At 39.6% G+C, this 144,179-nt stretch overlaps 1 protein-coding gene and 1 long non-coding RNA gene across 3 annotated transcripts; one reads left to right on the forward strand and one right to left on the reverse strand.

Annotated features, from left to right (window-relative positions):
• The first annotated feature begins 10,443 nt into the window (after positions 1-10,443).
• LOC122988782 (cadherin-2-like) lies at positions 10,444-113,282 on the forward strand. Its single transcript, XM_044361397.1, has 16 exons — positions 10,444-10,739; positions 15,554-15,695; positions 62,654-62,886; positions 69,300-69,473; positions 72,101-72,256; positions 75,453-75,597; positions 75,730-75,902; positions 77,372-77,509; positions 77,856-78,041; positions 79,425-79,678; positions 83,556-83,698; positions 87,507-87,740; positions 89,530-89,763; positions 94,900-95,039; positions 102,990-103,151; positions 109,241-113,282. The coding sequence occupies exons 1-16, from the start codon at positions 10,698-10,700 to the stop codon at positions 109,445-109,447; spliced, it is 2,763 nt and encodes a 920-aa protein (XP_044217332.1). The 5' UTR covers positions 10,444-10,697; the 3' UTR covers positions 109,448-113,282.
• A 15,570-nt stretch (positions 113,283-128,852) lies between these two features.
• Positions 128,853-136,466, reverse strand: LOC122988783. 2 transcript variants are annotated; one of them, XR_006404883.1, is made up of 4 exons: positions 136,327-136,466; positions 133,680-133,929; positions 129,632-129,720; positions 128,853-128,956 (listed from the first exon to the last, which is right to left on the reverse strand). It is a non-coding gene; the product is annotated as an uncharacterized LOC122988783 (long non-coding RNA). The 2 variants fall into 2 exon arrangements; XR_006404882.1 differs by having other exon boundaries at positions 133,680-133,777; positions 136,327-136,462.
• Between the last annotated feature and the right edge of the window lie 7,713 nt (positions 136,467-144,179).

Below are 144,179 nucleotides of genomic sequence, written 5' to 3' on the forward strand. Positions count from 1 at the left end.
ACCGTTACAAAGTTAAATCATGCTTTACTTGCAATGAATGAATATTGTAGGAAACTAAATGAAAGTCAGTGAAAATTTTGCAGATATATATTCGGTATCGACATTTTGCATCTTTATGTTGATTTTAAAAAATGTAACAGTAATGTAAATGTCGTAGCGCTGAGCTTCTTTCAAAACATATCTGCTGTTGCATGTATGTAAACCATATGGCCACCACGGCTTGAAGCAGAGGCCAATGCAGAAATACTTAAAGTGCAATACCACCAACAGCCTCCTGTTCAAAAAGTCTCAACTTCTCTTCAGTGAGTCGTTATGGTCTTATAATAAGTGTGCTGGTGATCATTTTGGAAATTATTGCCCCGTTCATAAGATTTGAAGACTTATAGTAGCTTTGATGTCTGCTGTGTGGGTGTTGGAATATTGTTGCAATATTTCACTAAGTTTAATGTTACTTGATAACGATACCTACCCTGTTAGCACAATTTAGCTAGAGTAGCTAATGTTAGTCCCAGTGTGCAGCGCTCCAAACGGAAAAGATATAAGCTGCAACTCTGGGCTTCAAACCGGCTCCAATGCAAACCAGTGGGTGATGTCAGACAATGCTACGTCCAGCTTTATATACAGTCTATGATGTAAACAGAATTTCTAGGAACCAAAGTGGTCTGAAGAGAATAGTTGATAAAAATAAAAACAGCATTAGCCTGTGCGTGTATTTTATAGCTGTGTATCATATCACCATCATGCCATGTAACTTAAAATATATAAGTACCAGTCAAAAGTTTAGACACACCTTCCCATTCACTTCAATGAGAAAGTGTGTCCAAACTTTTGACTGGTACTGTATATCTAACTTGCATTGCATTGAAGCAGCACAGCATCCAGTGTGTTTGCGGCTGATGGTATGAACGCAGGGTGAGGAGAAGACATTAGAGAGCGAGTGGGAAAAAAAACAGAGAGGCAGAGCAGTCGAGAGAAAATAGATGTGGTGAGATGAAGAGAAAGAGACGCCTGAGGGGAAATGGAACGATGGGGAAGAAAAAGGCTTTAAGAGAATGAAGGCTGAAGAAATGGAAAGGACAGGAGAGATGGGGGAAGAGGATGTCTGAGATAAAGAGCAAGCGAGGGGAGAGATGGACAGATAGACAGTATGAAAGAGCAGCAGAGGGGGGTGAAGAGAAAGGGAGAAAGTAAAGAGGAGGAGAGAGATGAGAGGAGCGAGTGAAGTGGAGGATGGAGGAGTGCAGTGATCAGTGCTGGGCTGCGACCCCACTTAGTGACCAGGCTGAAAGCTTTCCACTTCAGCAGCCTGCTGGCAGTGCGCCTGCTACCACATACACTCACACACACACACGCTCTGTGACTGATGCTTACTTCAATACAGTCTCACACACACACATACACCTTTTCACATCACAACACAGTTTAAAGCCGTGCAGGCAAGATTTTTGGATGAAATCCCAGCTTTCTTATCAGGCCAAATCATAACATCAGGCTCCATCCCATCTCCACTCACAGAGACACCACACATTCCTCCTACACCCAAATGAAATCCTGCTATTGTAGTATGTTCCCAAAGCTGATGAGTCAATATAGAAAAGTGCCAGAGCTGTGGCAGTTTTCTGATGTTACCTTTCAGGAGGTATGGTCATTGAAGTCTTTACAATTCTGTTAGTGCTCTGCCATTTGCCAGTATGCCAGTATGTGAAGCTGCTTTGTGCTTTAAAGTACACTGCAGGCAATAGCTGGGTAAGGTGCAGTACTTTCCATGTTTAGTCAAGTCAAAATCCCTACAGCCTCTACAGAAAAATGACACCAGGCAGAATTTATAACCATCATTATTCTAAACAAATGTCACATAAACTACATGATATGTTGATATCATGAAGAGAATTCACTGCTGACTGATGAGCCCAGCATGTAGCACTTACAGTTGTTACTGTATACTCTGTTGATATGCACGTTAAGGCTCAGTCACACCAGTAAAAGGATGAGTTAAAAGATGGTTCACCAGGTGCCCAAATGAACACTGAGACAGGTTTTTCTTGCTGTAATTATTCCTCTTGTTCATACTGATCACTATGACTGTGTGGACACACTGTTTTAGCCTCCATCATTTACATTGAAAGCACATTGGAAGGAGATCTTTTAATAGTCAGTATGGACAGGAGGAATGATAACAGCGAGGAAAACCTCTTTCACTGTTCCTATGGACACCTGACTTTTAAGACACACTTGAAAAATTGTGAACTTGTCCTCTAAAAGGGTGAGTTTTTGTGGCAAAGTCAATTCATGTCAGTGGAATCAACACTATCTGTATATTTGCTGATGGGAGCAAGGTAAATCTATGCCAATCTTTTGCATCAAGTTAAACACTGGTGAACTCTGACATGCAAAATTTGCGCAAATGACCAATAGCAAACAGTCTTCTCAGCAGTGACCATTTAAGGAATGGAAAATGGAGTCCAAAATGCAGGAAGCTATTGAAGCTTACAGTTGTGTTGCTCTGTTTACTTCTATTTAACCCTCCCCTCTGTCAGAGTATGAACTGCTCCACAAAAGAGACATGTTTTTTTAGTAAGGATGTAAACAAATATGAATACATATTTTGATATGAGCAGATAATGCACTGAACTCTCTGAATGGATACAAACACACAACAAATGTCAGAGTCATAACTCAGTCATATCACAACATTCAGATCAGGCAGGATCTCTGACATCCATCCTTTGCTGTGCCACTTACTGGTGTGACTGGGACTTAACATGAGTAGCAGAAGCCAAAATATTTGCCCACTACAGTGCAGTTCTATCCAGCATGAGTACCTCTGACTTCGTCATGCACTCCAATAGTCACAGCCACTCAACAGGAAACGGTTAGACCTGTACATCTACTTCCATCCCCACCCAAAAAAAAACAACATCCTCAACCACTATAACCATATCCAAAAACAACGAGGCCGAGTTAGGAGCTGACAGTGTTGAAAAAAATAATTAAATACTTTTGAAAAACATTATTCAGTACTTTTGAAAAACATACACAAGACATTAAAGAAAAGGTTTAAAGCTGAACGAGTCATTTAGAACATGTGGGACCACTGCATTAATTTATCTATACAGAACTTTTCTTTTTGAAACAGAACATTCAGGAGGTCACCACGCATCAATGACAACTGTTCAAGGCCAACAAACTGTAAAGAGAAGATGAGCCATTGCTTCCATTAAGTGTTTGGCCATAGCATAGTCTGAGTTTTTGGTTCTAATTGCAGTTTTGTGTTCATAAATTAGCAGCTTTGGTATTCTTTTCATCTGGCCAACATACATTTTTGAACAAGGGCAGTACAACATGTAAACAATGTTGGTGGAGTCTACTGTCTATGATGAAAATTTTGACCAGTGCTTTAAGTATGTACAATCTGTTGTTCTGGCAGTGGGAACACTTTCCACACCTAAAGTTGCCTTTGAGTGACAGTCAATTGTGGTTTTCAGACTTCTTGAAAGAGTGTATCTGGTGTATCCATGATTGGAACACATCTGAAAAACGTAGTGTTTGTGGGTGGCAAGCTGGTGAGGGATCATGTACTTTGGCATCTAGGGGGGATATTTGCATCTGTTTTGCAACCCCTTGGTCAAGCTTATTGCTTGCAGACAAATTAAGTGACTGGTGACGTCGACCCTTTCCAGGTCAGCAGTTCTGTGAGACAGTCAGCAGAGCAGGGGAATAGGTGGGGATAAACTCTTGATATCAGACATTGATGCTCTTTCCTCAAGTTCAGCCCCACAATGCTAATAGCAAAATCATCAGGATATTGTTAGGTCTGTCCAACAGTTTTGTTCTTTGGGCTGTAATGAACATCACAGTCTCTACTGGAGCTTTGAACCTGTTAATAAAAACCCTTCATCTCCCCATATCAGTCAAATCCCACATGCACATTGGTTCCTGTTCCTTTTATTTCATGTCTACAGTGCCTGTTCCTCTAGTTCCTCATCACCAGCACATGTCCACCTGGGTCACATGACTTTTCTTTTGACAAAAATCTATTTAAAAAATGTTTTTGAAAAGACCAAGAATCAGATCAATGGTTTACCACTGATCTCATTGTTACCACATCCATCTATCCACTTTCAGCCCCTTATCTTGATTTAGGCCTTGGTCAGACCTTGCTCTCTGGCCAAATCAACAAATCAAAAACAAAAAAAATAGCGTATACCTGAAGGAAGGAAGAAAGACATGCTTGAAACATGAATAAACAGATAAACAAACGGTGAAAAACTGAGATTAACTTGTAATTACAGAGAGGCTGTGTTGAGCTGACTGGCTAACTAAAATGAAAATAAACCAGAATGCTCTACATCAATAGAACCTGTGCTTTGTATGAAGTCTGCACACCCTGCATCTCAGCACAATGTTATTCAGGAGTGGTAAAAAAGGAGCTCTTCACTAAAGTGAAAGCAGCTTACCAGTTTCAGTCAAGTATTGAAGAGCACATGGAATTCGGGGGTGTCTTACTGTAATGAAGGCCATTTTTAATCCTCAGAGAGTCAGGCTGTAGGGGCAAGAGCCTTCCACCTTGATAGTACAGTACAACTCTACTCCAACAAAGTTACAAAGGCCACAAAAGTGGTAGGACTCTTTGGGATTGACTCTGAGAAAGTGAGAACATTTCAATGGGCATAGGAGCACATTTGAAACTTGTTACTGTTGAAAATATCTCACTCCAAACACTGTATAATGATGAACAGACCCAGAGTTTATGTATGGAGGGATTTAAATTTATGGTTTATATGAGTGCTGAGTTGGTTGTGTGATGGTTATAAACACTGCGTATAAACCATATAGCTCTATATCTACTAAATTGGGTTTAATTAAGGCTGCTTTAATCAATGTTTTAATAATAATGATGAATCAAATAACTATGGGCCACATCCACAAAAGGATTGCGTGGCTTTTGTGACCGCTAAACCTGTAACCTGCAAATAAGACAAAAAGATGGCGTGTAATTCACAGCACCAGCAAAGAGTGAAAAGCACCACAAACTGTGCTGAAAAGTAAATATCGTCATGATGCACTTGTGCCATTGGCATGTATTTAAATTAGGTAATATTCATATATTTGGTGCAAAATTGGCCCCTTTCTATGCAAATAAGCCTAGTTGCAAAAGCAGTCTAATTCACAAAGACCAGCGCTAATTGCCACATATAGGCCACAATAGGACCTTAAAACAGGGCAGACTGCAGGAACAGATGCTGCGCAATTCACTGTGCTGTTAGCAGCCACAATCCGTTCTTGTGGATTCGGCCCATAGTGGAATGTGCAAGTTCACTTGTAGCAATGAACCCACAAAGCATTATTAGGGTTTCATCATCACAAGTGTTTTTCAAAGTTTGTGTATTCAGTCTCACCAGCAGCAGAAAACAGCTCTAATAAACCCACTGTACACTACTTGCTCAGCATCCAATGACAAACAGACAAATTACAAACTAGAGACTAGCTGGTGAACTTAGTGTAGTGTTTAATGTCAAATCTTCATCTGAAAAGTAACTAAAGCTGTCAAATAAATGTAGTGGAGTAGACACATAAAGAAGCATCAAATGGAAATACTCAAGCAAAGTAAAAGTACTTTGAAATAATAGCACTTAATTACAGAACTTGAGTAAATGTACTTTGTTACTTTCCACCACTAGCTATTCCACAAAAAGTTCAATTACCTTGTTCAAATCCTTAAAATGACATCAACTCTTTTGCCCCTATTAAAAATCCAGAATCTAAGAATATGTTAATATATTTCATTTCAAGTTTCACTGAGAAGATAGTAGAAGATGTCTTCTACTTCACTGTAAATTACATTCTGCATAGACAAGAGAACAACTGAACAACAACAATGAAGAAGGAGAAAAACATATTTTTGAGTGGAGGGGGACTTAAATGTTTCTCTGTTTGTGCTGAATGTGTGAATAGGTTTGCTAACACATTGATTCCATCGTTATAACAGATAACAGAGGATGAGTGAACTTCTTTCCGGCTGGTTAACTGAGGCTGGTGCTGCATGCACATTGAAATCATGACAGGAAAAAGAAAGTAATTTTCTCTCAATGAAAAATGTAGTCTACCTGAAGCTTATGACAAACGTCCAAAAACAAGCCAATGAGATGCAACAGCAAAACAACAAGCGTTTGGAACAGCTGTTGCGATGCTGTCCTTTTCATTACTTTATATTCATGTAATAAATATACCAGTGTCAATCATATGGTAAGACGTTTTCCACTGTATAATCATTTGTAGAAGGATACATGAAATAGAAACCCCTGTATGATGTAATATACTTATAATGATCTATTTATATAATTGTATAATTGTATATAGTTGGGAGGTGGATGAAATATCAGACACAGTTTGCCATATAATACAGTCCACTACAACACCACCACCACCACCACCACCACCACCACAACCTATTAATGCAGCCTCAAAAATGACCATATAGCTGAGTCAACACGCAAACAACTCGGTAAGTAAGGTAACTGGTATTTACTGCTGTTCCATTAGCATTGTATTACATTGTACAGGTGTTTTGTATTTTTCATGTTCCGCTCTCTCTGTACTAACTACAACTATTAGTGTAATGTGCAGCAGTAAACACAGCGAACAAACTTAATTTCAGTGGTTTTCTTCCTCTATTGAATCTTTCTGTAATGTAGTTCTGTTAGCTTTGAGTTAAGTGCATAGAGCAGTAAACTGAGCTAAATAACATTATCCTGCCAACACAGATGAGTTTATTCTTGTTTTCCAGCTTCAGATGTTAAACTCTGACTGGTGTTTTCACCGCACTCAGTGGGCTGTGGCCCTGAATCCACTCTGTCACTCTGCTCCTCCTCTCTGACGCGCTGCTGGATGCAGAGTTACTACTACTCAGCACAGAACTATTTGAAGCATTTGGATGCGTCTGTTTTTCATGATTTAATTTCTTTTCTTGGACCTCTTCAGCACCACCATAACGTTTTTCATGTGAAGTGAGCCAGTGGGTCAGTGTGACAAAAACAATAATAAAAGATACTTCCACAGAACTGTAAAGAGGTGGGCGGGGCCAAGGGACCCAACTGAACCAAACTTAGTTGGCTGAGGGGAGGGAGACAGATGAGAGGGAGATGACCGTCACACAGAACCACTCTAGGCCATGCAGCCTGCTTGGCTGGGCCTCTCTCTCTCTCTCTCTCTCTCTCTCTCTCTCTGTTGTGTTTTAGTTTTATTTTTCTATGAGCCAATGCACCAATTTGTGTAGTGGCACTCTGGAAAACCCTGCAGTGCACCCGATGGCCACTCATCCCTAGGGTTCTACTATCAGGAAAAATCTGTTTTTGAGTATCACAGATGTTAGATGTCATCACATTATCATTGTGAAGCTAACAGTGAATGTTCCTCAACAAATGGAACCAACAGGGTTATCTAAGGATATGAACAAATCAATATGTTGCCCTTTGCAATACAATGTATCATTATCACACATAACAAGACTCTCAGCTGACTTCCTTCAGTGGCATCACATCAGATTAGGTGAACATGCAGTTCAAGCCTGATTTATTCTGCTGCATGCTCGTCAAATATGTGTAAAGTCGGTGTTAAGAGCCACACAGTAAATCTGTTTTTATTCCAGTTCTGTGAGGTCATGGTTTAAAACTGCACTCCCACTTGGCAACACTTTGAATGTGACGACTGAATAAAATTTTAACAATGATTGTTCTAGCTTAGCATTATAATATTAATGTTGACCAAATTGAGTGTCTTGAGTACAACAACTCCTTAAAACTGCATTATGGGTAACATCCATCTCAATAAAATACTCACATGCCTATGAAAGATTATTATTGGTCATTGTAATTGTTCCTTCTGTCCATATTAACACTTAAGATGTTACATTCTTTTGTTTTTACTCATCAAATGAAAAATAAACCTAAACTTGAACTTACAGGGAACAGTGAAGTTTCATCTCCTGTCAAAATTTCTGCATTTCTAGTGAAGACTCTGACATCTGTCTCTTCAACTAGCACTAATTAAATAAAACTGAGAGTTTGAAAGTGTGCCAGGTCCGGATGTGCTTGAGGATTATTTGGATATAACCCTAATAAGGTTATTTTATGAACAGTCTGAAGCTTTTTTTTAATTAATTGAGTTGTGAGAAAATGTTGCACCAGACAGTGGTAGCAAATTGTCTACCTTAATTAAAATTTCTGGGTATTTTTTTTAGCTTGATTTTTTTTTTAATGGCCTATTCTGTTGCTAGTAGTGATCAAAAATATCCTCTTCTTATATGTGACATCATCAATGCAGAGCAAAGCATTGTTCACATAAAAAAGTTATCACATTTTAGATCATTAATAAGTAGAATGGGAGAAGAATAATGGCCCCAGGACACTCCCCTGGGGGACACCATGAGTTCTGGTTTTAGGAGTGGATAGGTAGCCTGCTCTCATGTAACAGTGAAAGTGGAGAGGATGAGGTCATATTTGTTTAACAGGAGGAAGGAGAGTACTGACTGAATGTGATGTTAGACAGTGGGAGTCATTCTGCTCCTTGATATTGTTAAGTTTTAATTAACCATTGTCACCAGTGTGCTATGTGCTCTACCAAAGACACACATGATCACATTTCAGTATGTAGAGGGGAAATCAGTCTAAACAATTCCTCCGACTGAAACCACAGAGTGCATAATTTGTTACTGTGACACAGAAGCATTCTCTGATCTGATTTTATGATATCAGAGGGATGATATCATTTGTCGGTGCCTTTCAAAACCCATTCCAAATCACCAGCCTCACTTCTGCTCTGTCAGTAATAATAATGCAAGAAAACTCATCAGACATTTTTTTTAAATCATTGATATTAATGACTGTGTCATTGTAAATGTGGTCATACAATATGCAAAAAAGGGCAAGGTACTACAATTATTGTCCAATCAAATTGTTGCACCTTGAATCAACACCTAGTCAAACAGTGAGCTATCAAGAGATTTTCTACCATATTCAACCGTGTAAATCTGCTGAAATCAAGAGTGAGTCATTACAGCAACACTGGAGCTGTAATTATTTTAAAGGTGTTCCCATTTGATGTAGAAATATAAGTGTAATCATTTATTTCACAAGAAGTTACATTCTCAAAATTACCCCTGACATTTTTGGGAATTGTTCCTCCATTAAATGGGTATAGAATCTCAAGAAAAAAAGAAAAAGAAACCAAAAAGAATGGTCAAAATGAATGCAGCATATCCTGCAGAAATATCCTGAAATATCCTTTTAATACCCTTGATTTGTGTTTTCACCTGGTATTAATGAGCATTCTTGTTATCTTGATTATGCCTGCATTGTGATCATTTCTCAATATGCAAATGATGTAAGCAGAGCTGGCAAACATTAACGAGAAGCAATGCAGTACATTCTCAAGGGACCACTACAATGTACAAGGCAAGGGTCATGTGACAGACAGAGAAATGGGGTCTTAGCCCATAGTCTGGGTCAAGCTCCAAAAATGCTGGATCCTACAATTCCCAAAATGCATCTGATAATATCTTTCTGTTCATCCGTCCTTTGCTTTTAAGCACCCATGATTCTTCAGCTCCATACTTCCAGTTTAGAACATAGGGATTTTTGTTATAAAACGGCTGTAATTATCTCAGATTTGAAAAATCCAGAGTCACCGGAGACATTAAACAACTGTCAACTAACTAGTCAACTAACTTTTATGTGTAAAATTGGCCTTTAAGGAAATATTAGGATTAAACGAAAGTACAGAGTATTTACACAATGTCTCTTTTTATGTGAGACTACTCACTTCAGTACCAGTGAGGACTGAAACAGATCAACTGTACCAGACAGTCAGTGGTCTATGGTCCAACGAAACAAAGCTATTACTGAGCGGCATTCAGGGAAGTGTAGTATCCGCTGTTTTTGGACTTCACCCATGAGTCAGTATATCTCAGCCTCTGCTGCTTTCATTTTCACTTCATTTTTCTTTTAAAACCTGCCTCTGGAAAGTTCCCAAACATTATGAAACTGTGATACTAAATCGCTGGACTGCCCGTTTATAGAGAAGTGTTTGCTTGATTGTCAGGTGTCTCTGCCAACTACAGGCATCTTCAGGTGCCATCAGGTTTCCTTACTGGTGCCACAAGTAGAGTTTTCTGGCTCCAGTAATTGGCAGTATCTCTTTTGAAACTCGGTGGTTGTGTTGCATGTTTTTCCACTTTGGATGGAAAAATATGTATTAAATGTAGCAGGAGCCAACCGTTGACAAATCGTTTGCTTAATATCACTTAATTGCTAAACTGACTGATTAATTAATCACAAACTTGCTGGTGTATCCCTTCAAGCAGTGATCATATCAGATATGTTTCATATATTCAGTCTCAATAAACTACCCAAGCAACCACCTATAGCCTGTGTGGACTGTCCGTCTCTGCAGCCGGGCTCAGTGTTCCTGGTGTCCGTTAGAGGGCGGCACTGAGGCGCGAAGGGGCCGGCGTTAAGTCAGTCGCAGGCAGGCTGGAGTACCGCTGTGCCGGGCAGATCAGGCAGACACAGAGGAGGGCTGGTGGAGGAAGGAAGGCTGCCTCATGCCGCCGGGGTTTACCGGGAATTAAATATCTGACGTCCAGCGCTGCGCGAAGGACTCTGTCGGTTCTGGAAAGGAGGAATTTATAACTCAACAAAATGCATCTTTTTGGGATTTGGATGCTGATGGCGGCTCTGCAGGTAAAAAATATTTCCAATTTTGCACAGAGTCAGCTCCGATTGGCGGATGCTGCGGTAGGCTAGAGCAGAACAAACAGAGACTGATGCCCGTTAGAGGAGACAAGAGAGGAGCGCTGCAGGGGAGGGGAGGAGGACAATGAAATTATTATTGACTCTGCATCTGTGCTGCTTTTACTCGCTTCAGCTGAGTTTATTTTTTTTAAATCTTTGCATTTGTCGACTATACGGGGGCCGACAATAGCTGCTTATATTCACACAGTGGCAGTAAAACGCTGCTGATCCCCAGACCTGCTCCGAGTCATTTATCAAACTAACAAGACAAATGCATGTGTAACCGTGTGCTTCTGAGAGTTTCACATGAAACGGCGGCTGTAGAAGCAGAGGAAAAAAAAGGCATAAACGAGGTGTGTGTGTGTTGTTGAACACACATCCATCCATCCTGGATGACCGGCTGCTGCCGTCGCCTGTTCCAGCATCTCATTTATGACACAATTCATGTTGCTTTCAGCTGAAATCAGATGGTTGACTTTTGTTGGGCTGTAATCCAGTTTAGCCTGAGTGAATCGAGACCCCGATACATCGTTTTTTTTTTTTTTTTTTTTTTTAAATCTTGTGGCGAGCATAAACCGATCTCCATTTAAAAGATGGCAGTTTTATGTGTCCTCTTATAACCGGGTAGACGTGATGGGACAAGGTTTAAGACGTTTTATGAGTCGTGTCTGGTCCTCAATTAAGCAGTCTATTCAGCACTGCATCTATTTTAATACTGATTCTCAAGCCTCCTCATCCTGTGCTCTTAACCAAATCCATTAAATGTTAAAAAAAAAAAAAACACCCTGCTTCTATCATGTTGCTGTTCTGAGCCAACGTTTAAATATTTCCCCTGCTGCCACTTGGTGAAAGTGGACATTAGGCTGATATGTTTGAATTAAAGAAGACTATTTTCATAAGGTCTGAAATCTCATTACTTGGAGGTTTGGCGTGAAGCAAGAAGAATTCCCCCCATTTTCAAACAGAGTTGAGTGTGTGTTTGGCTGACAGTCAAGACAGTGATGATGTTTGTATCAAAGCTGTTCAGCACATTCCCAGAGGTAAGAATATAACTTTTAAAGGACCATACCAACATTTTTATGGTCTGTTTCATTTACAAGCAACATGCGACTTCTATTACTGCTGACCGTTTTCCTCAGTCTACCATTCATTTCAGATGTGTTTTCATACATTTCCAGTCATTTTAGCAACACACCAGACACCAATGGCTGCATGAAAGGCATGAAAACCTGTGGTGTATGATGGGTAGACTGGTACTCTGCTTTAGGCGAATCATCAGCACTCTTGTTTTCATGTGTGAGGATTTATGAATCCTTAAGAATGACTGTATATTGGTGCAGGTTTCATTTGCCCTAAGCTTGTCAGTCATAAAATGTTATAGCAAAAATAATTTACAGCCAATCAGCTCCTCCATTCTTCTCTCCTACACTCAGAAAGACTTCCTCCTCAGTGCCAGTGTATAATCGACTGCATGGATGCAAAGACCTTATAGCCAGCCATTGATTGGAAAGTAGACTTTGACCATACAGAATTCTACGCACATGCTGGACAGTTATTCAATCCACTCACTGAGTATATAGAGTAGTGTTGTATGAATGTACCTTTTGTGTGTTGACCCAGTCCTGCTACAAGAGATAACACATGTAATCAACAAACAGATGAGGTCTGGGACATGAGCTGGACCGGATGGAATAGAAGTCCAGGTGTGTTTAGCTTTCTGTCTGCATCATGGATAATATTCTTATGTACGCCTTTTAATTCCATTGCCAACTGTGCCAGATTAATAATGTTATGTAAGACAGGTATCTCTCCTGAATACACTTACTAATGTGGAATATGTATGGTTGCGGTGTATGATTACATTTTAAATAATATACTTTTAAGAAATATGATTAACTGATCCAGACAACAGAAAGAAGCAGCAGGAGTCCAGCTTTATGAGACTGCATGGAACACATCCTGACACATAGGTTGCTCATAGTTTACTGTGGGGCTGAAATAATTAGCTGATTATGGAGATGAAACAAGTCGATTAATCTTCTACTCATTTGACAGAAAATAAATTGGCAGTCATTTTGATAACTGATGAATTCTTAAAGTATTTTTGAAAGCAGAAATGTTGAAGTAGCCTGTAGCTTCAGTTGAGTTAATTGAATATCTTTGAGTTTTGGACTGTTGATCAGACAAGACAAGGAATTTTCAAAATATCTTCTTGGGTCTGGGAAAATATAATGCACTATGATGACATTTTATTGACCAGAAGATTAATCAATTATTGAAAAAAACACATGAACTAAGCAAATAAGCAAGGACATGTTTCCAAAATGTTAGGCACATAGGTAACATAAATAAGACTCTGTTGTTTGTGCCTGTAAATAGTGAATTCAGTTCATTTGTGTTTTGCACAAATTTTGCCAAACTACTGTAGGTTCCAGGACATAATACATGTTAGTCAGTTAATGGATTATTCCAGGAGAACCAGCAGAGAGTCTACTTCCTCATTTTAACTGATCACATCAACGGGTGCTTTCCATGAGGAGTTCCTCCCCTCTGGAAGCTCATCAGTGGGTGGAGTCATTGGTTTGAATGAAAATCTGCAAAACTGTTGGCTCTCCATGGCCATCCCTGGATTAGCCAATCAACAGTCAGTTAATCTCACAATTATAATGAATTGTTCAAGTCTTTTTGTTGGGACAAAACAAACAACCTGAAGATGTCACCTTCAGCTCTGTGAGCTTGTGATGGGAATTTTTCACTATTGTCTGACATTTATTGGACTAATCAGTGATTCAGAAATAATGAGAATAATCTTTAGTCACAGCACTAATAATAGTACGAGAGTCATTCTTTGTGCCAATAGCAAGGGAGGACAGCTATTGTTCAACTCATCTTCTTTTCTCAATGGGCGACCTGTGTGACAGGTGGAACCTTACAAATGAAATTCTCTAATTGTCTTCAGTATAGGGTTGTGGACGGGAAGCATAGTTGATTCGGGGTCTAGTTCACAATATGTCTTTCTTTTCTTCATGGCTTTCTTTGTTTGTGCTCTTTTGATAACCTGTTCTCCATTAGTACTGTACAATCTGTCTCCCGCATGAAGAAGGTGCAACTTCATGACATGATGCTGTAGGACATAACCCAGCAGATCACCATGCATATGAAGCTGATGCTCAATCCCAAGCCTGTTACCTCTCTTACTTATAGCGTGTGCTGATGGCAGCCCTGCCTCTAATAAAGAGGTCAGGTGGGTTGTGGAGGTTTTCACTCCAAGCAAAGCTTTAGAGGGTCCACATCCATACAGAATGAAGACCAAGAAGGCAACAACAAACACTTTATTTGTCGGACGAAATCATCATTTGTAGCTAAAAAGATTATTAGTGTCCTCATTAATGATCCTAGTTAAAGCATTCTTATCTGTATGTGTAGATGTAGATATGATTATGGCAGATTCTGTAATACTTGATGAGACATCAGGACCTGAAACATAAAAGTACAGCAATAAGTGTATGTATGCAATATACAGTTTCATTTTTAATAAACTAGGGCTGAAACTAAATGTATTTTTATGACTGATTAATCTGCCTATTATAAAATGTCCATCACATTTCCCAAAGAACAGATTCTTCACATATCTTGACCAGCAGTCTGAAACCTAAAAGTAACTAACTAACTACTCTGAATGGATACATTTTTGAGCTGGAGTAGAAACAGCCCTCGCATGACCTCTGGGTCCTCTTCCCGTTTTCTTCCCCATTTCACTTTTGCCCGCCCTCTAAATGTCAGCACTGAAACCTGTGCAGCGTTATGCAGAAACACAGCATCACACCAGAGTCTTGCTATGTGTATTTACTTCCTCCTTCCTTCTGCTAATAGGGGAAGAGATGAAAGCCAGCCGTGCTAAATCCCCCCTCCCCTCCCCCACCTTTTCCAAACATGTCAGGATGGGCAGCGAGGACGTGAGGGTTTAAAGTTTTTGGGTTAAGTGGAAGCAAATCACTGCACCCCTCTTGGCTTCATTGCTTTAATCACAGAGGAACACCGCCACACACTAACACACACTAACACACATTGACACACACTGACACACGCTAGCAAACTACAGCAGATGCTTTTCTGCTGCACTGTGGAGCCGAGGAGCGGGGATATGTGTGTGTGTATGTGGCACAGGAGGTGGAGGGGAGGGGAGTGGTGGTCTGTGTTCGAACAACAGGAGAGACAAAAGTCTAGACGCTAATTATCATCAAAATTAATTGACCCAGTTGTCTCCTGCTCTTCATGGTGATTAATACTGGTCTCTTGGTTTGGACTGGTGCTGAACTGGATTTTATTTTCCCCTTGACAGAGACCATTTTCCTTCTGCTTCACTCTTGAAAGATACAATCCCAATTTAAAAAATGTGGAAAATTTAAATCATTGGTTTGTGCTAATTGCTTCTCTCCTCGTTATTTATTTATTTATTTTTTGCCATATTTACCTTCAACCTTAACAATGGCAGAGAGCTCATGTTGCTTCAGTCAGAACTCAGCTTTTATAAAGTAGATATTTTATGAAGAATTTATGATTTGCAAACTTGTTTTATCAGCTGTACATGTTTCCAGATTACAAATGGAGTTTTGAATGAGGTTTCTGAATCACCCTTCTGTTTGAAGAAGACAAAAAGTTACAAAAGGTTGTGAGGGCATCGAGATTCAGTTGTCTAATGTGCGTGCAGATATCTGAATTTGTTTCTCATTCTCTTTCATCTTCCTGTCTTTTCCTTTCAGGTTGTTGTTCTGGGTGGAGAGGCTGAGGGCTCGTCTAGCAAGCGGGGGTCATTGCCATGCATGAGGGGCTTCACACAGGAGGAATACATCATCGAAATGGACCAAGAGCTGGCAGAGGGACAGGCCGTCTTCAACAGTCAGTGTACGTGCGCACACACACACACACACACACACACACGCACACAGACTTGAAGAGAGGACAGCTCCAGTAATAATCCCCTGCTGTTGGGTGGGGGTTGTTTAAGAGTCCCGCTGATATTTGAACCATAATGGAGCTTCAAGAGGACTGACCTTTGCAAAGACTGAGTGTGGAGTAGGATTAGATTGATACACTGAGCCGATACTGTCCCTCTGTTAAAATAAATGTGGTCTAGTCTGCGTTGTCCTTACTATAATTTAAATACTGTGATGAAACACAACTGTGACTGGTGTATCAAGCTTCTTCTCATTGTCTTGTTAAAGCATGGCTGAGTGTTTTCTTGTTCTTCTCCTGGAAGGTTTAGATGTTGGATGGTGGTCTAGAGGTGGTTTTAGAGCGTTTTTATCCCCTGACAAGTGCATAGTTCTTGGGGAATCTCTATTACTTCAACACCCAAGAAAAGATAATGTTATATTGGTGTAAGCATCATGAGTATTAAGAAGTAAACTTGTGGAGAACTTCTTGTTTTTCTTGTGGAGCTTTTGATTGATGATCTGAATGCTAAATCTGATTATTTTTTTAGCCTGTACCAAGTAGTTTTTATTCAAAATTCTAACTAATGTTTGAGTGTGAGAAAAATAAAATATTCAATCTGTAATGAACTGTCTGAATTAGAAATTCATAGTGTATGTAAGTGCAACAGGCCATGCCTTGTACTCTAGCGGGGGGCGTTCGTTAATTGCATGTCAGTCTGATCTACTCCACGCCCTGTTGCTCTATCAGTAAACTAAGCAATTGTTGTTCTCTTTGTTAATGCAAAACAGAGAAAACTAGCGAGCCGTGAACAGATAATCTCGGCGCCAAACCATCTGAAGAGTAATGTGTGGAAGCGTTTTAGATTTGACACAACAGATGGAAAAATTTTAGATTAAAGTAAGGCTGTTTGCTGCCTTTTAAAAAAAATGCAATTTCCTTAACATTACCATAACAACAAACCTGAAGTCAACTGTTAGACACTCAAGTGAAGCAGCATGAAGGAAAGGATGAACGGAACCGTGTCAATTTTACAAAGTAGTTTAGGATTAGGATAAGATGGGTTGAATTCGAACAAAACTGAATGAGTTCCATGTTAGGTCTCATTCATTCAAACTTGATTTTGTTAAAAAAAAAGTGACAGTCCTAATACTAAGAACACAAAAAGAAGGAACTACATGGTCTGGCACAAGATTAAAGCAATAATCCATCTAAAATCTGTCTTTGGAATTTCAAACTCCATGATTGAAAGGTTGCTGCAAAAAGGTTGTAGTTTCTTCATTTGTGGAGAACTGCTGCTGTGGTCAGCTTGAATTCTTGTTGGTTAAAAAGGATTCCAATGATGACATGTTAGAAATATAATGAGCACACAAACGGACAGTGGAGAAGAGGATTATGCTGCAGGAGTTGTTTGAGAAGGTTATATAGATGCTATGGTATTTTTCTCATTGCAGCTTCCAGTTATGATAACTTTTTACTCCCCAGAGTAATTGCTGAGATGTTGGTTTGTGGCAACTTTGCTAAAAGTACATCAGATGGGGCAACAAATATGAGCAGTCAGATAATCAGATAGGTTGGGGGGAAAAACGTACATCTAAAAAAAGTGGTTCACATAATCTAGCTAAACTGTCCGTTACGGTCTGGTTGTCCCAATACTGTAAACTCAAGTTGTTATAAATGTTTTCTGAAAGACTATGTAACTCCTGCTGAACAGTGGCCAGTGTGGCAACTACAAGACATTGGTAAATTGAAGTGCAAGCAGAGAAGAATCATAATGTAAGTGAACTGACTCATTGATATCAGTTATACAGTAATATCTAGGCTATCTAAAGTTTGGTAACGTTAGCTAACGTTAGCCACCATAGGCCACTGGTCTTACCAGATAAAGTAAGTCTGTAGCACCAAATCCTTGAGTGTACTGAATTGAACGGACATTTTATTGCTCATGAATGAAACTTTTCATTTGCTAGAGGAAGACTGTGTTATGTCTTCTTTCAAATGTTATGTAGGCTCACTGTAAAATAGACTTAGACCCATATAGGTCAAACCCTAGTCTGCAGTAATATGTTAACATGGATTACACAGCCAGTTGTTGTTTACCCGATGAACCAGAATCAATGAGCGTGATATTTCTGTATGCTGTGTGTGTCAGAGGGGTTGGAGTGATCAGTATCATTGACTGGACCTCGGGGTATTAGCAGCAGCCTGATCAATAAGCAGTGTATATTTGTAGATAGGATGAGAGACAGCTCTGCTGAACCTGAATGGTGTTGGCTTTCCCACTGGTGAAGATGCTGATTTGAATCTTACATCTGCGTTTGTTTTTAACAAACCTCGTGGAAGTTAGCTCTACATGTAGTGAGAAATGAAGTGAGTGTCCCAAACCATCAACTGATAGCACGAGTGAAAGCACTGAAGCCCCCTAACACAAATACCGTTAGCACAAAAAAATAAGAAACTAACGTTAGCATGAAATTCCTAATGTTCGACTTCTTTACAAGTTCTGGTTATGTTTGTAAGATCAGCATGTATGAAAATCCTGCTGTTTCACTGCAGTGTATACCAGCAAAGCTTTAATCATAAGAAACTATGTTGATATAGGATTTAATGAGCGGTGACCAGACGTCCTGGTTTGTCCCGGATTGTCCCAGTTTCAAGCTGAGTGTCCTGAATCCCAACAAATATCTGTAAAACACTAAAATGTTCCGGTTTTCAGCATTCACTACCAAATTGTCTTGGTTTTCACCATAATTAAAATAATAATTATAATATTATAACTGTTTTCAGGGCTTACATAGACATTTATCATGTTTTGTCCCACTCATTATTACCTAACCCAATATAAAAACAGAAAAAGTGCACCACGCATCTGAATTCAACACTGATTTGTCTGTATGTGTGTCAGTCATTTAATGTGTCATTGTCAAGGCTGTCGCTAACCTATGACACTTGCAGCTCTTTCTGACAGTATGCTAATGGTTAGCTGTCATGCTGAAGAGAAAGTCGGTCTTTTCTAAAGAGCTCCAGGAGGTTTACTCCTTCCTCTGTAAATTACTCAGCAACAAAAAAGCTGTGTTCTGCACACACACTGCAAAAACGCAGATATAATGCAGATATAAAAGATCATATCAAGACAGCCAAACCTAAGTGGTGGTTTCCCTGAGAGCTCCAGAAATGAAACTCTAACTAAGAAGAAAGACTGCAAAGCGTTAAGTAGGGTTGGGCCAATGGGCGATGCCATTATCCATCGCTGATGAATGACAGTCCTCAACCACTGAAGCTCTACCATCGTAACATCATGATTTAAAAGCTCTCCGTCGTCTTCTGTTCATCTTTTACGTGGATTACATTACTCTTATTGGCTTTTTACTCACAAAGCTTTTATTGCACTTACAGTAATGCAACAAGTGTAGTTAGGTGTCGTCAAGTTGACCTGGTTCACTGTCTCTCCTCTGCTCCGCTCAGAGGACACACACTCAAACATGCATGGAGCGCTCAGCCCCGCCCACGGTGAAACAGGAGAGGGAGAGAGAAACTTTGCACGAACATAAATGACAACAAAATGCAGTCGACGCTCGGAGCTGAAATGAAATGAGTGCACATTGGGGCGGCTGTGGCTCAGGAGGTAGAGCGGGTCGTCCGTGAACATAACTTACATCATAGTATAGTTACAGACTCACACACTCTCCTACCAGGCTCTTGGAAATGATTTTCTCCAGCAGTGAGAATTCATAAGACTGCCTGTTTGTCTTTTTGAGCTCCTTATCATCTGTGACAGTGGTATTTGGCAGCTTGACATATTCCATTTCTGCAGTAGAAACATCAGAAGACTCTTTGGACTCGTTTTTCACTCGTCATGAATTTATTTCCTCTGTGGCAGAAAAAATACGTTACACAAGCCTTCAGAAAATCCTGCAGGTTAAACTGGACTAACGAAACTCTTTAGGACTGACTGACTAACACACTCACTATAAACAGACTTTAAGACACGTACTAGCCTAGCAACAACTACAAACAGCCTATAATGCAACACTGTGTGGGAGTTGGTTTTACACCGCTACTTTATCCATTCAAAAAGAATATCTGATGTTATGAACACATAATTGTCTAGAATATAGATGACTCCACTTTTTCAGACGTATTGCCAGGAAAAAATTCATATAACATCTTATATTTTATATAAAATTTATAAAAAAATCTTATATTTGGACCAATACGGTGAACTTTTCGAATGCATTTATTCTTGTAGTAGTCTATTCTTTATAGCTTCTATAGTTTTAATGTCCGTCTTTATTCCAGTGTTGTCATTAACAGGCCGTCATTCTTTTTGTCAAGCCTGACAGAATAACTAATGTCCCATCACTTGAGCCACTCACTCAGCAGTGAAGAGGTGATCAGATTGACGTCTGTGGTCGGCTTGACGTGATTGCGTTACCGTGGTAAATCTGGTAACCGCGGCAGCTCTTCAGATTGCTGAAGTTAATAGCTAAACATGCACTCTGAGCTAACCCGGAGCTTTTCTTCTTGGGATAATAAACATTTTCCAACTATTACATTTGCAATCCTTGCAGTTTAAGGCACAAAAACAACTTCATGTGTTGATCCTCATATATGCTCTCATACATTCTGGTTTGGTTTCTACTTCCCCATATTTTACTGATGACATCCCATGGAAACCCGACTTTAATTGGACAAAAACTTGTTTTTCTCAGCCTTGTGTCTACACGTGTCTGTATTAGGAGATGTGTGATGATAATCAATATCTCCACACAAATGTCTTGGCCTGCAGCTGCCTCTGCTTATTCTCTCCATATAAGAAATGCCTTGATGTCTGTAAATTGTCACTGTCAAGAGCATTCTGCCTTTTAATATCGTTGAATGGGAATTGTAGTTATTGTGTTGGAGCTTGATTGTGTTAGTAGACTCACTGCAGCACCAAACACAGATAGTTTAGCTTCAGTCTGCTCAGATGAGGGTTATGTTGACTGGAAGGTTGCCAGTTTTTATCCCTTGACTGTAAAAATGTCTCACAACCTCTACAGCTGAGAAACTCTTTTAAAGAGGACAGGGCAGCTCCCAGTGTGAACATGTATGTAACCCTGTATGAATATGAAGCAGGGTTATGCTGTTAAGTTTCCCTGGAGAAATTAAGGTCAGAAAGTGACTTTCCTCTGCTGGAATTCATCTGTTTTTGTTGTGATTTTGTGATTTTATTCTGAAGGAATGTATGAAACAATGCTGACCAGCCAGTCTTCTAACCACACCGAATATGTATACGTAAACAAAGCAAGGACCAGGCAAAAATCCTACAATAATACATAGCTGAGATGGTGTGTGTGTGTGTGTATGATCACGTTTGTGTGCTTCAGTGGGCTTGTATGGGCTCTGTGAAGTGTAACAAGGCAACAGTGACTGAAGCTGACAGAGCGGCTACGGATACAAGAAGAGAGAGTGTTTCAGTGTGTTTGTCAGTGTGTGTGTGTGTGTGTGTGTGTGTGTGTAGGTGAGCTGGCTAAGCAACAAATTACAAGGCCATGTTGTTTATACAATGTAACAAACACTAATTGCTACATCATATGCAGTCAGGATGCTAGAAACACCAAGAAATGATGATGTCTGTCATTTTCGATCCATCAGTCTGACTTCCTGTGTCTCACATTGCTCACCATTTATACTTAAATATGCATACAGAGGGAATCATTGTTAGCTCACCAATATGAAGAACACTAGTTGAATCTTGGCCACTGACTTTAAATGTGGCTAAATGTATATGTTGTACTATAATAATTAATGTCATATTAATAGGTAATACAAAGTTAACAATGCTGTGTTGTCATGATAACAACTTACTGGCCTGCATGAGAGTTCTCGTAATTCTCAGGTTAGCATAAGTTACGTTAGCCTGTCAGTTAGCCTTTTAGATCTGACGAAAGCATTAGCCTTAGTAACGTTTTTCTGTAAGTTGTTATGTTACAGATAGTCACGCTAGCCTGCACTTTAGCATTTGTCAGGTTAGCATTTTGTTCTCAGGTTAGCATAAGTTACGTTAGCCTGTCAGTTAGCCTTTTAGATCTGACGAAAGCATTAGCCTTAGTAACGTTTTTCTGTAAGTTGTTATGTTACAGATAGTCACGCTAGCCTGCACTTTAGCATTTGTCAGGTCAGCATTTTGTTCTCGTGTAAACAGTTAATCAATTTCAAATTTTTCAAAATCAAATTTTCTTTTCAATCACAATTTTGTCTTCCAGTGATTATGAAAACAAAATAATTGAGATAAAATGATTATTGTGCTACATCTGATTCGCAGTGATGGTCTTGTTTTGTCTTGTATACCGCTTCATTCACAAAACAAGGAAGTACTCTAGTACCAATTTAGGACCAGTTTAGGGAGCGGGGAGGACGTTTCTCTTTGTTTGCCATGAAACAATCAGGAAATAAAGTTTTGGTGTGATGAAAAACTTGACTGGAGTCTAACAAATTTTCATTTTAAGCGTATTGTCTTACAGATGTACTGTAGCTATATTCTGTTCGTTAAAATTAGCTGGTGAACTCATCTTTCTTAGAAAAAAGTACTGTAGTGTTTAAACTGTTGACCCAAACTTCGCTTTAGGTGTCCCACTATTTAACTTTAATGGACAGCTGCCTGCCAATCAGAAGTGAGTGTGTCCAATAGTTACAGTATAAGTTCAATTAGCTATTAGACCAACTTCAGAAACCTAGCTTTTTGCTCCATTTTTCTTTTTCTTTTTTGTATGTTTTCAAACTAAATAGAATTTTTCTCTGCTTCACCATAATTTCAAAAACACAGTAAGACTGGATGATGATGGATGATAACCTTGCTCTGTTTGTAGCAGGATGTAAGGGACTCACTGAGCTGTTTGAAGATAATTTGGGGGCATGTGCATGGTGTCTTTGCTGGGTTACAATCTGATGGCTCTGGGTGCTGTTAATTATTTAATTGGAGCAGAGGAAAACTGAATTATTAATGAGAGGATGGAGGGGAGAGACATAATTAAAAACAGACAGACAGAGTGTCTGGGGGATGGGTTGTGAGGGAAAGGAGGTTAGAGGTGAGATCAGCCTCTATCAGACTGATAAGAGTAGGAGGAAACAGGAAGTAACACTGAAGGTTATATGATAAAGTCCATTGTTTGAAAATCTGTCCTCTGGCGTTTTTCTGGAGTTCTCTAATTTTATAAAAAGCTTACAGTGATCCATCAAAAAAAAAATGGTCCAATCCTGATCTTTGGGGTTTTTTTTTTTATATTATTACAGATACAATGTCAAGCTGGGTATTGAACCTCAACACAGATTTCTCCTGATTCAGGTCAAAATGTTGCCAATTTTAGATTAATTGTTTGTACAGCTGCTTGTTTTTAAGACATTTAAAAAGTTTAGCTTCTTTTGCTAAACGAATAAAAAATGGGTTTGTAGAGGAAGATGTTATTCCTCAATGTAGAGTAAAAAAAGTGAAATTGTTTTGGTATCAGCTCAAAACTCAGCTATCTTCCTGGCACTAGTATCAGCGAAATTAAAATTAAAACAAAACAAAAAAAAAAAAGCAGTTGAATTTTTCATTCAACACTTACAGGAAACTGCCTGAAAGTATTCGTGACTTAGTCAGGTTTCTGTTTCCGTGCAAAAGGAACAAAAATAAATCCGGGAATGGAAAGTTGATTCAGCTGTTGTCAGTGTTTTAGTCAGTGGATAGTCCCTCCCTATGTGTGTGTGTGTGTGTGTGTGTTTATAATGACTATCTATCTGTTGAGAAAGAGATGATGGTTTTTGTTTACTTTCATAGCTACCATGGAAGTGTGTGTGTGTGTGGCTCCTCATCCTGTTTGTCATCTTCAGTATGTGTACGTATTTGTGTGTGTTTTTATTTCTCCAGATACAGTATGTGGGTGTGAACATTTGAGCTGCAATACTTTTGCTGTGTTTGCATGTGTGTACAGTATCTGTGTGTGTGTGTGTGTGTGTGTGTGTGTGTATGAGTCAAGCTGAGGTCAGTTGCTATCCTGTATTTCCTGTGGAGTGCGGCAGGGCCGACTGCTCTGACCTTCCCATTTTCCCATCCATCCTTCCTATTAAGGCAGTGAGTGTTAGTCAGTGATACGGCCTCATTCAGCCGGCTGCTGGTCAGCGCTGCCATACACAGCCGTGGAAAAACCCCCCATCCCATGAGCCAGTACACACCAAACACATTCATCTCCCCACATCCTCCCTCTAAATCCCCCTCTTTTTCTGTTCTCTTCCCTTTCTTCTCCCATTTCTTTCTTTTCTCTTGTCATGCAGGGGATTACCCTACTTTATTCTAGCCTCATATATCACTGTCTCCCCTCACAGCCGGATTCGGGAAGGGCAGCCGTGATACAGAATGAGAGCTCTCTCTCTTTTTCTCTCTCTTCCCCTTTTCTCACTCATTTGAATCAGTCCCACTCTCCTTTTTTTCCCTCGCAATTGATTCCTGCTCCTGCCGTCGTTTTTTTTCTCAGAGGCTTGTTAACGTCTTAGCAATGGGATGCTCACTGCTCCTAAATGTTTTCACTTCTGTATCTAATGTAACGTAGTGTCTGTTACTTAAAACTTGTTGTTTGTACCATGTCAAGTTGTAAGATAAAATCCTCCAACAAGCTATATATAAATATATATATGATATGTATGATACTGATATACATAGTGATACAGATTTTGACAAAAAAAATTTCACGTTTAACCTGATTAGAATATCTGCTTAAGTAACTCTTTTCCTGCTATTGATATTGATATATCCCGTCATTTATGACAGAGCACTTCCCCGCCATTGAAGAGATTTGACGTTTTCACTGCTACACCATAGGGGGCACTGTTAGGGTTAGCATCTGACAAGAATAGGTCACCCGGACAAGAAAAGGACCACCGGAATGCAGTGGAAGAGGAAGAAGAGGTCTTTTATGTACGGCTAATGCTACTTGTAGCCTAACGCATGGAGAACATTTTGCACCAGCCCACCTAGAAAAATGCCCGGCAAAAGGTTTATGGCTGATCAAGCCTTGGAACTATTGAAATTGATATTCTGCTTGAAAATAGTTGCTGAAAATGACCAACATTCAAAAAAATATAAAAAATGAATGAATGAATCTAGAACAAAAGTGTTATTTGTGACTAAAACTAGAAGATTCCCTGTTTACGTAATCATAGAACTGAATAGTCTGTGGTGCTGGCGGTGGCTGGCAACTTCTAAAAATTACTCTGGTGGGGAAAGAGTTAAATATGTGATAAATCAAAGTACTTTATCACATTGATGCTGTAAATCCAATGCCATACAGGCCAGCTCACTGATTTGTGACATTGTCTTCAATGGTCTAAAAGATATTAAAGGGATAGCTATTCGGTAGAAATGGAATAAATCTTTGACAAATCTCTGTCATTTGTCTGTGTATATTGTCATGTCACCCGGCCCCTGCTGCCAGCCAGATGGCTGTTAAAATTGATCTAGATGTCTTTAGTGTTATTGGCAATCCCCTGACATTTGGCTTTTGTGCCATCATGAAGCAAACATGTTCACCCACAGTACACACAAAATGTCAAAATCTTAACTGCTGGATTGAAGTGAAACTTACTGGACAGACTAATGCTGTGCTTGCATCATATTGTTCAGATTGTAATTGCGAGCAGCTGAGTGGGAAAAACAGTTTGAGTCAGCCCCATACTTATAATGGTGATACTGGGAGTGTCAGACAGCTACAATATCTCCCATGTAGTGAACTACAAAAGTGTTAACAAATTGGGGACCAAATGGCTGTAAAGCCTCCATCACTGACAGTTACATCTTAGTAAAATGATGTACTATTCAGTCAATTCAGCTAACTGAGAATGAACTGTATACTTTTTATTTGTGTCTGGTTTCACATGTTAACAAAATGCTACTGTATATTTAACTAGGGCTGCAACTAACCATTATTTCCATTAATGATTAATATATTATTTTCTTGATTAATGGATCAGTCATTTGGTTTACAAAATGTCAGAAAATAGAGTAAAATGGAGTAAAATGTCGATCACTGTTTCCCAAAGCCCAAGATGCAACCTAAAATGTCTTGTTTTGTCCCAACCAACAGTCCACAACTCAAAGACATTCAGTTTACTGTCATAGAGGATTAAAGAGACAAGAAAATATTCACATTTACGAAGATGGAACCACAGAATTTTGGCATTTTTACTTAAAAAATGATTCTGTGATTAATTGATTATAAAAATAGTTGGTGATTAATTTTCTCTTACTGTTTTATTAATCGACTAATCGATGCAGCTCTATATGTAACACATTAGAATGAGTCAATATAGGATATTAATATGGGAAAACGTGTTGGAATAACAGAATAATAATAAAAGGAAGAGTGACATCAAATTTGCTGAGCATATTAATGCTCCCAAGACAGTAAACCCTTTTCAGTTGAATAACCTCATGACCTTTCCTCTAGCACCACTGTCAGAACAAAGATTGGTTTTGGCCCCACTCAGAATAAGGCTTTAAGAATAGCAAAGCCTTGTACACGTGTTACTATAAAGTGTCAGGCTTTTATTTCTAATTTCCCCTGTTCCCTTGTTATTGCAAACCCAACTGTTGTCTTGATAAATTTAGTATAATGTTCATTTTCACAACACTAAAACCATCAGTGCAGCAAGAGTCCTGTCAGGCGTCCAACTTTTGACTTTTTCCCCCGAACAATGTTAAGCTACCATGACTGAAACTCAACACTTCCTCCAGAATTTCTGCATTAAAAGTGCTTCATAGATTCAAATCTGTTGGAGCTGAAACGATCAGTTGATTAAACAATGTGTCAATGACAGAAAATTCATCCACATTAACAGTATTTTGATAAGGTGATTAATCATTGAAGTAATTTTTAATATACAAATGCCAAAAATTCACTGGAACCAGCCTCTTAAATGTGAATATTTGCTGTTTTTCTTGATTGGAAGGCTTTTAATGTGAATAAATATCAGGAAGTGTTGAGTTGATGGTAGCTTACATCAATCAGGAGCAAAGAAGAAAGAAGGTATACAGTATATCAGTTACACCTATCAAGCTTACCTGAGTAAAAATATCTGTATATTATCATTTCTGCCATGTAAAGAATTGTCTTTAAAATGAAGTACTAACTGACCTTTACATACAATTTTGCACATTTTTTATCCAGTGATCTAGAAACTTATTTTACCAGTGCACTCACTGGAAATACTGCTGGATCAGAGACAGAGAGAGAGAAATTAATAAATGTAGTAAAGGGGACTGCTGTCAGAGAGGTGGGAGGCTTCTGTCACCACCAATCAGGAACAGTGGCCTTTTATTTTACTGCCAGTGGTCAGCAGGCAGGGCCCCTCCTGTCATAGCCAATCAGGGGTTCATTCATGTCCTCACTGGCTAAAACCAAAACTATCCTCTTTCATCATATCATCATTATCTACATCAATAAAAAACACTTACAGTCAGTGAACCATAAACAGGTGGAACAACTCCACGCCCTCAGTCTACGTGAATGTGAGTGTGATGCCTCCTGTTTCGAGGTGCCAGGAGGGTGGCTGTGGTTGGCTGAGATTTTTTATGGTGGCAAACAGGATGTGGCCTAGGCAACATTAAGGTCATGGTCCCATCAATGTAAGGAATATGCTCTTCACAAATTTTTAGAAAGTGATTTACATCCTTATATTGCACAGAGGTAGTAGGGAGAAGGTCTGGTGGATGGTGAGGCCTACAAAGCACTAAAACACTTGTTCAAAGCACACCCTGTATATAAAGATGGACGTAGAGAGTGTGACATCACCCGTTTGAAGGCCAGAGTTGCTGCTTATGGTCAGCGCCATCTTTTCCCTTTGGAGCCAGGAACTTCCAAATAAGGAGTGTGGGGTGCCTTTCACGCTCAGGAAACACACCCCGCTAACTTGGACCCAGGCTAACAATAGCTTCCTGGAAACACTGAGCGGTGCACACTTGGACTAACATTAGTTGCTTTAGATAAATTATGCTAACAGGGCAGGTATCATAATCAAGTAATTTGGTGAAATATTGTGACAATAATCTGACTCAGTGTGAGGCCCGGAGCTGGGGAGAGCAGCAGGTGAGCCAACTGTCAATCACAGCTGTCAATCACACCTACTCCCTGATAAACACCTACACAGCAGACATAAAAGCTACTATAAGTCTTCAAATCTTATTAACGGAGCAATAATTTACTTTCACCAGCACACTTATTAGAGGGTCTGAATTTAGAGATTGAGACCATAATGACTCGCTGAAAAAAATGATTTACTTGGTATTTCTAGAGAGAAGTTGAGATTTTCTGAATGGGAGTCATATTTAAACATACCTTGGTAACTATTTTGAGTTAGTTAAACATAAGTAGGAAAATCATTCTTTGGTTGTCAGGAGCAGATATTATAGGAAAACTTAGCATATATATTCTGTATAAACATTTCACGTTGACATTGAACAGTCTCGAGTTTGGTCTAAACACGTCCTCTCTGTTATCTTGAGCTTGTCTCAGTCTCGGTCTTGTTGGGGTTTTTTTGCTTTTCCTGTCGCTGGATGTTCTCACAGCAAATTGGAGAATGCTGTCAGTCAGCTGTCAGTTTCTCTTTCTCAGACCCACTGTTCTGCACTGTCATTTAAAAATGTTCCATATTGTTCTCTAGTTTCCCAGCGATGTGCTATGGCAGTAGCCGTATGAGCAATGCTGGTGCTAGACTGAAAAGATGGGGAGATCATGAACCTCATCACAGTTTAACACATTATCTGTACAATTTCATCTCACCACTGAGATCCATCAGCCTCCAGATAAACCCTGGAATATGTTAATATGATCTGTAATGCACACTGTAATTGAAAACATATAGACAGCATCATTTCTAATGCATATTGATTGTATGTGAATTTTTGGGTGGCTGTGTCTGAGCACAAGAAGGTAGTTTCATTGAAAATGCTGCCAAAAGCCTAGAGGTTATCATCACTGACATAATAGAAGCATGTAAATGAGGAAGAGTTTTTTCCTGTAAGCCTACAGTATTCTCCTCAGTGAGTGTTTCCTCCGTGTGGTGTCCGAGTTGGACCACTGGTATGCAGAGGTTGTAATTACAGCCTAGCATCCAGGAGTTAGTGACATTTAATCTGAATGGAACGCAGCCATAGTTTTTCTTGTTTTATGCTCATCACTACACCGTTTCTTAATTCCTGTGCATGCGACGGATGAGAGACTGAAATCACAGCTAAAATGTGAAGATTTATGGTGCTACAATGAATGGTTTCTGCCAAAGAACGATGAAATTAAAGTCCAGCTCTGAATGAGTGAAAAGTCTCCCTGGCTGAGTTAGGCTGTTAGAAACTACAGTGTGAGGAGTGAATGGGAGGTCACTCTAGTTCAATGAAGCAGAACGTGTATGTATGTGGTAAAACTGGAGGAGTGTGTCTGTGTGTTGGAGCAAGGGGAGCTAAGCCGTGTTGCCATGCAACCATTCGGGCCAATAGACAGATAAAGTTACCATAAACAAATGAGACCATAGTCCAAATGAACTTGAACCATGTTACTTCTACCCACTTGAAGAGGACAAACTTGTTGGAAGTAATTTTGCCATCTGCCTAGTTTTAGTCCTACCATCTGCCTTTAGAGAAATCTGTGAAAGCTCGCTTTGTGCTATAATGATGTGCTCAAAATAAATGAGAGAAATTTTAGAGGTGGCACAAGTGAATGCAAAGATGCATGTGGACTCATCCTGCGCTATACAAATTGAAGCTATGACAAGTCTGCGTGAGTTGAAAATGTTTAAACTTGAGCGCAAAATTTGAGCATAGCCTGAGGTCTTATGACTACAATTCATGAACATACAAAGGAAAGCAAGAGAGGGATATGAAGGAGAATAACAGAAGTACTGGAGTTCTTCCTCTCAGTGATTCTAAATGAAGTCGATTTTTTCTTCTTCACATTTGAATTTAAAAATAGCATTAATACTTACAGAAAATATATCTTCCAGGAATTTGTGAAAGTCTTACAATACCTCTTCATCTGTAGTGATGATGGTCAAAGTTGTAGCTATTTAAAGCAGCACTAATCAATATTTTTATATTAACAATGGCACAAATTAGTGTTTGGAGTGATGGGGGGGGGGTTGTGGTTCCTCTTTTTCCTTTTTCCTTTTCCTAAAAACTTTCTACTGGTTTTCATTGAGAAATACTAATGAGGTGTGGTTAAGCTGTGTGTTGATAAAAAGGACGCGCATCATTATCTAATGACGTGATGAGGCTCAGCTGGGGGAGTGCGACAGTTGAATGAGTGGTGCAAATTGAGTCAACATGAGAGACGCCAGTTTTTGGAAGTGCTACTCAGGACACACTACAGCTTAATACCTTTCCTGCTCATGGACTTTGGTGGAAAACCAGCTGTTTCATTTTGGAAATCCATCCTCCAATAATCTAAACTGAACTGAAAGGCCCAGACAGAGCTTGCCGCTCTTGAGAGCAAAGACCAGCATTGGTTAGGTGTCTGAGGGACCGACTAACTGCTAACCTGCTAACAGGCCCGCGAACTCAATAAGCTAAACCACCTCCCGGCTATTTCTCTGGTCTTGGAAATCAGTCCATCTATTTCTGTTTCCTCCCTCGTTTTCCCCTTTTTTACACACTCCAGGTTAGGACTATTATTGATACTTAGCCCTTAACTCCTAGACTTGACTAGTCTGTAATATAATTTGGAGGCTTGTCCGGGATATATTTGAAGATCAATAGCTATTAATGTTTGATAAAACCAGTTTAGCAATTAGACTTTAGTTAGTGAGTTACATCCAAGCATTCTGTTTGAGAGAAGAGGCCCAACTGAGTTGAATTCAGCTCGGGAAAAGCTGTATGTTGCCAGGCTTAGAAGTAGGCCACAGACTTATGGTTACAGGCAGAATAGCTGCATGGTGCTAACTTCTCGCTTAAAACAGATGGTTGTGTATGTATGTAAAACTTAGTTAGCTAGAAGGGAAGTTATTGAATACATTTATCGTGTGTGTTGACATTAAAGATAGGGATATGGGCCTATAGGCTGATGATAACAGGTTGGTTTAGTTGGTTAGCTGATAGCTACTTAGCTAGTTGTGGCTGGTGTTTTACTGGTGTGTGCTGCAAACAGTCGGTTTGTGGTCTGTCTGTCATGAGCAGTCTGTGTAAGGCCTGTATTTGTATTGATTTCTGGGAATATAGTGACCTATGAGCTACCTCTTGTCAGAAAATGTTAATGCAGACACTCTGTTAAAACAAACACCAGCACATACCTGCACGATAAAACAAAAGGAGGAAAAAAATGTGTAAAAAAACCCCCCCAAAAAAACATAAAAGCTGAGCTGCTGGTGGATGAAGTCATCGTAGCATGTATGACATTGTCTAGCCTACAATGCTGTGTGTCTAATATGCAATTAGCCTACTTAGACAAGTCTTGCTGGGTTTAAATACTTATGGCCCATAGAATAATGAATAGATGGGAAATAAGCGCCTTTCTTCCATAGATTATTGCTGGAGGACCCATTGACACTTGTTGTCACGGTGGATGCCAACACATTAGTGGGCTGAACGGAGATGATGTTCGGGTGGTGGTGGCAGACTGGCAGTTGAATAAAATCATATGGCTAATAAACTGCTTTTGTAGTTGGAAGAAGTCATCTCAAGATAATGTTATATGTGCCGATATTTTCTTGACTTCATACCACTCGCAGTCGCCATCTTTCTCAGCTTAGCTGCCTGTTCCACCAGAACTACAGTATATCACCTCAATACAACATCTCTGTATCAGTTAACAGAAAGAAGAGCATCTGAATTTTTGACCGTTTTGAAAATCATACCCTCAGGATGTCTAAATACCCTTATATACCATAATACAGTGGAGAGAGAGAAAGAGAGAGAAGCAGTGGCCAAGCGAGCTAGAGAGTGGATGAGAAGAGCGAGCAGTGGTGTCGCAAAAGCTGGTGAATGAGAGGAATAAAACGTTATTTTCTGATTGTTTCATGGCGGGTTACAAATAAACATGCTCACAACCGCACCCCGCACCTCCACACAACCCTGCGGAGGTGTACCACAACACCTGATGCTGCTGCTGCAGCCGCTAATTGCGTTTTATATGTGAATCATGGGAGTAAAATAGAATTACTGTTGTTTCCAAATTATTTTTCCATGTTTTCATGTATGAAAAGACCAACAATGAACACTGTCAAGGGACTACATGATTACTATAAGCAAATTATTTAATTTGTATAGGAATGATTCTGTCTTGAGCTTTTTGATCCATATAAGCGGTTGATCACTGTAGTCGTGATCACTATAAGCCGTTTCCACTGTACCTTGATACTGCCCAAGCCTAGCACAAATGACTATTTGCAATTTGAAAAGCTTTTCTTTCCGTGACCAATCTACTGAGAATTTGGTTCCCCTCAGCTATAATAAGCTTTTTAGTCTCTTTTAGCTCATTGTTTTGGTTGTCTAGACAGCAAAGCTCTGATAAACCCACTGTACACTACCTGCCCAGCACCAAACAGCAGACAGACACAGTTAGAGACTAGCTGATGAACACAGTGGAGCATTTAGTAATGCAGCTCTAATGTAAACCATAATTGATGCTTCCATCTTAAGGTAAAAACAACAGAAAAAAAACCTGGTGGTAGCTGCCAGGCCAACAATTAGTCTTACAGCCACAGCGGAGATATTTCTAGAGGTCATAGATTTCACTGACATCTCAGACAGTCTGAAGCTACTCTAACTTTTTCCCAGGAGACTAAACCATACTTGACAAATGGCATAAATTAACATTTCTTCAATGATAAATCCAATTTACTTGTTGTAAAAATGGTTTCGCTGAGGTTGAGGTTTATTTTTTTTCGCTCTGCTTTTCTAATTCTATTTATCATAACTCACGTAAAAATACTCAGGACCCAGCTAGAGACAGTTATGGACCACAGACTGACCACATAGTGTAGACAGAAAGAGGCCCGCTTTCTCCAGAACTTGCGTTGTGTGTGTCTATATACTGTATGTGTGTGTGTGTGTGTGTGTGTGTGTGTGTGTTTGTGTGTGTGCGTGTGGAGATTCCGGGTCTGGTTCTCATTATAATGTCTGTATGTTGAATTGACAAAACCCAGGCAGTGCCACTCTCCACTCCACAGATATGGCTGGAATGTGAGCGCTGCGTGTGTGTGTGTAAGTGTGTGTACTCCCACGGGTGCTCTTCCAGTTGTGGTTGTTCATGTTCTACTAAATCCTGTCCTCCCATTTGTCTTTCTCTGCCTCCCTCCTCTGTCTCTCAGCCATTTTCTGTTAAATGAATGATGGCTGCATGCCTGACCTCACATCTGACTAATGAATGTGTGTGTGTGTGTGTGTGTGTGCATGTATGAGTGGAGCTCATGGTTGTGTGGGTACCTCAGTGTTAGCATGACGGGAAAAATTGCTGTTCATCTGCTGTTTGATGTTTTGCAGAGAAGATGTACTTTTCCACAGCTTAAACTGATGTAGAGTGACATCATAGAATTTAGGGCTGCAACTAACGATTTTTTTTCATTAATCAATTAATAATTAATCAATTAAGAACTGGCCCCACACAGTCATCCTCTTCTGAATTTCTTAAACCACTGCAGGTGACTGCGTGTTCCACCAATTGTCTCTCAGCTCTCTCCTGGATGATTTATGAGACAAAGAGAAACCCAGTTTTGCACATATTTAAGGATTAGGCTCACTGTGAGCCCATCCATCACAGAGCTAACTTTTAGTACTGTGGTCTCCCTCTGTGCTCCTATCCTTCACCTCCAACAGAGCTGGCCAGTCACATACTAAAAAGGTCTGTAATATATTCCCTGATAAAAACATGCTCTTTAAATGCACTTACATTGCAGTGCAGCAAAGTTGATACCAGGTACAGGAGCAGACAGGAGTCAATCTGATGGTGCAGTCTGGAACAGTGTAATGATACATGTATTAAAAGGGTAAAAGCATGCAGAGAAATCAATGGAGTCTAGCTTATCTTACTCTGGGAGACTGTTGATCCGTTTATGTAGTACTACCAGAAAGACAGGGAGTTTTGTGTTTGTTAAAAGTCCCCTCAGGCGTGTGTTAAAATATATAAAAATAGTCTGTTCAGAACAATAATGTGAGTCTGATATGGTTTTTACACAAAAAAGCATCATTACCAATTTAAAATCCTTAAAATGACATTTATTACTTCTCTCTCATTACAAATTCCTGAATTTATGAATATGCAAATGTATTTCATTTTAGAAGTTGAACTGCTTGACACAATGTGTCTCCTACTTTTTTATGCATACTATTTTTTTTATAAATAGTATAACATTAACATGATTAAATCCAGTGTTACTGTATGTCAATGACAGATTGTGTGGTTGTTCCTCTTAAAGCCTAAGGTTGGGTTATGCTAAGAACTAGTTTGCATGTTGTCTGAAAAATGTCTGAATGCAAAAGTGTTTATGTTTGGTCCGTATAGCCACTTTTGTCAGCTAGTGTACCTGAAACAAACAAACAACAGGACTGGAAACAGATAGTTTTTTATGTAGTCTACACGGATCCCTCAGAAATGCCTGGACCAGACCTCATCCCCATCCTGGGAATATGAGGTCTAGATTAGTTTGATTGCAGCTACTTTTTTGATACTGACTAAATATGTCAAAAACTGTCTAGTACCCAATGTTGGCATTGAATTTCTGATTTGGTTGATTGATTTGTTTATTCAAGTGTCCTGCACCTTTCTGGTGCCCAGACAATATCAATTGGATCTTTTCAAACAAACAAATCCTCAAGTCACTGTAAAAAGGGCAATGAAATACAAAATGACATTATCCTCAACAACACCAACACACATAAACGTTGCTCTTCAGGAATACCTTTATATCAGCCTACCTCAATAGACAGTGGTAAAGTACCAGTTCTTAACTGAGGACCTTTGCCTTCTCTGTGTATAGTAATCGTCTTTGATTTGATTCAAGATTCAAGATCCTTTTATTGTTATTCAGCAAAACATCAGTGATGCAAAGCAGAACGAAATGATGAGCATGGTACCGTTAAAAACACAGTGTATAAAAAAACATATATAACGTATAACACAAAACACTATATAAACATTTGAATGTAGTTTCTAAGCTTTGACTTCTTACAAATGTCCTCCTATTGTTCCTTATACATCTTCATCATTTTTTTTGACTGTATTTATGCAGTAAGTTATTACTGAAAATAAAATTCAAGTCAGAAAGAGAAAATATTGCAGCGACCTCTCTCGACCAAGGATAATTGTGTTATCGATCCCAATTAAAAATCTTTTCAGTCAGTCGTTCTGGCAACTGAATAAGGTGGTTCCACAACCTCACCATTTCACCTCTCTACTTCACATGATCTGGTCAGATTCAAATTTTTTTTTGTTTGCATATTTACATAAAAATTTTGCCAATCTTACACTATTGTTTTTAGGCAAAGTCCTTGTATAGCTGCTTATTTTTAGACAACCTTATTGACCATGTTTATATTCCCTAAAATAAGGTATTGAAAAAAATATGTGGTATTTGTACTGATGCACAGGTATTGCATCGGCCCTTGTGTCAAGGAATTCAAACATACCCAGCCTTACAAGCAAGTATGAGATTAGATTTGAACTCCCTTTGATAAAGATGTTGTAATGGACTCGGCTATTAACCTGGAAGTCATGATCATTTAGTGGCATGGCTTTATGTGGTGCAGTGTATTAGAGACAGAAAGAGACAAACTCCATCAGTCCTCTCTGATGTGTTTATTTGATTCAGACAGGTCTGTGTCTGTCCTGTGACTGACAGCAGCTCTGTCGTACCCATGTGTGTGTAATGCATCGTGTGCTCCCTTGTAAACCCGAGAGAACTCAGCTGTCTGTCTGTGAGTGTGTGCTCCTGTGAGTATGCTAGTATGTTTTTGTCTAATAGTGGGGTAATATAATCTGTAGGGCCTGTCATGGTCTATTAGAGCTCTGCTGCCACCGTCCTTGTCATTGTCCTACCTTAGACTCTGGAAACACACACACACACACACACACACACACACACACACACACCCACACACACACGGGTATATAGCATAATTAACATTAAGGAATTCCCAGTCAGACAATTGCACGCCCTTCAAGATGGGAATAGGAACTGAATTCTTTGCCATTAATGGTTTTTATTGCCAATTTAAAAGAAGTGAAACGAAGAAATGTAATCGCGCACTCAGACAATGACCCCATTGGACATCTGTTGATTATTTTCTTGATTAATTGATTAGTTGTTTGGTCTCTAAAATGTCAGAAAATGGTGAAAAATGTCAATCACTGTTTCCAAAAGCCCAAGATGACATCCTCAAATGTCTTGTTTTGTACCGACCAACAGTCCACAGCCCAAAGATATTCAGTTTATTGTCACTGAGGACTGAAGAAACCAGAAAATATTAACATTTGACAAGCTGCAAACAGAGAATTTGGAATTTTTCTTTTTAAAAAATGATTCAAAATGATTAATCAATCAGCAAAATAGTTGGAGATTAATTTAATAGATGGTAACTAATCGATTAATTGACTAATTGTTGCAGTTCTATCTGACAGTTAGTTCTTGACCTTGGAAACAGCAGTTAACAAAACAATCTCACCTCGAGGTCCAGTGACTTAGTTGTTCTGGAGGTTTCAAGCTGAATGAATTAATGTAATCAGTGCAAAAGGTCAACAGATTCCAAATGATGAAAAACATTGCGGTAAAGAGTGTGATTTGCGACACGAAATAAACGATAGAGCATGATATGAAACAGTAGATGTTTTGCTATCATCACATGATACATATCATATCATATCACACAGCCCTACCTCAGAGTTTTATGTCTCTGACCGTCTGATTACATCATCTTTTCTGCTGGGATTTAGAAGCCCTCTCTATCTTCCTTTGTTCAATATTTATCTGCTTCAATGGGCAACTGGTTTCCCCACAGGCCTCGCTAGTCAGCTGACAAGCGCCAGCCTGTGCCCTACGTGTGGTCCTGTATTAATTGCTGGAGACATCAGTTGAGGTGGGCAGGACTTCACAAGACCCCCCAAAAATCCTAACCCTAACCTTAAAACGAGTCAGACCCCTCCCTCTATCTTTTCCAACACACACACACACACACACACACACACACACAAATGAGACCGGTTTCATTTTCTAGGTTCTGAGGAAAATTCTTGTTCTCACCTCTGTCACAGTTCATCCGCCCCTACATGTTGGAAAATCAATATCGGCAGCAACCTTGGACTTGTCAGTGTTAGAGTTAAGCTGCATCCAATTCACTGCTTCTACCAACCCGAAAGAGGTTTCTGAGAATCAGACATAAACAGAGATATCCAGTCTATCCTAAAAGCAAAGACATGGGATTCATTTCTAGAATGTGATGTGATGCTTGCTGGTGGAGGTTTCAGTCTTGGACGTAGCATCCAATACCCAAATATTTTGTACCAGAGTCCAAAGCTAGCGGGGTGTGGTCCCATGTCTGCAGGGAAGGCCTGGCTCAGGGAGGATTACGGGATTGTGCTTGAAGAGGAGGGGCATGGAGAGGAGGGGAGGGGGGGCGTTGTTGATTTTATGATGATGCAATTTCAAAGCCAGCATTCATTACATCCATAATCCAACTGTGTGGTATATGGCTGGAAACAGCCCTCACCCACATTGTTTGTGTGAAGTCTCTGTATGTGTGTGTGTGTGTGTGTGTGTGTGTGTATCAGATCAATGAGGACGGGGCGACAGCTGTCCTATGAGGATTAGCTGTGTGTGTCTATAGTGTGCATGTCCTGTCGCTCTGAGTTTAGTCTGCTCCTCATAGACAGACAAACAGACAACAGGCTGACTCTCTAATCTTGGCCTCCAGATTTCAGTCATAATTACTTACATGCACTCAAATGTTTATCCTTAACCTTCAGTCTTACAGTCTTCAGTGTAGCTATAAAGTGTGACTCATATAACCTGTCATTAAAGCAAAACTATAGCTCTAAACATAGAAATAGCCTCCAGTAAAAACATCAAATCCGAGTCTTTCTATAGCAGCACAGTGAGGTATAGAGGTCTTAAATGCATGTTTTTAGACATGTTTAGATGGTTTTAAAAATGAGGCTTTCGGCTGAAGCTATGTTCACAACATACTGTATTGTAAAGCATTACTAACTGGAGTTTACTCCAGTTATTCCCCCTAGGTTGACCGCAATTATAGAGGAAACACTGTACTCTGTTGTTATGTCTGCAGTCTGTCTTCGTCTGTTGAGGAAACCTTTGAAAATTTGGCATGCTCTTTAATACCTGCCAAAATTAATACTTGTATAAATGTGTTTTCTTGAGATTGCTTGACAGGTAGAAATCACTGGTAAATGCATGGTGTATGGTGCCAGTGGTGCACTCTGCAAGCATCTGGGATGTTTCCTTACATTGCATGTCCAATGTACTGTAGGACTGTAAGCATGAAACACTTCATGCAGTAGTTTCCAACCTTTTTTGACTTGTGAACCCTTAATGATTTTTGTGATTTTCTGTTATTTATATCCTGTTATAACATCCAATATCTATGCTAAGCATGGTCAAAGTTCCAAAACTTGAGGTAAATGTAGAAATGCTCCCTGCAAGACAAAATCCAGGGATTCAGTCTGCAGTAAGCTAAGCCTGCTAAGGTTTTTCCATGTGTTGTTCACGTTGTCTCATTTCTATCAAGCTGTAATAGAAATCACCCCAAAAATATTGAGGTATACAACAAAGAGATGTTCATTGTAGTGTGAGAGCATGAGACAATGGTTGACAGTGTGTCATGACAGTTGCCAGTCGCCCTAAATTAAAACTGGCTGATTGCGAAATAGACTTGTTGGCTAGTTTGCATGTGAAGTTTGTAGAGGATGACTGAGCTCAGTCTGCTGGAGCTCCAGCTCAGAGAGTTTAGCATGAGAACTGAAGACAGCGTGTCACACTAACCTACATTTGGAATTAAATCTGCCTTAGCAGACTATTCACTTTGACTTAAGCCAACAGAAACTACAAACCAAAAATCAGATCAGATCAAAATTCTGTAGGAAGATGACCAGTGAGTTCAAAAGTCTGCTATGATATTCTGGGATGGGAGTGATTGTTTTTCTTGTTTGTAGATTGATAATAAATGAGCATGATGTGACCTGTGGTTTGCACACTTACCAGTGAATAAAAAAAAAAAAGCAAAACAATGAAGGATTTGATTTAGTAAGGGTCTAAAAACTGAAGCATGGATTATGATGGATTATGGATTATGTCTCTGACAGAAAATAAATGTGATGTTAAAAGTTAAACAAAACACAAGCAGAGTGTTGTAATTTATTCCAAATGATTCACATAGCAGCGATTACTTTTTGTCCGGTTATAAAAGAGCAAAACAACTGATGGCAACTGGAGTTTAGTAAAAGAATAGAGGATTTACTTAATATATAAAAAATATTCAAACACAATGGAAGTCATTTTGGCTAGGACAAATGGTAATTTTAGCATTATTAAATGGTTTTGCAGTAAACTGGCAGTAGATGTAGACTAGGCTGGGCTGCTTCTGATGGGGGATGACATCATTTTACCAGAATGTTTTTTTGGGGTTTTTTTGTGCACATTATTATCATTTATCACAGCACAAATCTGAAACATCAGCAACAAAAGCTGTGTAAAGAAGAGATTTAGAAGCTCTTCTGCATTCATGCCACTTTAGGCATTGTCAGCTATGTCTTTGTGAGGCATTATTAATTAAAACGTGACTCTCCAGTCATCAAGGAGCCTGTAGGACATTCACATGTACACAGGCTGTACGAAATCTCTCATTGTTAAAAGTAAAAAAAAAAAAAAAATGCTAGGGACAGACAATAAACCAAAAAAATATAGCTCCCAAATAGAATATCTGACAACTGTGGATGTGGATGAGTAGAGTTGGTTGGCTGTGTGAGCACAGTTTGGCATCAGTCAATACAAAACAGAACAAGATGAAGTGAAATGTAAACACTGTCTGAAAAGTTGTGGCTTTGAGAGGAAACTTGAGGAATTTGTTCCATCACCTGACAAACAACCATGTCCAGTGTTTCCCCTAGGTTGACTGTTTTGGGGCAACATTTCTCCATTCTTTGTTGAAGAGCAGCTGAGATTGACACTAAAATGACAATAGCTGGTCCATCATAAAGGTCAGTCCACCTTAAGTGAGCCTGGTCAGGTTAGGGTAACCCATTGTCACTAGCTTCGGGGCTAACCCCCTTCACTTTTCCAGCAGTTGAGGAAACAACAGACGAGATTTTTCTTGGTCTTGAGAAGCTGCAGCTCTGTAGCCTGTACTGTACATTTACTGCCAGATTGAGAACTCACCGCTAACCTTTTCCTCTGCTAATCTCACATTCACTGTCACTTTTCTGCCACTTGCTCAACCACAGACTCTCTACACACACACACATTACGCACTGCCCTATTCCTTAACAGAGCTACGCTACTGTTCTAACAGTACTTTTCAGGTAGATGTCCTTTGAAGAAGGAGGAGAGGGAGGATGACTCAAAACAATTCCAGGGTAACGTAGGGTGTTAAGTAGCCCAATGATATTCATGATCGTGTGAAATTTCAGCAGCGACACTTCAGAATTATGAACATAGGGGAAACACTGATGTCACATAACATGATGAATACATGGCCAAAAAAAAAAAGTGTTGACAGAAAATTGGACACTGGACCAGGGAACATTTCAGATGCAGCAGTCTATTACACAAGCATTATTAACTTATATTACTCCATATAGAGGCCATATATGTATGTGATATTAAATCTATTTATTTGAATTAAGCTCATTTGTCAAACTACCTGCTCAGCACCAAACAGCAGACAGACACATTTAATGACTAGCTGGTGACCGTAGTGGAGCATTTAGCAGCTGAAGAGAGGAGGTTGGTGGAGACCAAAGCAGAGCAAATTAGCTGGTTAGCTAAACCAGGCACACTTATATTGATACTATGATATATACAGTACCAGTCAAAAGTTTGGACAAACCTTTAGACACAACTATTCCCTCGAATAAGGTAGTGTGTCCATACTTTTGACAACTTACATCTGTCAGGCATCAGGGACATGACTCCAAAGTACCCAGTATTCTGAATAATTATGTCCATATGTGTGTGGAAATTGGGAATTAGATTGGCATGTACCATGTCTGACTTTAATGCAGAGGACTGGAATTCGCCTCCTGTTACCGAATTGCAATAAGTATTTGCCTTTTTTTTATTAAGATCTGTCCATAATCTTAACAACACCATAGTTGCCATGTGCAGTAACTGTAGGAAGAGAGAATGTTAAAAATGTTGTCATTGAATGTAACCCACAGTTTTGCAGAATCGTCCAAAAATCGACATTGAAATGAATGCTAAAGTTGTGTGTTTTTAGGATCATGATATGTCTATATAAATGTGTATATGTGTGTTTTGTTTACAGCTGGTTCCGCTGCTCTCGAGCGGCGAAAAAAAATCAATAAATGCAGCGTTAACTACTGATTATGTTAAATAAATGCTACTCATATTCATAATCTGTGATTTTCAGCTTTACTGTTCAGTACAAAGAATTAGCATTAAAGTCCACTGTGAAGATGGAGAATCATTTGCAGAACTGCATTTCAAAAAGTTATCGTTTTATCCCTTCATATCCTTGAGATAAATGTGACAATTAATAGCAGTATGGATTTCAGGTCATATTTCCCAGCTGTATTATCCACTGCCTTAAAGCACGTCAGCCCCTGAGGTGCAGACACGCTGTGTTTATCACTGTGATGATTCGTGGTGTGTCAGCTCCTTCCAGCGCTGCAATCGATTTCCTCCAGAAACTAGACTTATGTCACTTACTCTGAGGTCATACACACTCATACTGTTTGCATCATACAACCTGATACCAGACTCATTTCTACCTCAAAGATTTCCCTGAAGCGTTTTCCTCTGGGATCTGTGTGGTACATGCTGCAGTGCCCAGAGGCAAACGGAGTAGAGGAGAGGAGAGAGGGTGTGTGTGTGTGTGCTCACGGTGAATCTAAATGCCTGTTCCTGGGGTGGATAAAAGGTTTATTTCACATGAAACTCCTTTTTAGTCGACAGATTGGTGCTCTGTTTCCAGGGCCGTGTAGAAATTCAAGAGGTGGTTGTGGAGGATTTTGAGTGGGGGGGGGAACAGAGGAGGGAGAAGACCTGTGAATGGCTTCATTAACACGGAGGAGGTTCATTAACACCCAGCAGCCCTGCTGACAAGGGGAGCCCCACTGGTAGACTAGGGAGGAACAAGGAGTGCTACGTGTGTGTGTGTGTGTGTGTGTGTGTGTGTGTGTGTGTGTGTGTGTGTGTGTGTGAGTGAGTGTGTGTGTGTTTGTGTGTTGGCAGGTGCAGGAGGTGATAATTGGTAGTAGTCTCATGTTTGCCGAGGCACAGATCTAAAAGTGGAGATCTTCACTGTCTCATTGGCTTTGAGATCCCAGATTCCCCCGTGGCTGTCTGTGTGTGTGTCTCTGTCTCTTCTCTTTTCTTTCATTTTTTTTTTTCCTGCCTTTTTTCTCTGCGTCTCTGGTGCTCTCCTGTGTCCGACCTTCTTTCTATCTCTGATGGGATAGACTGACTTGTGTGCCGAATTTAAACAGGTACTGGGACTTGAAGCATGGGGCTGTGCAGAGATGGAAGAATAGATTTTTTTTGTAGGAATGTTACAGTTTCACATAGTCGGACTTTTTAATATTAGCATGAAATGTACTCCACGGTTAGGGTCGGGCGGTAGAATGGACATGAATACAACAAAGACAGCATGAGTTCATCAGTCACAAAAAACTTCAATGTAAAGAAGAACCTCTGTGTGTCTCACCTAAGATGAGTTGAAGATTTCTGTGTATTTTTATATGATCTTTAAGCACAATAGACATATTGAATTGATTTATATTGTGACATACTGATATAAATGTAATTGTCATCCAGTCCTATCCACAGTTTTCTTCAGCAGGGCTAACTGATGTGCAAAATGAGCAAACTGTTCTGTTATTAATGCATTCAGTGCTGAAACAATGACAGAAAATATCACCAATTTCAGTAATTAAGATCAATCATTTATCAAGCAAAACATGTTTAAAACTAGCTGGTTCCAGCATATTTTATGTTAAATCATTGTGGGCTTTATCTTACGCCCGGTGCAAAGCGGCGCCAAGCGTGACAAAAGTGTCTTTACGAGTTGAAGACCGACGCAGTTGTCATTTTCCCCTCCAGTGCCCACGTTGTTTAAATAGTAAATGCACTTGCACCCGTCAGAGCGTCCATGGTGTTGGTCTTTAAATGAGGTGTGGTCAGGTGCGTTGTTGGTGCATTGCTATCTTGAGGCAACAGAGAGTGACTGCGCTATTGACCAACAAAACCCTGGTGTGAAGTCAATGGTGCAGTGTTTCACTGTTGTTTTAAGGGTGCATTATCAGGACAGTAGTATGTGCCTACACAGACGGCTGAACAACACGCGTAACTCTGCTTGTTACACACGGATGTGCAAAAGATTACAAATAAAAGGATTACAATGTGAAAGATTATTATTGTGTACATTAACTTGTTTTAAAAAATACATGTCATAATGGTTTTATCAGAATTAACTAATTGCAGTAATGACGGATAAAATTGTCTAATTATTTGACCAAATCGCGGAAAAACATGACATGAGGAACATATGAGGAAATAAATGAGGTGAAAACAATGATTAAACTAAAGAAGGAAATAAATCTGCACAGCTTCTAGCTGCTGCCAGCAGCAGGATCAGCACCTTGGAGAGCTGATCAAGTCCTGATAACTGTGTATGATGATTCTTCACATGATTAAAATTAATGATTTAATTTGTGAACAATATTGATCAAATATTCTTTAACATTTTTGAGAGTACAGTGATCAGGTTTCCATACTTTCAGTAATTAAAACCCTGCTGATTTGACCTGTTACTCTATTACTGAACGAAACGATTTTAAAGAAACTAAAGCTGTCATTAAAAAATAAACCTTTTCAAAAACCAAATGAAAATACATTTGCAATAAATGAATGAACAGGATCTTAAACTGGTGGTCTGGGGCCACGGGAGGGTCCAGAGGCAGCAGGGACCAGTGTGTTCGTTATGGATCGTGCGCTTTCACTTTGCATACGAGCAGATCCGTTTCCTTCTTGCTACTTGGCAAATGCGCCATTATAACAGCAATCCACCAAGCAATCCACATCAGGTGACACTCTGATTGGTTTATTGCATGTTACGCCCAAAACACACTCATGATTAATTAGGAGACTAAGGACAACCCTTTTGAACCATGGGTCTGGCGCTGTGTGACCATTTTTCTGCCATTAAAATAGCAGAAGTGGATTTGGACACACCCTAAATGCACTTCCGCCATGCGCTTCAGACTCTGCACTTTAGATGGTTAAAATAGGAGCCTTTTGTCTTTTGGATTGTTGATTAGCGATTTGAAGACGTCACTGAGCTCTGGGAACTGGTGATGGACATCTTCTGACATACTGTCGGTTAAATGATTCTGGAATTAAGAAAGAAAGCAATAGATGAACTGATAATGAATATAAATGTTGGCTGCAGCTCTAGTTGTGTTTTAATATACAGTCAATAACTGCCTTCATGGTAACAAATAAATCAAAAACTAGACTAATAGACTAAAACATATTTACACATATTTAGCAGCATGATAAAAACGATGCCTTTGCACACTCAAATTTCTCCACTACATTTTCCTCCCCTGTTCCAGCTGACCAGACAGGAGGCTGGGTGGATGGATCAGCCTTTAACATGGCTGCTGTGTGCTCCTCTAAGCCACTCAGCTAATCCATCAGTCTGTTTGCATGTCTAATGTGTGTGTGTGTGTAGTGTGATTAGTGGCAGATCAATGCGAGGATTGATCAGAGCCTTTACAAACATAACATTAAGAATTTGATAATGAGTGGATATGCTCAGTGATTGTCGTAGGGCTGTTTAGCTGAGTGGAAAGATTGTATACTGTGGAAAGTAGCCAGGTTCTCATTCTCTCACATTCATGATGAAGAATGTGGCTTTTTAACTAAATAACTGCTGTCCTGAATGTCGATGAAAAAAAGCTCTGATGGACAAAACATTGAGAGTCTGAAACTTAATTCAAGATTGCAGGAGTGAAGGAAACAATATAGATCAAATATATTATTCACCTGGAGAGTAAATGGACAGTTTCTGGAATTGCTCTATTAAAAATGGATTGGAAACACACTTAGTGACTGCAGGTCTTAGTGGTCAGTTAGATTTCTCTGGGGGCTATTTTGTGGTTCCGTACTGGCGCTGCTACAATTAAATAAAGAAGTATAATGAAGTAAATCTCATTTAGCTGTGAGAGTCCACCAAGACTATCAGCAGTTGTCACAGATCTGCGCTACAGATATCGATTGTCTGTCCAGGACTGTAGGAATAACAGATGGGAGCTCTGTTTAAGATGAGGCTTTCCTTAAACCACTTCACTATGTACTCTGCCTTGCAAGCTCACCAGCACTCCTGATCTCACTGTGTGTGTGTGTGTGTGCGCGCGTCTGTGTGTTAAATGGAAAATCCACCGTAAAGCAGATTTATATCACATTCATAAAGCAGATTTATATCTCCGAGCAAGTCAGCGATTCAGTGCGATTGTGTTAATTTATGCTGATGCACCACAACACCAAGCAGTACGATACAATACACTGTAACCCAACACACTGCATGATGCAAAACACAACATAGAGACCCCTCTGTGTGTTGTTTATGCTCCTTGTCATCTTCAAATTCCAGCAAAGTACTGGGTTATAGTGCCTGGTTTGAAAGGGTCTAAAACCTAGACCTGAACCCATCTCGTACCTACCTGGTAGGATTTGAGACCAGAACTCAACCTGAGACCAGAGGCTTTTGTTTATTTCAAAGTTATATGCTTGCTTTGGAAATGCTTTAACTATAAAAGATGATTATTCTGACAATGGCAACAGAACAACACAGAGGATGGCCTGGCAGCTGACCAGCACATAGCATTATAGCTTCTACTAGCCAGTAAGCTAAAGCTTCAGTAGCAATACACACATTGCAGTCAATTACTAGTATGTAACACACTAACTTCTCAAAATAATCCATTGTCATATACAATTTTGCCTCTCAGTCCAAACAGTTATAATCCAGATGAGAACTTTGCTCTTCAAGAGTAGGAGTTGTGGAGGAAGGCTGTCATCACAACAACCATATTTTCTGCTGCAAATGAGTAGTACATCATTATAATAATGAATAGTCTTTTCCTATTTGTCATGCAGCAGTTGGTTTCCATTCATTTCATTTTCATTTTCATTCTGAGAACATTTAAAAAATGTGCTTTAGATAATAAAAGCATCATATATACACTGAGATTCTGAGATTCTTCTTCATAGTAACACTTTCAGAAGCAAACATCTTACTGTATTACTACAGGACACTACTGTACTATACAATTATAACAATGTGAATACACAAAGATGATTTTGACAAAAATGAAAGCAGACTTAATGTTCACTGTGGTGAATTAATTTAATCAAGAACATCTGAAGTGTCTTCAAGTACATTTTTAACCTGCAGTGAATGTAAAGCAGTGGCTGAGAGGCAGGAACAACACAGTCAGCAATCTATGATAATATGTATATGCATTACACATTACACATTCCAAGGAAGTATGATAATATTCATAATTTGTATTTATGATCAGTTACAATACTGTGATATGTCAACATGCATCTCTCACTATTTAAAGCAACGGGGAAAACAATGAATAATGGAAATCTTTGATGCAACTGTGCCAAAAAGGAACCTACAGCCACAATGTTTCTTTAAATTAAACATACTGCTGTCGTAATACTGTTTCTGAAATGATTAAAAATGCATGAATACCAGCAGCAGAAAACAACCCAGTTTCTTTGTAAAGCTGCCTCTCTGCTGGACTGCAGCCATGTGTGAAGTGTGTTTAAGGATAGATTTTTCCCTTTCAACACATATCCAAGCGCATCGAGGCTGCCAACTGTTGAGCAGGAAGGCATGGTTGGTCAGTAAATGGATGGACCTGTGAACAGCAGGTGATGATAGCGGTTGAGCCGTGGACCTCTCAGAGGCCGCTAGCTCTTATTGCCTGTGATTCATCTATCAGCCCTGTGCTCTCTTCACATGGTAATACCCTGACAGAGTGTGTAATGCAGGTATGGGAGCTCTGACTCTTTTTGTCTACCACCAGCTCAGCCTTGCTCCGTCTGTGTGTGTGTGTGTGTTTATTAGCACCATATTGGCCTTTCAGGGCCGTAGCTGATTGATTTTGCATGCTTCCCGGTTTCTCTCTCAGGAGGGGTGGCGGTGAGGGATGCAGCCCCGCCCACCGAGGCTAGAGAAAAACACCGGCTGCCTGAGCAGGGGCAGTTGCTAGGAGAAACTGGGGCAATTGCCAGGGGAAACCAGGGTGGCGCTAAGAAACCGTGTACTGTACATTCCACTAGTGAGGGAGTATTGTTTTTGAGAGGTTTTAAACTCAGGGCGGGGGATACCACATATTTCACCTTTTAGATCATGTAATTTGAATGCTTGTAATGAAGTGAATTTGCAAATCAAAAAGAAAAATAAGACAAACATGGAGGAGTGAAGTGAGATCTGGTAGTACTATCAGAGAGTAGCAATCTGCAGGTTCTTCTGAAGTCTCTAAATGTGATTTAGAGCTCAATTATTAGTTAATAAAAGGTTTATTTAAGCTACATAGCTGGACAATAAATGATATATGAAGATTAGCATGTTTCATTAGCTGCGTAAGTTTAGGCAGACTTGTAGCCTGGGGCATGTTTAGCCTAGCTTAGCAGGAAGGAGAGGTCTTTGTGGGTGTAACTGTAAACCCAGTGTAATTGTGCTCAGGTGGGTCTTGTTCTATTGCTTATTTAATATGTAAAAATAGAAGAATAAAAATGAGACTTTGTGTTTTTTTTAGCTCTTAGCGTAGCAGCATCTTGCATGCTAAGAAATTACAACATTTAAGGCGATGTATTTTTTTCTTTGACTTTTGTTTCATCTATGCTAGCTTTCTTTTTCTTGCTTCTAGCTATTGTTCTAAGCTAGCTAACACATTCCATTCATATCTATATACTGGACTCAGATGAAATGATATATTATTTGTGTATTTCTTTAACTGTAGGTTTCTTTTAAATTTAGAGTCTTGGAATAGTAATTCGTCTTTCATATTATATTAGAGCTGCAACTAATTTTTGAATCAATGAGTTGCCAACTATTAAATTAATCGCCAACTTTTGATAATTGATTTATTGTTTTGAGTCATTGTTGAAGAAGAAATTTTCTCATTCCAGCTTCTCAAATGTGAAATGTTCTCCTTTCTTTCGTCCTCTATAGTGAACTGAATATGTTTGTGTTGTGGACTGTTGGTCTGGACAAAACAAGACATTTTAGGTTGCATCTTTGCTTAGGTTTGGTTTAGGTTGCTTTGAGAAACGGTGACATTTTTCACCATTTTCAGATATTTTATGGACCAATAATTAACTGATTAAACGAGAAAATAATAATCTACAGATTCATTGATAATGAAAATAATTGTTAGTTGCATCCCTACAATATATCAGAGTTACTGTAACTGCCAGTCAAAGAATTAATGAGACTGAATTTTTTCTGACAGATGGGATATATACTACTGCTTAATAATAGGGAGGTGCCTGTAGAGCAAACATACATGTATGCCAGTCCAATGCAGTTATACCCCAATTTAATACCCTTTAATAACCCTCACAAATCATAAATATGGGAGTTGTGTTGGTCTCCACCATCCTTCTCATATGTCGTGAATGTGGCATAAGATATTCAGTTATTATAAGATAATATGAAGTCTGATGACTTAGTGATGACCAGCAACATTTTGTTAAAATGATTCTTTGCAGCTGGCCATGAGTGTACATTGCGGTCAGCTCCATCATCTCTATAGGCATACTGCTACAAGCACATGTTGTGTGAAATGTCAGCTCCAGTGTTTCAGATAAGTTGTCATTATAAATGACACGGCCTGGCAAGAGCATCTTAATTTAATTTAAATTCATGAAATATTATATTCTCTGAATTCTGTGTGTATGGGTTGGGTTGACAGAGAGGAGATGGAACTTGGCCTCTGGCTTGGCTTCAAAACAGAGTTTATCTAGCAACACCCAGCTGTCACTATGAGACACACACACACACAGACACACACACACATGCATCAAGAATGCCGCAAGCCTCGAAGTTCAGCAGTGTTTGTGAGCGTTTAACACACAGAAAATTGTTTTGGAAGATTCACTAGTGAGGCTTTAATCTCGTTCAGTTCTCTTTGTTGTCTTTTAATCTTTGCTGGAGTTGTTGTGTGTGTGTGTGTGTGCATGTGCGGGTTCATTTATGTAAATGTGTGTGTCCTTTTATCAGCATGTGGACTAAGCCTGTCACAGCACTGCCACAGCCGGGCCTCCACACCGTGTCACAGGATTGTGGGTTTGACTGTCTCTGTCAAAATGTCCTGTTCATGACTTAATATTCAGCTATATAATACATTGTCAAATGTGCCAATCATCACACAAAGGTCACACGGTGAGCTGCGGCAGGTTCGGTGATTCATGTGTTTTCTTGATCAGCAGTCCGAGTCCTTCCTGAATCCATCAGATTAGATGGTAAATCCCCTCAGGTCAAAGTCTACGTCCATCCCAGTTCAATCACCTCAAGCTGACCCTCACAGCAGACACAAGATCAACACACTGTTTGCTTTATTCTCATGGCATTAGTTAATGTTTGTCAGTGTGTGTGTGTGTGGAAGATTAGCCCCACATCAGTACTGGTGATGATGATTTTATATTTATGTCTTTATATTTATATGAGCTAATTTTAATAATTATCACCAGTGCAGATGTTAATCATTGCTTAATATAAGCAGCCAGCTCCATTAAAGCATTAAAGCACTTGAATTTGATCCTGATAAGAGTTTTCTAAAAACATAAAGGCTAGTAGCAATTAGATTGTAGCCATACATGTGGTACTAAGCGAGCAAGCAAAGATTATTTATATATCACCTTTCACAGACACCAGTCACAAAGTGCTTCACAATCAAAGAGATCAAATCAAATACAATTAAATCAAATCAAATAAATGAACAAAGACATCAGATGAAATATACAAGGGGAACAGAGATAAGAGACAAATTAAAACATAAAATATCACATGCCACCCAAATGCCTGTCTGAACAGATGAGTTTTTAGCTGCTTTTTAAAAGAGTCCACTATGTCCAAGGACCTCAATCTTAGTGGGAGACTATTCCAAAGCTTAGTGGCTGCTGACTGGAAAGCACAATCTCCCTGAGTCTTAAAATGTGTCCGAGGTTCACTTAGAAAACCCCGGCTCTTGCTGTGGGGGTGCAGAAGGTTCGTAATATACTGTGGAGCCTGGCCATGTTGGGCTCCATCAATGAGCACCAAAATTTTAAAATGAATTCTAAAATGAACAGGAAGCCAGTGCAGTGAGGTGAAAATAGGTGTAATACGTGACCATCTGTTGGATCGTGTTAAGAGCCCCGCAGCAGCATTTTGGACAGTTTGTAAGCAGACTTCCAGTCCAGACTTACGTATCTGAACTTTCATGGTCCCCAGAAGTGAATCCTACTGACTTTGGTGATCCCAACTTTTCATCTAATGCCACCAGCAGGTTGATATTTTTGGTTTTGAGTCTCAAAAACCTCCCACAAGAGCGACATGAATAATAGGAAAATATGTTCTAAGTCATTTTGTTTTGAGGTAAAACAAACAGTAAAGTTGTAGTTTACGTGAGAGTCTGGAACTTTTACCCATTTAAAATTTTTAACTCAAAATACAATTTGATTGTAAAGACCTGTACCCGGGCTCATAAGTGGACTGGTAACTGGTAATGCTAGGGCTAACGGAGCCAGTTGGTAACCAGTCCGGTGTAACCACAATATTCAAGATCACTAATCTTGGGTTTCTCCCCCTTCTGGCAGTGAGAGTAAGGGGGGGCTCAGCTGTGATGACCTGACACAGGTATGCAGCACGCTGTCATGTGCACCTCAAACGACAGGTACACAGAGAGGGCCAGTAAACACCGATATGTTTTGATGGTCCACTGTCCCAAAAACATAGGATTCGCCCCATTATGCCCAATGGCCAGTAACTACACCTACTGTTGTGGCTGTAAAACGGTGGAATTGTCAAAAATGGTTTTGAGTGTGACACAACCCCCGTGAAATGACTCGTTTCACTATCAGAATCAGATTCATTCAGTCCTATAACTTTTGGAAAGTCTAGAAGAGCCGCCAGCGAGGGAACGTTGCACCCAACATGAGATTTAAAAACTCTGTATACTGTGAAATACAGAGAGATTGATCTGGCGGTGATTCAGCAGTGCTAACCACTGAGCCACCGTACTACACACACAAAAGAAGTGGAACTTGCTTGATGAGACAACCTGGCAAACTTTGTTTGTTTTTTTTTAATGGATGACACAGATATCATTTCAAATCAGAATGTAGAGGACTGTGAATTTTCTGTTCAGTCTCACCTTATTCTTTCCTCACCTTGAAAAATTCAGCTCAACTTGTTAGCACTTGGCTTCTCAAGTTGTCAGTGCATGTAGAGAACAGGGAAACTCTTGGAAATTTGCATAATGTGACACAGAGATCATTATTGTCAAATTTGAATATTCAAACCATTTCCAGTTGACTGGTTATAATTAAAATCTTGGTTTGGAGCACCTGTATCACCTGCTTTTATCTATTGCTCTGTCTTGTTCTCTACTGCTGTATCTTTATGGTAAACACTTGCTTCCTCCGTCTTCCCCATCATAATGTAAGGCTTGTAGTGAGGAAGTGTGTGTGTGTGTGTGCTGTTCTTTTCAGAGGAGAACTGTTATTGAGCCTTTTTTCCTAGCAAGGTTATTGATCAGATCCCGGTAGCGCATTGATCAAGCTGCTCGTGTGGCACATTGAAGATTGGGGAGGGTTCTTAGGAAATATGCCTCCGTCATTACCGAGCAGCTCTTTGTGATTAGACGCAGGGCCTCCATTCAGTTGATTATACTAATTTATCTCACAGCCCTTCTCCTGCCAGTACTTTGTCTCAAAAATATCAAAAGTTCTTTCACAATTCACAAGACTTGAAAATTTGATCATAGCCTTTTTCAGTTATCAGCCACTATTTTAGATAGCAAATAAAAAAGTAAAGGCTCACTGATGTGTTGAGAGGCCAATATTATGAGCCGATATCTGGCTTTCACAAATATGCTGGTATCAGTACCATTTGAAACAGGCTTATATTAAAGGCTTTCCCTGTTTTAAAAGAATATACTTAATTAAATCTTACTTAAGTAAGAATTCTTTGGTCTCCTTCTGTTTTAATTAGCTGGTAATACAAACTCAATACCTCCTCCATGGTTGCCTGTTATCCTGATACATTTAGTATAATGTACAGCACATTACCGCTGCACTACTTCCATCAGTATCAGTGTGTCATTTTTAAAAAATGCTGTTTAGTCAATGAAACCTAACACTAACACACAATTATCATCTTGAATTTATTGTTAGTGTCACTTTGATAAAATAGTTTACTGTTCAACTGTAAAATAACTTTACTCAGACATATCTTAATCATGAAATATTCATGTTATCTTGATGTTTCTCTTCATTATTTATGCTATGTTTAGGTAAAAAGAAGATTATTATAATGTTATTATGGTTAGGGCCAGGGTAAGGGTTAGGGTTAGGGTTAGGGTTAGGGTTAGGGTTAGTATAACCCTAGTATTAATCTCAAGTATCAATATCAGCACCAGCTTCCAATATCCATTATTGGTCGGGTTGTGTAGAAATGATTAAATAACACATTAGAATAGAAATTGTAATGAAAGTGTGAAAGTTATTTAAGCAGCAAATAGTAATCAACCCTGTCTCCAAACAAATTACATTCATACAGTATGCTACTAAACTACAAGCGCACCTATGTTTAGAAAGAAGCTTAATGCCGCCCAAATTATGCTTCCTGTCTACATAATGAGAAAAGGTTGTTAATTAACATCTTTTTTTTTTTTTTACCTAAATGTCAGATCTTCATTTTTTATGGATATTTAGGCACTTGCAGCACTTGGTTGAGGTTAGGGAAATATCATGGTGTTGGTTTAAAACTGTCTGCAATGACTTGAAGCGCTACATGTTAATTAACATTTAAGTGAAACCATCTTCTCTCACTAACTTTCAGGATCCTCTGCACTCACATCCACCCCGACCACCTCTCTATGACTTCAGTGTTACATAAGCCTGTGAACATAATCCAGGCAGCAATTAATTTTGGTAATGCAACATAATTGAGAGAAACAATTGAATCGTCTGTAAATGTAATTTCTAGGGGACATAGTTGTCACGATAGGATAGAAGAAAAACTGAATGAACTTCGTCTTCTCTGCAGCAGCTTCGGGTTACATTTCTGTCTTGTTGATGTTGTTCCGCATGATCCTGGTTGTGTTTATCTCACTCTGTGATGTGTGGTGTTTTGATGGTTGCGTTGAGCTGCCTGGATATGAGAGGATGAACTGGGAACCTCCCACTGCTGCCCAGCAACATCTGAAAGCCCTGTGCTTAGTTCTGCCCCAGTTCCCCCCTCTGTGGCGGACAGGAGGGGGGGTGTTAAACCAGACAGCTCTAACATCATGTAGCAGCATGAGTGTTTTTGAACATGACCATAGATAATGTATGAGCACTTACAGTACAGTGAGCAGGTAGAGAGCATCAGAGAGAGTGGAGGATGTTAGGGGATGTGTGAGGGGAGGGGTTGGCGGGTAAGCACTGGTTTTACCACTGATTTTACACGTGAAGATCAGTTTACTTGTCGTCAGGAGTACTACTCTACCTATTTGCAGCTGCATCATGGGAAATGGATCTCTGCTTCTGCTGCATCCATTTTATCCATTCAGGAAAGTGCAATACTAGGATGATTCCTGATGGTTTTGTACCTTGACTTTCTAGTCCCACTTCCTGGTCACAGTTACCCCTCAACAAAAATGACAGTTTATGATAAGATTTGTTTTCATGAGGTTTGGTATGGATTTTCATGGTCCCCAGATGATGGCTCCTATTGTTTTTGGTGACCCTGTGACCATCATCACCATAAAGAAAGAAATTCTAACTGGCTCTTAATCATGAAATTTACTGAGCACATTCATGCTCCCCAGAGGATGAACTTTTTCCATATTGTTTCTTGTGTTTACATCACCTTCAGGGCAATTTAAGGTCAACTTAATACATAAAATCTGATAGCATAAGATTGCTATGTAATGTTCAGATCACATTCACGCTCCCAAGTCATCAACCCTTTTGATTTTAACCCATTCATCCATTCTTGAAGTGCCACCCTCAAGACGAAGGCGCTGGCATAGAACTGGAGTTATTTTCAGTGTCTCTTGACAGCCACCAAGACTTCAGACTTCTCTTGTATTTGCAGCAGGTTAGCAGGTTAGATAAACCCTAGTTTATAGGCTGAAATAAACAGCAAATTATCATTTTTTTTTGTTTATATGTGAGATCAAATATGAGATAAAACCAATAGTTTTCCTCCTAATATTTCCAAATGACAATACGACCCTCCTGACCTCGCAGCCACACAGTCACAGTGAGACCATCAAACAAGAATCATATTTAAATGACATCTAATGTACTTTGTTCCGATGGCTATGATACAATTTGATAGATTTTTGCAGCAGAACTCTGCTATGTGTGCTATTGGTTTTCAAACTTTTTGGGCTCGTGACGCCTTAAAACAAAGTAATTTCCACCCTGTCAGGGTGTGCATATGGTGAACAACTCAGCCAGAAAATGATTTTGCCTTTTCAGCTTGTTTGATTTGATTCATCATCACAGGAGGCCTGGAGGCTGAAAACTCTTGAATATTTCAAAAGAACATGGAAAAAACAGAAAAAAGCGGCATGATGTGAATTTATAAAATTGTTTTTCTATCTCATACAGTATCTCACAGACTCAAGACTCAGACTGAGAACAAGTCAACCATGACCTAAACTGTGTTGCAGAGACTTTGATGAGAATAAAAGTGTGTTCAAAGTATTTCAAATGTGATATGTTATGATATTGTAATGAGACAGGATTTTAAAAGGTCTGATCACCGTAATTCCAACTTCTCAGTGTTTTAGCCTGATGATGGTAGAATGTCAAATGTAGAGCTGCAACGATTAGTTGATTAATTGATAAGTTGCCAACTATTAAATTAACTAAATTTTTTAGGAAGAACATTTCCAAATACTTCGATTCCAGCTTCTCAAATGTGAATGTTTTCTGGTTTCTTTAGTCCTCTATGATAATAAACTGAATATCTTTGGGTTGTGGTCTGTTAGTTGGGATAAAACAAGACATTTGTGGACGTCATCTTGGGCTTTGGGAAACAGTGATTGACATTTTTCACCATTTTCTGACATTTTATGGTCCAAACAACTAATTGATTAATTGATTTAATACACAGCTGTTATACACAGCGCTGTCTTTAGTCTGAATGCAGCTGAGGAGTTCTGTATGTTGCTGAACAATGAGAAAAAGTTGAAAAAGAAAAGCGACGGTTTAATGACAACAGGAAACAGTATGTAGAGTCCCCTTTACACAGCCCATTGAAGGCAGGAATACTGTGCCTTGAATCCGCCTCACTCGTCTGTATAAAAGGTACGGACACGGAGTTGAGGGGCAGAGTTGCTCCACCAATAAGCCGGCTATGGAGGTAGTCAGAGCTGGAGCGACTGACTGTGTAAATGGGACAGCTAGCACAGCAGGACAGGGAGCTGACGCTGTTGTGTTATCAGGCGGTGTGGCGTACAGCTGCAGGGTTGAGCGGAGGTGTTTGAGGGTGTTTGTGCTTTAGAACGTAACCACTGTGAAACAATCAGAAAGTAACGTTTATTGATCTGATTCACCGGCTTCCTCACTACCAGCACTCCCTCTTTTCATTCACCCTCTAGCTCACTCAACCACAACTGCTGTCTCTCTCTCACTCAGGCTAGGAGACAAACGCCGTGCTGCTTTAAATGTTTGGTAAGATTTGATGTGCAACCTGACTTACAGCTAATTAGCTTGACTCGCTTTTGGAGCCAGCCTCAAGTGGCCATTCAAGGAACTGCAGTTTTTGGCACTCCCATGTTGGCTTCATTTTTCAGCCACGGAGGTTGCCGCTTGTGCTAGCCATGCATGCTCGTATGTAAACAAACCGACACACTGTTGTGTTGAAGCAGGATGGAGACAGGTCCTGGCAGATATGTAGCACGTTTAGGAACCGATAAGCAGAATCAAAATTTAAAAAAATTTTTAACGATTCCTTTGGAATTGGAATTTTGGAACCAGTTCTAATTTGGAACCGGTTCTCGATGCCCAACCCTAGATATAATGGATTCTTGCTTTCTTTAACAACTCTTTGTTGTACAATTCAAATTGACTTTTCTACTGACTGCCAATAACTTTCATCACCCTTGTTAATGAGTTTTTCTGTTTGAGGTTGAGAGATGTATACCAGCAAATGAAAGGAAACTGACTCAATAAAACAACGTCATCAGGGATCTGTCAACCTGGAATATGACTAGCTTCCTCAGACAAAAAAGATGCTGCTGCCTTTTATTACTTAATCTCAACATCTTGTCCGTTAATGATAGTGTTTTCAGTAGTTGGGTGGTGACATCTGAAATCAATGCACATATCCTTGGTATTTGTCACATTCGATTCTAAAAAGGCTTAATTATACCAATTCAAAACTAGTTGAAAACAGGACCATGAGACATTTCAGCATTGTTCAGCGGGCTCACTGTAAATGTATCGTCTGCAAACTTCACAATGTGCTGGTTGTCAAACTCACTATGACAGTCATTGGTGTACATAATATATGTGGGGGAGGGGGGAGAGGACAGAGCCTGGGGGGAGACAGTCCATATAGATGCACCAGCAGTTGGGGCTGTATGGTGTTGAAAGCAGATGAGAAGACGTGAAGCCTTCTAAAACTAACCTTTTCTTTGCTTTGTCATTTAGCCAACCGTTGTTCTGACACTGTACAAAGCTTGGAGTCTTTTTATTGCTTGTTTATTTGTACCACAGTTTGTCCCTCCTTATTTCATGTTTAATCTCCTGTAAAGAGTTTAGTACAGAGAGATTGCCCATCTTAAAAGCATGTTTTTTTCCTTGTTCAATAATAATTTAAGATGTTTGTTCACCCAGGGTTTGCTGTAAGGGTAGATCTTAACTATCTTGTCAGGACAAACAGCGTCCTCACAGTATGATATCCATGAGCTGACAACATCTGTGATTTCATCCAAGTCCCGGGATGATTCAGTGAACTCCTCCAGACAGCCTCACAACACCAGTGTGTAGCTTCCTCTGTCCAGAGTTTCACCTTTTTGGTGAGAACTTTCCCTCTCTGTAGGCAGGTGCCATACATTGGAATAAGATGTTGTGATCTGCCGTGCTTAATGGGGGGAGTGGTATGGATTTATACGCTCCTTTAACTGGGCCATAGCATTGATCTAGTACTTTATAAGTATATACTTCATAGTATCTTCCTTCAAAAACATATTTTTCATGGCTGAACTAAACATTTTAATATGAAAACTCTTGCACAGCAGTACAATTCTGTCAATTCCTGGTCAAACAGGATGCTACACAATCAATCTTTTTGTCATTTATTGAAACATTTTCTGTGGATGAAACAGTGACCAAAGCATTCTATATATGTGTCATCAGGCTCATATCATGTGAACACAAGCTACATTATCATGTGGTGGAAACTGAACTTAAGTCACATTGTGTGCATGGTCCGACACCTTAATAATTACAATAAATAATGCAGTTATATCCACACACACACACACACATATATACACAATGACTGAATCTCAGCAGCTCTTATCGCTGCTCACCACAATGTTTTCCAGCATCACCATCTCTTAGTTTTCTGTCTCTCTCTCTCCTCCTGACGTTCTTTCCTCTGTCTGGTAAGTGCTATTTCCATCCAACCATCAAGCACGTTTCAAATCAGGTTTTATAATACCACTAAAAATAAACTGTGAATTAGGTGTGTTTCTATCAGCTGAGGAGAAGGGAATAAATTAGCATCCTGAATGTGAAAATAAGGTAATACAAAAATAGGTACTGATGATCCAATCAACCAATGTATTTGTAAGGTATTCTGTATATTTTGAACTAATTAATGGTGATTCATTAGTGCTGATTAAGGGATGTGTTCCAACAGCAGGTTCCATTTTAGAGCCTGTTATTCCTAGCTGGCAAAATAGCTGTAGTTGCTAAGTAACACATCTTTATCAAATCTTTTTACAGTTTTTTTGTTCGCTCCTTTTTTTAATTCCGGTAATGTTAGCAGGCTTCTCATTTTCAGCTGTTCCAGTCACAAACATCAGCAGTCAGCTGTAGCTGTTTCACGTTAATGTCATAAGTAACTTGATCAAAGGCCAAACAGAAACTATTGCCTGATGTCTAGTGTGTTCTCTGCAAGATGGTGTCTGCACTTGTCAAAGATTGCTTGTGAGGAAAAAGAAACATCACTCCGTAACACCAGCGCGTATGACTATGAGTGTTTTTGTAGTTCAACAAGACCAACAGAGTGAAGAGTTACTGAAACAATCTAACACATCACATCACCTTCAGAATCTCCCAGTTCAACTTTTATGCATATCATATCATTATTGTAACTATTTTTACTGTAACTCCAAGAGTTTTAAATTGGGAGCTCAAGTATTTGGATGATGTAGTCTGTGAAACATAAGTTGTACAAAGTTACTTGACTAAATCTGTCAGGTAATCAACGTTTTCTATCCTCTGCTGTTCATCTTAGTTCCAGGTTGTAGCTTATGTTTGTGAACTTTAATAAGACTAACAGTGGAAACTGCAGTATCTCACTAGTAGGTCAAGTTATTTATGGCTTTAGTTACTTCCTAATGTTAAAAGCCAAACCTAATTAGATTTCATAAGAAATTCAAAAGGCTTCAAAATTGTTACACGGATTCAGTCGGTTAATCAGTTAAGGCCCGAGCACACTGGAAGCGTGAATCGATGCTCCTATGGTGCACTGCAGGCATCAGATTTGAAATTCCATCTCAGGTTTGTCATTTTGTTCTTTGTATTAACTGCTGCAGTAGTTGGATGTAATGAATGAATGAAAAGGAGAAATGCAGAGGAGGGAAATGAAACTGAAACTAAGAGTCTTTATGTCCAAAGTAAATCATCTGTTGACTGTTTGATGCTTATGTATTTGTGCTTTAAAATGTGACTGCCATGAAATAACCAGAATATAACGTTTTATTTCTCTCATTCAGAGGTTTTGTTCTTACTACCACTCGCTCTCCTTACTCGACCAACGCCGCGCTGTCTCTCTCTCTCTCGCTCGCCCGTTCACGGCTGATTTGCGCTATCTCTCTCTCTTTTTCGGCTGCAGAGAAAACTGTTTTGGTCGCTTGGTCCTCATTTGACGCTCTAAAATCGAAACAAGGTCGGAGTTGGAGCGTCGAGGCAGTTTGACACGCCTCATAACGCTTTTACTGAGTGTTCGGCCATTAAAAACAATGGGTGTACTTCAAAACGCCTGCGTCAGACGCTTCCAGTATGTTTAGGCCTTTAGTCCACTGACAGAAAAATGATGAAATGATTACTTGTTAAGTCATTTATCAAGCAAACATGCCAAACATTATCCAGTTCCAGCTTCTGAAATGCCAGGATTTGCTGATTTTAGGTTAGAACAAGCTATTCAAAGACATCGCCTTGAGCTCTGCACAATTGTTACGAGCACATTTCATTATGTTTTGACATTTTATAGACCAAATTAAATAAGACTAAACTTAAATAAGACCAAGTAAATAAATTGGTTCTTTGAAAAAGTAATCAAAAGATGAATGTATAAATGGCATCAATCCTAAACTGCAGCCCTGCATACAACTGCAGACTTACACGTTAACAGAGACATTTCGGAGGCTGCGTTGGACAGACATTCTGAAGACATCTGAGAAAATAAAAGCTTTCTTATGCAGTTCCTGCTGGAACCGAGCATCAAAGCATTTCGTATTACTGTGTAAATTTTATCAGATGTCTCGTTTCCATTCTCTTTTTCTGATTTGATACTCCATCTTGTCAAAGAAGTACTTGGACAGAAACCAAGCTGCAGCCTTCGTCCTTCCTCTTCTCTTTCCCAGCTGAAGAGGAGGTAGAAGACATTCTGGATGCACTGACTTGTCGTTAATGTGCCGACTGTGATGAGCTGACATTTGCCATTGACAGCTTTGTTCTGCATGAGTGTGCTGTGCCGGCTCATATCACACCGGAGACAAACTTGCGATGATTTCCGGCAAAATGCAGTCACAGCGCCGCGTACCTCCCCCCAGGCTTCACAAAAGCTATTTCCTCTCTGAAGGTAGGCTATACTTGGCAAACAAATAAAGAGGAGAAAATTGCAGGGAGAGTACAACCCTGCTGCTTCTGCTGAAAGCTGTTCCCGTTTCTGCCCGTTTATGGTTTTACTTCTGCAAATCCCGTCTTCAGCTTTGGGATTTACAGGCAGGCTAAACTCTCTCTGGCCAGGTCCATGGATCTTTCCTCTAATGCTCATCTAAAAGCAAGTCAGGTTTTACATGACTTTTTTTCTTCACTCTGATACTCCAGCATCTAGTTTTTTCTCCTTCAACCTCTTAAAACCAATTCTATCCCTTAAATGTCCCCTTAAGCAGCTTTAGAGAAGGAAAGAACTCACTTTTCCTGCACTGTATGGCAGCTCCACATACACTGTACATTCTGTATCTGTATCTGTTCTATGATGAGTGAATAATTCAAACCCAAGACAGCATGTCTTTTTATGGGTCAGATGGAAATATTGGAGAAATCTTGCATGCTCTAAATTCACTTTGACTTATTTGGTATCTTGGGACATTTTTAGGTCTTGACAAAACGTTTCCTTCGTAGGATGGCTGGGATCACCCTTTTACCCCCAGTTCACATGTTCACACCTCACACTTGTAGGCATGTTCAGCACTGAACGTGTAATTTACGTACTCAGCTCTGATTGGGAAGTTATTTTCTCCAGTTGCAACTGTACCAGTCAGTTCCTCTAGTAAGATGTTCCCATGCCCAGAGGATAAATCCTAATGACTTCCAGGATCCATTGAGGTTTGAGGTAACAAACAGTTGTTAAAGGCATTTGAGGTTACGACTGAATTATCTTAACATCTGTTGGATGAATTGTAATAACTTTGGTGATCCCTTAACTTGCATCATCCGGCCCTCTGTTTTGTAATTCAGTATGTGCTAATGGGGGACTAGAGTTAGGGCTGGGCAATTAATCGAATTTTATCTTCAATTACAATTTTGGCTTCCAACAAGTATTAAAACAAGATAATCGAGCTATAACGACTATCGTGCCACTCCGTTTCGCAGTGATGCTCTTGTTTTGTCTTGTGTTATGAGAAATCCAGTGCGCCCCTTTCCTTTACAGCAGTGTGCTTCCACCCCTCCCTAACAGCCCAAACTCTCTGGGAATCCACATAGTAAGCAAGACGTGAGCATGTTCTGTCAGTTTTCATGGACTGGGAGCCTCAATCAATCAATGTAGATACCGTCAATAAGTTCAAAACACATATACAGCAGATCCTTTCTGTGTAGTCTGTGTGGATTGATATATCTCATAAAATGGAAGCATTTCTGTTCCATGAGTCAGTGAGTATAATCATGTCAAATAATCATGATCTCAATATTGACCAAAATAAGAGTATACGAGTATGATTTTTGCCATTATCAAGCAGACCTAGCTAGAGTTAGTCTTTTGAAGTAGAATTGAGAAACACAGCTGGTTACGGTGGTTTGGGCATTTAATCAGGAGGTATTCTGGGGAAGTCCAACTGGGAGGAGAACTGTGGTAGACCATATATCCCAGTTGGAGAACGTGGATAGGGAGAAGGGCAACCTTGCTTAGCTTCGTGCTACAGCAACCTGGCAGGAGTGGTGGAAAATGAATTTGGATGAATGTTAAATACTCTAGATACTTTTGGTCTGGGGCTGTTCAAATCAATAAAAATCTTAATGCTACAGCATACGATAATATATTAGATAACAGTGTATATAATAGCTTTGTGTTAACAATTTGTTTTTGTCCCTTTCCTGGTTCAACATGACATTATCCCCCGTACACAAAGCCAGCTCCATAAAGAAATGCTTTACCCAGTTTGGTGTGGAAGAACTTGACTGGCCTGCACAGAGCTCTGACCTCAACCCCATCCAACACCTTTGACTGCCAGCCAGGCCTTATCACCCAACATCAATGTTGGACCTCACTAATGCTTTTAGCTGAATGGGAACAAATCTCTGCAGCCAGGTTCCAGCATCTGGTGGAAAGCCTGAAACCAGAAGAGTGGAGGCTATTACAGCAGCAGATTAATACCCATGGTTATGTCCACAAACTTTTGGCAATGTAGTGCAGATATTCTGTATCTGCTTTTCCTTGATGGGTTGAATAATTCACACCAAAGAGAGCATGTTTTTATGGCACAGATGGGAATATCCCAGATGTCTTGTACATCCTGTAACATACACATTCCTGAAATTCAACCTGACATGTGTGGTATCTGTCTGAAGTCTTGACAACATCTTTAAATAAAATACAATATGTAAACATGAACCCACTGGTGGGCTCAGCAGGAATGGAAAAGTTAAACACCCTGTGAACTTGCTGCTGGGTGTATTTAGACATCTAACCTTATCACAAACACAGCGCATAGCACATCGCGCAGGTGATTGATGTGTTTTTCTACTCAGGCTGACTTCTGTCTCTGTGTCTCTGTCTTCCACAGTGAGCTTCATGAACTGCGGTGGAGGGAAGTTGCGGTTTGAGGTCGGAGATGCGTCTGATTTCAGGATGAGTGAGGACGGTGTGGTCTACGCCCTGCGGCGCCTCAGCCTGGCGGGAAAGGAAAAAGAGGTGGTGGTGGTCGTCTACGCTCGAGACCTGCAGTCCAAACAGATCTGGAAAACCAGAGTGCACCTTCTTCTCCGACCAGATGGCAACAGAGCGGGATCTGAACAGGTAAAAGAGTAGCAGAGGTATAGAAAATAGTACCCATTTAGTTCCATTTGTAATTTTCATAATGATACATGGAGTGTACAAACGTTTATATTGTGAATAACAAGGACAGAGCCTTTCAATCAAGCATTTGGTTTTCAGTATAACATACATTTCCACAGAACTAATTCCATCAGTACAACATATTTAACAAAAATATTGTTTTTATTCATAAAGCATCTATAAGATCATAATCCCACCATTTCCTGATATTCTTTTATTGTGAAAATTCTTCAGGAAGTGTTGACTTTCTTTGACTATAGCTTTACAGAAACAGAGCAATTAAAAATACAACTGTTAAAGAAAATAGTATGTTACTTTAAAAGAGAAACTGGGAGCAGCAGAGTGGTGAGTACGACCTGAGCACACCTCAAGCTATTATTTGACACTATTTGAATGCTGATTTTTAATGTGGAAATGTACTCTTGTTGGCTGTTATCCAGGATTTCTTTGACCACTAGAGACACTGCAGTCTTTGCACAAAAACTGCCTCCAGTCTTTGTGCTTGATTTTCTTAAAATAATTCATTGTCGTTGTCCACATATGCTGATGCTCTGTCGAGGTTTATAAATCTACTTTCAAAAACATTTGATGTAGTTTATGATCTTCAGTGAAGACACATTTCACATGACTACATTTATTGCTGTTTTGATAAAAAAAAAATTGATTGGCTTGTTTAATTGAAACAGATTGATGTATCAAGATTTCTTTAACAACTTAAGATCAGTGAAGTCTGTAGATGATCTGACTATGTTTGGGGACAATTAGCCCAGTGGTTTCTGATGAGATGTTGAAAATAGGATTTTGAGAAAATTTAGAAAAAAATAATAAAATCTGATATTTTTAGAGAAGACCAGATGACTTGAGAGATTAAAATGATGAAAACAATCTGACTCTAGGCCAAACATAAACTTGTAGTGGATGAAGTTTGCAACCCACCTGCCAATCTTGGTATTTCTCTGTCTTAGGGTTTTTGCTGCTTGAACACTTTTAGCAGAGAACAATAATAATAATAATAAGAAGAAGAATGAAAACAAAAACAACAGTGTTCCTGCTGCTTGGACCCCTAATAACTGATTGTTTTGAGTCATTTATCAAAAATAAAAATCCAACATTGTCTGGTTCCAGCCTCTAAAATGTGAGAAATTACTGCTTTTCTCTGTTTATCAGTTTTGGCAAAAAAAGCATCTTCAACTTTTTTGAGAACATTTAGATGAACCAGTTAATGGAAAAAATAATTGATAGAGAAAACAAGCAACAATCAATTAATAAAATGATTATGATTAATGAGTGCTAATTTGCTTATTAATGCATTGATTAACTTGTTTAATATATGTATGATAGTATTTAAGGCAGGGCATTGGGCACCTTAAGCGCTTATTGTATTTATTAATCATATTTTGTTAAGTCTAAAGTAAATATTAATCATCCACTGTGAGAACACAACCATCACTGTCTCCAGGTGAACACACAGTGCACACAAATCACCTGTCACTGAGTAATTAGATACGTGAATCACCAGTTCATTAACACATACAGAAAGTGACAGTGTTAACACATACCTGGATCTGAGTCTGAAAATGCCAGTGTGTGTGTGTGTGAACCCTTTCAGAGAGAGAACTGTGATTTTTGACAGGCAGAATCATTAAACAGTCTGAGAATGATGGACTGTTATCTCCCCCGAAGGCCTCAGTAATGTTGGATGAACTATGTACAGATATAAAATCACAGCTTTTCTAGCCCAGCAGGCGTCTGAGGTTGGCCAAGTGCTGATTGCGGAGACAAAGCGAGTCAAACGGGCCATCTGTTAGTTTGTTTCATGTACAACAGCGATAATAAGGCCCTCTGCATGTATTTAGACAAGACACTGGCCTTGATTGGCTGTTCTTCTAAACACAGGCCAGAAATAGCTGGCTGCCATATGCTTTAGCTGCTATCAGCATCGCTCGCTGCAGTCGGTGAGGAGGCGAATCACAGAGAGTGAAAGAAGCTGTCAACAATCCTTCATAAGGAAAACTGGTGAGGGGCAGCCATGGCGGTTAACAGCCAGTCATTTGCCAGGGGAGCAGTGTCAGCACTGTGTCCTTCAACTGAGAGCCAGGACCAGGGTTATTATCAAATGAAACTGAAGACTGAGACAAACAGGCATCACATTTACAGCCCACTAAGCTCCAAATGTCAGTAAAATCATTCTTTGGTTGACAGAAATGGCCACATTGTAAGAACACCTTAGTTATATGAAGTGTTGAGTCTTTCCCATATTATAGAATATGGCAAAGACTAAAAATATTGTCTACCGCAGACCTGCCGGGCACACAGTACGTCTGGTCCCAATGGATAACCTGCTCCACAGCTTCTCTCTAACCTGCTGGCTAAGGCTTTGGACAGGGTTTTGTAATCTGTACAGAGGAGAGACATAGGGCACCAGTTCTTGATATCCTGCAGGTTAAAACAACCCTACGGCAGGACAGTGGCGGTGAACCTGAGACCAGACTTTCATAAAAAGCATCTAAATTTGCTAAAATATCCCTGAAGGCTTTGTAAAACTCAACAGTCAGGCCCTCAGTGCCCTTTAGTGTCCAGCAGGTCAGCTAAAGCCAATTTTTAGATTTGAGGATTTGAATGCGTCCTTGATATCCTGTGGATTCACTCATTGTCTCTAGTCCTACGATATCAGTCTCCAAACCTTTTATAGATCTGGTGATGTCTCATGTAACATTGAGTGTGTGTTTAATTTCAGTCTTTCCATGGTCCCACCACTGTCTAAGACAGGTAACATTACTCTACCTCTGTCTAAAAGCAGTCCAGAAATAACCAAGAGCATTCCTAAACGTTTTACTAAGCGTTAAAACTGAATTAAAATGCCAGTATGCCCTTTTAGGTAAAACGTTTGTAGTAAAAACATTACATAAAAGCAGGGAAATGATCTGTAAAGCCAACTGGCATGATTTTACACCTTTTAAATATATTTAAATGATGTTTTAAAAACAATAAAACCGGTCAGGTCAGGCTAAGGAGATCTTATCCTCCCCTTAGGTAGGACCATTTGTACTGTCTGGATTCCGCATGCATCCTTCTCCACACATCCACCAGGCCATGAGAGTAGACCACTTGCCTCAGAGCATTCTGGGAAGCCGGATGAGGCTCTGCATGGTTATGGTCTAAAAATTCATTTTCATTACAGTTAAAATCCCAACCCAAAAATAAAAAATCCTCTGAGCCACAGCCATTCAATTTGTCACTTACCTAATAACAGCTTCTTCTCTGCGCTGTTCGTTGGAGCGTAGATGTTGATAAAAACAACGATCAAAATGAGCTTTGGTTAAAAGAAACCTCCGCTCTACTACGTTACTGAAGAAGCTGGAGTGAAAGCTCTGGAAAAGAGGAAAGCCAGTCCTCCACTGAGAGTTGTCTTATGGTGTAAAATCACTTCCCCCTCCCTTTCTCTAGTCCAGTCTGCCTTATTGCTTACATCATTTTGCATTTCTTGTGTTTAATTGTTGCTGTTTAATATATTTTGGCCCTTTTCTGGTTCAATTTACATTCAGACTTCACACTCTAAAAATATCCATTCAATGACAAAATAACCAGTAAGGTAACGTGCAAAGTGAAGCCTTTCTCATCATCACTGATCAGCTGAGTACAAGTTTCTTCAGTCTAAAGACTTCCTGATCAGTGAGGTCATGTGGAATCTGGCTGAGGTATAAATAACGTCGCCATCAGGAAAATATTAGTTTTTTGTTTCTAGGAGAAAAGATTTTAACATTTCGGACGCATAAGACGTTCCGTCCTGGTTACCACTCAGTTTAACAAAGGACACATCACTGCTGTCAGACACACACTCCTCCTCACTATCACTGCTGTCTGACTGCACCTGCAGTCTGTCTGCACCCACTCTGCTTGCTTTTGCCTCACAACAAACATTTACAACTTTACTCCTACGATTACGCAGACATGGAATAGGTTTCCATGCTGCCTCCTCTTCTACCATCTCAGCATCCTCGACCTGTTCGCTCCATACTTTCACCTGTCCTTCCTGCCTGTCCTACCTAGGCCTACCTGTGTCTCACACACACACCATTTCCATCTGTGCCACAGCAGAAATGCTCTGCAGAACCGGGCCGCAGTACCGGACCACTCGCCACCACCGGTCACTCCACCCGAGCCAGGCGGAGCCGGCTCCCCCTTGCTCACCGCAACCCAAACATTACATAACAGACGAGGTAGCAAAGATAATGTTGTCAACCTTCAAATGGAAGTGAGATTTAGCTCCTCATCCCGATCGTTTTAAGATATGTAAAATTGTCTCTTGGCAGACACTCCATGTTTCAATATAAGAGATTTACAGCCAGAAAGAATCTTTTTAATAAGAGAAACAACTTCCCTGTGTTGGGAGAGCTCTCTGCTGAGGAACTCACAATTACAATTCGAGGGACGCTTGACATAGTGATCTTGGTCGTGGGCTGCGTCAGTGGCAGCACCAACACAAACATACCATTGATGGGAATACCTGTCTCTATGACCCGGTTCACCTTCTCTGCCTGGTCCAGGAAAAGGATTTCATGCTGAGTTTGACCACCTCCCTAACAGTCAACCCAACTTCCTCCATGGAAAGCAGTCTGTTCCCCCCTCGAATAACGTTCCCCTAATGTAGCACCATCTCCACAGTTAGGGTTAGGACTTCTTAGGTTATGGTTATGGTTATGGTTAGGCGTAGCAGAGATAAGTGGTTGGGGTTAAGGTAAGCCTGGGGTCAGGTGAAGTACCTCAGAAGACGACTGGTTATGGATAAGGTTGGGTGCAGGTTAAGGTTAGGGGACACACATATCGGACCAGCCAAGAAACTGGCACAAGCACAACCTCCCCAACCCAACTAAACACAACAAAATACACCAACAATCAACTAAATAAACCAATCACCACACAAAAACTATATTAAATTAAAGCACATGACTGAAAAAGACAGAAAAGATGGAAAACTCGCTCACTCCGTAGACCGACTCACTCCATGCTCACGCATGCGCTCAAAGAGACAGAGAGAGAGAGAGAGAACAGCAGTGGTCGAGCAAGATAGAGAGCGAATAAAGAGAGCGAGCAGCGCAGACGAAAAACAAAGCCGTGACTCAGATAAATAAAACATTATATTCTTATTGTTTCCATGGTGGTTACGTTCTAAAGCACAAATAAACACACCCACACCCCCACCACACAACCCTGAAACAAAAAATAACAGAATAACAGAAACTAAATATCTCAGTTACACAGCAGAGAAATAGAAGAAAGAATCAACTCATCAGTGGAAGATCAGTGGGATATTCAGTATACATTTCCCTCAGCGTTCCTGGCTCACAGGTCAATGAAGATAAAGAAGAAGAAAAATCAAAGAAAGAAAGAGATATTAGGGGGAGGAATTAAAAATGACGAGAAGAGTAACAGTAAGGAATAGAAACAATAACAACAGCAACACTAAACAGATATGCAGTGAATGATCTGGGTCATATCACTTTGACTGCCCTACATTCATTTTGAACCGAGCTAACATACATTCATGTGAGACAAAGCCTGTTAAAGTCATCCCCTCTTTAGTTAGTTTGCAGTTATATTTTTCCAGTGGTGTCAGATCATGTTATCTGTTTATAAAACTACAGAAAAAAAATCAATTCTTTCACTCTTTGACATTAGATCATTTCTTTGCTCTGCTGATTGGATTGATCATGTTCTTTTGTTTAATTTGTTCTGTTTTTAGTTGATGTAGTTGGTAACAGGATTACCTTGCATATAATGACCCTGATCTCTCAATGATTCTTGTTTTGTACATGCTTTTTACAAAGTGTACTACAGATTATTTATTCTTTACATAAAGGATGGATGGTATCAGATTTTGTTTATTTCATAAATAGCATTTAATTGAATGAACGACTTATAAAACTGTTGAAAATATCCATCCCATCCCTACCTCCGAGGTCAGGGCTTTATTTTCCTTGAGCTGCAGGTGAATTCTATGAGAGTGAATGAGCAGCTCTCTTCTTTTTTTCTTTCTGTGAATCCTGCAGTGTACTGTACTGCTCAGTGGCAGTCATGCAGATCTGTGGTTGCATAGAACACACATATACGCACACACACACACACACTCACACACACAGTGACAGGTGGTGGTCATTTATCAGACGGACTATAATGAGATCATTAATCCAAGCCACTGGAATGAGGTCAGAAATACCCCAAGTCATCAAGCCGTCCCAGTACGATGTCTCCGCAACTCAGCCGTGTGCTATGTGTATGTACGTGTGTGTGTGTGTGTGTGTGTGTGTGTGTGTGTGTGTGTGTGTGTGTGTGTGTGTATCCCAATATACAACGGTTGTTTACTGTCTCTGCAGGTAAAGCCCAGTGATGCAACACTGACTCAGCGGGTACCAGAGATCTTGTTTCCATGGCACAGCGTGGTTGTCAAGGGTGATGGCACTCTAAGGCGGGTGAAGAGGGACTGGGTCATTCCGCCTATCAACGTCCCCGAGAACTCACGCGGACAGTTCCCCGAGGACCTAGTCAGAGTAAGACACACATACATACACACACACACACACACACACACACACACACATAGCCTTTCTTACTGTAGCTGTGAGGACCCTTCACTGACTAACCCTAAAGCAAGGAAATAAGTACATTTCATTTTAAGGGAAATAAATTGAGTTTAACAGGAAAGCCAAGAACATTAAAGGCACATATAAGCCAAACTGTAATTAAAACAATTAAATGCAATTTAAAAATACAACCACAACAAAATGAAACAAATCAAATGCAAAGGAAAAAACGGAATGTTTTTTAGTCTTCTTTTAAATGCTAACAGTGAAGCAGATTTAATTCAATCTGACAGAGTATTCCAGCAGCTGGGAGCATAAAAACTAAAAGCAGCTTCACCAACTTTGCATTTAACCCTTGCAACAGCCAAAGGGCATGTACCAGATGACCTTAGAGGTCTGATTTCTGACACGCATGTCAGAGATGTTCTGCGAAGCAAGGCTGTGCAGAGCTTTGGAGGCAAGATGTGAAATTGTATTATTAATTCTACAAAACTGATGTAGAGATCTGAGAACTTATGTGATGAAATTTTCTCTTTCTTGGTAAAATTCTGGAAGCAGCATTCTAAATAAATTGTAGTTGGCACAGTTTCTTAGGTGCACCACTGAGAAGGGCATTGCAGTAGGCAAGCTGAATATAGATAAATGCAAGTTTTTTTTTTGTGCATCCACTATTGACAAGTCTCACCTTAGATACATGTAAAGGCAGTTTATAGTCACTGACACAGCCTGAAAAGTAAGATCACCATCAGCAATTACACAGATTTCTGACTGGTACGTATAAAGGACATGGAGGCCAAACATGAACATATCTCTTGCCAGTAAGGCTTGGCACCAACAACAAGGATTTCTGTGTAATTGTTAAGTTGCAGGACATTGCGGGACATCCATTTATTTGTCTTGAATGCACTCAATTAACGACTTAACATGAGTCATGTAGGGTATCTGCAGGTCTTGAAAGGTCTAGAAAAACACTGAATTCAGTTCCCTCAAAAAATGCCTTAGAAGGTATTAAAAAGTCTTACATTTCATTTACAAAGGTGCTGAATATTTCCTGCTGTAGACAGCAACATTAATTATAACTTTTTTTTGTATGTGTTTTTGCGGGCTGTTGGGAGACATTCTACTTCTATAAACTATAAGTGAGACTGATGCAACAGTGAATTGTGCTGCAGGAGGCTGCTTGATAGTTTTTTGTGGAGTTTCAGTAGCTACAGTAGCTAGGAAGTGTTGATTTTTGCAAAAACTAGTATTAATGATTTTTTAATTGGTTAATCCATCCATCATCCAGGTCAGATGAATTATATCACTAAAAATTATCGTTGTACAGTATATTCCTTGGAAATACTGACAAATATGTGATATAAATATCAACAAATATGCACAATCATTGCAGGCCTTATTGTCCGCCATTCTTTGACCGGTGTGACAGTGAAAAAGCTATTAAATTGCATTCTATATGGTACTATAAAGTCTTTGAAAGTCTTTTAAATTTAATTTGGTGAACACCGAAGAAACTCTGTCATGGAACAGTAACATGTTCAACCAACACAAGACAAAAAAATCAACTAAACAGCAGTGGACCAAGAATAGACCCCTGGGGGACCCCGTCTATAATGTCTAACTTTGCAGACATAGAGAACAAATGCAGAAATATATTGCCAGGTAGGATGTAAACGCAACACTGACACAGACAGGCCCATCTACCCACCTCTCAAATCTCTTACAGAAGAAGCTCTGGCAGTACCTGTTAAGCCACACACCATCTCCTGTGGATGTGTGCGCATGGTTTGCAACAATTAGTGTGTGCATACAAGTTACAGTACTTCTATTAGCATGAACACAGGTATGAGCAGTACTTCCACATATACCCTCCCCCTCCCAATTCCATACAAAAGCCCGCTGATAACCTTGGTTACTGTTTTCTCTTTAAGAGGATAAGTCAATTATATAGTTGCAGTTAAAACTTAAATGACAATTCTAGTTAAACTGGATTGGATTTTACACTTTTCTCCATTTTCTTTCTTTTTTTTTTCCTGTTGTGCAAACATGTCTGTGTGTTTGTCAAGACCTGTCCTCACAGTGCTGCCTCTCTTTTCTTCTGTATTAATCTTATGGACAGCATGCAGGATGTTAACGGTGCACCAGGCATCACAGTTTATTTTGACTTCAGCTCAAATCAGGTTTTCTGTAGTTACGTAGCAGCAGCCTCAAGCATTTGCTGAGTGTTGCCTGTGCAAGCCTAAAGTCATACTGACATATGAGACACATCCAGGTCAAACTCAGAAAGTTTAGCTTCACTTGTATTTTATCATATTCTTACCTTTAAATAGGCAGCTGTGCTGACTGGGAGGAGATATTTCCCAAAATACACAGACAGAAGTAGATGCAACAGATGACACAAAAAAGTGAAAAAAAATGCTGTTTATCTTGCGCAGGTACTTTCACATAGAACATGCTTTTTATTCAGTTACTCCACATTAAACCACATTAATTGATGTTTCAGCTCGGTCTTCTACTTTGCCTGTGTATAGTAAATTAACTGTAAATACTTCCCTGCCACGCCCTTTCTCTCTCCTCCCCTCTCTGTGCATCAGATCCGCTCAGACCGGGATAAGAACCGGATGCTGCGTTACAGTGTGACGGGCCCCGGGGCCGATCAGCCTCCAACGGGCATCTTCATCATCAACCCCATCTCTGGCCAGCTGTCTGTCACCAAGCCTCTGGACAGAGAGCACATCTCCAACTTCCATGTAAGACTGTGATAGCTAGGTGGCAAAGCTAACACTGCTCACTGTATGTTTGGACTTAAACTGTTTGTTCTTACTGCTGAATCATCTTACCTCTACTGCACCTTAAACACAGAGTACTATGTTGCCAAGCACCTCACAGTGTTTTGGTGAAGACGATGGGAAAATAAACAAGTCCAAATTGTGAAAAAGAAGTAGAAAATCTGGAAAACATTATAGAAAAAACAATTGAGCCCTCAAATTGGGTCTAAAAATGAGCAAAGCTGAAGTAAGTGTGCTCACAGTTTATTTTCAGAAACTAAGATATCCTTGTTAGAGAACCACAGGGACCTTGGAGTGTTGTAAAGACACAAAACAGCTCAACATTTTGGGAAATTACACTTTCTTTCCATGGATCGATACCACACTCACATCTGTTTGTTAAACACAAAGCTGGAGCCAGGAGGCGATTAGCCTAGCTTAGCATAAAGAAGCAGGGGGAACACAGCAAGCCCGGCTCTGTCCAAACAGCTGAAGCTCACTAATTAACAAACAACATCCTGTTTATTTATTCCATATTCATTCGTAGGTTTCTCTCTTTGTTCTTTTTACATAACCAAAGAGAAATACAAAACATTCACATAGCAGGCATTTATTCTTTAGCTGGCGCAGACCGTTGCTTTTGGGGGTTTAAATGCTAAATTTAGTAACAAATAAGTTAAATAAGTGAATTCCATCGCCGGAAGGCCAGAATGGAGCTTGGCTGTTGTCTATAGTGTGCACTCTGCAAGCAGGTCAGACAAGATCCTTTGGAGGTAAAAGAAACAATGATCAAGAGTGAACTGTTTAACATTAGAGTGGTGAGTCTTCTCTACTAAAATAATCCAGCTGATTGCATCACTTTCATTAGCCAGATTCTCATGAATGAATCTTAATAGTTCTGCATCAGGATCAACAGTATTTGGAGCAAGTCATGAAAAATGTGGCCTTCAGAAGTAAGTAGTTCTGTATTATGTGTCTCATCTCTGTTTAATTTAACAGAGTTTGTGAACATTAATTAGCCTTAAAGTCAAAACTTTAGTAATTCTCCCTTTTGATTCAACAGAATTTGATCTTAATTGAATGTAACTTTGGTGACTCACAAATGTTGACAGCCAAACCAACATGTTTGATAAGGAAACAGAAACAAGATTCAGATGATATAAAAATTCAACTGAAACACAACCAAAACACTCATATTTACAGTTCAGATGATTTACCTCTGGGCTTCCTGTTTCACTTGATGGGTGAATCTTCTTCCAGTCTGCCTCACCCCTTCGCTCACATGTCAGCCCTCCCCCCCTCTGTTTTTATTTTCATCTTTGCTGTCACTCTCTCCTGGAGATATTCTCTCTCATGCACAGAGATGAAGAAGAAATTAAAAAAAAAAAAAAAGACTCTTGGTGTTTGCTCACTATATCTAATACAGTCACATACACCTCAGAGAGCCGAGTCTAACCTTTTGATCTGAAGGAATGCACACACACACAACTCACACAGGGGAGTGGAAATCTGGAGTCGCAGCAGGGTGATTTGCATTTAAGCCGTCTGATGAATATTCATGTGATTGGATGTAGTTGTCAGAGCTAGGAGCTGGGATTGGCCGACATGTTTATGCATGAGGGAGGCTTTGGCTCTTTGAGAGCCTCATACAGATGCTACATACACTGTAAAGGAATGACATATCGAGGGTCCGAGGCCAATCAATAGCTATATTCAGCATCTTTGACCATGTTATGCTAAATAAATAAATCTTGTTATTCTGCCATCTTAATTGGGAGCATCAAAGACTGAATGACTGAATTATGTTAACTGAAGTTACATAAAAACTGGAAATCTTTTGTTCTTAGATAGATTTTCACTGCTCTATGGAGATTGCTTTTTTTGCATTTTTCAGTAGTTTTCATTAATTTGATATTTCATATTATACATTGTATGCACATCAGCTGATTTTAAAGGCCAATCTTGATTATAATGTATTCTATTGTGTAGATAACTGTCAGACCTGCAGGGGTCATGCTCTGCTGCACACAACCTTTTTTTGTTTGATGTACCCCCACAGCCCAATTAGTTGGGGTCAAGTACTCCTTTACTGTATCTCTTCAATAGATGGAAGTGCCTGCATGGAACCCGTACAAGACAAGATGATTCTGGAATTATCGATATTTAGGCTCGGTCTCTCTCTTTTATTCAGTAGGTTTGGTCCAGTTTGGAGTTGTATTACTAACATTCTTGTAGCAGAAGCTGGATGTTTCAATGATTTCTCCATTACTTTATACTTATCAAAGGTTAAATATCAGCTGCACACCATTTTTTAATCCTATTTGTGTTGATTCTTCCCCTAAACACAAATATGTGGATATACTTTATATCTATTTTTTTAGCAAATCACTTTTTTTTTCTCTTATTAGCTGAGGCACACCACAATATGTCCAAGTTTTCCTCTTGGGCACCAGCATGGACCCCTTGCTGGGAATCACTGCGCTACTACACAATACTTCCTGATGAACATTGGAAGCAAACACATATAATAAGTTGACAGAGAAGCAGAAGCACTTAATAATGAGTCATATACTTCGAAGAAGGCACCTTATTTTAGAAACACCAGCTTCTTAAGTATTTAAATGTGTTTGCCACCTAATATTGATTACAATACTTTTAGAAACATTAATGGCGTGGCTCTAGGGATGGCAATACTGGTTGGTTGGTCTTTTGTATTACTATGGAATGAATTACAGACATTCATGCTCCCTGTTGTATGAATGATGACTAATGACTTTGGTGATTGCTAACTATTGGATGGATTGCAATGAATTATGTCAACATTCTCATTCTTCTAGTGCTGCCAACAGATCAAACAACTCTATGAGCAAATACCCACAAAAACAAATCACATTCTATCAGCCTCAGCTGTACTTTCTGTTTAGTGCTGATTAGCAAATGTTAGAAAGCTAACAACTAGGATGGTATAGTAAACAGTATGCCTGCTAAACATCAGCATGTTACCATTGCCATTGTGAGCATGTTAGCATGTTGGTGTTAGCAAGAACCGCTGTGCCTGAGCGCAGCTTCACAGAGCCGCTAGCATGGATGGAGATTTCATACTTTTGCCATTTGAGTTAAAAGTGGCCCTAACCCTACTGCTTGACCTGATAGGGAGTGTATTTGTGTGTGTGTACAGTTGCGGGCCCATGCTGTGGACCTGAATGGGAATCAGGTGGAGAACCCCATTGACATCGTCATCAATGTCATTGACCAAAACGACAACAGACCAGAGTTCACGCACACCACCTTCAATGGCTCTGTACCAGAGGGATCCAAGCCTGGTACCAACACACACACACACACACACACACACACACACACACACACACACACACACACACACACACACACCTTGTCGATTTAGTCTTTGCTTCACTGACATGTCTGTACTGACTTGTGTTGTTTCCCTGCAGGATCCTTTGTGATGACAGTGACAGCAGTGGACAAGGATGATCCAAAAACAGCTAATGGGATGCTGCGATACAAGATCCTATCCCAGAATCCCCAGAGCCCTTCCTCCAACATGTTCACAATTAACAACAAGACTGGTGACATCATCACTGTGGCAGCAGGCCTCGATCGGGAGGTGTGTGTATGTGTGTGTATGTGTTTGGCTGGACATTTTGTAAAAGCTCATCCCCAAATCCATATGGAGCAGCTGCTTCTCAGCCTGTGAATATCTTTCAAGCCTGCAGTGTTTCCTACAGTGTTAAGACAGATTGTGTCTCATTTTAGTATATTCTGACATCAGTAGATCCTACAAAACGTCCTTACTCTGTTCTGAGGGCACACTATTTGTACTAGGGCTGCACGATATTGGAAGAAACTGGCATATCCTTTTTTTCTGTGATATATATTGCGTTGGGAGTAGGTGGGGACTAGGCAGCCAGACATTTCTCTGTTCTCTGTTTAGGAGCGGCCTATATTGTCACTAAAATGAGAATAGCTGGTCCACCTTAAAGGTCGGTCCACCTTAAGTGAGCTTGGTCAGTTTCCAATGGGCACCAGTGTAGCTCATTTATGCTCCGTCACAAGAGGCTAACTTTGCTTGTCACCTTCGGGGCTTCACTTTAATCAGCAGATGGCAAGCGAGACATGGGATCTTGGCTCGGGTCTTACATAGTTGTAGCATTTATTCACTGACAAATAAACTAGACTGTACATACACTGCACTGCTACGTTCACAGCTATGCTGCTAACATTAGGGCATGGACCAGCCCTGTGACAGTAACTGTTTAACTTTTAACCGGCAACGGGACAAGATGCCACTGATAACAGGAACAAACACGCTCAAAAGCTGCCTCTCGAACTGAACGCCTGCCTCTGGCGTCCAGACGACATTATCTGTGACAGCAGCTGCGTCATGTGCATGTTTACAGGCAGGTGATACACAGACTCTGCATGCACAACAATCAGTGTGCTCTGGTGAAGGGGTGCACTTGATCAGTTTATCAAACAACCAAAACAGGCAGTGATCATTATCAGATCAATTGAAGAAGTGCACCCCTTCACCAGAGCACATCAGAAGTTGTAGCATGACGTATTTGAGTTCATTTGGCTTACTTGACATTGTGCGTCCTTGTTGATTTTTTTTTTTTCCATTGAAACAATATAATTATCCTTTTTGAGGTCTTGAAAAGGTAACTAAATTTGTGAAGGGAGTGTGCAGAACCTGTTAAATCTAGCAGTCATTAGTGCTCTGAACACACAGCAGAACTGATTGACTCACCAGCTATAATGGTGTTCTGACAAAAAAGGCATTTTACAATTGTCAAATGGCTTTAATTACATTTATATCTAACTATGATCTTTGATATTAATATTTTAATTCAGGCTTGTTTAAAATATATTTTATATCAATCTATAAAAAATCACTTCATTAGCTCCTGTGAAAGTTGTGTGAACGTGAAAAATGGATGGTGGGATGCTTGATCTTTACTTCCTCTCTTCATCTGTCTGTACTTGGCCCCGCTCTCTGGAGAAGAAGAAGAAGAGGAAGAATTAAAAGTCCATGTTTCCAACTGTTCAGCCTCTTTGTTCTCTGTCTGTTTCTAGAAAGTCACCCAGTACACCCTGATCATCCAGGCTACAGACATGGAGGGAAACCCCACCTATGGCCTGTCCAACACTGCCACCACTGTCATCAGGATCACCGATGTCAACGACAATCCCCCGGAATTCACCACAGACACGGTAATGTCCACGCACACACACACACATGCACAGAGGAACTCTAATGGCTCTTAAACAGCAAACAGGGGCAAGGCACTGTTCTTCTAAACAGCACTAAAGCTCTCGCAGCTTTTATTGGCAGTGGCAGATGGTGGAGGAGTGAAAAGCCAATGAAACGTCCAATATGTTTGTCTTCCTCAGTAAAATCTAACAGGTTGGGCAGGAAGAGGCAGTGTTTGTAGGAAATGTGGTAATGGCAGTAATTTTTTACCACAGTGTTCATTTATTGCTGTTCATTTTACAGTCACCTATTGATGCTCAGCAGCAGTCATTAATAACAAATCTCTCTTTGTGTCTTGTGTGTCAGTTCTTTGGGGAGGTCCATGAGAACAGGGTGAACGTGATCGTCGCTAACCTGACTGTGACAGATAAAGACCAGCCTCACACTCCAGCCTGGAGCGCTGTGTACCGCATCATCGCTGGAGACCCCACTGGACGCTTCTCCATCCCCACTGACCCCACTTCCAACGAGGGCCTGCTCACTGTGGTCAAGGTGGGCACTACACACTCACACATACAATGGAATTAAACCAATAAAAGTGCAAAAGCATGTTTATACTGATTTATCCTATTTGATGTGCATGTCTTGTGCGTGCTGTTCTCCATTTTGTCCATGTTTGGGTTTTTTTTTGTTGTCTTCCAGTAAAGTTCTAGTACTTCTAGTAAGATTTCATTCCTGGTTTATTTGGCAGCACCTGTGGGTAACAGCAAGTGTGTTTTAAAACTACAGTTCCCAGAGTTCCATTGGACAAGACATGTGTATTGACCACTAGAAGGTGTATCAATACCTGTAGTGGCTTCTCTGTCCCAAAGGCAACAGAAGAAGCTGGAACAGCTGGTGTTTCTGTTTACAGCACTGTCAAACAAACTACACAATGCTTCATCGCTCCACTTTGTTTTAATAAAGAAGAAAGTCAATAATTGAATTTCTACCATCATACTGTGAGCCACTGCAATCTGATATCATGCTGCAGGCACAGTGCTAGTAGTTTCCATACAACAGCATGCCATAGTACAATGACTGGTTTGCCTCGATGACATGTTGGAAAAAAAAAAAAAGAAACAAAAATATGCAAAAATTTGCAAAGATGTTTTGTAGATGGATCAAGAGCTAACCTCAATGACAAATACATTGCGTTTGCTGTGATTGCTTCACAATAAAAGCCATCCTGTGGTTTGTCAGTTGAATGCTATTAATGTGAAGCAACAGCAGTGGGAAATGTTGGGTTTGCATTAGCAGTAACAAATGCAGCACTGACACAGCTGTAGGAGAGGGAGGGAAGCTTCAAACAGCCTAATGTGAACACTCATTTTGGAATAGGTGTGAATCTCTTGTGCAGGTAGTTTGAATCAGTGTGCATGAACGGTAACAATGAACACTACAGCACTATATGGAGAGGTATTTATGGAATACAAATGCAATGAATGGCTATTGCAGAACAGTATCAAAATTCGGTTTGATATCGTAAAAATCTTAAAGATTATAACTCTAAAGGAACATTTCAACATTTTTACAAATAAGCTTCTGATCCTTCCCAGATTTTTTGTTGGTTCAAGGCACTAAGTGACTACAGGATTTGAAACAGCTAATTTGTGAAGTAGGTCTTAGATAGAAGATATGACTAATACTAAAATGTTAAGACAAATTAAAATGTTACTGATCAATTTTAGTCTAGATATGTAAGATGTCTTTGATCTGAAAATCATAAAACCATTGCTTAATGGATACCAAAGGACAACTTGCTGTTTAACCTCTGCGCTATGTGTGTAATGTACCCCAGCTAGCACAAAACCTGGCAGTAGGGGAAACTACTAACATAGCCCAAAACTCAGTATAACAATGTGTCACCTCTTTTCCCTTCCCTTTTCTGTCTAGCCCATAGATTTTGAACTGACCCGCTCTTTCATGCTGACTGTGGAGGCAGAGAACGAGGCCCTGCTGGCCCGCGGTATCCACTTGCCTCGCCAGTCTACAGCAACCGTCTCCGTACGAATCCTGGACATCAACGAGAGTCCGGAGTTCAGCCCCAACCCAAAGCCCATTAAACTGGAGGAGGGTCTACCTGCTGGGTCTCTGCTCACCACCTTCACTGCCCAGGACCCCGACCGCTTCATGAGACAAACCATCCGGTAAAGCACCCATTGCACCTTGGAAGCCATTTCATATATATATATATAAATAAATAAATATTTTGTGATTAAAATAAATAATTCAATTATGACATGTTGAGGTGGTTCAAGTAGAGATCAAAATATCTTTCAATGTCATTTGATATAGATCCTTAAAATACCTGAAGGCCTTTTCAGTTTATCATATTTTAAATTAGCCTTGCATTTATTAAAATTAATTCAGAAGACACTGTCATTGACAAGGTACAGTTGAAACCAAATTAGCTTATTAGTATGTATTTAATACAACCTTGGACACAGTTATAATATGTTTTATCTATTCATACAGTGCAGCTTCATGTAGCTGAAACACTGTGATTAGATTTTAAGGCAGAATTAGCATGTAGGGGAAGATGCACCATTCTCCTGCTAGTTTAAAGAGGTATTTTTCATATGGTGGTGACACCTGAGTGTTGTATGTGATGTATGAGGTTGTGAACATGGCAGTGATCATTTAGCTCGTTAAAACTTTCCCGCGACTGCAGGAGTGGTGATATGGCTCATTCTTGGCATGCCAGTCTGGGAACATTAGCTAACTGTGCTCCAGGAGCAATTAGCGGTGCTGCTAACAAGCCAATTAAATATATTGCACATCTTTACCCTTTGTAAACTTGTTTTAATGTAGCATTTCACAAAAAAAGAGCAGTGGAATCTGAGTTTATCCCCAAATGAATGATGTTGAAGAAATACAAAATGAGAAAAAAAAAACATCCAACAACTTTATTTAGGAGTTAAAAGTGAAAATAGTCAGAGTAAAATAATTGCCTCTACCTGCTCAGCTATCATATCCACTTTACTAATGATCATTTCAAGTTTCCTGTGTGTGAAAAACATCAGAAAAGACCAACTGTTATGCCCCAAAAACCTTCAGTTACAGAGGCAATGATGTACTCCATAATGACCCCTCAAGGGTTTAAAGAGATGCGTGATATGAATTAAACTAATAAAAATGAGAGAAATAAAGCAAATGGACAGCATAAAAAGTAAGACTTGGAATTGCATGCAGAACCAATATAAGAAAAATAAGAAAAAAAACCTCAAGTGTGCAAAATTGTTACTTTAAACCTAGCTAGATTTGTTTATCAAATTTAACAGTGGTTGGTCAGTTATATTTTTAAATAATTAACTTATTTCTGTCTTCACTGGAAAAGCATGTTTAAGGACACTCATCATCTTGGTCACCAACACGCCAATTGGCTACGACCCCCACACATCAGCAGACACTTTGCTTGATGCTCTGCCACGACTGCATTGCAACCATTTTCTCTTTTTGCTAGTTTTACTTTTTGATTTCAGTCTGGTATTCAGCAGTGAAGCACATGATTGGTTGAGGTCAGGTGACTGATCAGGAATGTTCCACCATTTTGCCATAAAATCCTATTGATTGGGTTGTCTGTACAGTGTTTGCCCTAGGTTGACTCGGAAGAGACTCAGCAGCCAGACACTTGTCCGTTCTTTGTTTACAGTAGGAGCGGCAGAGATTATAACTAAAATGACAATAGCTGGTCCACCTTAAAGGTCAATCCACCTTAAGTGAGCCTGGTCAGGTTAGGCTAACCAATTGTGACTAACTTCAGAGCTAACCCCCTTCACTTTTCCAGATGAGACTTTTGGGGAAACAACAGACGTGACTTTTCTTGGTCTTGAGAAGCTGCAGCATTTATTAACTGACACGCTGTAGTCTGTACTGTACATTTACTGTCAGACTGACAACTTACTGCTAACCTTTTCCTCTGCTCCGCTCACATCACCGTCACTTTTCTGCCACTTGCCCTCTCCAATCGCTCAACCACACACACGACCACAGCTACATTACTCTTATAACAGTACCTTACACGTAGATACCCTTTGAGGAATGAGGAGAGGGAGGATTCTGGGATTTGATGCGCTAGTCGATGACTCAACACAATTCCGGTAACTGGGGTGTTATTGTGCTTGCACAATGTGCGAGTGTAGCTTGTTGATGTTAATGATTGTGTGAAATTACTCATACTCATACTATGAGTATAGGGGAAACACTGCTGTATGTTTAGGATTGCTGTATTGCTGAATTGTCCTGCTTAGTGTTAGCTGGGAAAGGCTCCTCTTCTCCCTGCCAAGAATAAATAGATGGCTGGCTGATAAAATGGGATATATGTTCCTATAGGACTACAAGTTGTACACTGTTCACTTAGTAGGGATGTGAACACCCTCAATACGCTTTAAAGAGTACTCCACAAATTTAGAATTGCCTCCTATAACACTTCCAGACTCACGATGGACAGTTTTTTTAAAAAAAAGGATAACTTTCATTGCCAATAATACATCTTGACTTGATTCACTCTCCAGCAGAGATGAGGAGATACAGAGAGACTGTTGACCTCACTTCTTTATAACCCCCAGATTTTTTTATTTTATTTTCCAACTTGTAGTCTTCAGCCCCAACCCACGCTGACTCAAGGGACATCACTAGAGGGAGTTTATCAAATTTCACACAGCTCCCTCTGGAGACACAAAAGGCTTTGTACTACTTTTTTTTTCACATATGCAGTAGTACTCCCCAATACCTAGAAACACACACTGATGTTTACAATCTGTAGAGTTCCCTTTTAAACTGAAAGTCAGCACGTCAACCCCATACTGTAGTTACTGTTTGATTGCTGAATGCTGGAGTACAGAGCTCACACAGTGAAAAACATCACTGTCCTAATAGATTTTAACCGCACTCTATTTTTCTAAAAATATTCAGTGTGTGGTTTCTCTCCCAATAAGCAGGAGTTGGGATTAGTCTTTTTTCCCGTGTTGAGATTTCTCTCCAGTGACCGTACTGAATAGCACAATTTAATTTGAGCAATAGGGTGAACATTTGCCTTCTCAATTAGTGAGGGTGGCATGTGGCTCTATGTTGCAGCCCCCATTGTGAGATAAAAGCTGATAAGATGGCTGGGTTTTCTATAAACATCTTGTCTAGCAGAAAATGTGTCTTTCCAGATCCTGCAGCAGTGAGCTTACGACAACAACAACCAGACCAGAGTGCAGAGAGCCTGCAGGACTGCTGCTTTTTGTCCCCATCTTTCTTTCTTTTACATCCCACTATTTGTTTCTAAATGTAGTCCTGAAGTCTTTGTAGCCTAGCAACAGCCAATGGTGGACTCACACTGTGTTCACAAAAAAACATGCGAGCGCACACACGCACACAGACATTAAGCGACTGTATTGTGTACTATAGAGCAGGCCAGGGAGAGCATTTTGGTTTTGTGATTTTTTCTTTTTAGTTGCTTTGTGTCTTTTAGTTGGTGTCTGTCCTACATTTATTCATAACTGTGCCTTTCTACTCTTTATCTCACCAATTAAAAATATACAAACTTGACTATATTCCTCATTGATGGGTGGTTCATGGTGGCTTTATGGAAGCCCTGCTAGCATCTGTTGGAAGCTGTGCTAGTTCCCTGTTTATTCACATTATTTCTCAACCGTGTGCCATATTTGATACATGACTATTTCTGCTGTTACAGCAATGCAGTCGTTTCTGAAATACATGGCAAGTCACAGTGATTTGCAAAGCTTCACTCTGTTTTATGGGTATGTTTCCAAGTCTAGAAAATAAATGAGACAGATTTTAAGAAAACACATTTTCAGTGACAAATATATATATGTTTTATATAATTGTCAAAGCTGGTAAAAGAAAAATCATTTGTAGTGAGACGAAATGTAAATGAATGAGTTGTGGCTGCCTCGTGAGAGTACTGCAGCCTCCATATATCAGCTCCCCCAGTAGCTGTTTGGGCTGCAGCCAGGGAGGCAGATAAAGAAGCCTCTCTGTGGTGGTTTCTCATGCTGTCTCTCTGACTAAATCCAGGTACGCCAAGATGTACGACCCTGCCAACTGGCTGGAGATTGACCCGGTTAACGGTCGGATTTCCACCATCGCCATCCTTGACCGAGAGTCTCCCTACGTCAAGAACAACCTCTACAACGTTACCTTTATGGCTTCTGATAACGGTGAGACACAACGGCTGCACTGGTGTCCTGCAGTAACCCCATCCCCCCACATACAGAGGTGGATTGTGTTCACTGCGCCTCAGTGCTCTTGCAAGAATTGCAGTAGTGCTGGTTACACTGAAGCGTCAGTCCAGCTTCTGCAGAATATCTGCAGTGTTAGGTAGGAAATAGCTGTGGAGCTCTTCACCATTGGCTATAGTTAAGCTACAGCAACACTTCACTTCTGTTGAACTACTAGAAAAGACAGCTTACCATACTGAAGCTATTTCACATCAAGAAACATGAACAAAATGACATATTATTACAGATATTATTGTTATTGCACTAAAATAATTAAATGATAAGCAGACTTTTTTACCCTCAAATGAAAATGAAATTTTATTTAGTGGAATAAAATTGCTAAAAAAAAAAAAGTAGATACACTACCTTGAATGCTATGTTGTGTAAAGACTACAAGGAAATGAAGTCAAACTTGCAGCAATGTACGCTGGGTATCTACAAGACCCTGAAAAGTCTAGAAGCATCTTAAATAATAATAGTAATATAATACACTTGATTTATATAGCACTTTTCTTAACCAAGTTACAAAGAGCTTAACAGATGGAAGAAAAAAACAGCAATTAAAACAAAAGAAAAACAGATCATAAAACAAAGGAATAAAATGAAGTTACACAAAAATATAAATTGTCAGAAGTGGGATCATAAAACAGCAACATGTCAAACATCCATAAATGCTTTCCAGTAAAATAATGTTTTAAGGAAACATTTAAAAGACACTAAGGATGACCTCATAGGCAGACTGTTCCACATTTTGGGTGCTCTAACAGCAAAGGCCCGCTCACATTTGGTCACCAGTCGAGACCTACAAATAACCAGCAGATAGACTCCCAGTTTAGCCTTTCAGCTGGAATTAAATCACATTTTTCCTGCTATAGCATAACAGATCTGGTCAGTAAGTTGCATGTCCTGAGCCCTCTATCTATACAATAACCAGTCAGAATGTAAAGCACTGTTCTATGATTAGCCAACAGTGACAACAACTAATAGCCAGACAGAGACGGAACACAACAAGATCCTCAGACTTAGAACAACAATCAACATGAGTTTTTTTAGCTTATGTCTGCTTCTCATCTACAAACATGAACACTTTCTTTAATCAAACACATTCAGCCCACCACTCAGACTCTTGGAGGGTAAAGGAGCGTTTCAGATGCATCTCCAGGACATTTTTTTTTTCTTCCTTTGAATAACAAAACATTTACACAATCATTTTGAAGATTACATTGATAGGATTTTTCACTAGAAGAGCTGACTTTGTGGAGTGGTGTTTATTTGTCCTTGTCAAATTTAATTAATGTTCAGTAAAAAACTGTTTGGCTGTGTTTATTTGTTTGCCTTAAATTTGATTCCAGGTATCATTAAAAAAGTTTGAACAATAATATGACACCATACTAACGTACAGTAGAATGCCACATTAGTATTTGCCTAACAAATGCATAAGTGACACTAAACACAACTTCATTTGTCTTTTTGATGGAATGAATATATATGTTTTTTTCTTTTATTCAGGCTTTTTTTGCCATGATGGCACATTCAAGTTGAATACAGGAAACTCTTAATTTGGGATCCTGCACATCATGACTCTATGTTGAAGTCAAGTTCTTATTCCACATAATGGGAAGAGGAAGACCTCTTCCTGTAGACAACAGTTTGTACTGTCCATCTTTAATTACATTTCAATACTTTATTCCCTCAATCAAATGTCCTGATCAGGGATGAGATTTCCTAAGGCAGGTTTGTAGGATTAGACAGTGTTTTGGACACAGTACTCCCATTCATTTCTAATGGAGATGTTTTCCTGCCTATTTGCTGCATCATTCCCAGAGTCTCCCTTTTGTTCAGATCACAAATGTGCTTCATAGCCACAGAAACGAGCATTCTCTGTTCAAAGTGGAAAATTGTTGAAGAGGAATGTCATTCAGCAGCAATTCCACCCAGCCCATCCACTCTACCCTGCACCCTCTCCATACAGAGACCCCGCTGTGCTTTGAGCTTCCTGCTAACTGTCTTAGTACATTCCCTGCCCTTTTTGAGCACACACACACTGTAAGGAGCTCACTGATACAAACGCACACTCAGACACAAGGACAAACACACGCAAGCTCATGCAAGAGGTTACATGTCTGCAGTTTTTCAGCAGTCACCATATGCTCACCAGTCACCCACTATTACTGAGCATGCTGTAGTTTATACTGTGTCCATGAAGAATACATTTTTGATTTGCTGGAGGGCATGCATTAATTTCAGAAAACTGATGTAGTGGTCTTGTCATTGTTAATAATAATATGCATAGCTGGAAGGCTGTGCATATTCTGCAGTAGCAGCCAAGCTTGCATACATTATTTTTCAATAACTACATTGTTGATTATCTCCCATATGCTGTGTCCAAAAATCTACTGGGGATGATTTGGTTGTCTTAGTTGTGTATTCTGACGCTTAGCGTTATGAAAGTAGACATTCACTGAAAAAATAAGGCTGGTGATATTGTAAATTTATTGTCAACAAATCCCATGAAGAGACCAAAACCACAATGTGTCAGTCTGTCTGTCAATACAGTCTGACTTCTCTACTCTGTCTGTGGCTTTCAGCCCCAAGCCCTTGGGTTCCTACTGAGGGAGTGCATCCTTGAAAACAGCTCACAAATATATAGTTCCATTTTTAAAAAGGGCTCAGTAATTTGCTAAAACAGCTGGTGACTGTAGTTTTTAGAAAACGTTGCTCAAACAGGAGGAAATGGTGCATTTGTTGGGGACTATTTTCAGAGTCAGAATAATCCACATTTGGTGTTCTAGTGAGTATTTCTGTCAGCAGGACAGTGTGTGTGGGATAAGAGTTAAAATAAACTAGTGTGTGTGTTCATGGTAATGAAGGAACATTGTCAGCCAGTGCAACGGTGTGGCTCATTGATGTGTTTTTAATAGTTTTTGAACAACAACGGAGCTCAGTGACACAGAGGAATAACATATATCAAGCTTTGATACACACGCAATACTTGTTAGTAGAACAATTCGCTGTTGATTTGGGTCTGCTCATGGGAGTTGTTGACTGTAAGAAATATATGGTGTTGAATGAGTTTGGTGACCACCTGACCTATTTGGTAGCTCCACAGTGATGCCAAATATACCCTTTGGGCAGTACTTTTCTTTCATAACCTTTTCTTAAACTGCTGGCCGGTTTTCCCTGAAATTTTCTACTGATGTCCATAAACCCCAGAGGATGAATACTAATAATTTTGGTGGTCTGACTTATTCTCTGGGATCCCCATCAGGCCGAAATTTCCATTTGGACATAAAAAACATTAAAATCTAATGGGCAGATTGCTATGAAATGTCCTGGGTATAGGCATCTTCCTCAGATAATGAAGCTTTGTCATTGTGGAAACTCCATGAGCTATTGTGCCTCTCTCAGGCCAAAATAACTTTACATATACGATAGCTTTAAGTTTAATAGGGCAGTTAATAGGACCTGTTGTCAAACCATGGGAATAAACACCTTTGGTTATAATGACCCCATACCTTTTTCTCTACCACAATACTCAATACTAAGTTATTATGTGGTTCATTATGAGTTGTAATGAACAGCATTTACCTATCTTTTTAGAGTTTTACTCTTTTTTCAGGCCAATAGAGAAAAACATTTTCCACCATCTTCCTTAGTAATGCCAAAGATATGAGCGAAGGGGAAACAAGTAGAAGGTGTTGGTATGAAATGGAGACATATTGAACATGTTTTCATTCTGCATGTCCAGGTATCCCACCTGCCAGCGGGACAGGCACCCTTCAGATGTACCTGATGGACATAAACGACAATGCACCACACGTCTTCCCTCCTGAGGTGGAAATGTGTGAGAAGCCAGACCCCAACGCCATCAACATCACAGCCAGCGACCCTGACCTGAACCCTAATGCTGGGCCCTTCGCCTTCGAGCTGGCCAATCGTCCATTAGACGTACGCCGCAACTGGACACTTAGTCGCCTCAGTGGTCAGTATGAGATAATGTGTCTGTGCCAAGTCAGTTTTCCCTGAATTCATTTTTTGTAGCTGCTTAAAGGGAAGAGTAAAATATCAAAATCCTCCTTGTGAAGGAAATTTAGTCATGTGGTTGAGCATGAAAGTACTTTCTTTACCTTTTAAACAGTAGTTTGACTTCACTCAACTTCAGCGTTGCAAGATGCAATTGGGCCGTTGTTATCATGTGGAATTTCGGTCACATGATAACAGGTGGTTGTATATGGTAACCACTGTCTCTGTTAAAATTGCTCTCTGATGTCGGATGGGAATGTCCTCCTTGAACTTTTTTTGGTTGTCCATTGACTCCTGGTCCATGACCTTTGACATATTTCCAATAGAAGCTGTAGTGATTTTGGTCTGGTGTTCACAGACAGCTGATATTGGCTGTTTCCACTTTTGATACAATCTCTTGTCCAGGATTCTTGCTGTTTCACTGATGTAGTGTTTCCCACAGCTCTCCACAGTCCCTGTCAGGGGGGAGTTCTGTCTTTAGGGTGTACCGGCAGAGATCTTAAGGTGTTGCATGGTTTGTGGTAAGTGCTGACTCCCTGTGACTTGACGACTAGATGTCCTAGGGTTCCACATAAGGGTTCCCATTGGGATGCTTCTGGTGGCCCCCACTGAGTTAGCAGTCCATTTTGGTCTGAAGTCATGATGGGTTGTCACCATTCACTCCTTGTACCCCTTGGCCTGGAGAGCCCCCCGGATCTGCTGCACCTCACTTTCCCTTCCTCTTCACCAAAGTTATGTACTTAAGTCACATGATGACACTTGAGCAAATACCATTTGCTGAGAAAGGCTTTTGGTCCAAAACTCTGGGAAAAGCTATTGAGTTGCACCTTGAGTTCACAATATTAACCACAGATATGTGTTCCCAAGGTCAAGAATGTATCTCTAGTCTTAATGACTTGAGACTCGACTCATATCTGTCACAAAAGACTTCAAAAGAGCTCTGATTGTATCTGTTATTTGTGTAGCATGTCAGCCAGAACAATAAAGCAGAAGCAGATGATAACATCTGCTGGACTGCTGTACACGGAATGTGACCTGAGCTTGACAGGAACTTGCAAATCATAGATGGCATGTGGTCTGAGACTCTTTGAATTAATTGGGGGGAAGAAGAATATGCAAAGAATGTGATAAACCAGAGAAACTACAGGTGATGGTGTGAGAACCTCAACTGGTTGAGCCAACTAGCATGCAAAGACTGAAGCCAATGTGACCGTTTTGTGTTTGATTTAGTTCCAAGTATACTTCCAAATTTAGACCGGAAACTGTTTTCTCTATTACTGGCTATTGTTTCCAGCCCATTTCCTTGTTTCCATTCAGAACACTATACAAGAAAGAGAAATTAACCAATTTCTTCTCTTAGGTAAGAGCTACATAACAAGGTAAATCTGGGCCCATTGGACCCTATTGAATCAATTACTCTACTTTTCACTTAAATAGTTTGTGCAGGTTACCTCACAGTAACTAATGGATTTTTGTGGGTTCGGGCTTGGCGTAAGGTTTGGGTAAAGTATGTTTCTATTTTAGTTAGTATTTTTGAAAATCTGTAGAACTCCTCTCTTCATCAGCATCTACTGTTGAAATGTTTTTGGCAAAGCAAAGAAGCCCCAGCTGCTCCAGTGACCATCATCAGCAGACTTTAGCCATACTTTGCAGCTCCCGGTGTAATTGAATGGAAGGGTGAAGCACGATGAAGTCTGTATCTTTCAATTTCTCCATCTCTCTACTCTTCCATCTTCTGGCACTCTCAGGCGAGTATGCCCAGCTTCGTCTGCGGATCAGCTCCCTGGCCAGTGGAATCTACGAGGTTCCCATCATGATCACAGACTCTGGCAACCTGCCCATGTCCAACACATCCTACCTGCGGGTCAAGGTCTGCCAGTGTGATCACCATGGAGACTGTGTGGACATGGAGCGAATCATCGCTGCTGGACTGGGCACCGGAGCCATCATTGCCATCCTTATCTGTATCATCATACTGCTAGGTGAGCCTCACACACACACACACACACACACACACACACACACACACACACACACACACACATACAAGCAGACTATGTAATGTGGGGAGGTGGGTTGTTGTAGAGGCAATTAGTAGGATAGAGCTGCATAATGTTGAACCTGACTCAGAGTAGAATCGAAAGAAGGTATTCAAACATAACAACACAACAATTTCAACAGCAGTGAAACATTTTGAATTGTATGAGAGTGTGAAAAAATTATTACAGTGTTTTGTAACAGTATTTTCTGCTGTGACTTTACAAACCATGAAAGAAAGAAATGAATGTGAATGAAAATCGAGCTTAGATATAAAGCTTTCAACATTCTGTTGCTGTTTCCAGCGGTAAGAAGTACAATCATATTAAATCTATAGCTGTTGTGGAAGGCTGTATGAAAGCCTGCAGTTTATTTCAATCAGTCCCTGCTAAATCTGGAACATAGCCGATGAAGAGTGATTCCACTGGGTTGAAACTTGACTGAAAGAGTAACTAGTGTTGAAAAAAACAATAGAAACACCTCCAACACCAGTACTGCTAACCCTAAACCCAACTGGCTGGATTACCAACTGGGCAGAGTGGGCAACTAGAGGTCCCACACCATCAGGGTCCCCAAAAGCTCCAGGTTCACGCTGGGTCTATTCATTTTTTCACCATTTGATTATTTGCATATTGGTTAGGGATAAATTTGAACTAACATGAGTCCTGAATTATTAAGTTATGTTTCAGCCCTGTATTGTAGAGGGAGCCTGTGTCAAAACCTAGTTTTAAGTTAATTAAAAAAGTACCATAATTTCAAAGCTTGGGTCTATCAGTTAAGATAACTTCAGGGTTAAGGCCCCTCACGTGAACCACAACATCCCTAGTTTGTTGCATGTCCCTCCCCATCTCTCTTTCCACTCATTTCCTTTATGTCTCCACTGTTGTTGTCCATTAAGGGCCTAAAACAGGAACACTGTACTGACCAAAGTAATGGCTGAGATTTTGGGAATGTGGTAACATTGTAAAAAATAGGTCCAACATGGTAACAAATGATGATCATGTAGGTTGTAAGCCAGCCTAAAGGTTAGTCAGACTTACTTGGAAGAAAAAACAAAGGTGAACAGTAAAATTACTACCCAAACTATCTGCTGTAATCAACACTCACATTTTACAGACCTACTTCCTGCTTCAATGTTCAACTGTACTTGTTCAGTAGGGGCCAAGCAGCATTTTTTTTGCAGATTGATACCTTAACCCAGCCTTGAAGAGGAAGCGAAGGTATCATTTTACTCTATTATTTAAATTTAAAGAAAAATAAATCACAACTTTCCCCCAAATGTGGCAGCCAGCAGCTACAGTAGCATCAGTCACTGTGAGTGGAGCTTGTTTGGTAAAGCATAGGTTTGCCATGGCAGAGATCCCAGGCTCTAATCCCAAGTGTGAGTGTCAAACTGGTTGCAGTTTTTCATGAATTATGTGCTTGTTAACAAGTAGCACTTCATGTGCTTGGACACTGGGCCCCTTATGAGCTGCTTCCTCATAATAATACTACATCACCAGGAGTGGACAAACAAAGGAACTCACTTACTGAGTGCTCAGCTGGGACCATGATGAATGATTATGAACAAGTAATGGCTTTTACTGTACTGGGATTTACTGTATCAGACATTAAATATAAAGTGCATCAGATCATGAACTTTTTTTGAAAGGCTTTGCAAAGACTGTTCAAGTACCTGTTAGGGATGCAATGATTATAGATTTTGTTGGTATATTATAGTAAAAACCACAGTTTCATGATTATTATGCATTAATTTATTTCACAATAGTATGGATGAATAAAATCACATGAGCATGTTTTGTGGCACACTGAGCACATTATAGAATGAGGCCAATTGTGGAGTCTGGCACAAGCAGCAGTCTTGTTATTTTAAATAGACTAGATGTGTTGTCTGTTGTCTGGTTGAAAGGCTGTGAGGCTGCTAGCAGCCAGCCTTCCCTGTTGGTTTCACAGAGGAATGTTACTAATGGTGACAAGCCATTTTTCAAATCGCCTCTCTAGGGTTTAAATTGTCTTCACTTAGAATTTCACTCAGTGTCCTAATGTATTTTGGCCCTTGCAGGTATAGCAGTGTGGCTTTACAAACACGTGCACACAGCCTGAGCTCTCCTGCCTCATAAATCAATGCAGATTAATATGATCAAAAAGAGAGATTCACATTGAGTTTTAAAAACCACCAGTTGTCTTAAAATACTAAATAGAGCTGTGTGTTACTGTCATTCTTTAAAATACTTAGTCCCTATGAGGGGATTTCAGCTGTTGTCTGGTGTTGAACTGCAACTGTTTACAACCTTCTTGAAGACATAAGAGAGGCTTTGCAGTTGTGATACAAATCTTGCATTAATGATGGTGAACAAGGTCTCCTGGAGCACCATCTCCTGGTGGAGTTAGTTGATAGTGTCTGAACACAGAGCTAGTCAAGAAAAACACAAATACTGTAAGATGTGTAAGATAAGAGTGTTGCATTGTGGGTATAGAAGTCAGTAATATTAGAATTTCATGAGTGTTTCCAAATGTTGAGAGATGTTTGCTGTCACACAGTACACTGCTTAACACCGCTTAGCCTATAAATGATGTTGGTCCTCGCAATAGCATTTACTGTCTCAAGAATAAACATTAAATACATAAATCATCTGACAATTAGAGTTTTAGATCATGTAAAATTGGAAATGATGGTTGAAGATTCCTGATGTTCTCTGATGCCTGTCCCCTGATGGACCTTTCAAGAGTTACACACAAGTCAACATACAAGAAAATACTAAACACAAACAGTAGAGCTGGGTAATTAATCCAATTTTATTTTCAGTTACAATGTTGGCTTCCAACAATTATGTAAACAAGATAATCATCTAAAATGGTTATTGTACCACATTCCGTTTCGCAACGATGCTCTCGATTTGTCTTGTGTTGTAAGAAATCCAGCGCACCCTTTTCCTTTACAGCAGTGCACTTTAACCCCTCCCTAAAAACCCCAAACCCTCTCTCACTGGGAATCCACATAGTAAGCAAGATGTCAGCCTGTCGGCACCGACTCTGACCTGTGTTCAGGGTCTCTATCCACAGAAACTGCCGTCTGTCAGCTGCAGCTCCTGGGGACAAACTGCCTTCACCAGGCTGACTGACAGCAGAAATTTACTGAACCAAAATAGTTTTCATGTGGGCTCCACGGGAAGAAATCGACAGTGTCTGTATTTATTGACACATTGATGTTATTTCCCTGCCCACCGTAGTGAGTGAGGGGAATCTTCCTGTAGTGAAACAGGCGGCTCACAGACTGGGAGCCTTGACCAATCAATGTAGATACCATTAATAAGTTCAAAACACATATACAGCAGAATATTTGTGTGATTTAAACAGCTGTCTGTGCAGATTACTCTTCATTAAATGCGACAGAAATAGACTGGGAGCTTAAAAAAAGACGGCCGTCACTCACGCGTGTCTCGGAGTCTGTGTGGATTGATATATTTCATAAAACGGAAGCATTTCTGTTCCATGAGTCAGTGAGTATAATCATGTTAAATAATCATGATCTCAATATTGACCAAAACAATCGTTATTATGATTTTTGCCATAATCAAGCAGCCCTAACAATAAAAATACCATAACAAACAACAGATGATTCAGCACTAAGTGGCTGATCCCTCTTTAAAAACTGTTTTGAATTGAGTTTAAAATGATCCATTTTGAGTCGTGTTTAGTTGCACACATTGATCCTCGAGCAGAGAACTACAGCTCCCCCACAAACGCACCCTGAGTTACTGAGCCAGAAACCCTGAGAGGTCTCGCCATGTCACTGAGCAGCTGAGGAGCTGGCTATGAAGGAATTCATGGATAAGTTCAATATTAATACATTTAGCAACATATTACGCTTTTGAAGAACAAGACAGTGACGACATTCTCTTAGTGTGCTATGCAAACTTTCACTTTCACTATATGTCATCTTATAAGGGTTGATTGTTGTTGAGGCCGTTTTTGACCGCAATGTTGCACAAACACTTAAATGTGAAAAGCTCATGGAATGCATATTTACATTTATATTTGTCATGTATAAACAACTTCCAATGCGTTGAAATGCATGTTAGTTGGTATTTGCAACCCTGCTGACTATTTGTACATGTTTTCTCATTTTAGATGGTAATATAATATAATACTGAGATATTTCACCCCCCAAGACCTGCTCCACACATTGTCCATTAATCTTTCATTTTGGCTTCTGGCAAGGGACGACTGTTGGAAGAAAAAACGTATTGACGTGGTTTTCTTAATGTCAAGTGTTAGATTCAGTTGTAAAACTGAATGAAAACTGTGGAAATAGTTCTAGAACATATATACTGTGTAACAGTAGGGAAGTCCTGAGCTGTATTATAAAGTTAAACCCATTCAAACTTGATCAAATGCTGATCCTTTCTTTGCTGTATGAATTAACTATAATAACTATATTTTCTCATTTTCAGATTGTGCTTCATGTAAGCATGGGTAGCTGTGTCTATAGATAAAAAAACCTGATTAAGACATCCCTACTTAACAGCATTACCATAATATTTAATAAAAACTTTCATGCTATGCAGAGGATCACTCCTAATTGTTCTTAAGCACCACTGTCGGGCCTCATTTTCAGCTTTGTGTGTAAAATCACTAATGGAGAGAAGGGCATGAACTTTGCTGTAGAAATATGTGCTTCCCAGAAGAATGACTCTACTGATTTAGATGATTCTGCGAGCTTAACCAGCCTCGAGTATCACATAACAGATTTCCAATATATTTGCCAAGCACATTCATGCTCCCCTGAAGAGGAACTGTTTTGAATTACATGATTCCATAGGCTGTTTTGTAGTGCCATGCTGAGGTCACACACTTTTTTTTCACATAATAATTGTCAGTACAGTGTTGTTTCCTTCTTATTTGTGAAATGTATCAAACGGGTGTCTAGCAAAAGACTGCAGGATGTTGGACCCCTGGAGGTCCTCTCATTAACCACTGGATGGTCTCAGAAGACCTGCTATGGAAGCTCAGTAATGTACAGTGAAAACATGAGTTGTCCCCTGTATTTAACAGCATCTTCATCTTCTTTCATCCTGCAGTGCTTGTGCTGCTGTTTGTGATGTGGATAAAGAGGAGGGATAAGGAGCGTCAGGCCAAGCAGCTCCTCATCGACCCAGAGGACGACGTCCGAGACAACATCCTCAAATATGACGAAGAGGGAGGCGGAGAGGAAGATCAGGTACAAACACACACACACACACACACACTAGAAAAATAACAAGACAATAAAAACGCCCAGGAAGCCATCCAAACTGATCACTCCTGCTGTGCAGTCTTTACAGTTATTTAATTGGTGTGTCACTCCTGATTAGCTGAGTTGACTATAGGTTAGTATTAGGTTATATCTGATCGGTGGCTTTGTGTCGAAGCTTATCTTTAACGCCACTGACGGTTGTGACAGAAATCTGCCTCAAGCTGCACTTACGTTTATCACTGCTAAATAAACAAACATCCTTTTAACAATTCATGCTAACACTCTCCTCCCCCTATCACACCCACACACACACACACACACACACGCACAAACATATATTCTCAGAAAACAACCATAAAAGACACATAATGTTGCCACACAGACACACACACTCCCCTTCTCTACAGTTTTCAATCATCTGTCCTCCAGCTAAGATTAAGTGTACTACAAAAGAGGACCTCAAAACAGGATTAATTGCTTTCTGTTGGAGAACAATCCTGTGTCCCTCCACGCAGCTCCTCTTGCTGGTGCCAAACACATAAGCTGCTCCGCACTTCTGCTGGAAAGATGTTTAACTCTCTGGTTTAACCAGCCGACTCCACTAAGAGCATGTTTTTATAGCAGAGGCTCAATTGAGAGGCTGCAGACTTTCTATTGTATATGTGTGAACATATACACACCTGAAGTGCTGTTACACCTACACTTCTGTACTGACGCTCACATAAAGCAGTGTTTGGCAGCTGTAGAGTTTCTCAGCTTTAAGGGAACAAAGACTGAGATTGTGTTCCTAAGGCAACATTCAGACTGCCAAAATTGTTTTTTTTTTTTACTCATGGGCCACTTACTAGCTTTTTCCAGAGCTTTTCAACCACATCTCACAGTCTTCATCAGCAAACTGAGGTAAGATTATGTGTGTGAACTGAGACAATCACACGATATTTGACATTGTTACATTTGGGCTGCTTTATAGATAAATCCTGGTTAATACTCCTTACTTAGGATTATGAGAGAGAGCAGGAAAATCAGTGTCTAGTTCATTTAATTGCATTTTCACTGATTTATTTGTAAGGACAACACACATTTATCAAAACTTGTGTAAATGTGTCAGTGTTAGCCAGATGGCTAATGTTCGGCAGCAGTCCTTTAGTAAAAATGTTCTGAAACCAGTGTGGTGACAGGTTCAGAATCGACAACAAGATGCTATAAAGACAATAGCGACAAAATAAGCATCCTCAGTTTTGCTGACATGACTAGCATTCTGCACCAGAGCTGAGAGCATCAGAGCAGTGAACAGAAATGAGTTGCTCTGCTCTCTATTTCCATCACTATTTGTTATCTACTGACGTGATTTTGATATAAGACTGGGTTTGTAAAGGTGTATAACCCGCTGTGCTGTTGTTGGCACCTCCCATTACAGTCACTATTCTGTCATAACAGTTTCAGCTTTGTTAAATAATGTATTTCATCTGGGTGGAACATCTGTGTTATTGCTCTTTTGCTCATGTGGGTCACTTGAAGATTGAATCTGATATTGTTTCTGGTTTAATCTACACCCACACAAACACTTTTTTTCCACCACTTTCCTTGATATATTATACTTGTTTTTATATTTAGACATAATTTGAGGACAGCCAGTTCTTCACTGTACCTCCAAGATGGTGTCACACTTGGCTGATATGAGCAGCTTCTGTTGCTGGCTACTGAGCTTGTTCCTCTGAAAGAGGGATGATTAATTTAGGGGCGTACCTGGAACTGGTAGTGACTGACTCAGCATTAGCTTTTGGTTAAGGGAAGAGGATGAGCTAATATGTTTTGATACAAACCATGTGGAACTAAAAAGCACCCAAAATGCCTCTGAATGTCAGTGAGTTCATCCTAAAACTAAAATTTGAAAACATAAATCAGAACATTATGTACCAAAAAATGGCCATTTCACACATGCCTTTCTTTAATGTCAAGATCAGGATGACATAAAAATATCACTTTTTTTCATATCAGAATATCAGAATTTTTTTCATACCAGTCGGGTTTTCTTTCAAATACACACATGATCAGAGATGAGGAATTGTAAGTTTAAATCATATTGAATTCAATAAGTCCAACATCACAAAATCCATATTTTGTCTACAAAAACTGTGACTAAATACATTCATGAATAACCTTTTTTTCCCATGTAGATGAAATGTTGACAAGGCCAAACTGACTTTATGAAACAAAAGTGTGACTAAATCTTTATATTATGTTAAAAAAAAAAAAAAACTTGCTTGAAATATTTGAAAATATAATTTTTTAAAGAGCATAACGAGAATACAAAATTACACAAAACTTTCCATGACCTCTTATCCTGAGCATCTTCCTAGTAGTGAGAAGGTGATGGGAAAAAACAAAAAAACAATATTTCAATCAATATTTGGAGCAGCTGTTGCCACAGAAAGAAAAAGTGTGACATAGTGTCAGGAGAGATGTTCCATGTCTATAAAATAGCTTTAAAAGTTCACTGAGACTTGTTACTCTATCAGAATTATGTGGGATCTTGACATTATTTGTGTAGGTCTGCAACTTGGGAGCAGGATTGTTCATCAAATGTGTTGTGTACAGAAGGATGCCCCCCCCTGAGGCCTCAGTAGCCAAGAAAAACATAAATTTAAATAAACTTTAAACATAGTCTGTGGTTGTGTTGGCTGATCCTGACCAGACTGCACCCATCACTGTCTGATATACTGATCAACAAAACCACTGCTTTCCTCACACTAATTTATCCAGAAACAACCGGCTCTCTCATTAAAAAAGTAGATACACCAGACTTAAACAAATAATGGTTATAGTGAAACTTTCACAACTCCTCAAATATGACTTGGGATATTAATCATATTTGATTAATAGGTATGACTGCTGTAACATGACAGACTCTAAGTTCATTTAAATTTAACTTTTTGGTAACACTTTCTATGACACCCATGTCTATAATGCATTATAAACTTATAATACCTTATAATCTGCTTATTGCAATGTATAGTTACAGTTAAAATCACTCATAAATATTCATAATGCTTTATAACAATAATCATAACACATGATAAAGCATTTTATAATGACTTATAATGTCAAGTATCATAATACTAATAGTTGGTGGTCACTCACTGACATTTTTTTTTACAAGGATCATAGTGTATTGTAAGTGTATTGTAGTTATAATACATTATAATCATGTTATAATGCATTATAATCACTGTTATAATATATTATAATGTGATTATAAGTTACTCTAAGTGGTCATTGGGTGCTTTAAGTAAAGTGAGAAAAATATCAATAAATCTATGTGTAGTGAAGGAGGGTTCCCACATCAGGTCTCCCAGACCACAGACAGCTATGCTAACCAGTCAGCCAAAGAATTACGCTCCTGGCAAATGGCCAGCTTGTCTAGTCATCCGGGGTCATTACTCTCTAGAGGGCATGGGCATGCACTGTGACACTATGTAAGAACAACACACAAAACGTTGTAAAATTAATGTATATGTTTAACGGGTCATAACAGAAACTGAGCACTACAATTACTGTTGGAGTCAAGGCTACTTGGTCTAGACTAAAACTAGATAAAAATGTCACGTTTTTGTTGATAACTGACTAAAATAAGAAGGATGAACAAATAAAACTAAAATTTACATGGACTTTTGATCTCAGGACTAAGACTTAATCTGAGAATAATTGACAGAATTAACACTACACACACTGGCTGTGTGTTTATTCTCTGGACCAATAGCAGTGGTGAGGTGTATCTCATAGAGCGTTGTTGTGGAGCAGCCAGTAAGGCTAGGCAACAAGTAAGGCTAATGTCTCTTAGGCAATGTCAACTTGTTCTGACATTAAACCAAATTAATGGCAACAGTCTACATGCAGAAAGATCAAATCATAATCTGCTATATAACACTTTAAAATAAGTGTTACACATAAAATGACTGCATAATTCAGTGGTGGGTTTGAGTTAATAGTTTATTTTCTGTGTTCAGACTGTGTGCACGGTTCAGTACATGAAAGTAAATACCAGGAACCAACCTTCATGTAATCTCTCTGCAGTAAATATAATAAATAAAATTAGTGAAAGGAAATCTTGGTTTGCTTACAGTAACACAGGCCTTGGATAGTGTCGGGGATCTATTTTATTTGATTAGATTTTCATGTTGGTGGGTTTTTTCATCCACTGACAGGCTGGGTCTTTATTTGTCTGGATTTAAGCCTCAGATAAAAAGCAGACTCAGTTCCCAGGAACACACTCACAAATACGCCTTATTAGACCTTCATTCACTGCAGTTGTTCACTCACCTCTAATCCTTACCTATAACCTTAAATACCACTTTCACCTCAAACCTTTTATTAAAGATTACATAATGAAATGGAATGGAAATGTCTGTTCTCCTGGAGCAGAATATGACTGGTAAATATCAGCAGAGGTTTCTGATTAGCAGAGAGTCAAAGTAAAGTAAAGAACCCCCGGACACTTTTCACCACAGACTGCTGCCGTTCAGCATGTTGAGGTTGTGTTCTTGCTGTTTAAAGGTCATCTAACCTGAGGGCCCTATGCGCTGTCACTGCCGTAACAGCAATCTTACAGGCTCATGTGTGAGAAAGGGCTAGTAACATAATAATAAAAGTCTAATGCAATCTCAACTCATTACCCTCATGTTTTGAAAATGCAGCAAAAGACAATGTTTGACCATAACACTGGCATCTTTTTATTTTTGGTTAAACTTAATTCAAAAATGCTGCTTAGCATAGATATAAACACACCAAGGTGGTATATGTGTGTATGTGTCGATAGGGACTCTCAATATGTGTCATTTCATGTTAAAATGGTAAATGGTAAATGGACTGTACTTGTATAGCGCCTTTCTAGTCTTCCGACCACTCAAAGCACTTTTACACTACGAATCACATTCACACACATTCATACACTGAATGGGTGCAGGGGCTACCATGCAAGGTCCCAACCTGCCCATCAGAAGACATCTAATCATTCACACACATTCATACACTGATGGCACAGCCATCAGGAGCAATTAGGGGTTAAGTATCTTGCCCAAGGACACATCGACATGCAGACTGGAGGAGCCGGGAATCGAACCTCCGATCTTCCGATTAGTGGACGACCCGCTCTACCTCCTGAGCCTAAATTGTTAAAATTTTGAAACAGCCAGTTTTTGGTCTCCAAAGCTCTAAAATAACTTTTGGTGGCCATACTTCTACAGTGGAAATGTCTTGAAAGTCAAGTGGTGAAAAAGCATCTGCTGTGTAACAGGCCAAAAAAATCCACTGAAGAGCAATGCCTGTGTTCTTGCATAATTTAACCCATATTGTAAAACTTTATACACTTTATATTACTGCCAACTAAAACACACCATTGTGTTTTCAATTTTGAATGCCTTTCCTACCGTCTAAGAAGTCATTGTTTCCTATTCATTTCCATACAAGTATATAAAACTTACAAACACTTTAAACTTGACCTTGAGTTTAATCATTCACCTCAGACACTGTATCTGCTTTTATGTGTATCAGTGTTACCTTATAATAGTGTGGTAATGCAGTCTGGGGCTCTCACTTTGGTCTGCATGTACAATTGTGCGACCACGAACAAGAAAAGAATAGACAGATATCAACAAAAACTAATGGCAGGTAGCCTACTGTAGGACAATACCAGTCATTCAAAATATTAAATACAGAGTCCTTGACAAATCCTGTCAGGTTATAGCAGGGCTCTCAGCAGCTCTTCAGTGAAAAGTTTTCTGTTGGTCGGCCATTATTGTGAATAAAGCCCAAGGTCAGTCCACAGCATGCTGTTATTGTCCTGAAAAGACTGCTTTAGTCGATTTCCCTGAAGACCAGAGAGCATGAAATGGTTTCTGGATGGTTGCTGTAGTGATTTAGACACTACCATTTAACATGAACAGATCAGAGGCCGTGACACACACTCCCCCTCTGCCCGGCTGACTGTGCTGATGTGGTGTAAGAGAAGGTGAGAGATGGACTGTGGATGCTAATTAGATCACATTAGAATGGGGTTGACTCCTCCCTGAGGACGGATGATGCAGGCGAGATGGTAGACGTTGCATCAGAGGAGATCATGCTGCCCCTTTGAGTCATTGAAATTCTCACTACATCAACTGTTAAATACAGCAGGAACATAAAGGTAGTTAGTGTCAAGTTATAGCTCCATTTACTGTAAGTGTATGTGTGTATGTTCCTCCAAATCTGTCCTGATGAAGATTGTTATTTCCATGAAGCAGTTAAGTCTCTTATGAGTGCTGGCACAACCAGAGCCTGCAAAAATACTGCCATTAGTGTTGCAGTTATGAAGAATACATTATTATGCAATTATAGGTAGATTTGTTGGGGTTTGGTAATGAAGCTGAAGCCAAGAAGCAGATTTTTCTCATTTAGTTTGAGGTACGAATGTACAGCAACCCAAATATGCTGCCAAGGAGAGATTATGTCTCTTTTTAAGCAGAGGTGTTGAAGAGTTGAATTCATGTTTCAGGATGATCCAGAACTCACTGTGTCTGCATAAGAAATCTTTACGGAATTTAAACAGGAAAGTAGGATAGGTTCACAATTCTTTAAGTCCCTTCCCAATGCCTTTTCAATGTGAGTGATGGGGGACATATTCCATGGTCCTCGTTTTGTGCAAAAATGTATTCAAAAGTTTATCTGAAATAATATGAGGCTTCTGATTTAGTTAAATCGAGTGTATATCTTCCAAAGTAACTGTCTTTTTTAGTATAAATTTCCCTCCATATCCCTCCACTGATGCTCAACAGGGAAACAAAATGAGGGTACAGCATTGTATGAAGTGCTTTTGATGGCACAAAATGTGGTCAGTTGTTGTGTGTGATAGATTGTCAGGCAAAATCCTCCTACTGTCACTCTCCCCCCATTGCGGTAATCACTCAGATACAAGGAAGAAGAATGTGTGGAATAAAAAAGAACATCTCTTGTTCTGCTGTATCTATTTTGATCTCTCTTTTTTTTTCTTAAAGCAGACTTATCATCGACCAACATTGTATTAATGCCCAACACCCAAGCTGCTGGTGTCAATGTAAATGTCAGACGTACAGTAACAAATATCATTACAGTGATGTCAAAGATATGTTTCAGGTTATTTAGAAACAGTGTCTCCGGTATATATAGTTAGTCCACAAGAGAGCACTGACAAGTTTATGTCCCACTCACTACATAACATAGCTAGGTCACCAAATATATAAGGAATGCTTATTTACCGAACCATGGATGGTTTGGACACAAACGCATAACTTGAAGCCTGACATGATGGATTCTCACATGATGTAATGATGTTGTGATCTTGTGAATCCAGCTGCCTCACAAGGTAACATATTTTTATCAATTCAAAAATCCAAAATCAAGTATGGCATTGTCCTCAAACATCCAGCATTAGTCGAGCTAAACTTCAAATTGCGAACAGGTTAGCAAACACTTCCATAACTTTCCTTACCCAATCAACAGAAACAGAACAACTCCTGGTCCAGCAGCTCCTAAACAATACCTGTTTTCCTAGTGGTCATGATTTCTGGAGTAACCCTAAAGTTAAGACAGGAAAGCATACAACAAATAATTTTGTACATTTCATATGGAAATTTCAGGGCCTTTTTTGAGGAAGGTTCACATGGATTTTCCAGCAATCATTTCTGTCATACAGTCATGACATGGTTTAAGCCTCACTGGACTGGAAACCGGGCTGAAAAACAACAAAGGAAGGTTTAACAGTTCTGGTTCATAAAAGCATCATGTACAGTTTTGAAAAGGTCATGGAATCAGAGATGAGGTAATCCTAGTAGTAGTGTGTTTTAAACGCGATGTTGTGAGTTTGAAGTCAGTTGAATGTCTTCATAAACAATTATATGTGTGGCTTTGTGTGTGTGTGTTTAGGACTATGATCTGAGTCAGCTGCAGCAGCCTGATGCTCTGGAGCCGGAGTGTGTCAAGGTGGGGATTAGACGTCTGGATGAGAGACCCCTCCATCATGACCACCAGTACCCCCTCCGCTCTGCTGCCCCCCACCCAGGAGACATAGGAGACTTCATCCACGAGGTAGGACAACACAGGCTGTGTATGTGTGTGTATGTGTGTGTGTGTGTGTGTGTGTGTTTGGAGAGGGCTGTCTTTTGTCAAGTTAAACCTCTCCAGGCAACATCTTTGTGTAAAAATTCAGTGTTCTTGTCAGTCTAAACCAGCAAGTGTGACCACAGCAGAGGAGGGTGTCCCATCCTCACTGACTGAGATTCACTCTGTTCACTCAAGTTAAATTCAGGTGTTGGGCACATGTACTTGCTCACCAGAAGTATTGAATCACAACTCGAGTGAAATACAAACAGTCTGTTGGCCAGTTGGTGAACATTGTTCAGAATAAGCTGGATTTGCCAATCTTCTTTGGATCTTTTGCTCATCTCATCCCTTTTCTATCCTTTGTTGTAAAGCATCAAAGACTGGCCGGGATGTGTGTAGTTTACCTCATCACCTTACAGGATTTAGGGATATTGTAGTTCAGACAGTTTTTTCAAACAGTTGCTCCTCACAGCTATTTGGAGCCAACCCACTGTAACATTCAAAGACTTTGATTGCACTTAATTAAAACAGAATGAAATGCTTATATTCAAACACAGAAATCATAAAAAATGATGCAGATTTCAAATGTATTCAGTGTTAAGCTCAGTAATACATAGTCTGCCTCACTGGTATGAAACAATACACAAGTGTCAGTGATGACGGTGATGATGGTTGGCAGAAGGACACTATATGCAAACTCAAGTTTGTTTAAGAAACAGACATACTGTAGCTAGAGAGAGTGGCACACAGAACAGTGTCTGTAATTCTTAATTAGCTTTGCTAGTGGTCAGGATTAGCTGGCCTCAGACATGGCCACAGCCTGGACACCTAATTGGAGGTAAATCCATTGAGTTTAGTTAATCCCACAGACTGGTTATAGGTCATCTTCAGCCCCTTAAGGGGACAGTTTGGGGAAGTCTTTTAGAGCGTCCCACTTTTTTACTATTTACTGTCTTAATACAGTACTGACATGTCATTATGTAAATGAGTCTTGGTGTAACAATTCCTACTCTCCATACTGACCCTGAAACTGTTCTCTCTAACTACCCTAGCTACACTGTAAGAAATGGGGGCAAAAATCCACTGCCCTTAATCCAGCCCAAAGTTCAGCTGAAGCCAAAATCAGGCAAAAATTTAGACTGTAACTTAGAAGATACGACTCGATGTAGCTAACTCAGACTGCTGAAGCAGCAGTGCAAACTTTTTATATGTAAGCTACCATTTGTAACGACATAATACAAATTCCACAATTGAAAATGAGCAGGAAGAAGAAAAAAACAGGATCTTCCACTTTTGTGGGACTATAACAACTTCACAGAGTTTCCTTGTCAGTGAAATGTAAACATGGTGTTTAGGCATTAGAACAAACTACTGGTGCCATTAAAGGATTTGTGTGGTGCTTTGGTTATGATCTGTCTATATGGGACTAAAGCAACCAAAACCAGATATTTGCTACCATATATTTAATATCTTTACATCTGATGATTATACCAAACACTGCTGAGTAAAATCTGCTGATAACGTTCTAGTATTATGTCTCTGTTTAGATGTGTGAGTGTTCAGGAAAGAACCTTCAGGCCTCTGTAAGCTTCAAACTAGTTAGTATGATGTGTTGTTTGACTACGTCTATATGTTCTACAGGATCTCTTTGACAGTTTTTAGCAAAAGTGTTTACAGTGTTACACACGGGTGTATAAGTGAGGTGCCACCACAGTGATAGCGATTTGTCTGTTTACCACCTACAACCCAGATTCATCTCTATATGATGAATCCAGGCCACACTCAAAGGCAAAGCAAAAAAAGCCTGCCATCATAGCTTCCTCCTGGCCACTGCCTCTCCGTCTCGCTCCAAGAATTCTCTGTCTTTGTAGTCTCAACACAATGAAGTGTTCGAATGGGGATAAAGGCGCACACGCTTTTGGACAGTCTCTCCTCGAAGCCATTCATGGTGTTTCACTTGTTTATAGTCATGAAAAGTGACAAAAGTAGCTGCAGAGAGAACAAACAAAGAGAGAGCCCAAGAGAGAAGGTTGGGTGTGGTTGTTGGATTGTGTGGAGGAATACAGAGATTGTGGCAGACGCCGTTAGACTAGCACTTTGTTTGAAGCATACCTTTATCATCCAACACTAGAATGACTGGACTGTAAAAGATAATTCATAAGAGTTGAGCGCTGACTCCGTACATACGTTTGTGCAGCTCTAGAGAGAAGGTGAACATCCTGAATTTGAAAAATATGTTTTCATCAGTTCTGAGTGTGACTCTTAGCTGGATGAACATGACTCTCACAGTTAATCACATAGGCTTCTTGAAGAGACCGAACTCTTCCCGTAACAGGGCCGAGAACCGTCTTCACATCTGGAGTGCATGGCTCCACGGTGGAGAGGCACCTCCGAGGCGTGAAGAGTCATCATTGTCAACGTGAGCTGACGCACGGCATTCACTGTGCGCTATCTGCTTCCATATTGTTTGTGTGCACAAGCGTGTGTGTGTGTGTGTCTTTTGGTCGGGGCTGCATAAAGACATCTGCCAAGCGGAGCTATGAATAATGAGCGGGAGCTGTCAGACATGGCAAGCTGATCTAGACAGCTTAATCCGGCAGACATGACAAGCCGATGCTTCTCGCCCTGCCTCTCCCTCTCCCTCTCCCTCTCTCCGCGTTAATTCTCTCCTCCCATTGAGTTTCCGAGTGACAGGAGCGTCTTCAGTCAGACGACAGACGCGGCCCACAAAACATTTCCACAGCTTATCAGATTTATTGCTTTCATTTCCAACCACTCTTGAGTGGTGAGGAAGGGGGAAAAGAAACACCCATTTTCTGGACTGCTAGTTTTGGAGAAAAAAAAAATGTTTAGATGTTAATTGTAGATGGCACTGGAACAGGTTGAAATTCTTAGAGTGAGGTCATTAGAAATGGTGCACGTGACTACGTATGTGTGCGTTTGTATGCGTGGGAAGGGTGGGTGGTTTTAAGTTCAGGCTACGCTGGGTAATCTGCTGAATCTCCTCCTAGAGATAGAGGCAGCATCTGTCCAGCCTGACCCAAATCCTCCTCTCTTCTACGCTCCTCTATAATCCCTCCTTCTCTCCTTCTCCCCCAGCACTCCCTACTGTCCATCTCAACGCCCCCACACACACACACACATGTACACACTAGGCGTATACCCACGATTGAAGGGATGATTGACAATTGTTTTTTCTTACGCTGATATTAAGTAAATTTTAACTAACTTACATAAATAAAATGTTATAAATATAATCTCTAGAATCTGAGCCTTACTGTGTAGAGATGTTTTTGGTGGAGCGGCATGTCCGCCCGCTGAGCCCCATTAATCAGCAAGAGTGACGAGTGAATTTCTCTGTTCTCCATATGCCTGCTCACCAAAACTTTGCCATCCCATCGGGACAATGGTGGCTTGAAGGTTAGAGAAGCGAGCTTGTGACCGGAGGGTCGTCAGTTCAATCCCATTGACTGGCAGGGTAAATCTGGGTGGGGAAGGTGACGAAGCAGCACTTGCCAACCACACCCTCCCTCATTGCCACCATTGAGTAAGACCCTTAACCCCAACTGCTCCAGTGGAGCTGCTCCAGTGGCTGCCAGATCAGACTGTGGTTGTACTGGGCAGCTTCCAGGTGTGATCAGGATGTTCTTGAAAAAGAGAGCATTGCTCTCAGAGAAACTCCCCTGAATAAATAAATGTTAAAAAACATAAGAGCAGTTAACATTATAGATATGATTTGGATTGATTGATTTGGAACATGATGCTGTGATATTGTTGCACCAAGCACAGACACAAGGACGGATGCTGTGATATAACTCTCCCGACCCCCCCCCCCTACTACCGCCGGCCCCCTGGCGATCGGATCGCCTATCGGTAATCTCAAGTAACCACGATTGGATGATATGAAAAAAGGAAACAATCACCCAACCGTAGCACACATACACACTCTGGTGCCTGTCCTCTAGGGACTGACGTAAAGGTAATTTGGAGGTTAGAGATTCTGGCTTTTGATGGGAAGTTTGACATTTTGAATCCTAGTTCTGAAAGTGAATTCTGCTCCTCTGAGATGCTCTGAATGGTTCAACATGGGCAATCAGATCTGGTTTCAGGGGTTTAACGTGGGTCTTACACTGCTCTGCTTTGGTATGAAAGTGTGAACACAGCTTTCTATACTACCTTACTATACAGTTACTATACAAGTATTATAGGATTACTGTAATCCTGCATTAGATATAGTCTGAGTCTTGTTGCTCTCTCAACCATAAATTCAGCTTCTCTCAATCTGTGGCTTGTTGCACCGTCATGCGCTAAATCTCCGATGCAAACGCGGCAATGTCCATTTTTAATGAACTGAAGGTTGACAGCTCTGCTTAGCAAATATTTTAATACAATTTTTGAATTCTCTGGTGTAGAAGTGATGAGTATGGAACTCCAGGGATTAACCTGTGACATCAGACTGATATGACGGTGCACGGTCATTATCCCACATCAAACGCAGGCTCTGTATGTGAAGGTTTTTATCAGTAATATAACTGCAAAGCCTCAGCAAGTACTATTGAGGTGTCATAGAGCACCTCAATAGAGCTGATCCAGCAATGATGTGTGGTCATCGACAGTAGACTGGAGTCCTTGAAAAGTCACAGTGAATTTATGAAAAAAAAAATATGAGAATGATACAGCCTAGTTAAAATAGAAAATGAAAAATCCTTTTCTGATCCATTTTTACCTTTTTCACTCACAGCAGGCGACACCGGTGGCCTGATGGTTAAAGCGCGTAGCACATAATCCACATAAACCAGGGGACTCTTGTTGCATGTCATACCTCTCTCTTTATCTCCCTATGTGTCCTGTCTCCCTACACTGTCTAATGGTCCCTATAAAATCAAATCAAATAAAGGCATAAAAGCCAGAAAAAGTTATTTAATTTTTTTTTTAAAAAACCAGCCAGCAGTAATAAATGATCATAAAGGCCTCTTAATACTCATTGTCACTGAAAAGCTTCACCACAGCGGGCACAAAGGACCTTCTCAGTCTTTCTGGTGAACACTGGAGCATGAGCAGCCATGCACTAAAGGAACTGTTCGGTCCACTAAAGACACTATTGAGTGGGTATTCTTCATATTTTAGAATGGTCCTCAACTGTTTTTTTTAAAAGAAGCAGAGCTTTCCCCTCCCTCATTACCACCACTGAGGTGCCCTTGTTGAGACTTAACCAGTGGAGCTGCTCAGGGACCAGCAGATCAGACTGTGGTTGTACTGGGAAGCTTCCAAGTATGAATGTCTAACTGAGTGAATGTGACCAACTCTCTCCTGAAAAAGAGAGTATTGCTCTCAGTGAAAATTCCACTGAATATTTTTTTTTTTTGTAAATAAGAGCAGTTAGAATAAAAATAAGAAAGAAAAAAAACAAGAAGTAGTTCTCTATTTACATCAAAGGACCTTAGATTCCTCAGAAAAAACAATCTGAACTGATGTTGGTATTTTCCATCAAGTTTAGAGTTTTATCCAAATGTACACCCACATATTTGTAAGAATAAGAAAAGAATCCACCTCTTGACCATCAATAAAAACAGGAGTAACTTCCTCCCTCTTCTTCTTCAAATCAATAATCAGCTCATTTGTTGTACTGATATTTAGGTTTAAATAATTAGCTTTCCATCATTTAAGCTAAATCATTTCCCTTTGATATCAGGCCAATATTCAGTGAATAAAAAGGGAGATAAAACTGATCCTTGCAGTGCTCCATTTTTATTTGTGTACAGCTGATTGTAGGCATAGTCGTAGGATATCAAAAGGAAATGATTTAGTTTACAGAGAGGAAATCAACTCTTTTATAAAATGATGCAAAGCTAATTATCTAAACCTAAATATCAGTAAAACAAAGGAGCTGATTATTGACTTAGATCCCCGGATCGACCGTTAATTTCAGATGCTTGTTCACTCCTCCACGTTCTGGAAGTCCAGAAGTAGTACTTTCATCTTCAGCAGGACAAGGTTGCCCTTTCTTGCCACTATCATTTGCCGCTGCGATGCTCTTTGCTCACCTCCCCGTCTCCTCCGTTTTTTATTTCCAGGGCCTGAAGGCAGCAGACAACGACCCCACCGCTCCCCCCTACGACTCCCTGCTGGTGTTCGACTACGAGGGCAGCGGCTCCACCGCCGGCTCCCTCAGCTCCCTGCACTCGTCCTCAAGCTGCGGAGACCAGGACTACGACTACCTCGGCGACTGGGGGCCACGCTTCCGCAAGCTGGCCGACCTGTACGGCGGAGGGGACGACTAGCACCCTCGACCCCCACACCGACATCACCCACCCCTTGCCCCCCCACCCGTGCTAGAATGCTCAGGTGGTGGTGGGGTGGGGATAAGGAAAGAGGATATTATGGGGTAAACACGGGGATTTGAATTGGGATACGCAAGCGGCACTTCTGTATTACCACGGGACAGCTTGTAAAGAGACTCGCTGCCTCTTCAGGACAGTTGATGACACTAGGGACCATGCTGACTCCTGGCTGAGAAAGGCCTGACAGCGGCTAGCATCCACAGGCTGATGGACATTATCATCGGGAGCATTAGCAGCCAGAACAGTGCACTCAGTGGGGGATGTTGTCACTATGATGGTTAAGAGCTACGACAGCCATGCTACAGACGCTCATTTACACTTGAATCTCACAGTACAGGAGCACTGGGGTCAAATGTGCCTTTTTGTACATTCTTTTGATTGTGTTCAGTCTTGATTCTGTACATTGCTTTAAAGCTCCCAGTGTTTTGCAACAGCAACTGGAGGAGCGCTTCGCCATGATAATGAGTGTGTGTGTTTTTGGGTTCCACCTCATTACCTGTATGCGTGTGTGTGAGTGTGAGTGTGTGTGAGTGTGTGAGTGTGTGTGTGTGTGTGTGTGTGTGTGTGTGTGTGTGTGTGTGTGTGTGTGTGAGAGAGATAGTCATTTCCACAGAGACACACTGGATGGACACTCTAAAGGGCAAAGCCTATCTTGAGGAGCTTTGGATGATATTACCAGCAAAAACATGGCTTCACTGTACAGCTCTGGGTCTTTTTTTTTTCCATCTGATACCCAAAATATGTTTTACAGAGATTAGCAGGATCAAATACACTTATTTAGATTTGAGCTAACCAAGTTTTGTATTTTCATGAGAATAATCCCTGAAGTGAAACGATCCACTCACCGGACCTTCTTTATAGCTGCTGTTTTTACATGGAAGACACAACGGAGCACCTTTCTCTGCAATAGTGCAGATATATGTGTTACATCATCTGTGTGGTTTTTGAAGCACATGTCTGTATGCATAAACAGCAAGTTCATTTCACTTCACTGGTCTGGTATTAATGTGACTGACTGCCTGTGTTAACAAAGCCTGCAGAGATCAGAAGTTTTAATTTCCTCTCCGCTCTCCCACACTGATTTTACTCTGATCATTCAACACCACATCACATCAAAGCTTTGATTGAATTGCTATAAAGAATTGCTGGCTTTCAACATTCCTACATAGTCGAGAACATTTAGTGCCACAATGAATTTAAATAGCTTTGTTTCTCAATCCGGGAGGTTCCTACAAGCAGAAATGTTATTTGTAGTGTGGTTGAAATATTGCGGCTATGTCCCTGCTGCGCTTTCACAAATGGGAACTTTAAATGAGATGTAGTTTAGCTTATTTGGAGGATGACAAAATACAGAAGCAAAGTGGTGAAACATAATTTCCATGTATGTGTTTGTGCAGATGAAAGAAAACAGAAAGCAAAAACAGCAGCAGAGTTTCAAGGGGACAAGCAAAGAAAACTCAATCTGTGAAACTGGAGGCAAACAGTAAGATCTCTGAAATGACAAATTACAGTTCCCATCATGAACAGAGTGAAGTGAGTAACGAGTATGACAGCGAGAGCAAGAGTGGATTTGTGTAGGTTTGACGCATTGTGGATCGATTTCTCTTACAGATGCATATGTGTGTTTGGTGACCATCTTGTGAACAGAATATCCAACACCTTTAGTCTGTAATGGTAAACAGGCTGCATTCATATAGCGCCATTCCACTCTTCCGACCACTCAAAGTGCTTTACACTACATGGCACACTCACGCATGCTGCTATGCAAGGTACCAACCTCTTCATCAGGAGGAATTCTAAGTATTCTCACACACACACTGTTTGGGTTCAATATCTTGACCAAGGACACTTCGACATGATATGAATGAGCCGGGGATCAAACCACCAACCTTCGGATAAATGGAAAACCCGCTCTACTTCCTGAGCCACAGCCGCCCCATAATGTCCAGTTATACAGTATTGTGGTTGACCAGAATGTGAAACAACAAGCCGTCTGATATCAGATAATGATCTGCTAATACATCTTTCAAACAACTATGCCTGACAAACAGAAAATTCAGAAATGGAGTTGATGTAAGTTCACTGAATTTGCTTATTGCACTGGAACAGTTGCATATGTTGCAGCATTTCTTTATTGCTTTTTAAAATTTGGAACCATCTGGAGATATTTTAGCAATGCTAGCAAAAAAATCCATTAATCCAACAGTTTCATTCTGACAATTTCTGGCTAGATTTACATGAAATTTGAGATATACATCGATGTAATATTAATAGTACAGGTAACCTGATTTGGAATTTTTCCATATCTTTCACACCTATATATGTATGTATATATGTACGTGTGTTTGTGTACACACACACACACACATATACATACATACATACATGAATATATGAGACACTTATGTTGAGACACTTATGAGACACTCATTATGCAGGGGAAAGTTTTGCTGAGATACTATTAGCCTTCCCTCTTCTCTCTTCTCTGTTAGCCTTTCCCTCTGTGAAACATCATTCCACATCAAATCATTCCAATAACACAAATCACAAGTGCGTGTAGCTTGTTTAAATATTTTTTCAGGCACAGTTAGTTGTTCATTCTGTTTATCAGTCACATTTTCTACAGTCAGGAAGCATCAGAATGATTGTGTCTGGCTGTTATCATTTTCCAGACTTCTCATCATGACATTCTGTGACAGTCGTCATTTTTGGAAACTTTACAAATAATTTGGTCCCCAGTCTGTTTCTGCGATAAAGACGTACGGAGATGCTTTCCACTTGTTTTCATTTGTCATTAATTTATTTCCTCCATGGCAACAAAGCACGCTACATGAGCTGTCAGAAACTTCTGTAGGTTGAACTTGTATAACAAAACACTTTTAGGGCTGACTAACTCTTATAGACACACAGTAAAAATGGTAAATGAGAAACTTGGTAGTGTAGCAACATTAAGGCTACAGACAACCTATAATGCAACACTCTCTTAATGTAACAGGCTCTATAGGAGCTGGTACTCTCTCTATTCAATGAGAACATCTGCTATTGTGAATATAATACGACCCCTAAGGGAAAAAAAGACCACAAACATAATCAACGCCTATTTATTTACAAATTCACTATTTTGAGTGTCCTTTACCTTTAAAATCTAATGAGCAGATTGTCATTTAATTTACTGAGCACCGTCATGCTCCAAAGGGGATAAACCCTTTTCATTTTAATGAGCCCAACACAACTCTCAGGACCAATGTTACATATGTATGAATAGCATTTTTTCCTGTTGAATCACAACCTTTGAACCTGTTGTGGGTTTCTACTCATGAAGAGCAGACACTGGTCATACCCAGAGCTGTACAAAAGAGCTGCATATTTTTGCCAGTTTGGTATTCCAAAGCTATTGAGAAGACATGTACAGTAATGCTAGACTCTAGATAGATACCTTCTGTTTTTTGTTTTGCTTTTATCACAATGTAACTTATGCAGCTGATTGCTAATAAAGGGAGTCATCAGTCCTTGTTTTGTAGCAAAGATACTTCTTGATACTCTGCTGTGGTGGATTAAATACAAAAAAGGCAATGTTTCTTCTGTCTGCTGATGATTTGCCTTAGTGTTCTCTGGTACTCTCCAGCTGGCTACTCACTGTAAACTGAAATATGTACAGATTGTATTTTTTTCTCTTGTTGTTCTTTTGGCTGTGGTCTCTGAAAATGACATGCTAATATTCTGAATCCTTGTATATGTGTAATTTGGATTACAAATTAAACATTTTTTGCATGTTTTTATCTTTTCATTATGGGAAAACAGTATTTTTCGGATGTTTTGCAGGCACATTAAATACACTCTAACACACACAGTAGAAGATCCAAAGCTTGACCCTGGTTCAGAATGTGTTAGAAGCTCACAGAGATCGCTTGGCCTTCATTCCACTTAGGGTCCTCATCCACGTAGGGTCAGCAGAACAAGCTGTAAACACAACAGTGATATATTAACACCTTATAAACTTGATTGTAAGTTGAATATTCACTCTCCTTTTACCTCTGCTTTGGTCTCCACCAACTCCTGCAAAAAATGTCTATGTCTCTTTAGCTACTAAATGCTCCACTATGTTTATCAGCTAGTCTCTAACTGTGTCTGTCTGCTGTTTGGTGCGGGTCAGGTAGTGTGCAGTAGGTTTATCGGAGCTTTTTCACTGAAAACCACGTTGATGAGAGCTGTGAGACTGAGCCAAAACAGTGAATTTGCAGGCCAAGAAAACAAAACAGTGAGCTGAAAGAGGCTAAAACGCTCTATAGAGCTGAGGGGAACTGCAGAGTTGGTGATTTTCCTCCTTGGGTTCGTCAGTACAAGTGACCCCTTTCACATTTAAATGTAGTAATTTAACCCATTGTTCATATAAAAATATTGATTAGTGCTGCTTTAAAAACCAACATTGTCATCACTGAGGTAAAGAAAATAGTGTCAGTAAAGTAATTCACAAGTATTCAATTAATTTAGCATTGCACTTCTATAATGTTTGGGGATTTGTGGGAGACATTAAAGAAATAATTGTTGTAATCAAAACTGCAGAGAAATCCTGACTTGTAGTCCAAGAATGAGTCAAACTCAAAAAACATTGGATCCAACATTTCCCATAATGCAACCCCATAGCTTCTTTCATTTGGCACTCCCTGCCTGGTAAATGGACACTTCTTGTGAATTGATGCATCCAGATTGCAGGCTTTCTTTTATAAATTTGTATGACACTAAGACATCATCATGTTTTTTTTCTCAGATGACATTTACAACTGTTTTTACAGGATGAGTGTTTACACTCGTGAAGAGTAAACTGATCTTGGTATGTAAAATCAGTTAACATGATAATAACGTTAAAACAAATTTGTTTTAATGCAACTCATTCTGTTGATGCCATTGATGCAGGTTCTGTTGTGGGGAATTAGATTGTAAGGCTGTTGTCTAATCCACACTCTGGAGCAGACGGTGGCAGCAATGTACCAATAAGCTGGATACCATTGTGAAACAAAAAGAAAAAGAAGGTTCTGTTATGATCAAGCGGGTTTGAAAAGTGAAGCCAATATGGAAGTGCCTTAAACCTGCATTCTTTCTAATGGCTCGCAGAGGGCGACTCCACTGGCTGCAAAAAGAAGTTTGATTGTATGGAAGTCTATGAGAAAATGACCCTACTTCTCACTTGATTTATGATCCCAGTAACTTTCTTAATGAGTTTATGGTCTCAATCGCTAGTTTCAAGTCTTCTTCAGTGCATCATGATGTTCATTTTGTAAATTATGGCAGACTGAAATAGACAATAAAGCAGCATATGCTTTAGGGCATGGCTATGTTGTGATTGATAAGTTGATACCACGGCAACAACGTTGATTACGTAATGTAACCATGGTGTAACCCCGGATTCACAGAGTATAGGTGTAGCTGCTGCTATTTCACAGTGTGAAGTTTGGTTGTGATAAAATATCCTCTAAGGAGTCTGATGTTCAGTTTTTTTGGTGAGTACATTTTGTTTTAATGGTTTTATTATTTTATTATCTATTTTGCGCAGAAATTAGCATTAGCAACGTGCTAACCAAGCTTTCAGCTAGCGCTATGGTCAGCTCCACCCTCTTGTCCAAATATGGTCATTTCTGGCTTCAAATATCAAACATGGTGACGATCAAATCCAAGATGGCCATGGTCAAATCGCTAAACTCCAGGCTCAATGGCAGTTCGCAAATTAATGGGTGACATCACTGTGACTACGTCCATATTTTTTACAGTCTATGGTTATAATGATCTCTTGCCTCACTTGTAGTTTAGGCCTCTAGCATTAAATCAGATGGCAACTAGCAAGAAACAATAGATTTTATTTGTTTGTTTATTTTGTATCCCATAGCACAAGGGGATGTTTTCGTTAGCCTTTATTTTTCCCATTACATGGTGTGATTTGCTTTTGAAGTGAGGGATCCAGGGAGTGATGTTTGATCAATACTGAAGTAATGCAAAATTTCGCTGGCCAATGTGCCCATCTGTTGCTTGTTGAGCTGGAGTGTGCCATAAGATATGATTTGAGCCTATTTTTAAAAAGCTAAATGCTGTACCTGTGAGAGTTTCTGACAATCTTTGTCATTGTTTTGTGTTGTTAATTGATTTCCAACAATAAATGCATATATTTGCATAAAGCAAGCATATAAGAGTATTAACACTTAAAAAATTTCCCTTTACAGTAAATTTTGAACAGATAAAAATTTTGAACATGATAAATATTAATAATATATTAAATATATATATATTAATAATAATAAATATTTTTAATCGATTGACAGCCCTAATCAATACATTTGGCCCTCACACAGAGGACAGAGCACTCAGTATACACTGTATGATGTCATTCTAGAGCCCAAATGACCCAGAAACATTTAGATCTGCCTGTGGATTGTCATCATTCATTTCAGGTGGTTGAAAAGACTTTTAGAATGTTGTCTGTTTAGTATGAAATACCTCTCTCTATTTATGCAAACAGCTTACAGCAGTATAAACGTACAGACGGAGCAGTGACCTTCAGCCTTCAGTTTACTAAATGAGTCATTACCGTTTTTTGTAGTATTTATAGTTTACAATGAGGACTTGATGTGAATATAATGGTTATATGCATCTGTGTCAACTACACTACCCAGATACCCTAACAGCCATGATCTCTGTTAACAATATGATGGTTTGGAGCAATTTAAAAAGTAATGAAAAAGACATCTGGCTGTCTCCTTGTACTTTGGTATACCAGACATTTTAGGCTCAGATATCTCCCAGAGAGGCAGGACTCAAAACCAGCTGAGCACACTCTCCATAATGCTTAGGCTGGAGAGAGTGGACAGGAGGACCAGGTGATTCACTATGCCGAATGCAGCAGACAGGTCAAGCAATACAAAAACTGATGACTTATTCATTACTCTCACTTTTCATACAGGAAAAATACAAATTAACCAAAGTGCATCACTAAAAGCCATGAGAGAACTCAGCCCATTGGTTAGTTGTGTCTAAGGTGGGAGCAAGAACACAAAAACAGGAAGAAGGTCTTCTGGCCAAATACAATGTACTTCATTGTTAGTCATGATTGGATCTCGATTCACTCTCCAGCTGCTAACAAGTGTTGAGTTCACCTATCCACATCACAGTATGCAAAGTGCACCTGGCTACAGAAGCCTTATTGAAAAATCCAGACTCTATGAATATGCAAATATTGTTCATATCAAAAGTTTAACTGCTGGATACATGCTGTCCACTACATCACTGTATAGTGAAATGAAAACACACAGTTTTTAAGTCGCGTACTGGACCATAATTGGCACTAAACTTGTTGTGATGTCACAAATCATGTTTGTAGGTACACGCTGCACACTCAGATTTAAGGTGAGCACAGAGAAACTTTCCCTGTTCAGCGGTGTTAGGATGGCCGTGTTGCAGCTGAAAAACAACAAATACAATACATTGAATAATTAAAATACATTTATTCTGCACTACTGTCAAATATTATTATCTTAAACGCAAATGCATTATCTTAATTTATGTTACACATTACATAATATCATAGAAAATCTGAACAGCACATTAAAGTACACCCCTACACTAATTACAACATGGTATCTCCTGGAACCTTTAACTGGTGTTCAGTTGCCCTGGGGACTTAGCCCTGGAACACCCTAGAGAGGAGACACAATAGGCAGTAGCCTCTACCCACTACCACTTCGTCACGGAGTGCACTCTGTTTGTAGTCACACTCACAGCTGAATGAAGTTCCCTTCATTAAGTTGTAGGGTATAAATACAGCGGCAAGCTTTGGGACGAACTTCACTCTCTCCGGTGGAAACAGGAACTGTCGTAACTTTTGTCAGTATGGTTTCCAGTCAGCATCTCTCAGGATCTTTGACTTTATATAAATATTTATGTACTTATAATAAATCTTTATAGATAGTCAATGGTCGGGAACGACAACAGTTGCCATCATCCACCAGCTGTTGCAAGATGAGAGAAGGAGATTTTCCAGAAGGTGTAGATGTTTTTAAAAAAATACATTTCTTGGTTATAGACCACATCACTACATTCCTTGCATAGTGATCCTTTTGTACGTGGTGATGAGCCATTTTTCAGACATGCTATTGAAAAGATCCATTTTTAAAGACCACTTGCTATGATGCAATTCAAAACTGTTTTCCTTTTAGCTTCATTATTCATATCAAATATCCTGGGTTATATTGTCATTTGCTAAATGTCACATGTCAATGGCAATACAATGGTACAGTAACACTGCAAGTATTACTGAAAGCCTGTTGTGCATTAATATAATTTATCTGTGGTAATTACATTTGTGCATAAACGTTAATGAATGTTTTCCCCCTAAAACAATAAATGTGTTTAGTTTTTCCTTTATACATTTGTAGTCAGAAGTATATTTAGCTCCTGCCACTAACTGGGATATAACAACCAGAGGTTGTGAACATTGTTGTCTCTGGAGATATGAAGGATACACAAAGGTACTGTCAAACTTTTTAAAAATGTATTCATGTTCCATTGGAAATAAATTAAACAACTTACAGAAGTTCCTGTCAAAACCAGTTTTGTTTAAATAAAAAATGACACTAATGTCAAACATATAGCTAGACTTCATCATATATAATACTACATATACATATATTATAATACCAAAATTACTCCCAAGCCTCTTTGGTTGCATTTCTTTTCTTTGTAAACATCCTCTCCTTTTGCATTCTTATGTTTATAAGCTGCTTGTTTTTAGCAACAGTTCCTGTAAATTTAAAACACCTTACAATCAAATAGACACGTCTGCCATTTTCTAGACTAGAGAACGGTATATTTGATCCTAAATACAATGTAGCCTTTAAGTTTTTAACATCTGCATGGCAATATTAAATGTTAGTTTGAGCAGTTTACTAGTAAATGTTTGTATAGGTTGTTGTTGTACATTTGTACACAGCGCCATGACGAACACAATGGGCGTCGCACATGCTCAGTAAATCAGCATCGATGCAGGCTCGCTGTTGGAGGGTTTTACAACCCACTTCCACTCCCCGCTAGTTGGTTTGGAATGGTACTTAATATGGCGGACCCTCCAGATGAACGTGCAAACGGAGTGGAAGTAGGTAAGGAGAGGGTGTAGGGGCTACTTTGGAAAAGGCCCATCAACAGAGGTAAGTGACCTGAACACACACATTGCACATTATATTATTGCACAATCAAGCAACAGTTAACTATACATTCAGTTAAATCATCTGGGCCTAGGTAATACAACAATGAAAACATTATTCCATGTTGAAGTAACCAAACCAGCCAAACTGAGTGTGTATCCTTTCTTTCACAGAGCTGCCCTTCAGTCAGTTCCAGCTGAGAGGCAGCTACAACGTCTACAAAATACACATCATTAATGCATGTAACAATTTCAATCACAGCCATCCAACCCAACAAGTTTGTGCCTCATTTCCTGTACTAGTGATGTATACAAATTGATATAGTGCTAATCTATGCAGTGTGCTACAGTACTATTAATGAAGAGGATCTTCATTACAAGCAGATAAATGTAAAACAGTCTTCTAGTGTCAAACTCTGCACATACATCATTCTGCACAATGACGCTCAAAGATCACAGTGAAGTGAGAAGAATAAAAACATATTTTTTGCCTGTAGGTGGACTTTAGGTAAATCATCAAAAATCATGCTGTAAAGTCAGCACGGCCTGTCATAAACAATATTTGCTGATTTCCTAAACTCTAAAAGGGTGACGAGTGCCCGAATACATCATTAGTTTTATTCTCAGTCAGTGCATATAGGTCAGTGTGCTTAAGTAACCAGGTTACTCAGAGAAACCAGGTTAGGTGGGAAATATTCTACCCTACCATCAACTTTATTTTGGAAGCGTGGCTTGCTTATTTGAACTATATTGATGGAAGATGCTGCTTCCTGACTTGACAAATGGTCAAATGTTAAATACAAAGATACATCACTCTGTAATGATCTCTCCTTTCATCCAGCTGCTCTGCTGTTACTTTCTCTGTCTGCAGTCTTTTGTTATGTATATGTTACTTGTAAAAAGCTGATTAGAAATCCAGTTACACGTATAGATGACAGAGGAATCTGTGTTCTGCAGGAAAAATCAACCTAAGGAAACCAGGTTTCTCTAATCCTCTACCCCAATTACAATTCAACTTAGTGGCGACAGTTGCCCTCAGGGATAGGTGCTAAAGTAGCTTGGGATGGCACTGATTGAAGAGGAGGTAAATATGAGTGTAAGAGATGGTCTCTCAGGTTTTTACCTCTTTTATATACCATGAGAGGTTGAATCAGATTCAAGTATATGCCAATGTTTCGTTACTATTTCCTTTATCTGTTCTGCACTCTTAGAATACTCTGTTGTTAATATTATACGGTCATTCAATTTCACTCTAGGTCCATTTTTTAAAAAAATCAGACCTAGAGAATCAACATGCATGAGAAACCAACCTAAAGAAACCAGGTTTCTCTAATCCTCTACCCTGATTACAGAAATTGGGTTTCTTGTTAAGAAATCAACTTACTGGAGAAAGTTAACTGTAACCTGGTTACTGAAATGCAAGTAAACACACTGAATGACGCTGCACTGTTTCATTAGGGGAGGAGGTCTCAACCTGCCCATGGGTCCTTTGTGGCTGACATGCTTAAAAAGATACATCCACCGAATTAGGACTAAAATTGCAGTTTCAGTTTCTTTTTTCATCTAGTGATAAAAAATAATAATTCAATTGAATTACAATTATTCTCAATACATAACATTTTGTAATTGGTTCAATTAGGTCATTGCTAAATTGAGCTTTTAGCTACATCATTGACAGAGATTGAGAAGTAATATTATTTGATAAAGAATTTGATCTCTCCAGTACCTGTAAAAGTGTACCTTCTTGAATTTACTTATCAAAAGATGGCATTCGTTCTCATCTGGAGGTTTATGTTATCCTCTAGAACAATCGATCTCCCTCTCTGGTTAATAAGTATTTGTGGTTTCTGTCAAAACTAGCATAAGGCAAAGGATATGGCAAGGGTCAACAGTGAGGTTCAACCATGGTGTTTTTTTCAGGATTTTTCATGTTTTTTATGTTTCAGTGGAAACTCAGGCCTTTATGTTTTGTTTACTTCTTCGAATTTATTTAAGAATAAAATTGATTTCTAACAATGTTTAGGGTTGTATTTGAGGGCAGATGTCATTTCATTTCCCATTAGTAAGTCAAGGCTAATACAGTTACAGCTTATTTTAATCCTCATCTAGCTAAAGATGACCCATACATGAATATACTGTATGTTCTGTGTTGCACTTGGAGCCTAAAGACGTACTTTATTGGTTTTCAACACATGATAAACAGCAGTCTGCTTCATTTATGGTTAATTGAGAGTCTGTTGTTGTTGCATCGACACACCATTTCTACTCTGTTTATCTGTTTTTATTTGTGAAGAACAAATGGCGCTCTGGTCCAACAAGATAAAGTTTGCAGAATTATAACAGTCTTAGAATTCACACATTAACACTATTGTAGGTTTATTAGACTTAATTTCAGCACTATGCACTGTTCGATTAACATGGCACAACCATAGTTTAATTGCCTATCCTTGTGTGAGGGCAGTATTAGATGTAACAAGGAAGAGACAGGACATGACGCAAAAAGTACGCTGCAGTTGTAATTCAGCATTTTTTAAGATTTTCACCAAAAATAAAATGGCTTATTTTATGAGAAATCACAGGAGGTCTTCTCTCCCATTAGCACTAGCTTCACAGTGGTGCGTTAGGCCCAGTCAAACCAGTGCAGCTTAGCTGGCTGTGTTTATCCAGCACCAGCCACATTTGTAAAATATAGCAGCTGTTGATGAGTGGGGAGTTGACTGCTGGAAGTCAAAGACGTCATATTTAAGTTTATGTTCTGCTTGTTCAACAGTTGTTTGAGGAATTGCTATTAAACACATTGGGAGAGGATTTGAATTTCTATTTTTATTCTCAATTCTTACCATTTTGGGACTGGTGATTTTCCTCTGGCGCTGGCTAAAACCTCTTTGGGAGGCACCAAAAATTTCCTCTATGCAGGAAAAACCCTGTATATAACACTATGAGAGCAGACTATAAATGGGTGAAAGCAGGTCTTATGATAACACTGGTGAAGGCCAGAGACTGACACAGATCCCAGCATTGGTATTCAGTTGAGTCCTCTGCAGCGTCTTGCTTCTCTGTGGCAACTTTAAACCCTCTTCTTCTTCCTCTGGCCTTTTATCTCCAATCCGACATTAAACACACAGAGCGCCTGTGGTTTCCAGGCCCAAGGGCACGTCAGCAGTATCTTTCCCCAGCAGCCAGCTATCCACACAGGCACAACAACAGTGATGAAGGCAGAGAAAACAGCAAAAACCCTTTCTTGAGATCACACACAATTAGACAAACAGCTTCTGTCTGCTGCACTGCCCTGTGTATATGTTCAATCAAAACAACACATTGTGTGTGTCTGACAGTGCATGGGGGTTTTGCAGCTGCATCAGAAAAACTATGAAGCATGGTCCACTGGAGAGTTGACAGAAAGAGAGGAAGGAACAGTGAATTAGATTTCTTACTGTGGCAGAGAAAATTATCTTTTGTAATTGTAAATTATAGTAATAATGGTAATATTTGTGGGTAATACATATGTAAAATAGAAAAGGATTTTTTTTTAATCTAACCCACTGGGGACTAGCACACTACTACATAAATACATAAATATGATATCAAATCCTTAACATTTGTGCAGGTCATCTCCTCTCGTTGGTGTTTTTGCTTGTTTAGTTGCTTAAATTATGAGGTCCACCACTTTGATTTAGACTGAAATATTTCAACAATTATTGGATAGATTGCTATGGAGCTTTGCTCGGACAGTCATGGTCCCCAGAGGATGAATCCTAATGACTTGTGTGCGATCCTGTAACCTTTCAGCTCTACTTGTCTTTCCAACATATGACTTACCACAAGGTTAAGTGATAAGATAAATGACCGACTTAGTGTGACATTAAATAACTCCTTTTAAAGCGATCTCTTTACCTGTGTGAGGATGTTTAAAACTGTTACGACAGTAAGTATAGTTACACTGACTACAACAACCACAGCGATAGTTGCCCTCAGGGATAGGTGCTAAAGTAGCTTGGGATGGCACTAGAAGAGGATGTAAATATGAGTGTAAGAGACGGTCTCTCAGGTTTTTACCTCTTTTATATACCATGAGAGGTTGAATCAGATTCAAGTATATACCAGTGTTTCGTTATTATTTCATTTGTCTGTTCTGCACTCTTAGAATACTCTGTTGTAAATATTATGTGGTCATTCGATTTCATTCTAGGTTTATTTTTTAAAAGATCAGACCTAGAGAATCAACATGCATGAGAAACCAACCTAAAGAAACCAGGTTTCTCTAATCCTCTACCCTGATTACAGAAATTGTGTTTCTTGTTAAGAAATCAACTTACTGGAGAAAGTTAACTGTAACCTGGTTACTGAAATGCAAGTAAATACACTGAATGACGCTGCACTGTTTCATTAGGGGAGGAGGTCTCAACCTGCCCATGGGTCCTTTGTGGCCGACATACTTAAAAAAATACATCCACCGAATTGGGACTAAAATTGCAGTTTCAGCTTCTTTTTTCATCTAGTGATAAAAAATAATTCAGTTGAATTACAATTATTCTCAATGCATAACATTTTGTAAGTGGTTCGGTCAATGTCAATGATGTAGCTAAAAGCTCAATTTAGCAGTGTAGGTCACTGAGGACATATAAGAGAGATCATATAAGAAATATTATTTCATATAGAATTTGATCTGTCCAGCACCTGTAAAAGTGTACCTTCTTGCATTTACTTATGAAAGGATTGCATTTGTTCTCATCTGGAGGTTTATATTATCCCCTAGAACAATCGATCTCTCTCTCTGGTTCATAAATATTTGTGGTTTCTGTCAAAACTAGCATAAGGCAAAGGTTATGGCAAGGGTCAACAGTGAGGTTCAACCATGGGTGGTTTTTTGGGGGGATTTTTCATGCTTTTCACATTCCAGTGGAAACCTAGGCTTATATGCAGGCCTATGGTTTCCAGGCCCAAGGCCTCATCAGCAGTGTCTTTCCCTAGCAACCAGCCATCCACACAGGCACAACAACAGTGATGAAGGCAGAGAAAACAGCAAAAACCCTTTCCTGAGATCACACACAATTAGACAACACATTCTGCCTGCTGCACTGCTCTATGTATATGTTCAATCCAAACAACACATTGTGTGTGTCTGACTTTGAATTGGGGTATTGCAGTTGCATTGAAAAAACTATGAAGCATGGTCCACTGGAGAGTTGATAGAAAGAGAGGAAGGAACAGTGAATTAAATTTCTACCCTGGATACTGACCTGGTGCTGGCTACAGTTCAGGAAAATAGTATGGTCAACTGTATTGAAGGTGGAGCTAAGGTCTAACATTTACCAGAGTCAAGAGACAGCAGGATGGAGAGGTCTTGGGCAGGAGGTGAAATAGCAAATCGGGTGTTATCAATTTTATTTGTGAAAAAGTTTAGAAACCCATCACAAGTGACTGGTTTGCACAGGGTAGGCAGTGGCACCAGGGTTAACTAATTAACTGAAATAGTACTTAAAATAATATCAGCAAAGTATTTTGCTCTCACTGCTTTAACAGATTGCTGATAAATAACAAGACAGCTTCTCATCATGTCATATGAGACTTGAACGTAAAAACAAAATCTAATGTGTGGCCATGGTTATTTGTTGGGTCAGAAACAAGCTGCACAAAGTTAAAAGAGTCCATAATACCAGGAAATTCAGTGGCTTTGATGTTTGATGAGAGGTCAACATGAAAATTAAAATCACCACAGATTAAAATTTTGTCATGATTCACAACAACTGAAGATAAAAAGTCTCAGTGAGGAAAATGGCATCCATCCTAGGAGGGCGATACACAACTACACAGAGGAGTGGACTTGAATCACTGGTGTTAAACATCAAGACTTCAAAGCTAGAATAATCATTAGTACCAATGGGAGTGCACTTATGGCACTTTCTGAAAATGACAGCCAAGCCTCCCCCATGGCCATTGCGCTGAGGGGAGCTATAAAAGTCATATTCAGGGGGACAAACTTCCAAGAGCCAACTGTGTTTGCCAGGTTTCAGTCAGGTTTCAGCCAGGTTTCTGTCAAAAATAGGACATCTACGTGGGTGGAAGAGATAAAATCATACAGAATGAAAGACTTATTTGAGAAAGACCTTACATTTAGAAGAGCCAGAATGCACAGGGTGGCAGGTGATGAGGAAGCAGGGACACTGTGTTTTATGTAAGAGACGTTATTTTTGCTTTCAGCTTTGCAGTTGCTATGTTGACAGGAAAACTTGTCAGTGGCAATAGTCTGAATGGGGAGACCAACAGCTGAGGGGGGTAGTGACAGGTGGGGCCTGTAGGGGGAGTTCTCTTGGGAAACAGTACTATGAGGTGGCACGGTAGAAGAAGAGGGAAGTATCGACTGGAGCCTGTGGAGGCTAAGGACTTTGCTGAATCGTTGTGATCCACAGCCAAGTGTAGGAAGTGTATGATCACCGATAAAATCAAACTTTCCACAGCTGTTTAAAAAGTTTAAAAGTTGGTTAAAATTGATTTTGAATTTGATTTGCTGGTACCAAACATTTGCACCAAGATGGGAGAAAAAGTGCAGCTGAGGCTGTGTTTACACTGATTAGGAGGTACAGTGCAATTTTGGTCTTTATTTTGGCACAAAAATGATGACATGTTATTGAAATCTTCAGAAAAATCAAATAAGTGGACATTGAGTTACATTTTAATTTGCCAAAGATATGGACATATGTGGTAGCATTTGGTCAACAGATCAGTTATAAATATTTTAGGAACAGAACAAACCATGAATGTGCCTGAACCTCACTTTGACTCTAGTTTATCATCCAAGCCTTCCCTCTTTTCCTCTCTTCCATTAAGAATATGAACTAATTATTTGATGTCCTTGCGATGTGTGTGTGCAGATGTTTGTGTAGGTATGATACGTAACGTTTCCGGACCTGCTGTTTGGAATTCCCATGTCATTTCCTGCATGTACAATAGTGGTGGAAGGTGTTGCAGTATAGATAGGGTCCAAATAAACCTCTCATCTCTGATGAATGTACAACACAGCTCCTATCTTAATCCTCTTTCCTTTTTCTCTATTGCTGTCTTCCTCTCCCGCTTGCCTGTGTTTGTGTGTATGCTTGCAAATGTTTGACTGATATGGGTTGTTGAAAACAGATGCTAATATTTTTCAGTGAAACAGCTGTCATATAATTTTTTTTTGCGTATTATATTCAACATCTTTTGTCTGTACAAGGAGGAATTTTTGTAGCATGATTTTCAAAATGCAAGTATGGACTTTAGTAATACCCTGGTGATTAATTGAGGGTTGTATCTTTAACTGATATCCAGCTTTTGAATGAATCACCATTTCTTTATTTCCTAGGGACTCAGATCTTCCATTATCCCCCTTTCTTTCCCTGACTGGTGTGTTTTTGGGGGTTCATACAAATATTGCTGTCTCTGGATTGCACATGCCTACCACTGCAACTTTCTGCTGCTACTCAAAGTCTTTCAGCTTTCTGTTTTTCAAGCCAACCACATCCAAAATAGGATTTCCTCAGAGTGCTGTTTTCATCCAGGCCACTGAAACAGCATTTTCAACCACAATGAAAGAGTATAGCTCAAACTATACTTCTGTGTCTGCATAGTATGGAGCTAATGTTTTGTTTCTTTGTCAAGTTTTGGGAGGAAATTAGCTCCATAGCTTGGTCCATGTCTCTGGTGCTTCACATAAACACCCGACTGTACACGCCAACTGCACTTGTGAACGTCTACCTGCTGACACCCCATTCTGGAGCAGCCCTTAACCAGAACTTAAAGCCAGCAAATGTGTCATTTCTGAAAAGCAACCACTGTAGTCACACATGACAATTACAGGATAATGCTAAATACTAAAAAGTAGCATACAATCAGTAGACTGACTCAGTGATGTAATAAAGGCCCTGACTGTACTGAACTCAGCAAATGTGTGTTGAATTTCTTATGAATTAAACTTTTCATTTGTAAGAGGGAGACTGTGTTATGCCTTTCAAAAGTCACATAGCCTGGTTTTAGAGTGTTCATCCAACTATTGATATGGGTTTTGTAAATGTTCCTTCTGCTGTTAAAAAAATGTTCATGTATAACAAAGCTAGTCAACTAACCTTTTATTTAAGGGGTCAAATATGTGTATACTGTGAAAGTTGTTTCTCACAGCAATGATCTCAAAGAGATTTATCATCACCTCTGCAGTTCTCCCAAGCTGTTTTAGCTTCTTTTAGTTCAGTGTTTTGGTTTTACATCCCAAAAACTCAGCTCTCATTACCCTCGTTTCCAACCACAGCAGGCAGCTGTTTTCAGTGAAAACAGCATCAGTGGTTGGTGCTGCACACTGTATGTTGATGTGTAACTAGTAAAGACCACCAGTGGCTGTGTGAATTATGAATTATGTATCTGTGATTTGTAACCATTTTGAAAGCTGCTGACAGGTGATGTACAATGACAATTGACACATTTCGTCATTTAGTTTGGAGAACTTGTCGGATAAACCCACTGTACATTTTTCAATTTTGAAACTAAAGAGACAGATATTCTTCTCAGGAGTTGGTGGAGACCACATAGAGCTAAAAGAGAGTGAATATTGGACATACATACATCAAATGAACACAAGCACAAATCCAAATTGAAGCTGCAAGCAATGATGAACAGGCCCTCGCAATTGCATGGGAGCAACAGCCATGGTATCACCACAGGAAGTCGATTGATATGCTCTGAACTGTCAGGATTATTGGACACGGTGTGAATGGGTAAAATATTATTTCCTGTATGCGGTATATGGCGCTGGAGATGACATTTGTGTATATATTTGATGAACTAAGTGTCATTTAGGCTTCACTCCCTGTTGCCCATAGGCAATACTACATAAGTTAAATATTAATACAGCAATACATTTCCAGAGGGCAACTGACATGGATATACATTTTCATAAATATTTGACATTGCATGTAGGAGATAACTATCGCTATTTGTGCCCACTATGTGGTGCTAGAGAACACCTACTAATTATACTGATGTTACTGCATATCATGTGTAGACCATACCATGTAAATGTCATGTAAATTGGATGATGTTTGTCACATAAGGCTGACTTCCTGTTGTCATGACTATGACTCAATATTGACATGTTGATGTGTTCAGGTCTGGATTCTTATCAAAGGTCAAAGGTTTTTAGATGTCACCTACCAAATTTGAAGTCACTCAGGTTCATTCTGTTGGTGGAGTTTGTTAAAGTGCATTGCCTGCCAATGGCTTCACTTTGAAAAAATTGCAGAGTAAATTAAAAATGGCTGACTTTCTGTTGGGTTTAAGGTATTTAATTTAATCTTTATTTAGTCAGGCAGTCTCATTGAGATTAAGAGCTCTTTTCCAAGAGAGACCTGAGAACACATTCATAAGACAAGAACACAATCAGCAGACAGAAACAACACAACTACACAATAAACAAGAAATTAATAAAAACAGTTACAAGAATCATAAAAAACATCAGATAATCAAGCTTTAAAATCTCCAAGGAGGAATATAAGACTTAAGTTTGAGTGCAGTTTGCAGTTCATTCCACTTAAAAAGGTGTATAGTAGCTGAAAACAGTCCTGCCAACATTAGTGCGAACATGAAGGATATCTAATGTTAAGTAGTTACTGAATCATGTACTGTAGTTACTAGATTTAAATGAAAGAAGAGATGTGAGGAAGTTTGGAAGATTCAACAGTAGAACTTTATAGATGAATAACATGAGATGGTTATTTCTTCTTGTCTGTAAGGAAGTCCAACCAACCTTGTGATACAGAGAGCAATGATGAGTACGAAATTTGTCATTTGTGATAAAACGTAATACACTATGATACACAGGGTTTAACTGCTGAAGTGTAGATGTGGCAGCATGACAATAAACAATATCTCCATAGTCAAGGACAGACATGAAGGTTGAGTGCACAATTGTCTTACAGTTGGAAGAAGACAAACCATTAATTCTATACAAGAAGCCCAATTTCATTTTTAATTTCTGAATCAAATGTTGAATATGAATCTTGAATGATAGTCTGCTCTCCAGCCAAATTCCCAAGTATTTATATGACTCAGCAAGAGTAATATAGGTGCCATTTAAACTTTTTAATGGCAGGATAGTCAAAGTCACTGGTGGAGGTGAGAAAAAATACCATGTACTTGGTCTTTTAGCATTTAATGTGATAATTGGAATGCATCAAAGGCAGACTGAAGACGAGTCAGGGCCTGGGCTGGGCTGGAGCCTGGGGTATATAAAACTGTATCATCTGCAAAAATATGGACATTGAAGTATTGATTGGGTAGAATGATGTTATTTATGTAAAATGTAAACAGCAGTGGAAAAAGGATTGACCCCTGTGGCAACCCATTTCTGATGGCAAGAGGGCTTGACTGAGTACTATCAGCAACAACAGCATGGCTTCATTTCAATCTATAAACTTTAGTTTATGAAGTAGAATTTTATGATCAACGGTATCAAATGCTTTTGAAAGGCCAATGAACAGAGCTGCACAAAATAGTTTGTTTTTTTTTTAATCTAGGGAGGAGACAGTGTTATCAGTAACTGAAACTGCAGCTGTTATTGTGCTGTGTCCCAGGTGAAAACCAGACTGTTGAGGCTGTAGTAAGTTTAGTGAATCAATAAAGGCGTGCAGTTATAAATTGACTGATGATTCTAGGATTTTTGCAAAGAAAGGAAGTTTAGATATTGGATGGTAGATGTTGAGATCAGAGACATCACCACATTTGTGTAAGGGAACTACTAAGGCGCTTTTCCGTGAAGCTAGAATCATGCCTGTTATATAGGCTTGGTTAAAAATTTGTGCTAAATGTGGACAGATTAAGGGGGCACTCAGATGAAGACATGGGTCAAGATTATCTGCACCAGTGTTTTTGCATGCTTTTAACCTAAGCAGAGCTTTGTGAACATCTGCACTGCTTACCAATCTAAAAGAAAATTTGCAGGCAGAAGAAGCTGAGGCCTTGGGGACTCCCTCTGTTGGACAGATGTGGAAATTGTCTACAGTTGAATCTGCAGACACATTATTAAATAAAAGACCAGAGGAGAGGAAATGGTGATTAAAAGCTTCAGCCATGGATGATCTATCGGAAATATGACCATATACTTGTTTGATATGTGGTAGGAGATGTGAATGTGATGAATGTTATAGTGTTCCAAAATTAAGAGGAATTATCAAAGGCAGAGAAAGCTGACTGATAATTTGATTTAGCCCTCCTAATCATACTGGTGCAGATAATTCTTTGTTGCATAAAGGTTAACCAAAGGAGAACCAAGGACTGTATCTATTTTTAATTCTATGTTTTTCATAAGGGGCGTGTCTGTCAATACCATTGAAAGATTGAGAAGTTTTCCAGTGCGATGGCAGGATCAGTAATGGAGAAGGTGTTATCAATGTCAGAGATAGACAAAAAATTTAAAAAAATCCTGAAGATTGAAATGCTTGTAATTTCTTGTGGTCATAATTTGAGATTGAAATTTAGGGAGTTTGATGTCTCTGACACAGGCAACGGGACAGTGGTCACTAACATTGAGAGAAAAACTCCAGAGGCAGGGTATTTGCGTGGTCTGTTAGTAAGTATGATATCAATTAATGTGGAGTTAAGAGGATTTTTGAAATTTGGTCGGGTGGGTTTGGCTATGAGCTGAAAAAGATTAAGTTCAAGGCACTGTTCTTTTAATTTGTTAGAGTTGTCAGAGAGCCAGTCCAGGTTAAGATCCCCTATTATTATTAACTCAGAGTAGGCATACAGTGACCAGAGCTTTGCAATGTCCTTCAAAGCATCAAAATGTGCTGGGGGGGGGGGGGGGGGGGGCGATGCATACCAACAATCGTCTTGTGCATGTCCCTACCAAAACAGAGGTCTAACACAATATATTCATATTCAATTCATATTCAACAATAGGTTCCTCGTACTTTCAGTGCTAGGGACCGTTGAGCCATTGCACTTTTGTGCTCTGGCCATACTACTACTACTACTACTACTACTAATAATAATAATAATAATAATAACAACAATCATAATTATTATAATAATTGAAGCTGCACGCAGCAATGATCACAGATTGATTGATTGTGGAGTAAAATGATGCAGCAAAATATTTATCAGATGGCAATTGATATATATATTTATCTTCTTAAGTTTTCTGATGATAATGTACTGTTGTCTTTCCTTCAAAGTCCACAACACCATATCTGTACTCTTGCTTTGGTATAGTGGTGTAATAATCAACTGATTCTTGTTAGTTGACGTAAGATGGTACATAAGAACAGACATGATTACTGTGTGGCCGGCAGAGAGTTTCTCTGATTTGAAAACTTAAATATGCTTCAGTGCACTTATGTTTGTTTCTTCCATCATTCTTTTATTGAAGGTCTTTGAACTTTTCTTGGTCTGCTGGTTTCATAACTTATATGGCTCAGAAAAAGCTGGAGGAACTTAATTAACATCTTTTCCAAGATTATTGGAGTGCATCTGAGGGACTTACCATCTTTTTATGATCAGCAAATCTGAAAAGTGTTGTGAATATTCAGTTGACCAGAGTTCTTTCTGCTGCCATGACTGTGTTGGTATGGTTTAGCTGTATACCTCCAATGATATTTTTTTTCCCCAGGATGGCGAAGTCTTATCTGGCTCTGATTGGCTTACACTGATATTCTTACCCTAACTAATCTCACTCCTCATGCCTAAACCTAACCAACCCAACCGACGAATGCAACGAGTGCTAGCCAATCAGAAGCAGAGTAGGGCAGGTCATGACTTTGCCATCCTGGGAAAAAAATTTGGCATACCTCCAGGTGTATCAGTTATTCCCTAAGAGACCTGTCTAACCCATGCCGTAGGCCTTCATTTTTTATGGCCTACAGCTTTTCAGCTGTCCTGTTTGTTTCTAATGCATGTATTTTGATTGTGAGGTTGCGTTGTGTGCTGTTAGCTGGCATGCCTAATTGCCTGTATAGGTATATATAGTTGCGAAGTGAGAAGACTTGCCGATTTTAGAAGGATTTTTTCTTCACTGTAAACTCAAGTTTCAAAATTTTTAAAACTTTTAACAATAGCTGAATGTACATCAACAAAGAAATACTGAAGTCTCCTGGATATTTGATTAATACCATATGTAAGTGTTATGGTTATCAGCTTCCACTATTTCCGAGGAATAGTAATGTTGCCCAATGACGATAAAGAGAAATGGACAGGATATCAAAGGAAAGTTATAACTCTGTTATATTTAACTTTCATTGGGTTGTCTGAGAGTGTCCTCTATGTTATGACCATTCAGTGGTTTCATACAGTGATGTAAAACAGTGATTGTGTGTTGGGCTCTGTGGGTGACCGACACTCAGCACTGTGCCACAAATGGAGCAGTAGCTGCTGCTCTTCCAACTTAATAATTAAAATATTAGCATATCTTTTCCATCAGACGAGTGTGCGATGGATGACTGAAAAACGTGCCTGAAACACTTTCTGTGTAGACACAGTACAGTGTAAGGCTGGAATTATGTTTCCCTGAGTTGCACGTAGGTATTGTGCATGGGGGTTGCTCAGAGATGTTTCTTCTATACTTGTATGTACTTCTTTTCATCTCTGCCAATCAACGTGACTGACACAAAGGTCCAGATGATGGGTTATTGAGATTTGGAAGGTGTGCACATTGGCTCCTCTGCAAAGTTCTGTCACCTACCCATAACACCCTTCTCTGCATAGGATCAGAAAGATGTTTACTCTCTGTATCTTCGGAGAAGCATAATTTCAGTTTAACCTCACCCTAACCCAAACCAATCGTCTCTGCAATGCCAACCATAACCTAACCTAAGACATAACCACAACCACAGAGGATACGGGAAACACTACTTGAAAGGGGAACATACTATGATATAAGACCTGTAATGCATGATAAACAAGTGCACAATAACTTTAAAACCGAGGCCATGCTGCCTGTTGCAAAGTCAAGTCCATTAACAACCAAACCAATTGAAATTGTATTTTGTTGAAAATGTATTTAATAAAACATAAAACCGACACAGGTGGAGGCTGTAGAGACTTCAGTGACCTGTCAGCAGCAACACATGTCAGTCCACACCTATTTTGAGTTGTTCTACAATGGTAGCTATATTAGAGTGTGGCTTGCTTAAATAGCTTTAAATGTTCCAATCCAAGCAGGTATGTGGTGGGCCTGTGTATGTTTGTATGTGCCTAGCTGTATTTGTGTTTGGTGAAACCAACTCTGTTCTCATTTTTCTTTTGCAGTACATTTTTTTGTACTTATTTAACTGGGTTGGATGCAGTTTGCTTATTTGATGATGAGGCAGTTGTCTTGACAGAAAACTGGAACTGGTTGACCTAACGTGATGACGTCACATTTGTATACATTATTTATACAGTATGTTTTAGGCACCCAGCAGGAAAAAAAAAAAAAAGATTTATTTTTTAATTGATTTCTGAATTCATCCAAAATTGCGACTGAATGCAGTGAACTGGTTTGAAACCAAGGCTATGTAATGCCCTATAATTGGCTTCAGCTCACTGTTAGCAACACAATTTAAGCTTAGTGATCAGATGTTTGTTATTGTAATAGCAATCGGAGTCATAGTCACTTCTCTCCTCCAGGTAGAGGTTTTGGTAGGTGTACTTTTGAACTTTGGACAGGGTAGCTGTTTCCCCCTTCTTCCAGTCATAATGCTAAGCTAGGCTAATCATCTCATGGCTCTAGCTTAATACTTGCTGTATGGAAATGACAGTCAATCTTCTCATTTGTCCCTAAAAGTTAACGCCTTTTCCAAAATGTCAAACTAAGTTTTACAATGCGTGTGTATCATATTGGAGGAGTGTCACACTGACTGGACAAGATCAAATTTTTCATGGAACAACCATATTGGGCCCATATATCAGTAAACCTGTGTGTGTGTGTGTGTGTGTGAGAGAGAGAGTGAGTGAAAGTGTGAGTGAGAGAAAGGCAGTGTGTATACATACATGCTGGAGGCCAGTATTCTGTCCTGGAGATGAATGTTTAACCCATAGCACCTCATGGTTCACCTTCCACTCACAGCGGGGCAGCAGCTCCTCGCTCTCTATGCAAAGTGAAGAAAGTCATTCAGCAAGAGATGAAACAGAAGCTACATCTCATCACTACTCCTCTGCTGCCTGTGACGGAGGAGGCTGATAACGGGACGTGCTGGGGCTGCTGTTTGGGATTTGGGCCACTCTCTCTTCTCTCGACTATCTAGAGGAAGGTTTAAGAAACACACTCATTAGCATGCTAAGCTGGAAGTCTGTCCATGGCCTCTATGCTTCAATAATCCTTTTTAAAAAGAAAAAAAAAATCCCCTCCAGCTCATTCCATTCCTTTTCCCCGAACTTCACTCCTATGTGATGGTCACCACCTGACCTTTTCTATTTTAACACATTTCTGAGGTAGCATGTAATGTTGGTGACCTGCTGAAGCATATCCACCTTCCTCCACTCACCAAGATAAGTGAAAGTGAGATTAAAATGCATCTCTCTATTCACATGGATACAGTCATCAACCTTTAATCTCCATGGCTTTTTGTCTAATATGTATTGCCCTGCTAATTAATGTAAAATATAAAGACAGTAAAATATAATGGGTTTTCTCATATATATATATATATATATATATATATATATATATATATATATATATATATATATATATATATATATATATATATATATATATATATATATGCACTGTGACACATTCCCACTGGAAAGACTGAAATCAGTCACTTATTTTGTCATTTTTATCATTGTATTCTGCTAACAAGTATAATGTGTGTATCAAAGCCTGATATATCTTCTTCCTCTGTGCCATAGAGCTTGGCAGTTGTCTAAAAACGTTTACCTGTCCACCCAGACCTCCTCCCTCCGACTTCACTTTTGGTATAAATATAGGGCTATTTACCTTGTTCATCTTTTAGTATAATGTGGGGAATTAATAAAACATACAAGTCAAGGAATCGCCAATCAAATCTTCAGTTAATATCTCCTAATGAATATTGTCTGGTCCTGTTTTGGTTTAAAAACTGTAAATGCAATCATATTGCAGTTATACATTCTTCACATACTTGTGATAGTGTAAATTTTTACAGTGTAGAAATTATGTCTTATATCTTTTTCTTTTGTTATTTAGTCTACTTGTGACAAAGTTTTCTTGCGTTCTCAAAGACATCATAATGTCAAAAGAACAGATTATATGTCAACCAGCAAAAGCATCTCCTGCTAACCTGATATAGCTTAATATCAATTCAATGCACCTGAGTAAACTTGATGAGTCTGAATGAGGGCAAAACTAATCAACTTTGTCTTTTTCCACAGTGTAGCATGTAGCTCAGTAAAAGCAGCTCAGCTGTGACTTCCAACACAAGGGCTTTGCATCTTATTAGTGGCCAAAAACACAAGCCTGTCTTAGAGGATAATTAAGAAAGGGAATTCTCACAGTCACTTGGCCTGCTAATGATTTTTAAAGACTCAAGCTGGCTCAGTCTCCTTCATCCCATCTCCTGTCCTTAAAAAGTTTGCTGCAGTGGAAAACTTTGATGAAAAAAAAGAGCTAAACTCATCTGCAGCCAGCTCTCATTCATACTTTGCTAACTATCTGTTTCCACCAACTTTAACAGTCGCTTTCTTTTCTCTTTGCCAGCCATCAGATCACCTCACTCCCACATAGCCCCTATAAAGCAGCAATTAGCAGCACCTCTGCCTGTAATTGGCTCAAAGAGTTCTGCTGGCCTACATTCCTGTCCCAATATATGGACAACCCCTAACACACACACAAATACCATCTGGTCTAGTCATACTCATCCAACTCCCCCCTTCTCTTATCTTGATTTGTGTGTATTGTGCATATAAAAGACATGGTTAGGATATGGTTAGCCTAGCTTAGCATAAAGCAGGTGAAAACAGCTAGAGGTTTTGGTCTCTGAGCAGGCCAGATGATACCAAACCTCACTGTGATGACAAGACTGTGTTAAGCTGCACTCTGGCATTGTGCCGGGCTGTTTTTCAGCAAGCAAGTTCAAACACCTAACTTCAGCACTAACTGTAAAAGAAAGTCACATCATATGGTGGTTTTCTGTGTTGCTAGGGAAAATGAGCATATGGATTTAATTTGTCATCATTTTACCACAGAATATGAATCCTGCATGAGTGATTCATCACAACTGGCAAGTCTAGTCATGGTTTCAGTTTGTGTTCATGCTGTGTCAAAAACAGGAGACATGGAACTGCACATGTCCAACATTCTAATTACAATTTTAACCAACCGCCATTAACTTTATAGAGTGGATTCCTGTGGAATTTGGAATGCTATATGCATATAACCCTCACAACCATCAAAATTAATCCTTAAAAGTCAACTTCAACAAGTAACTGCGAAATCTTTTGGAGTATGAAAATCCTCTTGAACAGCCATAAAAAGACATCCCAAAACTGTTAACTTTAACATAGTCACAATTACTTTAAGTCTTGAAATTGGGTTTAACTCAGCACAAACACAGTCTCAAGCAGTACTTTACTCTTTAAGTTGTTCTTTCATTGGCCACACACACGCTTACACAACATAAATCCATTTCTCTGTCTTACTCCTTCGTTCACTTACCTGGTGCTCTTGGAGTCCAGTCCAGCACCCAACCCTCTCTCGCTCTAGTGTGTGTGTGTGTGTGTGTGTGTGTGTGTGTGTGTGTGTGCGCCCAGCTCCAGCACACTACTGCATGACAAAGGAGAGAGCATAATTAGCCAACAGGTAACAACTGTGCCAGACTAACCCTGGTACTGCTCCCATGAGCCACTCCCACCTATCTCTCCCCTGTAGCTGAGCCCACACCATGTTCCACCACCTCAAGTCTAAACTGTAAATATATTACATAAGTTGTGCCTGTTTTGAACTTAGCAGGTTTGTAAGCCATGAGGAAAGGCTCTGTTAGGCTGTACTTGCACACAATGACAATGTTAATATGCTGATATTTAGCAGGTATAATGTTTACCATGATCAGCATTGTAATTTAGTGTTTTGGCAGCTGCTGATGAGAATGCCATAAGTTTCGCAGGTATCTGGTTGGACAAAATGTTGACCTGCTTGGGATGCTAGAGGAAAAGTCAGAGGATCACTAAGTCATTTGAACACATTATCTGGGAACTATGAATTTCTGTACAAATACTTGTGCCAATCCACCCAGCAGATATTTCGGTGGATGAGTGAAAACCAGGCCCTGATTATGGCGCTAGATGAAAAGTCAAAATAATATAAATTCATGGCAATCCAGCCAATAGCGGACCAGATATTTCACTGAAAACCAAAACCGTCAGCCTGTTGGTGGTGCTAGAGGAAAGGGGGATCACCAAAGTCAGTACGCTTCACCCTCTGGGGAACATAAATGTCTGTACAAAACCTTACATATTACATATTACAGCTGTTTCTGTCTAAAAACAGTTAATCATCATCACTGTATAGGCTTCCAGCTCTGTCACACATTCACCACCACTTTGACCTTTTTCACCTTTTTATGCCTCAAGTCTAATTTTTAACTTAAAAAATGGATTAGAAGTATATAAGCACCATTAAAACACTATGGAAACTAATTTCATACTTGGTCAGACACATACCTTTTAGAACAACAGTGTGATGAAGCATGCAAGAGTTCAGACATGAAGCAGCAGGTTGGTGTGATTTGTTCAAGTGCACACAAGAATTTAAATGTACTATGGTCTTTTGATGTTTTGAAAATATTATCCATATTTTAGAGTTATTTTATATTAATGCAAATAGTAAATAAATAAATAAATATAAATATATACTGTCCCACCTCAAAACCATCATGGACCCACTCTTAGACCCACTCCTGCAATTCACCTACAGAGCCAGCAGGTCTGTGGATAATGCAGTAAACATGGCTCTCCACTTCATCCTCCAGCACCTGGACTCTGCAGGAACCTATGCTCTCTGACTCCCAGACCATCAGCACTACTTCCCCTCAAGACTGCATCCTTTTGCCACTTCTCTTCTCCCTGTACACCAACAGCTCCACCACAAGTCATTAGTCCATCAAACTCCTGAAGTTTGCGCATGACGCCACCTTCACTGGGCTGATCTCTGGGATGAGAACATTGAGACTGCCTAGGGGGGAAACTGACCACCTGGTGACTTGGTGTGGACAAAAGAACTTGAAGCTCAAAGTTCAAAAGACAGCAGAGGTGGTTGTGGATTTCAGAAGGAACACAGCCCACCCATCCCCATCACCCAGTGTGACTACACAGTCAACACTGTGGAGTCCTTTTGCTTCCTGGGAACCATCATCAGCCAGGACCTCAAGTGGGAGCTGAACATCAGCAGCCTCACCAAGAAGGCTCAGTATAGGATGTACTTCCTTTGGCAGCTGAAGAAATTCAAACTGCCAAAGTCTGTGATGGTGCACTTCTACACCACCATCACTGAGTCCATCTTCACCTCTTCTATCACCATCTGGTGAACCAACTGCTGCTGACTGCAGGACAGTTGCAAACTGCAGCATATTATCTGCTTTGCTGAAAAGGTGATTCAATGCAATTCAGTTTTGTTTATATAGCGCCAAATCATAACAAAAGATATCCCAGGGCACTTTTCATAAAGAGCAAGTCAAGACTGTACTCTACTTTAATTTACAGAAACCCAACAATTCCACCATGAACAAGCACTTGGTGACAGCAGCAGGGAAAAACTCACATTTAATGGGAAGAAACCTCAAGCAGAACTGGGCTCTAGGTGGGTGGCCATCTGCCTTGACCAGAGGAAGAATGAGGGAGGGAAAGAGGGGGAAGAAAGACACAGGGAAGCATAATAACAACAATAATAACAATGATCATAACAATAGAGATATGACTAGTAATAATAATAGCAATAATAGCCAGCGAAGTTGTCAAGGCAGGACACCCACAGGACCACGCCATCATCCCTGCACCATCTCCATGGCCATGGCCCACAGTTCGGATTCTGGAGTTTCCTGTGAGACGAGAAAGCACAAAAACTCTGGGGAAGACGCCAAGTTAGTAACATGCATTAATGGTACATGAATGCATACAGATGGAGAGGAGGAGGAGAATAGATGAGCTCAGTGCATCAAGGAGAGTTCCCTGGCAGTCTAGGCCTATAGCAGCATAACTAAGGGCTGATCCAAGGTAAGTCTGGCCGGCCCTAACTATAAGTTTTATCAAAAAGGAAAGTTTTAAGCCTACTCTTAAACTTAGAGAAGGTGTCTGCCTCCTGGACCCAAACTGGATGAAGATTCCACAGGAGCGAAGCCTGATAGCTGAAGGCTTTGCCTCCCATTGCGCTTTTGGAGACTGTAGGAACCACAAGTAAGCCTGCATTCAAGGAGTGCAGTGTTCTAGTAGGGTAATAGGGTACTATGAGCTTTTTAAGATATGAGGTTGCCTGACGATCAAAGGCTTTGAAGGTGAGGAGAAGAATTTTAAATTGTATTCTGGATTTTACAGGAAGCCAATGCAGCAAAGCTAAAATGGGAGAAATATGATCTCTTTTTCTAGTTTTTGTTAGTACACTTGCAGCTGCATTCTGGACCAGCTGGAGAGTCTTTAGAGACTTGTTAGGGGAGCCTGATAATAAGAAATTGCAATAATCCATTTTAGAAGTAACAAATGTGTGGACTAGTTTTTCTGCATCTTTTTGAGACAAGATGTGCCTGATTTTTGCAATATTACATAAGTGAAAAAAGGCAGTCCTTGAAATTTGTCTTATGTGGGAGTTAAAGGACATATATTGATCAAAGACTATTCCCAGATTCCTTACGGTGGCACTGGAGGCGAGGGTACTGCCATCTAGAGTAGCTATATCATTAGATAATGTGTTTCTAAGGTGTTTAGGGCCAAACACAATAACTTTGGTTTTGTCTGAGTTTAGTAGCAGAAAATTACAGGTCATCCAGGTCTTTATGTCTTTAAGGCATGCTTTCGTTAACTGATTGGTTTCATCTTGCTTCATTGATAAATATAATTGGGTATCATCTGCATGAGAATGAAAATTTATGGAGTGTTTCTGAAAAATATTATCTAAAGGAAGCATATATAGGGTGAATAGTATTGGTCCAAGCACAGAACCTTGTGGAAGTCTGTGTCTAACTTTTGCATGCATGATGGATTCATCGTTAACATATACAAACTGAAATTGATCTTATAAATAGGATTTAAACCAGCTTAATGCAGTTTCTTTAATGCCAATTAAATGTTCCAGTCTCTATAAAAGGATGTGATGGTCAATGGTGAATTAATTGGATGCAATCTGCTGTTCCTCCAGGACCTGAGGTGAGCAGGAAAGATCATGGCTGACCCCTACCACCCCAGACATAAACTTTTAGAAATGCACCCCTCTGGCAAAAGGCTGAAGCCTGTCAAGAGTAAAACCTCATGACACTACAACAGTTTCTTCCTATCTGCGGCCTCATCAACAAGGCCCGGGACCCCCACTGACACAGACCTTTGCACATCTGTCATCTTTGATCCTACATATAGCATTACATTAACGCAACTTGTATTATTATTATTATTATTATTATTGTTATTATTATTATTATTATTAGTAGTAGTAGTAGTAGTAGTAGTAGTAGTATTGTTGTTGTTGTTGTTAATAATAATAATGATAATAATAGTAATGATGCACAGTGCATATACTGTTTACTCCTGATCAATACATTGTACATTCATGTCACTCTCTTCCATTTAATAGTTAATATTTAAACCTGTAGCTGCTCCTCTCACTTAGAATATACTTAACATTTTCCTTTTATTGTAAATTCCTTCTTATTTATACTATTAAGGATCACTTAATTTTTTTGAATATTTTGACTGTTATGCATCACAATAACACCAAGGTAACTTCCTTGTATGTGAAAACCTACTTGGCAATATAGCTTATTCTAATTCTGATATATGCATACACAGAGCCCAAAGGATTCTAAAAGACAAAAGCCACCCTTGCCACAACCTATTCACCCTGCTGCCATCTGACAAGCGATACAGAAGTACAGTATCCACTACCATGCCATCAGACTACAAAGCAGCTCCTTTTCTCAAGCTGTGAGGCTCCTCAACTCCACCCCATCCTTTGCACCTCTTCTATATATGACACTGCATCTGTGAAATTTGAAATGTCCTGTCATTTTTGGCCCTCTTATGCACATAACATACCATTACCTTTGGACTACCTGCACTCCCACTACTACTACAAGTTTTTTTTTGCACTATAACTTCCATATTACATTTAACTTGCACATATTGTGAAAACTTGTACTTGTATGCACAGTACATATGTAACTCTATATTCCTTGTATATAGACAAAGAATACTTTCCTTTTTAATTTCTTCTTTAGTGCTCGTAAAACACAATTTCATGAATTTCATTTTTTGTGCAATCCTGTGTTGTATAATGATAATTAAAATGAACTTGAACCTTGATATGTAGTGCATTGAAAGAGAGATTAAATGGACTGAGCTCATTGTAATATAAATGAATACATATTGATTTAACAATGACCGAATCTCATCCTTACATTTTATCCTCTATTATTTGATACTGTGCAGTATAATACTGAAAGGTGTAGGTGGAAATGTGAGCAGAAACAAAGAATGTGAGCACCCTGCAGTACTTCTGTGAGGCAGCAGTCTTTGTAGCTGCTGCTGAATATGATTGACTTGTTCTTCATCTTCATTATTTGTACGAAGGATCATTTTCATCCCATTATGGATTTAGTCATCTGGCAGAAATTCTTGCAGAATGGCACAAGTCCTATTTACAAGGCCCACTTTACAACCCAGCACAACTCTGGATATTATTTTTATTAGGGGTCCAAGCATCAAATCTCGCTGCTGGAGCCATATTGTTATTGTTCTCATACTTCTTCCTCTTAATTGCAGCAGAAACCATAAGACCAAAAGTCATCAAAATTGGCAGATGAGTTGCAAATTCCATTCACTACTCATGCACATAAAATGACACACATTGACCTCAATGAGTGCTGTAATAATCAAGTTTACGTTTTTGCAATTATCTCGGCTATCTTGCAGTCATAATTCTTTATCATTTTAACCTCTCAATTCATCTGCCACTTTGTTCCAATAGTCTTCTGCTCTAAAAATGTCAAATTTTGCGACTTTTTTTTTTTTTCTCAAAATCTTATTTTTGACAAGACCTCAGAAACTGTTAGGCCAATCATCCCAAAACTTTGTCAGGATCATCTATGGACTTCCCTGAACTAAAGTTGTCAAGGAAATTTTGATATGTCAGTCTGTTTTGGAATTATACATTTTTGGACCTGTTTCTTTAAGTTCAATTTTAAATACAAATTAAATAAATCAAAATTGGCTTGAGCAATTGCAACCAAACTTGGTGCACATATTCAGATACTAGGTCTGAGCTTTGCTATGCAGTTTTGGACAATCTACCACTAGGAGCGCCACAAATGCAAAAAGTTTGTATCTCGTAATCAGCAGCATGGATTTGTATGAAATTTGGTTTGCACCATTTAGGGTCAATAATATGTGTCAATTTGACACATATTTTCCTTCGCAGTATGTCTGTTCGATTTACAAGAATCATCCAAAGTTAAAAATTAAGATGTTGCACTTGGAGATAAAGAAACTGGAGAAAGATATAAGTACAGTGGAGACTGCTTCTAGTGATCACGTCTGTCCGAGTCAAAGAGATCACTACAAGTGGATGGTTATTGTAATTTTTTTGTCTTTATTTCTCATGCAGATTACCATCTGATTGACATTTCTATATTCATTATCCTACATGAATATAAAGTAATGAAGCAGACAGCTTCGCTATTTACCGAATTTTGTTGACGGTTTCAAAATATGTGCAGCTGCTTCAAATAATTTACTAACTGTATGCAGAAATCAGTTAATGTTTAATGTCAGCTGCTTTCAGAGTACTATTGACAGACAGAGAGGGGACTGCTGTTTTGAACTGCAGCTGCCTGATAATTGTTGGAGCATCATACTGCTGCCAGTGTTGCTGTTCTTTATCTCTATTTATATCCTTTCTATCCTCGTACCAGACCTGTAAATCACTGCCCACATCTCAAATTTGTTAAGTCATTCATATATGATGTATGTTTCTGCCAACTGGAGAAACAGTTGACCGATTAGAACTTTATACTGCAGGAGGGATTAGGAATGGGAAAGTCATCTTCATACATACAGTACCAGTCAAAAGTTTGGACACACTTTCTCTTTCAAGTGAATGGGAAGGTGTTGACTGGTACTGTAGCTATCTAGCTAATGGCGACAAGAATGGATGAGTCAGCTGTAAGAGTTGTTGAAAGTCCATGCACAAAAATAACAACTCTTAACTCGACAGGATTAAGTCTCTTGTGCTTAGCAAACACTACTGCAACCACAGTGTAAATGAAAAACAAAAGAAAATAACTTCCCCTTCCAACAAGAAAACTGTAAACATGAGCAAAGTGTCAGACTGAATGGAACTGGTATGAATAGGCAATTCAGTCTATAAGGCCTGGTCTTTTTGACTTTACTTTAAGTCCCCCTATTTATTTGTATAACACCACTTTATGTATATGCAGTTAAAGTTCTTTAGACTGAGAGTAACAGAGAAAAGAGCACAAACATAACAAGTTCAACAGAGACGGAAAGAAATATATATATTATATCCGAATAATAATGATTAAGATACAACTAACTTATTTAAGTACACTAAACTGACTAAAAAAGTATTGATGATAACATTGTCGCTGCCAGTCTCTTATCAGTAGAATGGCCTGTCCATGCTTTCTGTGCATAAATGCTAAATGCTCTCTAAACATATTTGCAGAAAGCTCTGGAGACCTGAAGGAAGCAGTTGCCTTATAACGTGAGACATCTACTGTGCTTATGAACTGAAAGTGTGTCTGATATGTACTGCGGAGACATTAACAGGTTAACAAGTAACCAATGGACAGGATTCATCGAGGTGCATTAAGACAGAATTATAGTTATCCACTCACCGCAACAAAGGTATGTAGATTTTTTCAGATTGAGGTGAGTTAAGGCTCTGATTTTTTAAATTATTCCTCAGACAATAAAAGATGACTAAGTGATGGAATTTTCAATGCTGAGATCAGAATCCCTACATTTTTTATTAAAATGCATTTTAAGTGACCATGACTTCAAATATCCACAGACCTCTATAGTTACCACTTTGGGTAAGAAACGCAGTAAACAACTAAGTAAACTAATCACTGCTCAGAAGTGGGAGTTGATAGAAAACAGCTATTATAATGACACAAATGAGATGTGGTGAAGAATATCTGGACCCACACACTGAGCAGTGAGTCAGAACATAGTGATTTTTTGATGAAGAGGAACACAAACTGGATGGAAATTGGACGGACGCCTCCATCATCCGCTCTGACTGACAGGTGGCCTGCTGGCTCCAGTACTCTCCTCTGGGAAGCGATTTTG

Source organism: Thunnus albacares, chromosome 9 (genome assembly GCF_914725855.1).
Source record: "Thunnus albacares chromosome 9, fThuAlb1.1, whole genome shotgun sequence".
Lineage (NCBI taxonomy): Eukaryota > Metazoa > Chordata > Actinopteri > Scombriformes > Scombridae > Thunnus > Thunnus albacares.

Coding starts and splice junctions, on each gene's coding strand:
- LOC122988782 (XM_044361397.1), top strand. CDS start 10,698: ATGCATCTTTTTGGGATTTGGATGCTGATGGCGGCTCTGCAG. Junction 69,474..72,100: donor TCCCCGAGGACCTAGTCAGA/GTAAGACACACA, acceptor TCTGTGCATCAG/ATCCGCTCAGACCGGGATAA. Junction 83,699..87,506: donor CTTTATGGCTTCTGATAACG/GTGAGACACAAC, acceptor CTGCATGTCCAG/GTATCCCACCTGCCAGCGGG.